Below are 106,603 nucleotides of genomic sequence, written 5' to 3' on the forward strand. Positions count from 1 at the left end.
ATAGTTTTACCATTCGAAAATTTATTTTATTAACTGTTGGTGAAATTTTTAAATTTCATATTAAATTGAAGATGCCACATATATTTTATAATTAAAAATTAAAAATTGTTAAGATATTTGTTATTAGCGGTTCAAAACTCAAATGAGATCTAAATGAGTTCGGGTCAAATGTCATCGAGCTCGCAAACTGAGTTTGCAGATCAAACTCGCATGATACTGGTTGTTTGCAAGAGGGTATTTATATTCTTAGGTGAAATCACACATGAGATCGCGCACGGAACCACATAAACACGTGTTAAGTCTAAAGTAAGATATGTATTGATATACATGGAACCTATCTAATATGTCATATCAATGAACAGTACTTATATCATATAAATAAAGAAACATCACCATTTAGGAGAGACAGAGAAAAATACTCAACAAATATATAAATTAACAGAATATCCCTTAATTTTTTTAATTTTTAATTTATAATATATTTTCATATAATTAAAAAATGAATTTAACTGAGTGGGAAATACGTTTTGTTAGATGGAGTAAAGTAGAAACATATTTGAGTTTTTGTCTTCCCCCAAATTTATAATAAATACATTGGATTTGGATTGAAACCAAAGCAAGATAACAAACACCTACTTTCCGACACATTAAACACTCCTCACACCTTTTTGGTGAAGCTTTTAATATACGTATAGTTTTCAAATATATATATATAAATTATTTGTACCTCCTTTGGGGTTTGGACCATTATTCTTTATCATATCATTTAGATAATATATTCTATTTAATTCATTACATGCACATAAAATTATAAAGTTTTGATGTAATATTTGGTTTTTGGTATTTGAATTTGATTAGTATCATTTATGTTCGTTTTATGATTTATGTTCGAAATTTATGATTGTTCTTAATGATGTTGTTTTAAGGTTTGAACCAGTATTCCGTGGTTGCCTTTCTCCAAGATTTGAACTTACATTTGCAACGTGTTTTATCATTACACTCAATACTTGTTAGTTACATTTTTTTCTTAATTTGATACTTAAGTTTTTTTATTTGATTTGGTACTTGAACTTGACAACTTTTTTTCTCCTATTTTGATACCTAAGGTTTTTTTTTTCAATTTGGCGTCTAAATTTGACAATTTTTCCTAATTTGTCATCAAAGCTTTTTATTTGTCCAATTTGATACTTAAACGTATCAAATGTTATAGAAATTACCCCCAAAACACTAATGGTAGGAATGACTAAATTTATTTAGAGTCTCCTCTAGTTCGCTAAACAATATGTTCCAATTTTACTTTTCAAAAAGTCTATGATTATTTTTACTGTTAATGACAAGGATGATTCAAGCCTGACCTTCAGAAAGCCTTCGATTTCACAGAAATATTGCAAGTATCAGCAGAAACTAGAGGTGTTCATGGGCCGGGCGGCCCGGCCCGGCCCGACAGCCCGCCCGAAATATGGGAGGGTTTGGGTAAAAAGATAGGCCCGAAATATGGGATTGGGCAAAAAAATGAGGCCCGATTAAAAAACGGGCCAGGCCTCGGGCACCACTTTTTTGGCCCCGGCCCGAATAATAAATATTTTTATTTTTTATTTTTTTAACTTTAAAATACTTTTAAAATACTTTTTTTTTTAATTTTTTTAATTTTAAAATTTTTTTAAATACTTTTTTTTAATTTTTTTAATTTTAAAATATTTTCAAAATACTTTTTTTTAATTTTTATTTTTATTTTTATTTTTAAAATAAATTTTTGGTATTTATTTAAAAAACGGGCCAGGCCGGGCCTGGCCGGGCCCGGGCTTATGAATTTTTTCCCGGGCCAGGCCTGGGCAAAATTCTAGGCCCATATTTCGGGCCGGGCCTAGGACCCGAGCTGAATTTTTTCTGGGCCCGGCCCGAACCCGGCCCGGACCGGCCCAGGAACACCTCTAGCAGAAACTTGTGTTAAAAAATTATGATTTGAGCTATGCTTAACGAATGACTATTAAGAAAACAAGAGATTTAAAAACAAAACAAAAAAAAAATCATTAGGTTATATTAAAATACAAATAATTCAACATTTAAAATACAAAAATAAAATTTTATGTCATATGTTTTATGTAAATTATACATTAATTATTTTTGTTACCTAATAAAAAATAACATTGCTAGAATATTAGGTAACATTTAGTATAATAGAAAGTGATAACTTTCCTAAGAATTTAATTCCAACGTTTGCTATGTCAAAACAAAATTATTATTTTTGGAATCTAGCATTCCTTTGAGAATTACTTTTCCATAAACATAGTAATGTGATTCCCATAAAAAAGGGTGAGAAAATAACTTTCTCATGTTCCCATTAGACTTGTCCATTGGCTGGGCCGGGTTCGGCTGGGCCCGAAAAAAATTTCGGCCCGACTCTTAGGCTCGGGCCCGGCCCGGCCCGAAATATGGGCCTAAAATTTTACCCAGGCCCAGCTCGGGAAAAAAATAATAAGCCCGAGCCCGGCCCGGTTTTTAATAAACACAAAAAAATATTTTAAAAATAAAAAAAATATTTTTAAAGTATTTTAAAATTTAAAAATAAAAATATATATTTATTACATTCGGGCCGGGCCGGGCCAAAAAGTTAAGCCCGAGCCCGAGCCCGACCCATTTTTTAAACGGGCCTCGTTTTTTTGCCTAAGCCCATATTTTGGGTCTATATTTTTACCCGAATCCTCCCATATTTCGGGCGAGCCATCGGGCCAAGCCGGGCCGGGCCGGGCCGCCCGGCCCATGGACAGGTCTAGTTCCCATGTTTGGAAAGTTAAAAAATATTAAAGTCAAAGGCTATTACCTCATTCCCACTATCAACTCTCTTGTTGTCTTAATTAATTTTTCGAAAGTAATTTTTTTAAATATTATTTTCCATATGCATATTTAATCATCTATATAGTATAATATTTATATATTATATTTATTTTTTATTGTTCTTCATATATTTCCTTTCGATATGTTTGATTGATATTTCAATTTCATTATAATATTCATTCAAAAAACAAGTTATATATATGCATTATTATTTTTAAAAATAGATGCAAGATAAATTTAAAATAATTTTGATTTCAATTAAAATTATAAATTAAAACAATAATTTTAAAAATTATCAATTAAAACATTACATTAAAAAGTAATTAAAATATTATTATTTAAGATTTATTATTAATAAAGTTTATTGTAAAATATTAAATATATCAGTATTATTTTAATTTAATAAGGATAAATTTGTAAATTATAATTACATTCTCGGGAAAGATTTAGTGAACCAAACGTAATAATGCAACATTCCAGTGATTTTAATCTATACTTTCTAATATGTACCAAATGTTCCAAAGTAATTTTTTAATATTCACATTTCATTAGAATCATAACATTAGAAAACACTAAATGCTACCTTAGAGTAATTGGTATGACATTTAACAAGTTTAAATACCAAATTTGGCCAAAAAATTTTAAATACTAAATTAAGAAAAAAAAGTCAAACTTATAGATACTAAATAAAAAGAATGTAAATTTATATATGAGAAAAAAAAATCTAAATACTAAATTAAGAAAAAAGTGTTAAATTTATTAAAAATCCCAAAATCATAATATAGTTACCATAAGAAAAAGTTGAGATATACCATAAATTAATTGTTTATTTATGTTTAAAATGAAAAAAAAAAAAGATTGGCAGACAGCTAGAGGATTTGCATGGACCATGAAACCAGCAACTGACACTAAACTATAGAGAAGATTTCAAACTAGGGCCATGGACGTTTCCTTCGAGAAACTGTCTTTAAATTTTTTTTTAAATAAGGGTAAATTGCACCTAAGGTTACTAAATTATTAGTAAATTTATGTTTTGGTCATTCAACTTCAGAAAGTTACAAAATGTCATTGAACTATTCAAAAAATTTTATTTAAATGCGTGAACTATTTAAAAGTCTTTATTTAAGCCACTAGGTTGTTAAGAAAGGTGAAGCTTTGTTGGCCCCCTAAAAATGAAAAACTGTAATTCAGTCCCTTTAGAAATAGTAAAATTATAAAAGTGCAACTTGGCCCCTCTAAATATGAAAAAAGTTAGTCCCTTAAAAATAATGGAGTTATAACTTAGTACAAGGTAAAATTTTATTTTGATCTCTTAAAATTTTATAATTCAATTTCGGTCCTATAAAAAAATTGGTTTTGCCCTTGTTATTAAGTTGTTGTTTTTTTAAGTTTGAGTCGTTTGGCTAGTGAGCTCTAAGTGGCGATTTGAAAATTAGTACGGTGAATCAGTACCTATTAATGAGTAGAAGAATATACCTTACATTCAAGTTGGTTTGACGACCAATGATGAAAATTGAAGAAGAAAGCTATTTGAATTTTAGTTAACATATTCATGACGTTCAAAGTTATTTTATGAAAAAAAAGTGAATTGTAGAAGAGAAATAGAAGGAGAGTTTTCAGTTGATGCAGGCGGTGCAAACAGAAAAGATCATACAATAGCAATTTTAAAAGTCCGGTGAATTAAATAAAAATTTTAAAATAGCTCAGCGACCATTTTGTAACTCTTTGAAGTTTTATAACCAAAAGGTAAACTTTCTAATAATTGAGTACCTAGAGTATAGTTTACCCAAAAAGATATTCTTTTGAACCGTTCAATAATTTATGACTCTCGAGCAATGAAAAAAATTTGAAAACTTTTCCTTTGGTTCACATGTTTTTCAAGACAAAAGAACCCAATTGGTACAGTGTTAGATTTCATAATTTAATGCACTCATTCTTCCACCATATAAAGCTTAAAACCTCAAAAAAGAAAATAAAAATACAAACTTTTTTCCAAAATGAGAAGCTAAAGCAGTAGAAGAAAAAAAACAAACAAAAAATAAAGTTTGCTTTGGATTCTTGCTTTGCAAGTGAAAAAAATAATTTAAGGACCCATTTTTTTTTCCTCTTTAGGATTGAGTGAATTGTGGAAAATGCACAGTGATGAGAGTGTTTGGTGGGCTCAGTCAATGTTTTTTAGCAATGAAAAGGTACTTTCTTTTAGCTGTTTTTTAACCCCATTTTTTGCATGATGAGTGTCAATGGTTTGATTAGTTTCACTAGTGTGTTTTCTTTTACTCTAACTGTACCTTTCAATTTATGATATTTTTAGTTTATTTTATTTTATTTTTTATGTGGTGTAGGTTGCTCTGAATTCATCATGCTTGTGTTGAATTTTTCTGGGGTTTTTTTTTTTGTTATTTACTTGTGTTATTTATCTTTGATGAGAAAATCGGCTGCTTAAACCCAGATTTTGGGTGTTTATGGTGATTTACTCAACCTGTACTGTATGAAAATAGGTATTTATTTACTTTTTTTGGTTTCAAATTTTGATTTTTACTTTAAATTCTGGGTTTTAGGTTCAGAAATGTATGGTTTATCAAGTGCTGAGAATTCAGGATATAGCTAGGGTTTTAATTCTCTTATTTCATGACGTTTTATGTTGGAATGCTCCTAATTTCGATTGGCTTTTGTGATGTCGTTGCCGTTTTTGAAGGATTTCGAGTGTAACGGAATGGTATGGCGGTTAAGGATTGGATAAACAAGCGAGGATTCCATATTCGAGGGGGGTTTCAAAAAATGATGAGGTGTATATGGTCAGGACAGCAATTAAGAGTTGATGATACTAATGCTTCTTCCGAGTCGCTAGCGACTCGGGACTATTCAGTGAGTGGTTACTCATCTCGAGCAGGCGAGATGGTGGAGACTAAGGCTGATAGTAGTAATATCGAAGAAGCTGAGTCATCGCTTCGCGAGAGTGGTTATCTGAACTATGAGGTCTGTACCATCCAATTTCTTAATTGCGTTTTGCACTTTCTTGATCTTCGATGTTTGAGGAAATTTCTCGGTGATTTTACGGAAGGGATGGATCATGTTGTTGATTAATGTCTATGTTAGATTTATTTACGGTATAGGCTTATCTAACAGATAGTTTAATTATAGGAAGCAAGGGCATTATTAGGGAGGCTCGAGTATCAAAAGGGAAATATAGAAGGTGCACTTCATGTATTTGAAGGAATAGACGTTTCTGCAGTGACTTCAAAGATGAAAGTTACCCTTTCGAGAAGATGTGAACAAAACCGACGCCGCTCGGAAAGTGAAGCTGCTCCTGCCATGTCTATGCATGCCATTAGCTTACTTCTTGAAGCTATTTTCTTGAAAGCAAAATCATTGCAGCACCTCGGAAGGTTTGGAGGTATGCCCTTTCAATTTCCTTATATTTTACTAGAGATGACAAAGCCCGAGCTGCTGCACAGGTTACCCACCTATACGCTCTGAAAGACTGAAATTTAGGCTTCCTTGATGATTCAGTGTGATAATCATTGTTACCTATTCATGCTTTTTAAATTTTTTTGCCTGATAATTTTACAGAGGCTGCTCAATCGTGCAAAATTATTTTGGAGACTGTTGAATCTGCGTTGCCTGATGGCCTGCCGGACAACTTCTCTACGGATTGTAAATTGCAGGAAATTTTGAACAAAGCTGTGGAATTGCTTCCGGAGCTATGGAAACTTGCCGGAGATCCCCAAGAAGCCATATTGTCGTACCGGCGGGCTCTCCTCTATTACTGGAATCTTGATACCGGAACCAAAGCGAAACTCGAAAAAGAATTTGCAGTGTTGCTTTTATATAGCGGTGCTGAAGCAAGCCCTCTAACCCTCCGTGCGCAGATGGAAGGATCATTTGTGCCGAGGAACAATGTTGAAGAGGCCATTCTTTTATTACTAATTCTACTTAGAAAGTTTCTTCTCAAAAGGATCGGATGGGATCCGTCGATATTGGATCATCTTGCTTTTGCGTTATCTGTTTCGGGGGAACTAAGAGCCTTAGCTCATCAGGTTGAAGAATTGCAGCCCGAGATCATGGAAAGAAAAGAACAATATCGTACGTTGGCTCTCTGCTATTACGGGGAAGGTGAGGAGATAATTGCTTTGAATCTTTTGCGGAATCTTTTGAATAGCCGAGACAATCCGGACTGTGTCCTGGAATTGTTGCTAGCCTCGAAAATTTGTGGGGAGAATATGAATTATATCGAGGAAGGGACAACTTGGGCAAGGAAAGCTCTTGTCGGATTGAATGGTAGGTGTTGGCAGATGGTGAGCAAAGCAAACTGCTTACTGGGAGTTCTATTATCGGCTCAGTCAAGGATGGTTTCTTCCGATTCTCAGAGAAATTTGCAGCAGTCCAAAACAATTGAGGTACTCGAAACTGCAGAAAAGCTGATGAAAGAAAGTGACCCATACATCGTATTCCATATTTGCCTAGAAAATGCTGAGCAGAGGAAGTTGGATGTTGCACTTCACTATGCAAAGCAGCTCTTGAAACTTGAAGCAGGGTCTAATGTTAAGGGATATGTCCTTTTGGCTCGGATCTTGTCAGCTCAAAAACGGTTTGTTGATGCGGAGACAGTAATTAATGCTGCTCTTAACCAAACCGGAAAGTGGGACCAAGGAGAATTGTTGAGAACCAAGGCTAAACTTCAGATTGCTCAAGGGCAGTTAAAAAATGCAGTTGAGACATATACTCATCTTCTTGCCATTCTCCAAGTTCAGCATAAAAGCACGGGAAACGGGAAGAAACTTCTAAAGGTAGATTCTGAATACCTTTTTATCAAGTTTATCCTTTTGAAGTTGAATTGCCGAAAAAAGTGATAAAGTTGTATCCGGTCGACAATATTAGGAAAGGAAGTGAAAAAACAATAATTTGAGTTTCCTCTCCGATAGAACTCGATACCATAAGTGTCTATTTGATAATGGTGAAGATAGTATTGAGCATCTATTACTTTTTCATACTTGCATGTTGGTGCCGAAACAAAAAAGTGGCTCGATGTTCATGGATTCTCCTGAAGTTTAGTCTCATGCAAAACATTTAGGGTTAAATAGAGTAAAAGGATACTTTATGTTTGTTTTCAGTTCACAAGTAAGATAGCTGCACATTATTCCGAGCCACTAGCATGTAACTCGTAGAATCCAAAGTCTGTCAAATGATTCTCTTATAAATTGCTCTTTCCGTTCCTTGCAGACAAAGGGGAAGTGGGATCGAGGCTTGGAAATGGAAACATGGCACGATCTAGCTAACGTGTACATAAGCTTGTCACAGTGGCAGGATGCCGAAGTCTGTCTCTCCAAATCCAAGGCTATCAGTCCTTTCTCCGCTACTAGATGGTACTCTACAGGTGAACACGTGCTTTTTTCATCTACTTGTCAATAAATTATTCTAGATGTTTCGATTAGTACTGCATATCATGTTAAAGTTGCTGACAGTTCGTACTCGTACAAGCTTGTTGAGAGTTCTGTTTTCCGGAAAATTGGAAATTTTGTTTTAAGCCTAATCTTCTGATTTTCTAATATACATCTTTTATCATTCGCACACTCTTTTGAACTCATTTTCTGTTTCATGCCCGTTATTGCTTTGTTCATATTTGTAAGTACTTAATATTTGCGCGATAGCCAATCCTTTTAGTTGGAGAACCAAACTAGTTCGCTAAAACCCGAGGGTGATTTTGTTAGGTATATTGAACGAAGCGAGAGGGCTTCATCAGGAAGCACTGAGATCATACAAGAAAGCATTAGATGTAAATCCCACACATGTTCCAAGTTTGATATCCACTGCTTGCATTCTCAGACAACTTGGTGGTCAATCAATGCCTATTGTTAGAAGTTTTCTAATGGATGCCCTTCGACTCGATCGAACCAACCCAGCAGCCTGGTACAATCTCGGGTTGCTTTATAAAGCCGATGTTAGTGCATCAGCCCTGGAGGCTGCCGAATGTTTTGAGGCTGCTGCAGTTCTTGAAGAATCTGCACCAATTGAACCCTTTAGATAAAAGAAACAACTTTGCCCGCATTTTGTTATTATGTAATTTTGGACATGCCATTTTTGTAAATCTTATAGGTAAGGTTATCTAACATCTAAAGATGTTGAAAATCTTTATGTGAGTTGCTTCAAAAGTTTAAATTAAATTGGTTTATTTAGTTCATTTCTAAACCATCCCAAACTCTTAATATCTGTATCCGTGTCAGACACATACGATACCCCTTTCGAATTCAGATAACATATCAAGCTAAAAAGAGTTACATAAATTAACCAAATGTTTTACCAAATAGTGTTGTTTTCTGGGGAAAATGGTTTCTGCAAAACTAAAACTGGAAATCTAAAAGATTTAGTACTTTTTTTCTTTGATCATTCCTTGCGAAGATCTATCCCTGCCTTCTTAGCAACGGCATCCAATCCGTTCTTCTCAATGGTCTTCAACGCCTTGGTCGATAAACGCAATTTTACATAGCGTTTACCGGCTTCCCACCAAACCTTCTTGTATTGGAGGTTGACAAACTGTAATTTCTTTGTCTTGTGATTTGAGAACGAAACTTTGTTGGCTTTGTTCGCTTTCTTGCCGGTGAAAGGGCATATCCTACCTGAAAAAAAGATCAATAGAGATCATTGAACCACCATTCATTTTCAGCCTAGCAAATCGAATTTCACCTTCATGCTATCTCTAGTTCTATATCCAACCTAGAAATCCACGACTCCAATAGCCATAAGTTTTCTGTTCGGTCTTGAACACTTAACCTGCTTTACCCGGCTCTTCATTTGCTCTAAAGTATCTATATTTGACACTCGTATTCAACACATGCTCGAGTAATGTTGGAGTATATTTGTATTGAACATGTACTTCTATCTGTGACGCCCTCTCTAATTCCGATAACATAGCACTTAACAAATCACTAACATCAATGCTAACAGCTCATCCAACCAAATTCATCAAAAATCCAACAAAAAAGCTAAGTTCTCCACTAAACCCAAAGGGTCAATACATTAAGCAAATCAGACAAAAAACACATTGATTTTAACTTTCATAAACTCTAATTTATAACCAATTCCAGCTTAGAATTAGCATGCTAGGCAAGGAAAGGAAGTTGCCACTACAAGTTCTTAAAAACAATGTCACACTCAAACAATTCAAAGATTATAACTCGGTCATATCCGCCAATGCATGTCTAAGTACGAGCTGGACATAGATATCAAACACAAAGACTTGGAGAAAATTGAATAATTCAATCAACATAGCTCCATATGCTTGTTCAAAAGGCAACTCTAAGCCTCAAACCAATCAAGCTCACATTGTTCATTTAAACTTTTGCATTAAAATCAACAAACCCAGAAAACAATTGTCACTACCAAATTCCCCAAAGCACCCCGCTTAGAATTACAAAATCGTTAACTTCAACACCAGCATGAAATTTCACATAATTGAACAAAAAAGAAAATGCAAAATTGAAACAAACCCAGAGAGTTTTAATCACAAAGAACATATGACTAAGAAAACAGAAAGAGATGAAGGTATTTACGAGCAACAGGCAGGAGAGCAGGAGTGAAAGGGGAAGATATGGATTTTAAAGGCGCCACCACGACAGGGAGGTTGCAAGAGATTTTGATGCCGCTGAGTTGGGAAGTAACGAAACCAAGAAATGGTGAAGATGGGTTCGTCTTTAGAGGCTCTGTTTTGTTGAACCGAAGAACTGAACTACTTCCCACGGTAGCCAACGTCGCCATTGTTGCCTTCTCTGGTTTTTCACTTCTTTTTATTTATCTGTTTTGATTTTTGTGAAGGAAAAAAGAAGAAAAATATTGTTTGGATAATGACTTTGTTCATTTTTCTATTCATTTGGGCCTGGGCCGTATTTCTATAAGGATTTTAATTTAATAATAGTATAGATATCAAATATTTGAATTTTTTAATATTTAAATTTAATAAATCAAGTTTATTTTACAAAATTTTCAAATCCATTATTCGAAAAATAAAGCAATCTAGCTAATTAGTTATGTTGTCGGTATAATTAATATGTTCTTTTTTTACAACTGTACAAACACGGGATGCTCCCGTGAACATCCGACCAATATGTCATAATTTGGAGTTTTAATTATATTTTTCTATTGAGCTTAACTCTAGTTCGATTTTGTGAAAGTAATTAATTAATATGAATTTAAGTATTACAAATTCGAAAGTTAATATCTTTTAGGGATGTTTGGTTCATATGATATAAAATTACCTCTAATAATAAAATTATCCGAATATAAATTACTTAAGCCATTATATAAGATTAACTCTGATAATAAAATTACCGAATGTAATATTGTTTAGTATATTGTAGGATATGTTACAATTTTATAACCAAGATTACCTACTATATTATCAAGTACCATTTTTATTCTTTACTATAAGAGTTTAAGCTTATAATATTTTATTTTTATTAAAAAATTTCTATAGTAAAATAATTCCACATCTCATTTTTTATTTAAATAAATAAAGCAAGTAATGAAGTGCCAAGATTCTCGTCAATCAAAGTTACTATGCATTTTTTATTTTGTTATGGCTTAAAGATAAATTTAATTAAAATTATAAAATGTAATATAACAAAAAATTAATTTTTTAATGTTAATTGAAGATTATATCAAAGAAATAAAAATTTTAATTTATTATTTCATTTTGAAGTGATTATAATTGAGATAATTATATATATATAAAAAAAAACCATCACATTAAAAATGAAACTCTTAACCATTGGAAGTGAAAGATTACGGGCCACAAATCCATATGAGATTTCGAAAGGAATTGCAGATGAAACATAATTACAAGAATCAACTAAGAGTGGGTTTGGATGGGCGATTGGATGCGGTGCGGTGTGTTTAGCTTACTTTTTGTCTCACGCTACAGTATCATTACAGTATCTAATCTCACCGTCACCGCTGTTTTTACACTAACAAACTCACCCTAAGTTATCAACAAATCAGCAAAATATTTTTAAATAAAAGAGATATAAAAATTTAGATTCTAAGGAGAAGGAAAATAAACAAAAGGTAACATCATAAATAATCCTACATCAGTTTTACGCTGAAACTCAAGCAGACCACAAAACATTCAAGTTCAGATTCAGAACTACATTAAAAAACATCAACATAAGCTTTTCTTTTCCATGTCTTATCTTCATAATAGTAATGCTCCCATATCTCAAGAAACACTTAAAAGGAGTTCTATAAATCATTTTCTTTCTTTCTAATTATACTTTTCACCTCATGTTCTCTCTGCGACGAACATAACGAGTCCGATCGTTGTACCTTGGTCTGTCTTGGGCCCTTTGCGGTTGTGGTTCCACCCTCCTTTGTCTTTCTGGTGATCGTTGAACAATCTCCCCATTAACAAACAATTCAGCTGCAAAATAATAATTGCAATTGTCAAATATCAAATATTATTCGTCTATGATGAGATTATAGAATATGCAAAGGCAATTTTTTTATGTATCTTCTCCGATAACTCTGTAACTCCGTAAATAAGAAGCACAAAACAAGAGTACCGAGAGGACTTTGATGTGAGTCCATTAGCAGGCCAACTCAAGGCTAGTAACTTAGCAAAGATGGACTGAGGAAATGGGTTTACAAGCATTAGAATATAGACAATTTCTGTTTTTAAATTCCCAATGAACAATATTGGCTTCCATTGACATAACATGCAGTTATCGACATAAATAAAGGATAAGATAATTAAGATAAATGCTCGGTTATTGTTTCAAAAGAAGATGCCATAAGCTATGTGCAAAAACAAAATAATGTATCATCTCTATGAATCCAAACTCCATGTTGGATGAGATCAGAAAGTCATGAAAGATGCATTCAATTTAAGTCCATTAGCATTCAAAACTAAACATTGTCTATAAGACGTTTTAGCTTTGCCAAGATGGACTAAATGCATAGCTAAAATACTCAAACAAGAACTTGGTCCCTTTTGATGGTGCAAACCATATGGTATAATGTCTTCTCCAATTCTCCCTACTGGTTGACTCCATGTTGTAAAAATGGAAGCACAAAGTAGTGAGAGAGACATTTGATTTAAGTCCATTAGCATTCAAAACTAAACATTGCCTATAAGGCTTTTTAGCTTTGCCAAGATGGACTAGTACATAGCATTCCCTATTATGCTCATGTAAGTCATTCTAAACATCAGCATGCAAATTACCTTGTAGAGGTCGGTTAAAACAAATATAACATTTCAATGAGTCTCATATGAACTGATAGGCGATTAAAAACTTGAAAGAAAAAATATAAACAATAAAAAGAAAGTATACGAACACAATCACATAACCAAAACAAGAAGAAAAACGAGCAGTTTAATGACAGTTAACTACGCATACATTGTAACGGAAGCACATCTCCACGGTTAAATTAGCATTTTATGCAAATACTAGCAAAAGTTTTTGCAGAACTATATCAGACAAAGAGGCTAACAGCTTACCACCATAGTCCTTGTACTCGGGATCGACATAAGAATCTGGGAGCACAAAGAGAACACCAGGCAATCCTGTTAACAAGAAAACAACAAAATTTATAAGTTAGAGTAAACGCGGAATGAGACAATCCATCAACTTAAAGGGAGCTAAAAGCAATACCTTCTAGCTTATTTGAGGTCTCCTCGTCGATCTCGCATCCGAATCCAAAGTACCTCTCACACGAAACGTTGTAGATCTTCTTCTTGGCTTCTTCCTCACTAACATTGAAACATTATCAAATAAAAAATAAATATCAAACAGGACGGTCTTAAAATCCAAACTAAGTCTTAATAATGTAAGCAACAGAAGAACTCTCTAAATCCTGAAATGAAATGTACCATAAGCAATCTTAATAAAGAATCAATTCTTGTGAAAAACAAAGGTAAACCCAGAAAAATAGTTAATAAAAAAAACCCAAGATATTATCTTCCTTTTCAAAATTAAACTAATTTTTCCCTTCCCATTTTCCCAGACTTTCTCAGCATCCAAACACCCAAAAGAGCCCACGAAAAGAATAATAAAAAAAATACCTGCCGACGACTTTAGCAAGGGTTTTGATATAGCAATCGATCATTTCCTGCTTAGTAGCTCCTTCTCCACCGGGCTTATCCATAACGATAAGCCAATGCTCATAATCACAACCCGGAAACAGCGGGGCCATTTCAGTCGGCGGCCGGTCGCTGAAGTTCGACCCCGAGTTGAGCGGAGAGTAGGCGGAGTTCCCGGAGCGGTTGACGCGGCAACGGATGGAAGTGAAGCGCGTGGGAGCGAGAGGGAGACATCGGACGGCGTGGGAAAGAGGGGTAAGAGGGCGGCGGGAGAAGCGGAGGGAAGGGATGGGAGGAGGATGGGTGATGGATTTGGAGGAAAGGAGGCGCTTTGGGAGGATAAAGGAGAGAGTAAGGTGGCGCGTGAGGGTGGATGTGGCGGCACGTGTAAGGGTTTGTGCCATGGTGAGAGAGAGATTGAATTTGATAAGAGTCGAGAGTGTACGAGAGGATAAGCTGGGAGAGGGTTTTTGGGAGTGAGAGGGTTTTTTCAACTGCTACTATTTATGTATCTCCTCTCTCTCTTTGGGCTTTCAATTGGGCCCAATTGCTTGAAAACTTTTGTTAGTTCGATTTGTGAGCTGGGGCTAATATTTAGTAAATACATAATTATTTATTCGTAAAAATTTACAATTTATTCAAAAAATTTATATTTTTTTACATTTTGAATTTAATTTTCATATGAATTTAGTCAAATTAAATTTAAAAATTGAAATAATATTTTGTATAATATCAGTAAAGTTTTTAGACTCCATAAGAAGTGTCAAAGTACCGAAAAATATTTTACAGAAGTATAGTAAATTTTTTTTTTAAAAAGCCATGTACCAATACTAACCTTAATATTTAGATCACGTTAAAATTTTTTTGTTAAATTTCTTGGTAATTTTAAAATAAAAAAATTCACTTGATATCCCTGAAATAAAAGAATAACATTTAACTAAACCGGATCATGGGTCGAGTCACCCGGCCCACCTAAAAAGTTGAAGAGTTTAGGTAAAAATATATGCTCAAAAAATGGGCTTGGGCAAAAAATAAAGCCTATTTTCTAAATTGGCCGAGCCTCAAGTAAGTTTTTTTGGACCGAGCCTGGCCCAAGCCCAAATTTGCAAAAAAAAAAAGATTTGTGTTTTGCCGCTCTTTCTACTATTTTACTGTTGTGTTTTGTGTTTTGCTGCTCTTTCTTCTATTTTACTGTTGTTGTTTTGCTACTATTTCGCTATTATATTGTTACTATTTCATTGTTGTTTGGAAATTATATAATTAGTTTTATTATTAATTTTGTTATTATTTTAGAAGCATTTGTTTCTTAAGTTACACATGTTTCAGTGTTATTTAAATATAAATATATTTTTTAATTTATTTTGTATTTGTTGGGAAATATTTATTTTAATGTTTTTAGCATATTTGATGTATTATATTTTTTTAATTTTTTATATAAAAATAATATTATAAAAAATTAATACGGGCGGGCCGGACTAGCCTTGAGTTTTAGCATTTTTATTTGGACTGAACTTGGGCAAAATTTTAAGCTCATTTTTCATGCTTGGGCCTAGAAAATAGGTCTAAAATTCTATTGAGGCCCGGCCCATAATTTCCTCTAGTTGGAACGAACTTGAATTTAATAAAGAATTTTAACAGTGCTAACAATTCTTCAAATTAACATAATCATTTTAATTAGAATAAAGTATTTAGATTAACTAATCTCATTATAAAAATTGAGATATCAATTTATGTCAAAATTAAAGTATATAGATTAAATCTTAATTTGAGAAAAGTATAAGGATCAAATTGAAATTTAAACATTCCTATAAACTAAAAAAGTAGAAGGATTGGAATTAAAATTTACCCATTATGCTCTCATGTCAAAAAAAAAGTATGAACAGATGTTTATTGTGCAAGACCTTAGGATCTTCCTTCTATATATAGGAGTATAGATAAGCAGCTGTTTATTGTTTTAACTATTCGTTAGCTTCGATGTAGTCGTCGACTTTGAAGCCGCCATATGCTCCGATTTCTGCCATTAGAATCGAGATTTAAACGAGTGTTTCTCTGATGTATGTGTATTGCATACCAAAAAGAGATCAGCTGTGCTTCATTAATGAACTAAAGCAATCAAAGGTAACAAACCTGTTCAGTATAAGGCAAATGCTTCCCGTCAAACGTCGCGACAACGCGGTCTTCCCGATCGCCACCTTTAACTTTGTCGGCTGAGCGGTAAAAAACGGTAGCCGACATTCTAAGCAAATACAAACATGGATTAGTGAATGACTACATGAAAATCAAACTCAATTTGACACAAATTGTTCAAACTTTCCATGCTTGAAAGATGAAATGAAACTCAAACCATCGCTTCCAAGTGTACCTAATGTGAATAAGTTTAAACCAAAACCAATCCTACATCTTTTATCTTGAATCATTCATCGTTAAAAGTCCCTTGGGGAAACCTTAATTCATGCTATAAAAGTATGGCGTATCCTATTGTAGTCTAACCAAGCATCCTAATGCAAACACCAAAAGACCCAAAATTTTGAACTTAGGGTCTGTTTGATTGAAGGAATTGATTTTCCGGAAAATCATTTCCAACTTTTTCAGCGTTTGATTGGTAGAAAACATTTTCCATTTGAAAAATGAACTCCAAAACAAGGGAAAATGGGTTACATTTTAGGGAAAATGTCTTACCCTTTCAATTTCTGTAAGACATTTTCCGTGCTCTCCTCTCTATCGTCTCCTTCATTCCTTCCTTCATTTCCGGTAGAAAATTGCTTTTGTTTATCGATTTTCCAGTAACTTGTTTTTTTAATTATTCAATACTTGTTTTTTTAACACAATTACAAATAATTTATTTGATATTAATTTTTTTCAATTTATAACGATTAATATTGTAGCTTAATAATTGAGTATTATTATAAATAAATCATTGCAATATATGTAAAAATAATTTAAAATATAAAAATTTATTAATATATATCAATATATGTAAAAACAATTTTTTCGGAAAATATTTCCAGGAAATCTGCCAAACAGCCGAAAATATTTTACACAGATTCAATCAAACACCAAAAAATATTTTCCAGTAAATCATTTTACAGAAAAGTAAAATATTTTCCCGAAATCATTTTACGGAAAATATTTTACTGGCAATCAAACAGACCCTTAATGTTTATTCAGGAAATTAAGCAAACATGTAGAGTTCATTTTATTTCTGGGTTGAAATTCATTTACATGAACCAAATGCTAACTATTTCTCCTACTTCCTAATTAGCTCAAACACGAACAACCAAAATATAATGAAGGGTTAATTGCGTCAACTATAGTCTAGATTGTAAATTAGTCCCTAAACTTCAAAACTTTCTAATTATGTCCTTAAAAAAATTAATATTGTATTAATTAAGTTCTTAGTCTAATTGTTAACTTATATAGTATCATTAACATTTAGTACTTTTAAAGTTTGAGATCAATTAAGAATCCAATCTGGGAATGTGTGGTGCAGTTAACTAACCCTATAATGAATTACAAATAAAATGGGCAAAAGGAACCCCCTAAAAAGCTTACATGCCATTACCAAATTCTTCATTGGTAATCTCTTTTATGTTCTCAACATAATGCATAACTGCCTCATCCAACCTGAAACAAAAAATGGGTATTAAAAACGGATCCTCATACATACATACATACATACATACATACATACATACATACATGAAATAAGTAAAAAGGAGGAGGACCTGTAAAGAGTTGGTTCATGGATAAGGTTAGGATGTTAGGATGGGAATGGGGATTTCGTCATCTCACGGAGAAGCTCGCGTAGAAAGGGTTTGAGGGTTGAGCTGAGCCTGGCGTTTAAAGGAGCTGAGCTACATACACATTGGTTAACCCAGTTTCTTCCGCCATTTGGAACATGAAAGCAAGGCGGAGTTGGGTGCTCATACTCTGACGCAGTATGATGTTAGTCTCCTTTCGAAGTAAATCGCATCCCAATTCAACGGCTTCAAATTTTTCGCCTACTTGTCTTGATCTCCCTTTGTTCCCTACTTGTTTCTTCCATGTCTCATCTTAGCCTTTTCAATGCTTCCGAAGGTTTTCGAAGAAATGAGTAGAGTTTATTAAAATGGAATTTCGGCAGAGAAAGTCCAAAAACCTTCGAAAACGCATGAAAAGGCTACGATCAGATATGGAAGAAATAAGTAAGGAACAAAGGAAGATCAAAGAGAGACTAACATCATAATGCGTCAGAGTATGAGCAGAGCACCCGACTCCGCCTTGCTTTCATCTTCCAAATCTTGAAAGCAAGAGAAAACCATGACCTCGACCAGGCTGCCAAACTCCCTTCCGTTCTCCCCGGTTGGTTTGCGCGCATAGCTGTTAATTTTAATATTTTTTCTTTTGGGTTTAATGCTGATTGGTCAAGGTGTTAATATTTCATCTGTCAGGACACGTGGGCCGTGGTCCAATTGTAGATGCCATGTGTTTGTCCAAAAATAAATAAATGATCACGTTAAGGGACTTTAAAATAATTATACCAATATATTTTAAAAGCATTAAAAAAATCAAACTTTTGACATTTCTACTAATTTCTTGCAAAAATTTTATTTTATTAATTTTCAGAATTAATTTGCTTTTTCTTTCTCTTTTATTCGTCTTCTTCTTCCTTTCTCAACCATCGTCGCCGCCATGACCAGCCTCCTTTCCGGCTCGAAAGTGATACCAGAGTGTTGTTCTCAGTCTCCTCTTTTGATATCTCTGATTATATTTCTCAGAAAACTTCCCAAAAGCTACAAAAATGCCTCTAAATTTTCGCACTTCTCTGACCCCGATCTAAAGATCCAACCGTCGAACCATTGTGTAAGTTTGACAATTCCTTATTCTAGGTATGGCGAACTTCTTCACCGCTCGGATTTCTGAAATGGTTCCTAGAAATCTATGATTTCTCAAATGGGTTTTTATTTGAACTTTTGATATTCTCTTTTTCTTTTTTCTGATTTTCTCCTTTGCTTTATTCATCTCCGTATAATTTCGATCCTCATCTTCTCTATTCTCAACCTTATATTTGGTTGAAAATATAAACAGTAACCGATAGAAATTGGTCTATTATATTTCTGAGTTTTCATTGGGTAACTTCCCTATTACACAACACTGCAACAATATTTCTCACCACTACCATCCTTTACTTTCGATAATAGACCAACCACCATTTGTCACTCCATGCTATGGGATTGGCAGGAGGAACACTAGCAATCCTCATGATTATCGATTCATCCAGCAACCTCCACACCTAATTTCTTGTCAACAGCAATTAATGTCATTTTTAATAAGATTTAATGTTTTTTTGTCATTTTCAGATCTTTACATCATTTGAGAATTGAATTATGATAAGAAAAATGCCTTTTAATTAAAAAGAAGATATTTTTTGGCCGTAAAATATAAAGATGAATAAGCCCGAAGTTTGAGAATTTTACTTGTCTCTTCTTTTTTCTTTTTTTGCTTTTAAAATAATTGGTATAATTGTTTCCAGGTCCCTTGACTTGATAGTTTCTTTCCTGACAACTTATGATTAGACTATGTTTTCTGATAGGTCAAAAGTTAAGGTACAACATTGATAAACAATGTTAAAGTTCAGGTATCAAAATCTATTTTTTAAAAGTTCAAGCACCATATTAGAAGATTTGTCAATTTTAAGTATCAAATATTACATTAAGGATGGGTTTAGATAGGCGGTGCATTTACCTGTAGTTGGTATAAAAATAACTATGGTGGGAGACAAAAAGTAAACTAAACGCATCGCATTATATTGCACCGCACCGCCCATCCAAACCCACCCTAAGCCTTTCTTCTACTTCTTAATTAGCTCAAACGCGAACAACCAAAATATAATGAAAGGTTTAATCTCATTAAACATCAACTATAACTTAGATTATAAATTGGTCCCTAAACTTTAGAAAGTTTTAATTGCATAGTATCAATGTATATTAATTAAGTTCTTTTGTTAATCTAGTTGTTATTTTGAGCATATTTAAAACACGTTAATTGAATTTTAAATATATCTATATTTATCGACAACTTAAAATTTAGTAATTTTAAAGTTTGAGATAAATTAAGAATCTAAACTAGGAATCTCGTGCCATCACCAAATTCTTCATTTATAATCTCAGAGGGAGGGAGTTGTTCGAAATTTTGTGTGCATGGCAAGTTGGATCATATTGATAAATTTAAAATACTTGACTATTTATTTTAGGTTAAATGTTGTTATTAGTTTTTGTACTTTGAGTTGATCAAATTTAGTCCTTATATTTTTCAAATTGGTTAATTTTAGTTCATGTACTTTTTGAATTTTGAGATTTTAGTCTGACCTAAACAATAACAGCTAAATATGGTTGGTTAAATGCAATTACTAGTCTTGTACTATGCACACAATTATAAATTTAATTTGTATTCTCCAATTAGATAATTTTAGGTCCCTATACCTATCGAATTTCAAAATTTCAATTTTGACGCAAAAGACTGTCATTAATCCATTAACTGAATTTTTAGTGAGTAATATGTGAAAATAACAATCTAACATGACAATATATTTCTAACATCAGAATTGGAAAATAATAGAACTTAATTAAATGAATTTAATAGCTATCGTCTAGTGAGGACTGAAATTTTAAATTTTTAAAAGTACAAAGACTAAAAATGACCAAATTAAAGTACCGAGATTAAATCCACAACTTTTATAAAGTACAAGAGCTAATTACATAATTTAACCTTTGTTTTATGTTTAAAAACTTCTAACAATTAAATATATATCATTAAGGAAGACATAAAATTATTAGATTACTTTGAAATTTTATATGCAAGTATAATTGTATTGTTAATTTCAAAAGTTTAATTATTTAAATATTAGTTATATAAAAAACTACATTTAAGTGTGTAAAATTACTTCAATTATATGTGAATCCCTTTTTATGTATATTATCGTGTTATTATTTTATTTTTATTTTTTTCATTAATTGAGTTAATATTTCGAGACACCTTTCGATACAGATTTAAGAAAAATAAAATGAAATATATTTTATTTACATGCATCACAAATATAATTATATCGAATTTAAATAAATTTTAATCTAAATGGATGGAGTATAACAAATTCTAAGACAAATTCATATAGATTATTGATTCTTAATTTCACCGGTTCAATAATTTATCCGAATCGATTTTTTACTCGTCATAGGTGAAATCGAAAATTTTAATAAAAGGGATCAAAATTTAATTATAAAATTTTGGGTCAAAACAAAATATTTTCCTTTCACAAAATCAATATATTTTTCTTCCCACAAAAAATTATTCGTCACATGTGAGTTTCAATAATAAATTAGGTTTAATTGGGCTTGTAAGTCCACTTTTGTACCTAAAAACAAAAGGGCTCCTTGAATGTCTTCCTCACCCATTTCAAAGGGCTTTCCTAAGTGCCTTTGGGTCAATTCAGCCCATATTTATGAGTTAAAAACAACAATAAACGTTTTAAAATACATTTTAATATTAAAAATTAAAAAATGTTTTGGGCTAATTATAGAGAGGACCCTATGCTTTAGTTAAAAGTCAACAAAAAAAAAGTGCCACATGCTGTCACTCAATTGACTAATGTGCCCATATTTTACTTTTTTTCAATCGTAATATTTTTTTTAAAGATAAATTCATTAATTCATACAATTAAGAGAGAAAAAAAGAGCAAACATTTATCGTAGGTGGTGAAGAACAAACTCCATCAACGCAACAAAAGCTTTAGTCTCAGCATCAATAGAATATTATGACACGTTGACAATTGGCTTTGTCACAATTCAGGCACGACATATTTGAAGTGATTACAAGCACTTAATACGATAAGAAAATCAATCCCGGATGACCCATAGCGACGAGCAAAAATCGACAAAAGAATCGAGCATTCACCAAACTAGAGAGGACGACAACAAAATCATCCCTAAAATCACTTGTAAAACTAAGATTACATGCATAAGCAAGACTAAAAAACGTACTACAAGAACAGACAAAAACTTCTAAAACTAAAAACTTATTAAACAATAGAAAAACAAACAAAAAAAATATAAAACTTAAAACAATACGGGTCCAGGTCGACACGTGAAATATTTATTATTCTTAAATACTCTCAAAATAAAAATAAATTAAAAAGTTGACGAAAAGCGATATAATAATTGTTGAGAGGACTGTCCCTAAATGCTTAACCTTCTACTCAATTGACCGCCTGTTTCTTGTAAATGCATCAATTAATTTGTAATTTATTTGTTGGCTGTGTTTCAGACTTTTGGTACCAAAACAATTCCAAAAAGAAAAAGCCCTTCTAGATATTTTACTTGTCTTTTTACTTTTATTTTTTTGCAAATTAAAATGTTGATATTTTATAATTAAGATCATATTTAATAACTTTAAACATGATATAATCACATGACATTTTATAATTAAAATCTATATTATAGGAATTGTTTTATCTTATCAAAAATAAAATAAAAAACATGAACAAGATTCCGATCATATTTTTTTTTTTTGACACAATACTTAAAACTACTCGTAGCCCTCCTCAATCCATAAATAGGAGGATAATGCACTTCAACGCACTCACACCCATATTCTTCTGCATTGATAACAATACCTATGTCAATCAAGTTATGACTCAATCAGCAAAAGCATATAACAACTTAAATATATATATATAATTATAACATAAAAATAAACAAATATAACATGAATTATTGGATGTAAAATTAAAAATTGTCCAGATTAAAAGCTTTGAAATTTCAAACAAGAAACGCATAAGAATAAGTTTGGTATTCAACTTTGGATAAAATATTGGGTATGGATTCAAGGAAAATATATTTCAATAATGTTAATCATCTAGAAGTCAACTGTACATGTGGATTATATCTTGCACGTTTATTTGACTAATATCCACCATCGAATCTCTTGTTAGTGACGGTGTTTAACGAATATTAGGGTTTCTTTAGGCATAATGATTTTTTAGACTCGAATAAATTATTTTAATTCCTTATTTGATTATTTATATTTTTAGTTTATTTATTTAAAATTAATAAAAAAATTAACGTTTATTAATTTTGTTAAAATATTAATTTTAAAAATCTCACTTGTAATTAACCTACGAATCTATGATTCTCCTAGAAAAGGTCAAATGATAAATCCAAGAATCCTAGATAGGCATCCTTTTAAAATGGTCCACACCAGAAAAAAGCTAGTATTCCCTTACATTATAAAGTTGACAGTTGGTCCCAATGTGTTAGCTTCTCATAGTCTTCCCCACAGCTAATAAGTATTAATGAAAGGCCTTCTTTTTTGGTTTATATTTCTAGATCTTCATTTTCTTTCTTTGTTATTAAACGATTTATTTCTCAGATTTTAAATTAGTCTTCCAATTTTAGAATATTTTAATTGAATCCTTAAAGTATCGGTATTACATAAGAATAAAACTTTACGACTTTCCCAACTTGGTCTTTAAACCTTTTTTTAGTTCAAATTAGTCCTAAACTTGAATTCTACAGGGGTGTGCAAAATTCGGGTAAAATCGAAAAAATTCGGTTAACCGACCGAATTCGGTTAATCGGTCGGTTAATCGAATTTTTTCTGTTTAACCAAAAAAATTAATATATAAATAGGCCCACTATTCACCTAAACTCAATTCAAACCCAAGTATTCAACCCAACACAATTACCTAATCCAACCCAATCATAAAAATTACAAATAATTTAATAAATAAAAATAAAATTCTAAAACTAAAACTAAAGTCTAAAAATAATTTAATTATGTAGTAATTTAATTCGGGTAATTCGGGTAATTCGATTAATTCGGTTAATTCGGATAATTCGGTTAATTTTTAACCAAAAATAAAAAAAAACATATAATTAACCGAAAAAATTTCGGTTCGGTTAATTTTATTGAAAAATTTTGGTTCGGTTAATTCGGTTAATGTTATTTCGGGTCGGTTAACCGAATGAACACCCCTAGAATTCTATCAAATAATTTAATTATTTTTTAAACATTGTCAAGAGATAATGATGTGGCATTTTAATCCCTAAATTTTTATTTTTTAATGGAATTTAAATTCAGGGACTAATTTAGACCTTAAAAAGTTAATGGATCAAGCTAAGAAAAGTTACTAAGTTCGGGAACTAAATACTGCTTTATCCTTATTATAAAAATTAAGTCATTTTATCAACATAGTTGTCAATTAAGGTGTTAATTTCCAGCTTGAATATGATGTGGAGCATATTTAGAACACGTAGGATTACCATATGAACAACTTGGATCCAACATTTTAAAAAAAAAAACATACACTATCATTAGCCTCTCTTTTTTTAACACATCAAATCTAAGATTTACAAACATGTTTACAATTTAATTATTATGTTTTAAATAAACTCTAAGTCTAATTTTAGCTAGTATTTAATGCTTAAGCTAATGTTAGGTTGACGGAACAACCTGATAGTTAAAATATTGATGGCATGAGGTCTTAATTAGAATAATTTAAAGTTTTAAGATTAATTTAAAATTGAAGTCATAGCTTGAGGTCTATTTGTTTTGATTCAATCTCGATGTAGTTTTTTAAATTATAAAAAAAAAACATTTTAAAATTTATTTACAAACCTAAAAAAATATAAAAAAAAGTACTAAAAATAAGAAGAAAAAAAATTGTGGCATCAGGGTTATTTACACAGAAACCAATGATACTTGGTGTTAACACCCGTTAGTGAATTTCTAAATCAACCAATGAAAATTCAATACATAAAATTTTCACCAAATCATTAAGTGCACATGAATATTATAACATTATGTGAAAACTAAATAAAACAAATAACTAAATATATGGTTAATAAAAAAGAAGTAAAATTTAAACTTATATAAGCAAACACGCCATCTTCTCCACTTAAGATCATCTTCTACAAAGAGTTTTTCATTTTAAATAATATTTTTAATTGATTTTTTTAAAATATTATTCTTGAAAGTACGAGTATTTTCATTTAAGTTTAGTATTTACTTCTTTTTATTAATCATATATCTAATTATTTGTTTCTATTTTAATTTAATTTATTGTTTTATTTAATTCCTCACATAATGTTATATTATTCACATGGACTTGATAATTTGAAAAAAAAATTGTGTCAAAATTTCATTGGTTGGTTTAGCAATTTATTAATATTGTTAACACTAGATACTATAATAAAAACACATTAATAGTTTAAATACCACATTGGACATTTTATGAAAGTGCATACACCATAATAAAAAACATATATTGATAGTTCAAGTACCACAATGGGCATTTTCAATGTATAAATACCTCATCGACATAAAGCACGCAATTAAAAAATTGTCTTTATTATAATGTTTTGTTCAATTTTTTAAATAATTTTATTTATATTATAATTTTTATCATATGTTTATTAAAATAATTATTTCTTTACTAATTGAAATTTTTAATTAAAAAATATTTTTAAATTTTTTTTAAATGGTTGTGTTAGGTATAGATTATTTTATGTCAATTTATTATTATGTTTAAATTTAAGATTTAGTATCTATACTATATTTTGACGTAATTTGTTCATTTGTTTTTATAATATCACCAATTAGTTTAAATAGTCAACACCCTTAATTATTCTGGTTAAAATGTTCTGGTGAAATTTTTTCTTCATAATACTCATTCCAACTGATCATATGCCAAAATACTCATTCTGTGTTAGGCAATCCATGTGTATGTCACATTAACAAAATTAACAGACATTAACATTTTAATCTATTTTGAGGTGATTTGACAAACATCGCAAGTTTAAGGGTTAAAAGAGAGAAAAATTAAATAGAGAGCTAAAATGACTTTTTTTATAAAGTTAGAGAGTCAAATAAGTCATTATGTTTAAAAAATTAAAATATTAATTAAGTTCTTATCGAAAACTTTCACCCGAGCTCTTAAACTTGAAATATTAATTAACCCAGCTTCCCATTAACATTGATTGTAATTTTTTGCTTTCATAACTATTTGAGTAAGCAAACGACAACACATGACATGTCATGTGTCATTGATGTTGATGCATTATTTTATCATGTCACTAAACATTTAGAAAATGAAAAAAAAGTCTTAGAAAATTACTAAAATGCAACTCTAAAGTAACTTAGACATCCCTTTGTCGAGATTCATTCTGGATATAATATTTTTTAAAAATGATTATTAAAAATTATAAAGAAATTATAGAAAACCGATTAAAATTTATTAAGAACTATAAAAAAATTATAAGAGATTGTTAAAAATATTTAAAACTTTTAAATATTACAGAAAATTATATAATCCTTGTTATAGAAAATTCTAATCCTTTTATTAATTCTCAACTATATAATATTATTCACATTTAGATCCTAATTTGCAGCACATAGTTAGTACAAGAAAGTTGTTACAATTTCGATTTTGTTTTCTATTTGATAACCAATTAATCTAAATCACTCCGAACTGTTTTAGCAAGACAATCAACAACTTTATTATTATCTCTATGAATGTCTTTAAATTTAACCTATCAAGCCTTAGAGCAATAACTGTGAACCGTTTTAACTTCATCGACATTATTTGCTATTGTGAGATTGTTCTGAATAGCTTTGAATAGCAGTGCATTATCACTTTCCAATTCTACTTGTTTGAAGTCTTGATCCCAAATTAAATTCAGACCTTCCAATGCAACCCGAGCCTCAACCACAAAGAAACTTTAAAAAAAATTACATTAATTGAACAATAGATTAAGTTTTGAGTTAATCATATAATAATGGGATTTATTATCTTTTAAGCTATCGATTGTCTAAATTGACTCCCTAGATTTTGATTATTTTTGTCTTCTTCTCCAATTTGCGATAATTAATTGTAATGCCCATTGAGAAGGAAGCAAGACGTAAGATCCAGATTGGGACCCTTTTTCTAAAATAAAATAGTAGATTTATTGAAAAATAATCATAATTTCATGACAATCACACTTTACTTTATAAAGGAGGTACATTTTCATGTTGATTAAATCTAATTAATGTGCGTGAGGTATAATCGATTTGTCCATCAAACAGTTTTAAAATATAGATGAAATAAGGTATATACGTGGACGGTCAAATTAAATATTTAAAAAATAATTTTCAATTTTAAATATTTCTAAAAATTTAATTAAAAATTTACGTAGCAATCCACATGTATGTCACGTCAATAAAGTTAAAAAATATTAACTTTTGCATCTATTTTAGAGTGATTTAACAAAAATACAAGTTTAAGGGCTAAAAAAAATTAAATAGAAAGCTAAAATAATTTTTTTTTGTAAAGTTGGAGGGCTAAAATTCAAATTCGAGTGAAGTTTATCTGATTAAAAAATAGTTTTAAGTGTTACCATGAACAAATTTAATATTATTCTCATTTTTTTTTATATTTAATTTCTCTTTCAAAATGCACTTTTCCACACGTTGACAGAATACATATAATAATCTATCATCAAAATCAATTTTGTAAAAAAATAATTTTAGTTTCTTATCAATTGGACTAATTGACAAATAAATAAGTTTAGCAGTGGTAAATTAAAAACATATAATTATGTCTAAACTAATTAACTTGTATATAATATTATATATATATTCTTATATTAAAAGAAAATTTCTTATTAGGCGGCGTAATAAACAGCTCAATACTTTAACGTTTTAGTCAGTATTTCTGTTAAAAAACACAAAAATTCGATCATCTTTTAAAAATTAATGATCAAATTTGATTTTTTTAAAAATAGTAATGGTCAAATTTAATGTAGAATAATTGGAGGAGAGAGTTGACTTAATTGATTGCAAACAGACGTTCAATTACGCCATTTGCTTGCAAACAAATATTGGACTTAAATGGCTTAACTAATGACAATTTGCTTAGACTGTTATTATTATAAGTTTTTATTTGAAATCGAAATCCTCAACCCTCATTATAACAATCATATTTTATTATAATAGTTGAGTTTATTGTAAAATCAATTTTTATATTTTATTTCTATCTTTTATAACCATTTTTTTTATCTGTAACAACAATAACCATAAAATACGAAGTATATTTTTTATTAAATTAGTTCCCTGTAACAATTCCTTAATTTAAAATTTAATAAAATTAATTTTATTCTAGATTGAAATATAAAAAATAAAATTTAGTTAAAATATTGTTTTAATAAAATAGTTAAATTTATTGTTTTAATATTTTATTAGACGTATTTAATAAATAAAATTTTATTTATAAATTAAAAAAATATTTGGTACATTGCGAGTGACGTTTTAGACTCCAAAGAGTTAAGTGGTTGACAAGTGCTCTACAGGAATATAATAAAATATTAAAAAATAATATTTAAAAGAAAGAGACATGGGCTCTTCTTTCTTTTCTTTTTCTTTTTTGAAATTCTCATTAATCTCATAAAATTTGAAAACAAATTAATTAGAACCAAATTTTTTTGAAAGAAAAATCTCATTAAACTTCTAAAGTTTTTGAAAATTTTAGTTAGGCCCCTCTAAAACTTAACTGTAAGATCCACCATTAGAGGGTTGGTTATAATAATAATTTCTATTTTTATTGTTTTATTTTTTTTGTCCGTTTTACTGTTCATGGAAAATGATTATTTCGGGATTTATGACTGTCTCAAATTCTCTCCATCTTAATGCAATGTACCTTATTATTACATCTAATATTCGTCTTTGTTGTTTGGCCTAAATGTTAAACATTGTATTTTTAGTACAATTTTAAATCACATGTCTGTTTTAGAAATGTTGTGGTTTTCGACGGAATCGTATGTAAATGTTGTAAGTATATTGCTATCAATTGAATCACACGATCCTTCAATTACTTTCCATTAAAATTCGTTTATCTCTTAATTAGGGATGAAGTTAGGTATTTCGTATCCACCATCGAGGACTAAATTTCAGGGGTTCGAAACTAAAGATTTAATGTTAAAAGGACTTAAATTGAATTACCAATTTTAAGGAAGGTTAAAAATGTAATTTGAACAATAAACAGGGGTGGTTAAGGCCCTGCCCCTTAGTCCTTTACTCCCTTACTCCACTATGCCCTTGCTCTTTGGTTTAAACTAGAGTTGGAATGGCACTAATTTAAAGGTATAATTGCTTTTCTAGCTCATCTTAAAATTAATAATTAAATTTAATCTCTTTTCAATCCCTTAGTTAAATGAAAGAATTACATTTTCTTCTTTCTTAAAAATTTATAATTTCATTTAAATTATTCTACCCAAAATCTTTTCTAACCCATAGATTTTTTTAAATTTTATCTTGACCCGAATATTTTTTTAATTTACTCGAATTCAACTCGCTTAATAACTCAAATTTTTCTAAAAAGTAATTGAACCGAATTCGATTTTCTTTAGGCAAGCTTGTGCAATAAACCCTTTTTTTTTTCTTTCAATGTAAAATAAATCCAAAAAAGGAAAAATTAGGCAAGGCCTTTCGAAATCCAAGTCAAACCAAAGGGGTGGAAAATGCAAAAAAATAATAAATATATTGAAGAGATTGGTAGTATCTTTTAGAGAATCAAATCAAATGTCTATAAAAGGGATGGATATACACAAACTCCCCCCATTGCAAAATGCATGAGTATCTATATAAAGGACTAAAAAGAAACCCAAACTAGTTCTTATAAATATATATATATACATATAGAACCTTAGTTTGTTGTTCATCAATGGCGGTTGAAGAAGGAATAGATGATTATACACAAGATGGAACTGTGGATCTTAAAGGAAACCCAGTTCGTAGATCCAAGAGAGGTGGATGGACTGCTTGCTCCTTTGTTGTTGGTAAAAACCTTCATCTCTTTTGTTTTTGCAATTTCCCCCCTTCCTTTTTCCCCCTTTTGGCACAAAGGTGAAATTAATCTCGGGATAAGATCCCGAGAAAGTTGTGGGTTTCTCTCCTTTCCTTCGTTTTCTCCCTTTTGGTGGAATTCTATACGTTTGGGATTTGAGTCACGACATTTGGAATTTCTTGCTTTATTCCTAAATAACTCAACTACAAAATTAGTCCTCAAATTATGTTACTTTTCTCATTTAGGTACAATTCATATTGTCCTTAAGAATTTGTCACTTATTACGTTTTGATCAGTGGGTATTGTGTTTTGGGGTAAAACAAGATGAAATTAATAGTTTATGGATCGAAAAAATATAAGATACATGTTGATGTATTGAATCAACAGTTTTGAAAAGAGATAGGGATAAGTGATTTTATTCTTCAAGACTAGAGAGCCCGAAGTAGAGAGGACGAGGAAGGCTCCCCTCAAATGGAGCATCTTGAGGTTATTTAACCCATATGTTAACTATGGGTTTTCGGGTTGGATCATTACATATTTTATTATTACTGAAAAACAAAATTCGAGGGTAAAACTTAAAAGTTTTACATAAAAAAGACTTAATTAAATCATTAAATTTTTAAAAAGGACTAAAATACAAAATTTTAAATAACCAAAGCCGCTGTCGGCCTTGCTCAAGTGGAATATATTTTCAGACTTCTATTTTTTTTTTCTTTTAAGACAATAATCTTTTAATAGATTCATTGCAAGAGAAAAGTCTTTTTGGATTTTACTTTTTTTTAAAGACAAAACGTGATGATTTTAGTACTTTTTTTTATCAATTTAAAAGTTTGATAAAAAGGCATTAATTTGGTTCAACTACCAAATAATAAATTAAAGAAGCTTCCTTTTTCCACAAATTTAAGACCTAATTTAATGTCACCTCCATTTTTCTCTCCCATCTTTTATATCTTTCACCCGTCTTCTATAAACTTGAATCTTAATTCGATTGGTTTATAATATTTAATAAATATTTTAAATTTAAATTTCGACATTTATAACGCGTTTTTCTTTCGGGGAACTATGATGTATTGAAAAAATATCTCGTCGTCAATTAATAGAGAAAAATAAAAATTGATTTTCTTTTCATAGACCCATGGATGTGTCCATCATGGACCTACATTTAAAAAAAAAAAACCCTATCAGCATATGATGACAACGAAGTATCGAAAACTAATGTTGAGTAAGAAAAATTGAGAAAATAAGAAATTAATTCAAATTGAAATGTTCGTTTTGTAAGAATGAAGTCATTAATTTCAGGGGAGACAAAAGACAATGATGTAGTGTATTGAATTATAAAATTTGAGAAGAGTCAAAATGTAATTTTGTCGTATAGACGAGGAGAGACTAAAACCTTGTCTACCTCTCTTGAAGTTGACTTTATCGGTTTGAGAATTATTTAAATTATCCGATAGGTTTAAGGTTTTAATTTCTATGGATTTTATACAGAATATTAAGTTGAAACTTAGAAGAAGAATAATAATAAAATATGTAAATTATAAGTGAAAAAAGTACCATCTTAAAAAAGGTTAAAACATGATTCAAGTATTCTTTTCATATTTGAGATTTAATTTTTTTACTTTTTAAATTAAAAAATTTAAATTAAACTATTAATACTGTTAAAATTATTCTATTAAATCTATTAGTGTGACGTTTTGAAATAACAAAAAAACTCACTCGATAACTATTTAACCAATAAAATAACCTAATAAACGGGAATTTATTAAAAGAATTCAACAATATTAACGATCAAAGCTAGATTTTTAAATACGACATTAAAATAGTAAATCACCATAACAAGTGTATGGAGAGTAGATAGTGTTGAATCCCAGTCACCATAGCAAAGCCTTACTCTCTCGTTTTTGTTGTTTTTGAAAGTGTGAGCGCCGCTTTGTTAGAAAAAGAACATCATTAATTAATACGAATCCAACGTGTTTTGTGCAGTGTATGAAGTGTTTGAACGAATGGCGTATTATGGAATATCGTCGAATCTGGTGCTATATTTGACTAAGAAACTGCATCAAGGCACAGTGAAATCAGCGAACAATGTGACCAATTGGGTGGGCACCATTTGGATCACCCCAATCTTGGGTGCCTATGTTGCCGACGCTCATCTTGGACGCTATTGGACCTTTGTCTTTGCCTCTCTCATTTACGTCACTGTAAGTTTATTATTTTTCTCCTACTTTTTTAACTTTTAAAATTTAGGGTTTTTAGCCAATTAACAATATTATCAATTGAATTTTAATTTTAATTAAGCCTATTCGCGAGCTTTGCTTAAAACACCCCAACCCCACTGATAAAAATAGTCTATATTAATTGGTCTTACGAAAAAACATTTTTATTATATATAAGTGACGTACTTGTAGTATAGATATTTTTTATACGCATGCATGCATATTACAAGCACGTCACATATATAATAAGAATAATTAGTTTTATCATCTTAAAAAATACTCTACGAAAAGTTTTAATTTTATCCTTATCTCAATCCCATGATAATTAAAATTTTAAATCTAAACTCATTATGTTAGATTTTTTAATCACTCATTCAATCAAGAAAAGAAATGGTTTGAAATATCAAATAAGATCACATGGTTGCAAAACAGAACAAAGAAGAGAGAGATTTAAGTAAAATCACCAAGAAAATAACATTGAGTTTTCAAACATGGACAAAATGTGAGACTTTGAATATATTTATTTATTTATTCTTTTGTTACAAGACAATAAATAGATGATGATGATTAATGTCTAAGGTACTGTATATTATTGGGTTGGAAATTATTGTCAAACATGTCACAATTTCAACTTTGTATGTCTACAAAGTCTATATTTTTTTGTACATATCTTAGTCAATTTGGTACATCAATTCACATTGAATTAGACCCACATGCTATCGGTCCAAAATGAAATTGAAATTGAAAAATTAAATTTATTTAAAATATGGGTAAAATAAATATATTTAATTATTTATGGTTAAAAGTTTAATAAAAGAAAAAAAAACATAATAGTAATAAAAAATATATATTATAGGACATTTGTCAATCCCCTAATATTGTTGGAGTCTAAACATAAATATTAAATATTAAATAAAAATGATAGTAGAGTGGACCCTGAAAATTTGTATGCCCAAGGCTATAGATAAGCTTAGTTGTTGTTGATGATGATGATGAAAAAAAAAATCGATTGAACTGATGAAACACCTTTATTAATATTTTATACTTATTGTTGTCAAAATTTAAATTCTAATTAACGTGTTTTTTTAATAATTAATGTGATTTTAAGCCTTTAATCTTTTAGTGAAAACCATTCCATTAAATCAATTACATATATATTCGATCAACAGGGAATGTCATTGCTGACATTATCAGTATCAATCCCTGGACTAAAACCACCACCTTGTCACCAACCCAACATAGACGATTGCAAGAAGGCATCAACATTACAGTTAGCCACGTTTTTCGGTGCATTATATACGTTAGCCATCGGAACTGGTGGCACGAAGCCGAACATTTCGACGATTGGCGCCGACCAGTTTGATGATTTCCATCCGAAAGAGAAGGCTAGCAAGCTATCATTCTTCAATTGGTGGATGTTCAGCATCTTCTTTGGGACACTCTTTGCCAACACGGTCCTCGTATACATTCAAGACAATGTCGGTTGGACCTTAGGGTACGGTTTACCCACGCTCGGGCTCGTGATTTCTGTTATGATTTTCTTAGCTGGCACCCCGTTTTATCGGCACCGGGTACCCGCCGGGAGTCCGTTCACGAAGATGGCTATGGTCATAGTGGCCGCCGCTAGGAAATGGAGGGTGCCACTTCCTAGTGACCCTAAAGAACTACATGAACTTGACTTGGAAGAGTATGCTAGGAATGGGAAGTTCATGATTGGTTCGACACCAACTTTGAGGTTAGTATTAATTATTGTTCGCATTAGTTACTAGGGTGGAGCGAAACTCGGTTTTAAACCCAAAACACAATTCAATTTACTCGTTTTGGGTGTGTAAATTGCAGGTTTTTGAATAAAGCTGCTGTGAAAACTGGGTCAACAGATCCATGGATGCTAAGCGCAGTAACCCAAGTAGAGGAAACTAAACAAATGTTAAGAATGATCCCAATCTTGATTGCTACATTTGTGCCAAGTACCATGATTGCACAAATCAATACATTATTTATAAAACAAGGCACCACCCTTGATAGACATATAGGGAACTTTAAGATTCCCCCGGCGAGTTTAGCCGGATTCGTGACGATTTCGATGCTTGTTTGTGTCGTCCTCTATGACCGCTTTTTCGTTCCGGTCATCCGGAAATGGACTAATAATCCGAGGGGCATCACTCTACTTCAAAGGATGGGGATTGGCCTTGTTCTTCACTTCATAATCATGGCGGTTGCTTCTTTAACCGAGAGGTATAGGCTTAATGTGGCTAAGCAACATGGTTTAGTTGAAAATGGAGGCCAACTTCCATTAACCATATTCATTCTACTTCCCCAATTTGTGCTCATGGGAACAGCTGATGCATTTCTAGAGGTGGCTAAGCTCGAGTTCTTCTACGATCAAGCACCAGAAAGCATGAAGAGCCTCGGTACTTCTTATTCATCAACAAGTCTAGGGATCGGGAATTTTCTCAGCAGTTTCCTTCTGTCAACAGTTTCTGATATCACTCAAAGGGACGGTCACCAAGGATGGATCTTGAACAACCTAAACAAGTCTCATCTTGATTACTACTATGCATTTTTCGCAGTACTCAACTTCTTGAACTTCATTTTCTTCATGGCAATGATCAGGTTCTATGTCTACAAGGCCGAAGTTTCGGAATCGATGCACGTGCTTACGGAAGAACTGAAGGTGATGAGATTAAAAGCATCAAATCAAGAAGCAGCTAAAGGAATAGCTTGATGGAACAACGTTGAACAATATCACTTATACTCTCCATTGAAATTCTATGTGTTGAAGAACAATTAAAAGGTTGCCTAATGTTACAAAAGAATTGAAAATGAAGCAAAAGAAAAATGCACAGTTGCTATCTCTACCCCCCAAAAGATCTTGTTATAACATTTAAGGTAACCGAATTTGATACATTGTGCTTGCGCTCTAGTTTCCTTTCAATATAAAAAGAATATAATTTAGATCATTGAGAACCAATGCTATGAATACACCCCCCAAAACAAAAAGAATCTGTTCCGGATATGCAAAAATGTATACATTACCTGTATCACATATGTCATTTCCTTTTTGCCAATTGAAATGACTTCTTTAGGAATTGATTCGCGACTCGATCATTCCGATGGCACAAAACTCTTAGTATTGTGTTTGGATCGGATCTATCCCACCTTCCTGTTGTTGGTGGCATAGGTAGCTTTTGCCCCGTGCCTACAAGACCTATTCCACTAGTTTCACAAGTGATAATGCTGAGATCTTCCGTTAGTTGTTCGGTGGATAGAGACATCAATGATATAACCCCTTCAATGGTATCAGCCTCCTTTTTGACTATATCATCAGATATCAATCCTTCTCCGCAATTACAAAATACCCTTTTCAAACTGTCGAAATCGTCATTGATCATCTCGTGATCGGACCGATTAAAGGTCCTAGATGGTCCACCAGCGAGCAAAACCATGAGGAAAGCTTCGAATGATGCTTTCATGACTTCTTTCATTGCTACTGCTTGGACCCGATCTATGACTATTGCATTAAGAAGTGTAAGGTTCTGCTTTAGAATTTTGACTGCAGGTCGAATCCTTGAATTGGCTACGTCACCAACGTAAAGGTTCTCGTAGAAAACAGAATTCGAGTCAAGGAAGATAAGGCGGTAAGCAGCAACTTCTGATACATGATCACATGCAGATTGAATAGATGCATTAACATTTTCAAAGAAGGAATATGAAGCACCGCGTCCACTTCTTCCACTGGAATTGTTTTGTGTTGAAACTTTAGGAGAGGTGGCTAGAGCTTTATCAAGAGAAGGGAGGTTAGTGATTAGATAGTGCAAGGTATTGAGTCGAATGTAAAGGCGTTGTGTGCCACGGCTTGTCGATGGGCGAGAATGGTGACCATCCATATTCACAATTCGATGCATATGTTCTACTCCAACACTGCAAGGACTGGCCTTTTTCCAGATTTTGAAGAATTTTGAGTCTCGGTTGCATCTGGTTAGAGGAGGAAGTGTAGGGAGATAACTCTTTTTTGACCCTGAAACAAAAAAAATGAAATATCAAAAACGAGAAATACATCATCCCTATATGTTATCGACTTATTGCTAAGAATAATTAAAATTGTTCCAGGAAATCGAGTAAGCTTAAAACAGTGTATGAAACACAACGAGATGACTCTCACCACATGATGCTACAAAGGTAGTGTATTCTTGGAAGAGCTGCTCTAAACCTTCAGCTAGATCAAGAATCAGATCGTTGGTAATTCCGATTGGAATTTCGAAGAAATCTTTCACCATTTCCTTGGCCAAATTCAGTAGCTCCTCAGCGGACTGCGCATATGGCTCGGATTTGGACTTGGGATTCCAATTCTACAACATAAAACTAAAACCAATTAGTAAGCTCAATCATAAGATTATTTCTTTTTCTTAGTTATGAACTCGATAAAGAAATTACAAAGAAATTGACTGACTTCGGTTTCTTTTGCTCTAGAAAGAAGATCTTTCCCTTTTTTTAGCCTTTCATCTATCCATTGTCTCAAAAGCTTCAATATGATTGAATCAACCTCGTATGGCGACATTTCTCTAATAATTCCTTTTCCTCCATCTTCACATTCTACGGAATCTTCGACCACCATCTGAACCAAAACCTTTTCTAGTTTTGAAGCTCCTTGTAGTACCCCAACTATTTCGCTGTTCAACATACGTGTCCCAGACAAATGTTGCTTCAACAGTGCCCCATAACATTGGTGTAGTGTGACAACCGCAACTCCGGTTGCAACCGGATGCCATCTCTTCAATATAGGACTAAAAAGCTCTTTCTCTTTCTCGGCCAACACCTCAGTTTTTTTAGCGAATTTTAATATAGTTACACTAGGTTCTTCCTTTTCTTCTGTATTTGCAAGTTTGGCATTTTCATTTTCTACCATCTATAGCAACAACAACAAAAAAAGAACACTAAGGAGTAAACGAAAATTATGCCGAAAAAACGAGTAATTGGTCAAGATAGTTGCCGACAAAGTACATTACTCACCTTTGCAAATGCATTTTTCACAGAAGATCGAATGTAAAGATCTACACGATCACTGGTTGAATCCACAAGCATTATATCCCCATTTTCACCCCCTTCCCCTTCCATGATCTTAACATCTTCACCTAAAATCTTTGCTGAAGATAATGCCAAAGGCAAAAGACTTTCAATTCCACTAATAGTTCCTTTGTTGAAATAATCATGGTAGCTAAGTAACCTCTTCTCTGCCCAATTTTGAATTGAATCCAACATTAAAGACAATAGTTTCACATACGATGCCTCTCTATCCGGCTTTTTAGCGTCGTTTTCCACCTCTGTCAACATAGTATATGCGGCATAAAGAAGATCAGGCTCCGTTTGATTAGTTGAAACATATTGTTGAAAAAGCACCCAAGTGAAACAAGCATTGTGAATCGGCCTATTGATCCCCAACGTAGTCCATGTCTTTTTCATCAATTCTAGCAATTCATCGACCTCGTCAAGGACCTGGGTTTCGTCCCTGATATCGAATATGGCCTGAAGGAGACAAGTGTAGAGGTGAATGTTGAAAGGGAATCCATCAGCCCAATGGGGCACATTGTTAGGAGAGCCATTGGTACTTCGCCAAGCTAAAGAAATGGCGGTATTGCTCAATGTTCTCATCGTGTCAGAGTTCTTGCTAATGTCTATAGGCTTGAAATCACTGGAACGGATTATCTCGCGTAGACACGTCACTAAAGAATTTGATTTCTCGATAGGAACCGATGGGTAGAGGAGAAGGCCTGCTTCTAGGATTTTGAGTTGACGCTTTTGCCAAATGTGGTACTCGTGCGGATCGTTGAATTCAGATGGTTTAATAAATCGAATAAGCTCGAGTGGAAGAATGATATTGTCTGATTTCTTACCTGTCTGTTCAAAACCAACATGGAGAGATTAAACAGCAGCATTTAGCACCTAATTAAGCTTGCAAATCAATCCCAAATTCAATCCTAAGGATCTAAACATTATAATGTTACTTTTCACATCAATTAAAAGGAACAAATGAATTGGGAAATTAATTGAAGAACATAAACACAAACAAGTAATATGCATTGTAGACGGTGATATGTGGTACTTACTAGGCCAACAAGGGTTCTCATGAGAGTCTTCCTAAGTCTATTATCACTTTGTTCTGTCACCCTCATTTGTTGTCTCATAAGCTCCGCCGATGTCAAAGGTCGTCGAGGCCTCCCCGGCAACGTCGAAAACGCTGAACCGACACCAGGGCTAGAACCAGGAGACGATGGCGAAGACGACCCACCACCGCCATCGCTGCTGAAATTCAAAGAAGACATTGACATCCTCCTAGTATGTTGTGGTCTTTTCACCATCTTCAACCCCAAAGCCCTTTTAACCCTACTGGAAGGGGCATTCACCGCCCCATGGTTAGCCCGCCGACTAGGTGAACCCGGTCCTTGTGATGATAGCCCACCCGAACTCCCTTCATCCCCGTGATGATTATGCTGATTCTCATGTGATGAATAAAACATCAAAGCATTCCGACCCCCGAATCCCGGCGACGAACGACAAGACGTAAAGAAGATTTCGTAAGCCGTTTCACGAATATCATCATGGTCGATAGTTTCAAGCTTGCCAAAAGGCCATGCAAGGTCTATATTGGCGGAGCTAGAGGAGGTGGTGGGGGAGGTGGTCAAACCATAGAGAGGACCAGAGAAGAACTCCCGACGGGATTGGACCATGACGGAGGGGCGAAAGGGAGAACTCAGTGACCGGCGGAGAATGGGAAAATATCCGACGAGGCAAATAAGGGACAGAAAAAGGATAACATTTCTTTTTATAAAGAAAGAGAATAATACAAAACATACAGAGAATAATTTTTGTTGGTTATGGATGACACCATGTTTGTGTCAAAGAAGGAAAAGAGAGGACGAAAAAAAAGAGCATGGATTTGTCTGATGGGTTTGGCAACAACGTTGTAGTACCATTCAAATCAGCAAAGATAGGTTGGTGATTCACACTTAACATAGCCTCCCCATTTTTATTTTTTAAATACTATTTTAAGAATATATATATATATATATCAAATATTGGTTTTATTCTTGATTAATTCCGGGGTTTAAGTTGTGGATTGAGTCTTAACTCAATCGACATGGATATTATTGTCAATATAGGAGGATTTGAGTTGAAGTGCAGTAAAATACATTATCCTCCTATTTATAGGTTGGCCAGGTGATAATGCCATTGTATTCGCGAACTATTTGTGAGCTAGTTTGGCCAAGGGTCCTTGAGGAGCTTGCGAGGGGTTAGCTATGGACGCTTCGATAGTCTACCATGTGTCCCATTCTATTAGGGGTATAACAATCATAAACTAGGATGGACATGGGAGACATTTTTTATACGTTAAATGTAACTCAGAATTAATATTTATTGTTTAAAAAATATAGTTCATTGTTTAACGAAGTTAATATTTTTAAAATTTCTATATAGACGTAAATGATTTATTTTAAAATTGACTTGTATTAAACAAAATTTAAAATATTTTTTATATATTAAATATTAACTTTATCACCAGATTTATTTCAAGATTAAATAAATATTAACATGATGTGCTCATAGATGAAATCCTTGTGTGTATCATAGTTTTGCGTGACAAAGCTTCATTAAGAATTTTCCAGAGAAATATAATGACCTTGCATGGTAATTAGAGTTTCCATAGAAACTGTCATATTTTCTTCGAGGTTATGTTGTTTATCTGTAAATTGGTGAGTCTTGAAATAAGAATATTTCACTAAAATTTCTCCATTGTGACTATCCATAATGGACATCTCATTTCTAATTGTTCTTTGATTAGGTGTCTCTATCCGATATAATTCTTTCCATTTGACATGCTTTTCCACAATCTAGAGTTTCTCGGTTTTTCCCATCTTTCAAGGAAGTGTTCATTTGAGCAATATTTCTTAACCAAGGTTTCTCTTAAGACCCAACTTTGATTATTCGCATTTCTCCATGCTATTTTGGCCAATGGAGCTTTGTTCGAGATTTGCATCCTTTTTTGCTCGAGTTTCGTTGTGTTCTCTTCTTCTCCCTAGCTACCAGAATTTCCATTTTATTATAAATATTGTTTTGGGATGGAAGGAAATAGAATTTTATCAGGGTAAGTTTACCTCATTGGTCGAGTAGCTTGTTTTCCATGAAAGAGAGTTTGGACTCCATTCAGTTTAGCATGTCAAGTTCCATTCCCGAGTATTTGACGCCTTCTGTTGCCATCTTCACCTGTAAAACTCCTCTGAGCATTCTTTTAAATTTTGGATTATAGTTGTTGCTGATCTTAAGCCTCAACCCTGAGAAAGAGTAATAGTGATTCAATATGCTTTTAACTGCATGGCATGATTCTCTGTTACTTCTGATGAGTCCTTATATCTTCACTTTCTCGTTCTAATTTACTGATTATTAAAGAAAGAATATTTTGACATAAAACAGAACTGAAAGGTAAAAGAGGAAAAAATGAATATTCTTTGAGTGAGGTTTCACAAATATAAATAAATTAATTCTGACAATAAAATAAAATATGAATTCCAACATGAAATTTGCAAATAAACCAACTATTCATAAAATTATGTTCTTAATTTAAAACCCAGCCCAAACGAAACTAGACCTATCAGATCCAATAGTTCGATCTACATGAAATCGCAACCGTTCATTCCCAAAAATATTCCAAAATCTCAGCCGTCCAAACAGCACACAACACGATCCCTCACACTTTTCTTCCCTTTCTTTATTCTAGGCTTTAGAGCAGCTCTAACTTCCTCTCTCAAAATCGGCCCCCAAAACATTTTCTCTTCGTTATTCTCCAAATCCCTAAAAAAACCCCCCAAAACCCTAAAACCTAAAACAAGGCTATAATCGGAAGCTTGTTTCATTAGATTTGGAGGAATAAAAGAAAAGAGTAGAAAGGGGGAATGGATTCAGATCAGGGGAAGCTGTTTATTGGAGGGATATCATGGGAAACAAGTGAGGATAGGCTAAAGGAGTACTTTGGCCAGTACGGCGACATCTTGCAGACTGTTGTCATGAGAGATAAGGTCACGGGGAGACCTCGTGGCTTTGGATTTGTTGTCTTCTCAGATCCGTCCGTCATCGATACTGTTCTTCAAGAAAAGCACACCATTGATGGTAGAACGGTAATTTTTTTAAATTTTCTTAAGATGATTTTCTAGGGTTATTGTTATCTGCAGTGTGTTTTCCTTTTTAATACTAACTCTAGGTAAGGAATTAAATTTGGGGTTTTTATGTTGTTTTTCTTGATTTACTGTTTTATGATTGCATGTTTCCTTGTTTTCCTTTTTTTACATATTGTAAGTTTTCTTTCTAAGCACGGGAAGGTACTTGGATTTCTTAGTGTATGCTATATTCTTTTGGAGCCAATTTTGCACTTTAAGGTGTTTTTAATTTTTATACTATATGTATATTTGTAAAGATTATACGAGTTTCTGTATTTTATCTCTATTCTTGTTGGCCTTGCCTGGTGCAAAGATAGTTCCCAATTATAAGATAATTGTTTCCCAGGTTGAGGCAAAGAGGGCATTATCTAGAGAGGAGCAGCAAACCTCCGCTAGATCTGGTAATTTTAATCAGGGTAGAAATTCTGGAGGTGGTGGAAATATCAGAACCAAGAAGATTTTTGTTGGAGGGTTGCCTCCGACTTTAACTGAAGATGGATTTCGCCAATACTTTGAGGCTTATGGTCATGTAACTGATGTAGTAATCATGTATGACCAGAATACCCAGAGGCCTCGTGGGTTTGGTTTTATCTCCTTCGACAGTGAAGAGGCGGTTGATAGGGTTTTGCACAAGAGTTTTCATGATTTGAATGGCAAACAAGTTGAAGTGAAACCGGCCCTTCCTAAAGATGCCAATCCTGGTGGGGCTAGCCGGTCTATGGGTGGTGGTGCTGGTGGTTTTGGAGGTTACCAGGGATATGGTTCTTCTGGTGGGAATTCAAGTTCTTACGATGGTCGTATGGACTCCAATTACATGCGTGGCCAGGGTACTGGAGCTGGCTTTCCACCTTATGGTTCATCAGGATATGCACCCGGCTATGGTTATGGTCCTGCTAGTAATGGTGTTGGTTATGGTAGTTATGGCAATTATGGTGGTGCAGGTGCTGGTTATGGTGCCCCTGCCGGTGCAGCTTATGGGAATCCCAATGCTGGCTATGCAAGTGGGCCTCCTGGTGCCCCTAGAAGTTCATGGGGCACTCAAACTCCATCTGGTTATGGTGCTATGGGTTATGGGAATGCTGCTCCTTGGGGTGCTGGTCCTGGTAGCGGTGGTCCAGGTTCTGCAGCTACTGGCCAATCTCCCACTGGAGCTACTGGGTACGGCGGTCAAGGTTATGGATATGGGGGATATGGAGGTAATGATGGATCTTATGGGAACGCTGGTTATGGGGCTGCTGGAGGTCGTTCTGGTGGTACACCAAATAGTAATGCTAGTGCAGGTGGGGGAGATCTACAAGGGAGCGGTGGTGGTTACATGGGAGGTGGATATGGTGATGTAAATGGAAGTTCAGGGTATGGAAATGCATCATGGAGGTCTGATTCATCCCAAGGTTCAGGAAATTATGGGGGTAGTCAGGCCAATGGTCCTCATGGTGGACAAGGTGGCTATGGTGGTGGGTATGGTGGTGCACAGGGCCGACAAGCTCAACAGCAGTGATCCTATCGCTTGAACGACAACTTGATCTCTACCTCTTCTGTGCATAGCCTTCTCTTTGCTCTTGTAATTGTGATGGTTTCTTACTCCCAGCAGCCACAGGAGAGGCTCAAGTTGGATTTCAAATCCCCTTGGGATCGGTTGGATTGCTTGAAACCCTGTAGCTTGCAGTATCTATTTTGTTAGCCATAATAAGTAGTTTTGAGGCATAATAGATGCCTTTATTCAGTTGTGCTACTGAGTGTAGTTTTATTTGGCGTGCTTTCTTTCTTTTTGTCTTGCTGCTCCAGTACCTTATGTTTGGTAGTGTTTAAGTAAGCCTTAATAGTTTATATATCTTAAATTTGTGTTGTCTTGCTATTTTGAATATTTTGTTGTTTATATCAATCTAGGAAAATTTGACAATATGATTATGCTTGATTTGATACGATCAGTAGGGTATGGAGATTTACCAAGGATTTTTATTCATAGCAGTGGAGCTATGGGCCACTTGGGTTGATCACTCGTAGTGATAGCGATAAACGTAGTGGTAGTTGACACTTGAGGATGGCATAATCATTTTTCCCCTGTATTTGCCCTTGTGTTGTACAGGCGGAGAGATGCTCAAGAGTTCAAAGGTGGAGTCAAGTGTCCACTCATGGCTGAACCCAAGCTTTGTGGTGGGGGTTGTTCAGTGAGGGGTATGTTCAGCAGAGGACTTGCTCAGTTCATATTTTGAATTAACTTGAGATGGGAGAGGCTCTTCCCCACCCAGGTCTCGCCACTACGCCGTGAATTCTTGGCTTTTGAAGTCGAATGGTTTCCCTATCTTCCTCCAGGTTCTGTGGGGTTTTATTCAAGATGGAATTGAATTAGTGAAGCACACTGCTCGGGGGTATGTTGACCCGAAGCTTAGCTGACAGATCAAGATTACAGTACTCCCTAATTATTGAGTGTGCCTTTTGATTCTTTGGAGTAGTGATTACTGCTTATAGAGCACTAGAAAAGTACATGTCCTTAAAGTTCCCATTAGTTTTGGAATGAATTAATTGAGTTTTGCCAAACATTTAATGCAAGGGCTTTTTCTCCTTTTTACTGGCAGTAGGTTAAATTCTCATGAATACTTTTGGTAACCTCATAATTATTCATTATTCTGGGCAGTTGAATTGAGTTTCGGTTGGTGTAAGGAGATAAGGACTTAGGGTTTATGTTTTCAGGATTTGAATGCTCAAAGCATTTAGGATCAAGCTTTTATACGTTCGGCTTCTTGACAACCACTAGAAATGACTTGGTGAATGTATGGCAGCATGTATGGATAGAAAAACTCAGCTTCTCTATTATCAATAGAGTTAGGCAATGAAAACCGCAGCTCTGATTATTACATTAGCTTTAGTTATTGCATTGAGAATTGAAAAAGCTGGTAGAAGGTAAGTAATGGGCGATGGTTGTGCAGCAACAATTTGGCAGCCTTGACCGAAGTGAAAACCTTGGAATGGACATCCAGGTTGTATGCTTAATGCCTTTAAACAAGATCAGTTTTGAAGATGAGTTGTTTTCTGCTTTTATTATTCTAAAACTACTATTGCTTTCTACTTCTGTTGCTTAGCTAGTGCAAATGAAGATTAAGTTTTTAAAGGAATTATTGGTTTTTTTTTGAGATGTTGAAACTCATTATCAACATGATTTCACGAATTCTCAATTTATATTGCCAGCAATTTTAACCCAGAGGATGAATACTGTGTTTTCTGTTTTTGAAAAAAGTTTGATCATTGCTATCAGAAAACTTTTGAGAAGCTTCATTGAAAAGTTTTTTTTTTCCAGAAGTCAAGTTAAAAATTTATTTAAAAAGTTATTTGTTTACAAAAAAAATTTATTTGAAATAAAAATTTGGGTTGAGAAGTGTTTTTTAAATTTAATGATGAACAAAGCTGAAGTGGTAGCATTCTCAAGTCAGACCACGTGGTTACCGATCGCTCAAGGTTTGCTTTTTTTTGACATTTAAATAGATATTTTTCGCTTTTTGAAGTTCTGATAACGTTATCGACAGTAGTATTGGACTTGTTGAGGAATTCATTGGTTTTGGACAAAGAATGAAATCCCTCAACAATATGCTCCAATATGTAACAACTTTATGTAAAAAGATTGGTGATTGTGAAGATTGAGAGATTTGAGTTCAACCTAGAGGTGATCATGGGTCGGGTCGGGTCGGGTCTAGACAAAATTTTAGGCTCGGGTTCGGCCCGACTTGAAATATGAGACTAAAAGTTTGTCTAAGTCTGGCTCGAAAGAAAATTGCTAAGCCTGAGCTTGGTCCGGCCCGACTCATATTAAATATATATTTAATATACAAAATATATATTTGATTAAAAATAAAAAATATATATTTGATTAAAAATAAAAAAAATATTTTTTACTCAAATCCTCTCATTTTTTGAGCAGATCGTACCCATCATTTTTCTATTTAATTCACTAAGAAAGTAATATCTAGTTTAGTTTGAGAAAGTAATATTCAATTTAGATAGAAAATTTTTTGAATGTCTAATTTTTCGTATATTATAATTCATTAATATTACGTTTGGTAGGAGTATTATTTTTATTATATATGTTTTAGTATATGAGTGAGCAATAAACTAATTCAATTAATAATATTTTTTTATATATGTCTTGTAATACCTAAATTTTACCTGCCCCTAATGAACAGTCCATTTCTTTTACAAAAACCAAATCTGAATTACAAACAGGCTTATACGGCCCAAACCCGGAATAAAACAAAAAAGCAAACAAGAATCGGCAGAATAACAAGAAAATCGGAGGAAATCAGCGAGATGCACTAAGAGATTTCATACCTTTTTTCTTTTGTTCATAACTGCTATAAAGCAGACTCAAAATATTGTAAAATGGGGGGATTCTTCCGGAAAATCAATAAAAAGAGAAAACAGATTCAAAAATATTGGAATAACACTGGGAGAGGGAAAACTTACCTTTTCGCCGAAATCGCCGAGTTGGTGCCCTCTCTGTCGCAATTGGAAACAGAGGCATCGACGGAGGCCGTAGGGTGGTTTGAACGGCGGCGGCAGTGAGGAGAGCAAAACCCTAGCAGAGGGTTCCTCTGCTGTTTTAAAACAAGGGAAAAAATGAATTTTTTTTAAGAAAAATTGATTTTATAACGGTCATGAAACAACGCCGTTTGAGGTCTGCTTCAGTGGCCTCAAAACGACGTCGTATAGGCCGAAACCCGACAACCCGACCTGAAAGGCACTAGATCCGCGTGTTTTATAGCACATGGGAAATTTTGCCAATCAGTCCCCTTACTTTTGTAGCGTATTTAAATTAAATTTTTTATTTTTTTAAATTTTGCTTCGCATTTTGTTTTATTGCAAATTGGTCCCTGTCACTGCACAGCATTTTGGGGAGATGGATTATTTCTGATTTAGCCCCCCATGTAATCCGCGTGTCGCAATTTGGCCCAAAATTTTGCTTAAATTTCATTTATTTCCTGTTGTTTTAGTTTTGTTGACTATTTAGTCCTTTTTTATTTTTGTTTTTAAATTTTATTATTATTATTATTATTATTATTATTATTATTATTATTATTTCCATGTACATACATACATTTTTTTATAATATATATGTGCATATATGTTTTAAATTTTTGTAGAAGATATACAAGAACATATTTTATTTAGATTTTATCTTCACAATTTTTATATACACGCATGTACATATATTTATTAATTAATTTCGATAATGTAATTATTATTTAATCTATATGTATATATATATATTTTTGAGAGTATCTATATGTATATATATTATATGTACATGTATATATATTTATATTTATATTTTTTTCTAATGAATATTCTTTTATATTTATATATATACATATATATCTATGTTTTTTTATTTATTTTTGAAAATGCTTAAATACATACTTATATTTTTAACACATATTTTATAATTTATAAATATATATATACACATATTTATATATTTTTCTTTATTTTCATAAATGCATTACATATTTTGTTCATATAAATTTTATAATCCAAAATTTTATATGTAAATCATATGTATGTCTTTTATAATTTCGATGTATATATTATATACCTTCTATTCTTTTTATTTATTTTGTTTATTTACTTCATTTGTTATTTATTTGTGTTCACATCTATATTTTAAAAGAAATTTTTTTTATTTTGCTCATTTATTTGATATTTTGCATGGCATTGTTTTTTTATTTAATTTCGTTTATTTACTATTTATGTTATTTCTATATCGTTGTTGTATTTATTATTATTATTTGTTATTGCGACATTTATACATACATTCAATATAACATTACATCATCTTCCTCCTCGATTTTAAAAATAGAAAATTTTCAAAATAGAGATAATACTCGTATTTAGGATTTTCAAGGAAATTGAGCCCTAACATATTGGGTTCCAATTTTCTTCGTTAAATCTAAAAATCGAGAATTGCTCTTTAATCAAAAAATAAAAACTCATTATTGGGAATTCAACACGTTGTGTCCTAACGTATTGGATGTGACGCACTGATTTCTCGAAATGAAGATTTTTTAAAAAAAATAATAAAGGAAATATTCAATGTTTAGAATTTGGAGAGATTGTGCCCTAACTTATTGGGCCTCGATTTCCTTGTAAATTTTAAACAAATGAATATTCTTTTAAATTTCATTACACAAGTATTTTGGACAAACTCACTTTTGAAGAAATAAAATATCGTGCCCTAACGCATTGGATGTGACATTTTCTTCTCTAAAATGAAAGAGTCTTAATGAAAAACTCAATTTAATTAGGGATTATTTTTTTCATTCGACCTTAAGACATTAAATAATCAATTTGATACTAATTTTGGGCGTTATGAGGGTGCTAATCCTTCCTCGTACGTAACTGACTCCCGGATCCGTTTTTCTAAAACTCGTAGACCAAATCCGTTTTTAGGTGATCCAATCACACCTCAATAAAAGATTGGTGGCGACTCCCAATTTTTTGTTTTTTAAAGTCGACAACTAAAACCTTTGTTTTTAAAAAAAATGGTTTCGACAGCTTGGCGACTTCGCTGGGGACCTTTTTTAAAAAATAAGAGAGTCGAGCCACAAAGTTGATTAATTCTTGTCTTATGGTCGAAAATTTCATTTTTTTTAGAAAAAAAATTCATGGTATCCTGTTGCATTCATTAGTTCTTGCTTAATGGATTTAAGTATTGTTCGCATTACGCATTACGCATTACATGAGTGGAATAATTTTACCCTTTTAAGTGAGAGCGAGAAACTAGTCCTTCGTGAGGTTTTCACCTCCATGCAGGTTAGTGGACTGCTTCCGGGATACATCCGTACCTATGTCTTCGTGAGATTTTCATCTCCCTGCAGCCATAGGGAAATGTATTCTCTTGAACTAAACTCGGTCTATATGAGCCTATAATGGGTGAGGATTGAGGAATCTGCTGGTTTGGGTACCCTTACTTTAGAACTAAACCGCATATAATGAGCCTTATGAGCTTACCTTAGGTAGAACCACACTAAACCCTAGTAGATATCCTAATAGGTGTTTTACTATTTCTTGATTATATTCTATGTTTATATATGATACTGACCTTTTGTGTTTTATTTTGATTGCATGACATAGCATTTTCATCATAAAAAAGAGGTGTTGATTCACGCTCAGTTGCTCAATAGAGAGCTTGTCATAAGGAAATGAGTTTCTTGATAAAGTGGATGACAATATGGTTGTCCGAATATGGTCCAAGAAAACGTGACAAGAGAAGGATAATAGTTTAATGGAAGACTACACGACTATGGTTACGTTACCCAAGGATTCAAGATGACAAAGATTATTCGAGAGCCGCTGAACTTTCTTAAAGAGAAGCCAACGAGCATCACGCGGATGAGTAGGCAACGAGTTACGACCCGGATCGAGCAAAAAAGAGATAGAAGAAACGTCGTTTTGGAAGAGTTCGTGAGATTTATCTTAGCGCTCGAATGAAGAAGAGGATCGAATGTCTCCGCCTATGAGGGCAAGGCCGTATAAATATCCATTTTATGTAAAGAGATTTGTTTTCTAGTAAAGTTTTCTAAATGGAATTGAATCAGAATCAATGTCTCTTTATGCACTCATTGCATGCATTCGCATTACATGACATCATACGCATTAAAGTCCACTAAAAGAGCCTAATCGATTAAAATCATTCCTCAGTTAATCTGGAAATCGACCAACCTACCAAACACCGCTACGATACTCGATCAAAAACTAAAGACATGGACCAAAGGCTAGAACAGTTTCAAAAAGAAATGCAAGATCAGCTTCAACAACAAATGAATGGGCAACTTGAGAAGATTCAACAAAAAATGATGGATAAAATGATGGAATCTCAGGGGAATATGATGGCTAAGTTGACTCAGTTGTTGATTGGAGGAGTTGATAAAGGAAAAAGCTCTGTTGAAGAAGGAGACAGTGAGGAACCTGTCTATCCTCCAGGCTTTACCCTTCAGCAAGTTGAGATATATCAGCACAAATCCTCTGTCACCATTAAGCCTCAGCAGTTTCAGGCCAATGCTGCAACGCCAATGAATTTTCAGGCTGGATCAGGCTCTAACCCCAGAGACAACCTTGTTAATCGTGCTATCCCTAACTTCGATGAAATAGCTGGAAAAGAAAAAGTGAAGGATGAATTGCCAAAACAGTTAGAGGAAAAGTACAAATGGCTTGAGGAAAAACTTCGGGCAATAGAAGGTATTGAGAGCTACCAGGGGTTTAATGCTAAAGAATTGAGCTTGGTTCCAGATTTGGTACTCCTTCACAAGTTCAAAATGCCAAAGTTTGAGAAGCACAATGGAACTAGTGGTCTTGAAGCTCATATTACTATGTTTTGTAGACGGATGACTGGATATGTTAATAATGACCAACTGCTAATACATTGCTTCCAGGACAGCCTCACAGGGGCAGCATCCAAGTGGTACAATCAACTGAGCCGTACCAGGATTAGTTCATGGAGAGATTAAGCACAGGCATTCATAAAATAGTACAGTCATGTAACTGACATGGTACCTGATAGAATCACTCTACAAAACATGGAAAAGAAACCCGGTGAAAGTTTTAAGCAATACGCGCAGAGGTGGAGGGAGGTTGCCGTCCAAGTTCAGCCATCCCTTCTAGAGAGAGAAATGACAATGCTTTTCGTTAACACATTGAAAGCCTCATTCACTACGCATATGTTAGGAAGTGCTACTAAAAGCTTTTCTGACATAATTATGAATGGTGAAATGATAGAAAATGCTATCAGAAACGAAAAGATAGATGCTGGAAAAGGTAGCAGAAGGCCAACCTCGAAGAAAAAGGAAAATGAGGTTAATAACACCAATTATTCAAAGATGATTACGGTGAATCAGCAGAGAAACGTAGCTGATAACCAACAAGGAGTGAAACAAGGTACTGAGAAGCTCCAGTTCACACCAATTCCGATGTCGTATAAGGAGCTATATCAAAACTTGTTCAATGCACATATTGTTGCCCCTTCCTACTTAAAACCTCCACAACTTCCGTATCCCAAGTGGTATGACGCTAACGCACAATGTGATTATTATGCAGGAATTACGGGGCACTCAATAGAGAATTGTATTACCTTCAAAAAGCTAATTGAAAAATTCATCAACGTGGGTATTGTCAAGTTGGATGACTCATCTAATGCAGAAAATCCGCTACCCAATCATGATTGATAATGGGGTGAATGCAGTATATGAAGAGGTGTTGGGAAGTGTTCACATCAATGTCATATACGAAGACACAATTGAAAAGGGACATTGTTAAATGTCCACCCTTATAAATTTGGGAGTGTTCTAAGTAACTAGATTACAGAAGAAATCTCTGTAGTCTTTAGAGCTTATTTAGAGTAATGTTCAGAGCATTCTTGTTGTTTTTAGCCTAAAAATGATAGGAATTCCTTTGTGAAATAGGCTCTTGTCTGAACATCATTATTCTAATAAAATACATCTTTGCATTTATTTTTTAGCCAATATTCTTTCATACTTTGCAAGTAATTATTCTTTCACACATCCTTTTGTATATGCTTTTGCACTTACTATGAGTCCCCGGATATCAATGATATGAGTGACACTGCTACAAACTTAGAATCTTCTTTTGAGCGAGATATGTGTTTAAAGGGATCTCATAACTTTGAAGATGATATAGATTGTAGCCTATTTTCGAACTTGTTAGGGATGGTAGAACAAGTCTAAAAACGGATCTTACCCTACAAAAAAATCATTGGGATACCTGACTTCTCCTTATGTGGGGCATGAAAGTCAGTTGGTCGATCTCGCCAAAAGAGTTCGACGGTCATCAATTTCATCTTTGTGGTCGTTAATTACTTTACTAAATGGGTAGAAGCTGCCTCGTATGCCAATGTCATAAAGTCGGCAGACAACAAATTCTTGAAGAATCCTATGTCAGTATGGAACCCCAAAAGGATCACATCTGACAATGTACTAAATTTGAACAACAGCCATATCAAAAGTTTGCAGTCTGTTCACGATTAATGCTAATATCGCCAAAAAAAACTCCACCGGGGCAATGCCTTTCTCCTAGGCCCATTGCGGTATTGCCTATTGAATACAAGATTCTTTCTCCATGAGCTTTTGGATTAATTTCGATTGAAGAGGAATGTTCAAAGTTATTCATCATGGTTAAATGCGCCAAAATCAAATAATACGAGCTCACAAAAAGGTTCACCCTAGAGAATTCTTTGAGAGGGACCTGGTATTGAAGAAGATCATTCCCATACAAAAAAAAACTTCATCCCAAGCTGGGAAGAACCTTATGTGGAAGGCCTTATTTGGAAAAGCGTCGATTTTGATCAGAAGGGATAACAATGACATACCTAATCCTATGAGTTCAGATTCTTAAAAAAAAAGTAAGAGGAGAGGCCAATGTGAAAATCCGCAAAGGACACCTTGAGACCAAAGGGGATTTGAGTTGAAAACCCGAAAAGGGCGGCTCAAATATTGATCAGAATGAGGCATGAAGTGATTAGAGCAACTCGAATCTTAATCAGATTAGGGCATGTAGTGATCTAGTTATATTTGAATCAACAGGAAAGAGTAGGCTACACCTTGAGGCATCGACAGAGTACTGTAGATCTCTCAAACACATGTCAAACTCAGGAGGGTCTTCAGAAAGTTTGTACAGAGAGGTTCAAGCTGCGATATCTGGGGCACCCAATTTTCAAACTATTGAATTTGATGTTCTTGGAATACTTTATTCTTTTCCAAGATACACATTCCCAATCAATTTCTTTGTTACCCTTCTTTACTATTTTTGATAATTTATTCATTTCGAGCTATGCTCAGAATTAACTTTATTCTTATCCATGGTTATGACCTTGTTGCAAGCATGTTGCATTGGAATAATGATTAATGGACTAATAAAACTTTCACAAGGGAAGTTTTGCATATTACTTTAGAAGTTTCTAAATAATACAGGAACCTAAAACAAGACTATTGTTTAGAACGCACTAAATTTAAAGGTTGGAAATTTAAGAAGGAAAAGTCTAAATTAGGACTTTCTCATTGGATTTTGTCATCAAAAACATTGATTAAGCAAAGTGACAAGATGTCAGGTTGGTGATAAAGCTAAAATAAGTAAGCAATGATCACCAGACAATAGGAAGAGGTTTCCTCGAAGAAGAAAGTCTTCATTTGTGTATAAGCCTTTGGTACGATACCTTAGGCATGGTGTAAAGGACCAAAGAATTTCACATTCTGTATCCTTGAATTATGATAGGAGTGGATTGAGAAAAAGCCATATATTTTTACCCTTGGGTTATAGTGGGAGAATGATGGTACAAATTTTGTGTCCGAGTGGATTGAACTTTGAGGTTTACAGTGGGGGCAATCTGACTAAGTGAAAAAGCCAGCTGAGCAGGAAGGCGTTGTAGCACATCAGTAATAAAACCTTAATAAAATTTGAGCAATGATGACTTAAGTGAAAAAGGGATCATTCTCAAAAAATAGCATTCTACATTCATGCAAACACCATTCACACACGTCTAGTTAGGAGCATTTGATGCATTTCGATAATGCCATCCTAATCTTAGGCATATTTAGGTTTATTATACAGGTCATGTTCCTCAGAGAACAGATCGAAGATACCAGCCTTGCCTCTCTGGGTTATAGCAGAGCAGGTTGAAGACAACAGATCTTGCCTTCCTGTACCGACAGTGAAGCAGATCAAAGATACCAGCCTTGCCTCCCTAAGTTGTAGTGGAGCAGGTGGAAGATAGCAGATATTGCCTTCCTATATCGACAGTGAAGCAGATCGAAGATACCAGCCTTGCCTCCCTAGGTTGTAGTGGAGCAGGTTGAAGATAGCAGATCTTGCCTTCCTGTACCGACAGTGAAGCAGATCGAAGATACCAGCCTTGCCTCCCTAGGTTGTAGTGGAGCAGGTTGAAGATAGAAGATCTTGCCTTCCTGTACCGACAGTAAAGCAAATCGAAGATACCAGCCTTGCCTCCCTAGGTTGTAGTGGAGCAGGTTGAAGATAGAAGATCTTGCCCTCCTGTACCGACAGTGAAGCAGATCGAAGATACCAGCCTTGCCTCCCTGGGTCGTAGTGGAGCAGGTTGAAGATAACAGATCTTGCCTTCCTGTACCGATGGTGAAACAGATCAAAGACACCAGCCTTGCCTCCCTGGGTCGTAGTGGAGCAGGTTGAAGATAGCAGATCTTGCCTTCTTGTATTGACAGTGAAGCAGATCGAAGATACCAGCCTTGCCTCCCTAGGTTGTAGTGGAGCAGGTTAAAGATAGAAGATCTCGCCTTCCTATACCGACAGTGAAGCAGATCGAAGATACCAACCTTGCCTCTCTAGGTCATAGTGGAGTAGGTTGAAAATAGCAGATCTTGCATTCCTGTACCGAAAGTGAAGCAGATCAAAGACACTAGCCTTGCCTCCCTGGGTTGTAGCGGAGCAAGCTGAAGATAGTAGATCTTGTCTTCATGTATTGGCGTGAAGTAGCTCAAAGAAAGCAGATCTTGTCTTCATATATTAGCGTGAAGTAGATCGAAGAAAGCAGATCTTATCTTCATGTATTGGCGTGAAGTAGATCAAAGAAAGCAGATCTTGTCTTCATGTATTAGCATGAAGTAGATCAAAGATAGCAGATCTTGTCTTCATGTATTAGCATGAAGTAGATCAAAGATAGCAGATCTTGTCTTCCCATACTGGTGGTGAAGTAGATCGAAGATACAATTCTTATCTCTCTGAAGTTGCAGAGAGCAGGTCATATCAGGTCTTATCTCCCTGAAGTTGCAGTGGAGCAGACCCAAGAAAGTGAGTCTCATCCCTCTGAAATTGCAGTGGGGCAGACTAAATAAACAAATCCTATCTCCCTAAAGTTGTAGTGGAGTGGATTAGAATGATGGTTCTTATCTCTCTAAAATTACAGTAGAGCAGATCGCATCAAGTTCATCTTTAAGTTGAAGCAAATTATGTTGAAGCTATAGGTCTTATCTCCCTGAAGTTTCAGTAGAGTAGATTAAAGATAGTAAATTTTGTTCTCTTGAGAAACTACAGCGTACACATCCTATCTCCCTGACGTTGCAGTGGATGGGATCGAAGCACTAGTTCCTATACCTCTGAAGATGCAGTAGGAAGGAATGAGGCTACTTAAAGAAGCAGAGTACCAAGGTCCAGCACGACCGGGTAAAATTGGGTATTTTTAAAGTCTTTGCTCTGTCCCCGTTACACGATAACGAGCAAAGAGGGGCAGCTGTAATACCTAAATTTTACCCGGCCCCTAATAAACAGTCCATTTCTTTTACAAAAACCAAATCCGAATTACAAACAGGCCAATATAGCCCAAACCCGGAATAAAACAAAGGCCCAAATTGTGGTGGCCCAAAAATCATCAGAAACCCTAGGGTTTCTAATCTCCATCGCGCCGCAACAGTAGCCCAGACGCGCCTCTTCCCCTGCGCATGCTACACCACCGCGCATCTCCAGGCTGGCCATGAACCTGCACAGCAAGAAATAACAAAAAAGGAAATAAGAATCGGCAGAGTAACAAGAAAATCGGAGGAAATCAGCGAGATGCACTAAGAGATTTCATACCTTTTTTCTTTTGTTCATGACTGCTATAAAGCAGACTCAAAATATTGTAAAATGGAGGGATTCTTCCGGAAAATCAATAAAAAGAGAAAACAGATTCAAAAATATTGGAATAACATAGGGAGAGGGAAAACTTACCTTTTCGCCTGAATCGCCGAGTTGGTGCCCTCTCCGTCGCAATTGGAAACTGAGGCATCGACAGAGGCCGTAGTGTGGCTTGAACGGCGGCGGCAGTGAGGAGAGCAAAACCCTAGCAGAGGGTTCCTCTGCTGTTTTAAAACAAGGGAAAAAATGAAAAAATTTTTAAGAAAAATTGATTTTATAACGGTCATGAAACGACGCCGTTTGAGGTCTGCTTCAGTAGCCTCAAAACGACGTCGTATAGGCCGAAACCCGACGACCCGACCTGAAAGGCACTAGATCCGCGTGTTTTATAGCACATGGGAATTTTTTCCAATCACTCCCCTTACTTTTGTAGCGTATTTAAATTAAATTTCTGATTTTTTTAAATTTTGCTTCGCATTTTGTTTTATTGCAAATTGGTCCCCGTCGCTGCGCAGCGTTTTAGGGAGATGGATTATTTCTGATTTAGCCCCCCATGTAATCCGCGTGTCGCAATTTGGCCCACAATTTTGCTTAAATTTCATTTATTTCCTGTTGTTTTAATTTTGTTGACTATTTAGTCCTTTTTTTTATTTTTGTTTTTAAATTTTATTATTATTAATATTATAATTATTATTTCCATGTACATACATACATTTTTTTATAATATATATGTGCATATATGTTTTAAATTTTTGTAGAAGATATACAAGTACATATTTTATTTATTTTTTATCTTCACAATTTTTATATACACGCATATACATATATTTATTAATTAATTTCGATAATGTAATTATTATTTAATCTATATGTATATATATTATATGTACATGTACATGTATATATATTTATATTTATATTTATATTTATATTTTTTTCTAATGAATATTCTTTTATATTTATATATATACATATATATCTATGTTTTTTTATTTATTTTTGAAAATGCTTAAATACATACTTATATTTTTAACACATATTTTATAATTTATAAATATATATATACACATATTTATATATTTTTCTTTATTTTCACAAATGCATTACATATTTTGTTCATATAAATTTTATAATCCAAAATTTTATATGTAAATCATATGTATGTCTTTTATAATTTCGATGTATATATTATATATCTTTTTATTTATTTTGTTTATTTACTTCATTCGTTATTTATGTGTTCACATCTATATTTTAAAAGAATTTTTTTTTATTTTGCTCATTTATTTGATATTTTGCATGTCATTGTTTTTTTTATTTAATTTCGTTTATTTACTATTTATGTTATTTCTATATCATTGTCGTATTTATTATAATTTGTTATTGCGACATTTATACATACATTCAATATAACATTACATCATCTTCCTCCTCGATTTTAAAAATAGAAAATTTTCAAAATAGAGATAATACTCGTATTTAGGATTTTCAAGGAAATTGAGCCCTAACGTATTAGGTTCCAATTTTCTTTGTTAAATCTAACAATCGAGAATTGCTCTTTAATCAAAAAATAAAAACTCATTATTGAGAATTCAACATGTTGTGTCCTAACGTATTGGATGTGGCGCATTAATTTCTCGAAATGAAGATTTTTTTAAAAAAATAATAAGGAAAATATCCAATGTTTAGAATTTTGAGAGATTGTGCCCTAACGTATTGAGGCTCGATTTCCTTGTAAATTTTAAACAAATGAATATTCTTTTAAATTTCATTACACAAGTATTTTGGACAAACTCACTTTTGAATAAATAAAATATCGTGCCCTAACGCATTGGGTGTGACATTTTCTTCTCCAAAATGAGAGAGTCTTAATGAAAAACTCAATTTAATTAGGGATTATTTTTTTCATTCGACCTTAAGACATTAAATAATCAATTTGGTACCAATTTTGGGCGTTATGAGGGTGCTAATCCTTCCTCGTACGTAACTGACTCCCGGATCCGTTTTTCTAAAACTCGTAGACCAAAGCCGTTTTTAGGTGATCTAATCACACCTCAATAAAAGATTGGTGGCGACTCCCAATTTTTTGTTTTTTAAAGTCGACAACTAAAATCTCTGTTTTCAATGGTTTTGACATGTCTAATTTTGAATAGATTTTAATTTCAAGTTTAAAATTGTATTAACTATTCTTTATTTTATGTCCAACTATTATAATATATGTGTAATAAATAAATATTTTTCTCATGTTATTACACTTGTAACCAAACGAGGAATAAGAGTTGTGTTTTCAACCTTTATTAGCAAAAGTTGAAGGTTATTGAGTGAATTGATATAGAGTGCACGAGAATAAAGTTGCAATAAACTTTGGGCTGGTTGGATTTATATTAGAGTTTATACAATGATTGAATAGTGAATTTATTTCTGAATCAGTTCTTGCATATGTAGGTTTAAAATCGAACTATGTAAGCAATTGTAATGTTCTTTTCTATTTTATTCATTGTGTATTAGCGAAATCTTAAATATTATTTTTTTATATTTGAATAAAGGTTAAAATATACCATAAGTTTATGTACATTCCGACAATAGAAATACAGTGACTAAATTTTAAGATTTCGAAGAGTATAAACATTTATGACATATTTTAACCTTGAATGAAAGAAAAGAAATAATTAAGAAGTAGAAGGGAAGCCTCACTACACCAAAACAGGCCTTTGGCGGTATCTTTTGTGGCGTTTGATAGACAAACGCTGCTAAAAATCGACCATTAGTGGCGCTAATCCTAAAACGCCGCAAAAACCTGAACACATAGTGGCGTTTTCTAAAAAACGCCGTAAAAGAACATCATTAGTGGCGTTTAATTTACATGCGTGTGTTTCTGTTATAGTTGATTTATTTTTCAAATTCTTATATTATAATATACCATTTGTAGCTGAAAATGGTGGGACGCGCAGAGGTCAAGGACGTACGCTACTTAGAGAGTTATACTAGTTAGATCCAGTCGAGCGTGTCAAAGTTGGACGAAACAGTTTTGGTCAGCCTGTTGGATCAGAAGCTCGACTTTTAGCAGGATACATGGGCATTTTAGCACGAAATCCAAATATGTTGCCTATCAACTACGAGTCATGGCATGAAATGCCCGAAAGCAACAAAAACCAAGCCCTCGATAATATTAAGGTAAAAAAATGTTAATGCCATCTGTAATGCTTGGGAAATAGTTTCATTTATATTTACTTTATTAACTTGTGTTTTTTGTTTTTTGTAGGCGAGGTTTGCTTTAGAGGTCTCGAATGCTTACGTAAAGAAGGCATTGGGAAAAAGATGGAGAGACAATAAAAGTACTTTGAAGAAAAATTATTATAAAACAAAAACAACCCTAGATGAGAAATTGCAAAATGTCCCGCCGGGTATGTTGAGGTACCAATGGGAAGATGCGGTTAGATTTTGGCATTCGAAGAAAGGCGAGGTATGACGTACTTCCAAACTATTGTAATTATTTTAGTTTATAGTATTTTCTATTTACGTACTAAAAATTTCATAACGTAGGATCGTGAACAAGTTGGAAAAAGCAGCAGGCAGAAACAAAAATTCACCCACACAGCCGGGTCGAGAAGTTTTGCATGTGTAGCTTAGGCGGAGGTATTTTTAATTTTTTTAATATTGTCGAATATGTGTAACTTTCTGTTAAATAATATTTATACTACCATATTGTAGGAACTATCGTCCGGTCAAAAAGTTGGACGCCTTCAACTTTTTGAAATTACACATAGGAAGAAAGATGGATCTCCCATGACTCCTGAAGCTGGTGAAATAATGGTACGTTTACTTAATAAGATTTGACTTATTTTAGTTATTTTTAGTGTTTATTTTCTAATGGTTTAATTCATTGCTTGTAATGCGACTATTGTTATGTTGCATATGTTTTTTAATATATAATATTGCGTTCCTAACTATGTGATTTATTTATTAGGAAAAACTAAAGGATAAAAAGGCGGAGTACGAAGCGATTGCTTCTAGTGATAATTCTGTTCATCTTGAAGACATTGATAACCGGATTATTACTGAAGTTTTGGGTCCTGAAAGGTATGGTCGGGTTCGATTTCAATGATCTTTTGTTAGCCCAACCCAATATTTTGGATCCAGCTCCCACCAATACATGGCTTCGGGGAGTCAGGCTCAAGCTGAAGTTCAGAGGTTGAAAGACCAGATGGCTGAAATGCAAGCGACCACAGTTGAGGTTCAAAGGAAATATGAAGAACTCCAGCTACAACTTAAAGCAGAGACGGCAGCGAGGGAAGCAGAAGCTGCAGCGAGAGAAGCAGAGCAGGCCAAAAAGTACGACGAACTCCAGCAACAGCTTCAGGCTGTGATGAAGATGTTTCAGTCGCAACTTCCGCCTTCATAGTGTATGACATAAATATTTTTATCATTTTAACTTTTAACATTTTTGCAAAAATACTATGAATTCACTTTTATTTATTGATATTAATATTATTTTATTCGTTTAATTTGAAATATTATATAAATTTATTGCTTTTGGCTGGTTTAAATCTGGTTGCTTTTGATTTGTTGCTACAGGAGGGCTGAAAAAATGAAAATTTTAATATAAAAAAATCCCAAAAATAGTGGTGTTTTTGTATAAAAGCGCCGCTAAAGAATTCTTTAGCGGGGTTTTTAAAAAAAACGTCACTATTTTTCATGTTCTTTAGCGGCGCTTAAGAATAAACGCCGCTAAAGTACATGGTCTTTAGCGGCGTCTTTTTCTAAGCGCCGTTAAAGCACATGGTCTTTAGCGGCGTTTTTTTCTAAGCGCCGCTAAAGAACATTGTCTTTAGCGGCATTTTTTCCTAAGCGCCGCTAAAGAACATGGTCTTTAGAGGCGTTTTTTTGTAAGCGCCGCTAAATAACATTGTCTTTAGCGGCGTTTTTTTTAAGCGCCGCTAAAGAACATGGTCTTTAGCGGCGTTTTTGTTTGTAAACGCTGCAAACGTTTGCGACGTTTTCGTTAGCGGCCTTTTTTGCGGCGCTTCTGGAAGCGCTGCAAATACCTTTAGTGGCGTTAAAAAGCGCCGTAAAAGGCCTAAAAAAAGGCCGCTAAAGACCTGTTTTGGTGTAGTGCCTTTGAATAGGTTGCCAAGTGCAGCTACATTTCAGGGCGATAAAATACAACCTTCATTTGCAAAACATTAATGATAATTAGATGGCATAAACAAGGTACAAAATACATGTATTTATGTTATTTGGACTTCAAATATTTTTTTTTGTAGGATTATATCTCGTACTCATGGTAATTACCAAGAGTATTGGACTTGAAACCAGCAGCACAATAATCAAAATAGTATTCCCATGTTCGAATGAACTTGTCATTGAATCCCAAAGCATTGATTTTGCTATGTAACCACGACACAATCAACTTTCCAAATTTCATTAATACTACATAAGGTATTATTTATGTTCGACACGTATTTTAATATTCTTAAAAGACATATCTTGGTACCTACATTTAGGTATGTGTTGGAGACAAAATTTCAAATAAGAAAATGGAAGAGTTGGAATAGCACACAAATGTACCTCTGCTTCTCCAAGAAATTCTTTCTCCAGTGTCTAAGAGTTTGGTAGTAATGACGTCCTATGTTTCCCACATACTCCACACTACAATTACACATCTTCCTTCACTTTTCTCCATAACCAAATATGTGTATAATAGAAACCAAAACAAAATGCAAGGATATGTGCATAAAAGTTTACTAGGGAGGAAATTGCATTATACCAGAGTCTGGATGCAGCATTCATGGCTGTTGTTACCCTACCAGGGAAGATGTATTCCTTGATAAAATCTGAACTCTGCCTGTATTCATCGAAACGCTTTTCTGGTATTGATGTGAACTGCAGTAACATGAACCACCCCACGCATTAGACAAAATAAATGTACTAGCTAATAATGATGGCCATAGTTAAATGGCTATAATAATATTCTTCAAGCTTTAGCTACTTGTAAAACAAGAAGGCCATCTTCTACTAACACTGATTTGCAACAATCGAAGAAGTCTTCCATGTATTCATGGCCAACAGCTGCTATCATCTCACTGGAGATGGCCATATAGTATTATGATCTTTTCTTGGGTATGTAATGGGGGTAACATTGGTGGCTTAAAGAACTTACCAAGATATAATTTTGTCATACTTGTAGGTGCTAGGTAGTTGTCGATAGTCACAGAGTTGAAATCTTATATTTTCCTGACAATAAAGTTCAAAGAAATTCTGAATCCTAATCCACGGAAGTCGACTTTCAAAGTTAAAATACAGAGATAGCAATGGCTATGAACCCCTAAAGTCAATCAGATGCAATGGCCAGAGCCATTGACAAAATTAAAAGCATATCATGACTTCAATTTGGCCTTCTCTATAATGGTAGATAATTAGCAGCTTATATTTTTTTGTCATTAAGTTGCAGTTTATCATATAGGTACCTGAAGTCCAGCTTCCTTCACTCTTTTTTCTGCAAGTTTGAGCTGCTCTTCGGATAAAGTAATCCAGGTATATTTGCATCCGGTTCATTTGACAACCTCGATAGCTAAGCCTCCCCAACCACATCCAATCTCAAGAATTTCATCTTGTTATCAATTCTAGCCTGGAATATTGCAAAAGGAAAATTTGATAGGTTAAGGTATGGCTAGAAAGTATTATTACTATAAGGAATTACTTCTTCAATTAGAAGAGAGAATTTTCTCTGTTGTGCATCTGTCAAATCTTCATCTTCTGTCTGTAAAACAAACCAAAAATGAAGTTACCAACAATCTTATTTTAATAAATTATTACATGAAATGGCAAGCATTGACAGTGAGTCTAACCTTAAACACTGCACAGGAGTGTGCCATTGTTTCATCCATGAATAATGCAAAGAGTTCATTACTCTATGAACAAAAACCATAGAATATTTTTATATGCATTTGGTATGTCTTAAAATCTAAAAAAGCTGCATATTATCACTATACATATTAGTTGTTTCATGTTTGAACTTGCATAAAGACTATTGTAGCAATAAATTTTATGTCATGGCCTCGTACCAGGTCGTAATGGCGTGAAATGTTCCTACGAGCTTGTGTAAGAGTATTTCTCCTTGAGAAATGCTTGAAGCAATACTTTGCAGATGTTAAACCAGCTGTAAAAAAAACGGTGTCCATCGACGCCTAAACAGAAGGAGTTAGATACAATCTCAATTGAGATTTAGGAGAAGAATATAAAAGCTATGTTACTCTTCGATTCTTCAATTTTCTTGAAATGCCAGCTTCCGACACCCATATGTTAGACACGGCTATTTGTATGACATGATTATGTTAAAACTTTTTTCAAAATGTCTTTGTATTTAGAGGATCATATCAACATAGGTAATGTATTATTGTGGTTTACAATTAGTAGTATACCTTTTCTTAATTGAGCTGGAAGAAATCAAACCTCTGTTGGCAAAAAGAATCTGCAGGTAACAAGGCAAATATAATGAAAATAAATACCAGTGGTTATAAACTCATTGCTATTATCATGTCAAAATTTTTTTACCATTAAAACGTTTAAAAAACCATATCTTTTATCACCAAAAGAAATATCTCCATTGATATATGCATCTGCAAGGCTTATATCTGCAGCAGTCCTAACCTGAAAAGCAATTTTTGTACTCATTAGTGGCTGATATATAAGGAAATTACATCGTTACGAGAATTTACCTTCCAATAAAAATGGGGGTTGTGAACATTAATAACAGTTTTTAGAGAACACTTTTTAGTAGTTCCTTCAAAGGTAAACATAGTACCACCGTTCTCCAATAAACTGCTCACGGAAAAAGTAAAAGATATTGATTGTTAAAACTATAAACAAAAAATGATGTTCATGGTTGAATGAATCAGTGGCATAGACTGAACATAGATTGTAGCAACTCACATAACAGACCCAGTTGATATAAAATGACTGAGGAATTTAGTAACAAAAAGACGTGCCTCGGTTTCCACTAGAGAGGGTACCATAGGCTTTAGATTGCTTAGAAGAATATAACAACTTTTTCCCAGCAAACCATTTGCAGCAATCATCCCAGCCTGGAAAGAAGTGAACATCACTTGTGAACTGCATTATTAATTAAACTCTTTTTATTTGTTTCAATCAAACTCTGATTAGTTTAAATTATTTTATTATTATTTGACCTATGAATTTAGCTTATAAATAGGTTCTTTTATAACCTTAGAAAACACACCTATTAAAGATTAGAACTAATAACACATTTAGAGAATTTTGTGTTTACGTCTTAAGCGTTCTTTGTTTTCGGGTTTTCGGGGTTCAGTTTTAATCTCCATCTTTTGTACTCATTATAGTAAAATTATTTTTACCTGTGATTTTTTATCTTCTTTGAAAGGGTTTTTCCACGTTAAATTTGTATGTTTAATTTCTCAATTTCTTATGCTATTTTTACTTGTTCATTGCTTAATCGGGTCGATTCTTAACAAGTGATACCAGAGCTAATTCAATTTTCATAAATCAGCCCATTTAGAGATGGTAACAACAAGGTTTGAAATTGAGAAGTTTGACAGTGAGACAAATTTCAATCTGTGATAAGTTCGGATGATAGCAATTCTAGTTCAATCCGGCTTGAAAAAGGTTGTTACCGGGAAAAAGCCTGAGAATCTAAATAAAACAGAATGGGAAGAGCTTGATGAAAAGATTTTTTCTGCAATCCAGTTGTGCCTCGCGAATACAGTATTGCAGGAGGTATTGATGGAGAAGACCTCATCCACCTTGTAGAAAAGGTTAGAAACTCTTTATACGATTAATTCTCCGGCTAACCTTTTAGTATTGAAACAACGTCTATTCATTACTCTTTTAAATGATTTAAAGAACGTTGAGGTTCAGATTGACGATGAAGATAGGCTATGCTATTATTGTGCTATTTACCCCATTCATACAAGTTTTCCAAGGAGACACTGGTTTATGATAGAGACAAACTCTCATTCGAAAATGTAAAGGGTCATTTGTTGAGTAGAGACAAACTCGACAATGAGTTCGGTTTGGATAACAAGGCAGATAGGCAAGCTTTCGTTTTGGTAGCGTCAAAGAAGTGAGACAAAAGGTGTCGCTATTATAAGAAGCTAGGTCACATCAAAGTAAATTGTTATAAATTGAGAAATAAAAGAATTGTTGAGAGTAATGAGGAAGATGTAGCTGGTGCTAATTTGGCCGACAAAAGCGGTGATGATTTCTTATTAATGTCAACAAGCGAAAACTCTAAGCTTACATCCAAGTGGATCCTAAATTTGGGATGCTCTTTCTACATGTGTCCCAATAGAGAATGGTTTTCCACATACAGTTCGATTGAATGTGGAGTTGTGCGCATGGGAAACGATTCATCCAATAAGGTAATTGGTATTGGTACTGTCAGGTATGTACTTGATTTACGAAAGAATCTCATTTCTTGAGTATTTTAGACTCGAATAGATGCAGAACCAACATCAAGTCGAGCGACATTAAGGTATCTCGTGGAGCTCTCATTTTGTTAAAAGGTAAAAGAACTGGTAGTCTTTATATTCTTGAAGGTTCTACAGTGATCGGTGAAATCAAATGTACCTCGTCCATTACGGAGTTGAAGTCAACTCGTTTGGAGCAGAGACAACTTAGTCATAGGAGGGAAAAAAAGTTATGACCGTTTCGTTGAAGAGAGATTCTCTTTTGGATGCAAGTTTTGAAAAGTCAGGGCATTGAATTCGTGAAAATCAGACCCAGGTTAGTTTTGATTTGGCAGTGTACAAGCCGAAGGCTAGAAGTCTTTTAGTTTCTAAACACAGATTCGACTCAGTTAATTCCCTGCATAGTTCAAGATAGGCTTGTGGCGGGCTTTGGCAAAGATGACGTTGTGAAAATATGAGTCAAAGTGGAGATTTGTTAAGTATGACTCCTATTTCAGTCAAATTTGAGAAATAATCTTCTAGTTAAACTCTGTTTATTTGTTTTAATCAAACTCTAATTAGTTTAGATTATTTTATTATTATCTGACCTATGAATTTAGCATATAAATAAGCTCTTTTACAACCTTAGAGAACACTCTCATTAGAGATAAGAACTCATAACACATTTAGAGAATTTTGTGTTTACGTTTTAAGGATTCTTTGTTTTCGAGTTTAGTTTTTATCTCCATCTTTTGTACTTTTCGTTCTTTTGCCATTGTAGTAAAATTATTTTTGCCCGTGATTTTTTATCCTATTTGGAGGAATTTTTTCATGTTAAATTTGTGTGTTCAATTTCTCAATTTCTTCCACTATTTTTACTTATTTGTTGCTTAATTGGGTAGATCCCCAACATACACTTTTTTTTAAAAATAAAATAAAAAACTTGGTGAAATATTATATTAGAAAAACATCCTAATCATATAGGATATCAAGGTGAACTAATTTGATAACATGGTAAGATAAGAAACGATCACAATTCCTACAACTAACCAAGTTACAAAGTAATGTATGGTTAAAAGTTCACTACCTTTAATCCATCTTCATGGAAACCATAACCTAGAAAAGGGAAGTTACTATGATGAATTACTTGTGCCAAAAGATACTATAAATAGAAAACCAATGCTTAGAAATATAGATATGACATGAGGACATGCATAAAACTAACATATGATATATCTTAGTATTAGCCAACTAGCAGCTATAACAAATCATTTCTGCTGTGAGTGCTAAATTCATGCTAGCTTTCACTGAACCTTAGACAAACATATTTATCCATATTCATATTTACGGTAGGTTAGATGAATACTAAATCTTTTATAACAGAATCTGCTCACCTTCGCATGCTCCGCTAAACCAAATTCCAATCAAGCTCAAGCATAGCCCACAAATTATTAACATAAGTTTATATATTGCATATGCAAATAATTATATTCATCCAATATAAAAATAATTTAATGTATTTATTTCTTTAAATGTGTATAATTGAATCAAAGTTAAAGTTTCAGATATATATATTTGAATCGCAATTAAAGTTTTATGTGTATAACTGCACCAAATCAACGTTCATATATCAAATTGCACATTGAATCAAAGTTCATGTATAATATTGTGATTTTTTTAATAATTAATATGTTGAGGATCGACATGATTAAGTAACGAACAACTAAAAATAACGAAAGAAATTTAAAAATTGAATATATAAATTTAACGTGAAAAAACTCATTCGAAGATGATAAAAAACCACGAGTAAAGATAACTGTACTATAATGGCAAAAGAACGAAGAGTACAAAAGGTGGGATAAAAACTAAATCCAAAAACCTAAAGACAAAGAAACCTCAAAATGTAAACACAAAATTCTCCAAAAGTATTATAAGTTCTAATCTTTTAATGGGTGTATTTTCTAATATTGCAAAAGAGATAGGATAAATTCGTAAGTCAACTAAAACAAATAAGCAGAGTTTAATTAGAAAATTATCTCTCAAATTTAACTGAAATATGAGATATACTCAGCATAATAAAGAAATATTTTAATACGATTATTATTTAGGAGGTTATTATTGTATTTCCCCTTTTTTAAGGAATTTTTTAAAAAAAAAAGTATATCATTTAGTTTTGTTCCTCTAGTTGTTTTCATGTTAGTACACTTTTTTTTTATACATTTCAATCAAGTTAAGAGAAATTAATGTAAGCTTTAGAAGCGCACAAAACCCAAGATGGTCTACAAAGGTGACTCTCCATAGCTCTTAAACACGTGTAAGAGGCTCACCATGACTTAGCAGTTTACATTTTCATAAGGACACTTGTAAGCTGGAGAAGACTTAAAAGGAGCCTATATACCTCCCGTCGACTAAGGAGAATAGGAGGGAAACTAGCGTTATTCTGTCAAATCCTCGTCAAACTCTACCAACCTCCCACAGATTCACTAGAAATCGTGTAAATCGTCACCCACCACCAAACTACACAAAAATAAAGGCTTATTACACTCGTTTAACCAAATGCTCCATTTTTTTATATGGGATTAAGCATCATTTAATCTCTGAATAATTGGTAAAAAATTTTAATTTGGTCACTAGATTTTCTTTAGTCCATATCAGTCTTGAAATTTAGAAATTTCTTTTCATTTGATCCTGAATTTAGATTTCCTTTAACAACATGACATTATGAGATTATGCAACGTCATCACTTGAAAATTTAAATTATATAAAATAAAAAATATTTTAAAAAAACCACGTCATCCGACCTTAACAAAAATCTAAGTTTAAGGATTAAATTGAAAAAAAAAATCAAAATTTGAAACTAAAAAAAGTTCAAGGACCAAGATGCGAAAAATCAACAAGTTCATGGCTTTATCCCTTCTATATTTCCTCCTCCTGTCGGTGTCAAGAAAAAAAACATTTCATTTAAAATAAAAAAAGAAGTATCTAAGTGAAATAGATCGAAGGCGTTCTAGTATTTTGCACTAGTCTTTTTGTTCCATATAACCTACTAAATTTAGTATAAGTTACGGTTATACACTCAATTAAGTAAATTGCAAAAAAAGTATATTTATAATAATAATATAATGTAACAGGCCCAATTAGCCTGGGCCCGCACAAACCAAAAAAATAAATTAGAGGTCACAGTCCAATTTTTACAAGCCCAATAGCAGGCCCAACAACCAACTACAAACCCTAGCCCAACAAAACCAATTCACCGAAACCCTAAGAGCCTCCAGCAGACTCCAGCCGTCGCACGTCTCGAAACCGGCCTCCTCCACGCCTTGCGCCGTACCCCCCACGTTTCACCTGCAAAGTGGACTAAAAGATTCCGAAAGAGAAGAATAGTGTAAAATAAAAAATAAATTGTATTTTCTTTCGGCTATAAAAGGCAGACATCAAATCTGTAAAATAGGAGGAGGATTTTTTTTTTTGAACAAAGAGAATACAAAGAAAAGAAAAAACAGATTCGAAAAACGGAGGTGATTATTTTTTAGTTTACTTTGTGGGTGTTCGATTTTGTTTACTTATTTATTTATTTAGTTTTAATTTTTTTTTATTTTTTATTTACTTAAAATATAAAAATGGAGAGGGGAAACTTACCTTTTTACCGGAATCGCTGAGTTATTTTGGGTTTGGTATTTTGGGTTATTTCGCATGCAGCCCCTCTTCCTTCCATGTGCATTTCAATTTGGTCCTTTTTTTATTTTCTTTCACATTTAACCGCATATTTGATTTTTTTTTGATTCAATCTAGTCAGTGCAAAAGTGTTGCGTTTTGAGGGGAAGGAATATTCTTTTTTGACCCCCATAAAATCCACATTTTCGCATTTTGATCCTTTTTTGTTCTAAATTTCATTTGTTTCCTAGTACTTCTTTTTAATTATGATTTATTTATTTATTTATTTTAGTTAGTTTAATATAGTATTTATTTTTCTTCTTCTTCTTCTTCTTCTTCTTCTTCTTCTTCTTCTTCTTCTTCTTCTTCTTCTTCTTATTATTATTATTATTATTATTATTATTTTATCTTCATAATACATTTTTTTATTTTTTAAAATATATGTGCATATATGTTTTAAACTTTTGTAGAAGATATACGTGTACATATTTTATTTATATTTTATTATTATTTTATCTTCATAATTTTTTATATACATGTATATACATAGACATTTATATTTTATAATACATATACATTTTCGTTATTTTATAATCCATGCACATATACATATATTTTTATAATATATATACATAATTTTTTAGAAATTATTATAAGTTTTTGTTTTATATATTTCATTCCTTTTTATATGTATGCTTTTTAATATATGCATACACATATTTTCAAATTTACTTATATATTGTACTTATATATATACATATTTTGTAAATACATATACATATATAATTCATATTAAAGTATTTGTTTTATGTTGTATATTAACATTTTATCATTTTTTTAAAAAAGGAAAATATATTTGGTTTCATCAAAGCATTAAAACTATTTTTGTTCAAAGGCTTTCAAAATAAGGCAATATTCGATATTTGGGATCTTCTAGGGGATTGAGCCCTAACGTATTGAGTTCCAATTTTCTTCGTTGAATCTAAATAATCGAGAATGCTCTTTAATCAAAAACATAAAAGCTCATTATCGGGAAATCAATACGTTGTGCCCTAACGCATTGGATATGACACATTACTTTCTCGAGATGAGGATTTTTTTTTAAAAATAATAAAGGCAATATTTTGTATTTGGGAAATTCGAGAGATCGTGCCCTAACTTACTGGGTTTCGATTTTTCTCTTTTAACCCAAATAATCGAATATCCTTTTGGAATTTAAATGCATGAGTTTTAAATCAAAAGATAAACTTAATTTTGAAGATTAAAAATATTGTGCCCTAACTCAATGGGTGTGATGTTTTATTTCTTTAAAATAAGAATGTTTTATTATTTTAATTCATTCAAGTTAAAAAGTTTTCTTTTAAAATCTTTTCAAATTTTTGGCACCAAGACATTAAACAATCAATTCGGTACCGATTTTGGGCGTTACGAGGGTGCTAACCCTTCCTCGTGCCTAACTGACTCCCGAACCTATTTTCTCAAAATTCGTAGACCTAAAATCGTTTTCAAGGTGAACCGATCACACCGTAATAAAAGATTGGTGGTGACTCCAATTTTTGTTTTTAGAAAGTCGACCTCATTTTTTTTAAAATATATAAAAGTGGTTTCGACAGCTTGGCGACTCCGCTGGGGACCGGTTAGAGAGTCGAGCCGTAAATTGATTAATTTTTGTCTTTTGGTCGAGAAATTAAAATTTGTTTTAAAATCACGATTCTCTCTTATGCATTATTTTCATGATTTTGATCATAATATGTTTTGTTTGGTTGGTCCAAATATGTTAATATGTATTGCATTTTGCATTGCATAGGTTGGTCAATTTTACCCCTATAAGTGGGAGCGAGAAACTAGTCCTTCGTGAGGTTTTCACCTCCGTGCAGGATAGTGGACCGCTTTCGGGATGCATCCGTGCCTATGTCTTCGTGAGATTTTCGTCTCCGTGCAGCCATAGGGAAATGTATTCCACTGAACTAAACTCGGTCCATATGAGCCTATAATGGGTGAGGATCGATGAATCTGCTGGTTCGGGTACCCTTTACTCTAGAAGCCAAACCTCATATAGTGAACCTTAGGAACTCACCCTAGGTAGAACTACACTAAACCCTAGTAGGTACCCGAATAGGTGTTTTATTATTTCTTTATTGTATTGGATTCTACGTTTATATCTGATACTAACTTGTTGTGTTCTGTTTTGGCTGCATGACATTTTGTCTGCATGACATTTCATCATAGAAAAGAGGTGTTGATTCACGTTTGGTTGCTAAATAGAGAGCTTTCCATGGAAAACGGATTTCTTAATAAAGTGGAAGTCACCCAAGAAAATGTGATGCGAGAAGTGTAACAAGAGGAGTATACGACCTTGCTACGTTGCCTAAAGATTCAAGTTAGCAAAGATTATTCAAGAGTCGTCAAACTTCCCAACCTTTTAAAGAAGCTCATGAGCATGAGTGAGTGAGGAGTTGTGAGCTAGATCAAGCAAAAGGAGCTAGTAGATGTCTATTGGAAAATTCGCAAGATGCATCTTAATATCCGGATGATCGAGGGCAAAGCCGTATATATATCCACTTTATATAAAGAAAATTATCTTCTAGTAAAGTTTTCTAAATTTAATTGAATCTGAATCAACGTCTCTTTAGGCATTCATTTCATGCATTTGCATTACATGACATCATATGCATTAGAATCCATTGAAAGAGTCTAATTGAGTAAAATTATTTCAATTAATTTAGAAAACCAACACCTTTACAATATCCAAGTAAAGACTAGAGAAATAGAACAAAGGTTGGAGAAATTAGAGCGAATGCAAATACAGATGCAAGAGCAACTGACCAAATTTCAACAGGAAATGAGAGATATGATGATAGAATTACAGAGAACTATGACGAGCCAGTTAACCCGATTGCTAGCTGGAGAGTTAGAAAAGGAGAAAAACCCAGTGGTCCACTTTGAGGATGATAATGAAGACCCTACTTATCACTTAAGTTTTACTCCGATAAGTGTCTAGGTTCAGCCAGATGCACGTCCACAAGGGGTACTCTTTACTATCAGGCCCTAACAATATCAGACTGGTACATTGACCCCGACGAATTACTCGACAGGCCTAGGTTCTAATTTAAGAGGCAATATAACCAATCCTGTGGCTCTTGGTAATCCAACAGAAATAAAACAGGCGATGGTAGAATACCTAGATACTGTAAAAGCCCCAAAGAAGAAGGGGAATAAAGTGGATAATGCAAGTAGGTACAACAGGGGCTACTCAAAACCAATCACTGTGGAACAGCCAAAGACAAAAACCACCAACCATCAGGACCCTTTAAAGCAAGAGCCTTACATGAGGACAAATATAGGAAAGCTTCAGTTCAAGCCTATACCGATGTCATATAGAGAGCTATATCAAGGCTTATTTGATGCACATGTGGTATCCCCTTTCTACTTGAAACTAATGCAGCCCCCATTTTCTAAAGGATACGATGCAAACGCTCAGTGCGAATATCATGCAAGAATCACGGGGCATTCGATAGAAAACTGCATCACCTTCAAGAGGATAGTTGAAAGACTCATTAATATAGGCGTTGTCAAATTCGATGAGGCCTCTAGTGCAAAAAATTCGCTACCCAATCATATTGATAATAAGGTGAATGTGATGTATGAAGAAGTGTTGGGAAGCGTTCACATCAATGTCGTATTGGAAGACACAAAAGAAAAGGGACCTTGTTAGATATTCGCCCTTATAAACTTGAGAGTGTTCTAAATAATTGAACTGCGGAAGAAATCCCTGTAGTTTTTAGAGCTTATTTAGAGTAATGTTCAGAACACACTTGTTTCTTTTAGCCTAGAGGCAATAAGAATTCCTTTATGAAATAGGCTCATGTCTGAACGTCGTTATTCTAATAAAATATATCTTTGCATATATTTTTGAGCCAATATATTTTCATTCTTTTCGAATAATTATTCTTTCATTCTTTTGGATTTTCTTCCACATCATTCTTTTATTCATTCATAATCATATTCTACAAATAATTATTCATAAATTCATACATTCTTTTGTATATTCTTTGGTACTTACTATAGGTCCCCAGATATCAATGACATGAGTGACGCTGCTACAGACTCAGAATTTCCTTCTGAGCGAGGCATGTGTTTAGAGGGATCTCATAACTTTGAAAATGACACAGATTGTAGCCTATCTTCGGACTTGTTGAGGATGGTAGAGCAGGAAGGAAGTTTTACCTCCTAATGAGACAATGGAGATTGTGACCTTAAGGGAACGTGCATAACCGGAGAAACAAAATAAGACATTGTTGAGTTACCTCAAGAGTTCAAAGATGTCTTCACATAGGCATACCAGGATATGCCCGGGTTAAGCACTGACATTGTAATCTGAACAACAGCACAATATCAGAAATTTACAGTATGTTCAAGATTAACATCATGAATAATGCAGTGAAAGTTCTTTACCGAGGCAATGCCTTCTCTTTGACTTATAATAGCCTTGCCCCTGAAAAATGAGAAGGGACCAAGGTGAAAACCCGAAAAGGGCGACTCAAATTTTGAGCAAAATAGGGCCTGGACATCATCATCATCGAAGGCTTTTAATGGGCATTGCTTCATTTTTAAGATCATTAATTCTTTCACTAAATGGGTAAAAGTTGCTTCATACGCCAATACCATCATATGTCAATTCCAGAGAAGATGGTGTTGGAAAATGCGTTGAACTTGAATGATAGCGCCATAGCTGAGGTTTGTAATCAATTCCAAATTAGACACCACGGTTCATCACTGTATCGCCCAAAAATGAATTGCGGGAAAAATGTCTGAGACTTACAAGGGCTGGCATGAGAAATTAAGAAATTACCATTTGCCCTCATTGCTTGTCGAACATCTATCAAGACTTCCACCGGGGTAACACATTTCTCTTTGGTTTACGGGATGGAAGCAGTTTTACCCATTGAAGTAAAAATTCTTTTTCTCCGGGTATTGCATCCAATTTTCAACACAATTAGATATATCAAAGGCGAATAATGCGAACCTACAACCAAAAGGTTCATCTCAGAGAATTCAATAAGGGGAACCTAATGTTGAAAAAGATCTTTCCTATACAAAAGGGTTTTAGAGAAAAATGGATGCCAAAGGCCTTTTCCGAATGAGCTTTGATCTTGAGTAGAATGGATGGTAAAAACTTGCCAAATCCTGTAAACTCAGATTCAGTCAAGAATTACTTCACCTGAAAAAGGAGAAGGGACCAAGGTGAAAACCCGCAAATGGCGTTTTGATTCTTAAAAAAAAAAGACCAAGGTGAAAACTCACAAAGGGCGCTTTGGGTCCAAAAAAATAATAATAAAGGAAAAAGAAAAAGAAAATGGAGAGGCCAAGGTTAAAACTCACAAAGGGCGCCTTGAGGCCAAAGGGGATTTGAGTTGAAAACCTGAAAATGGCGGCTCAAATATTGACCAGAATGGGGTACGAGGTGATCAAAGCAATTCGAATTTTGACCGGATTGGGGCATGTGGTGATCTTGTTATATCTGAATCAACAAAAAAGGGTAGGCAACATCTTGGGGTATCGACAAAGTACTTTAGATCTCCTAAACATATGTCAAACTCAGAATGATCTTCAGAAAGTTGGTATAGAGAAGCTTAAGCTGCGATATTTGGGGCACCAAATTTTTATACTATTTATACTGAATTTGTTATTCTTGGAATACTTCATTCATGTCCAAGATACACATTCCCAATCAATTTCATTATTATCCTTCTGCACTATTTTTGATAATTTTATTCCTTTCGAGCTATGCTCAGAACCAACTTTATTATTATCTATTATTATGACCTTTTTTTCCAAGCATGTTGTATTGGAATAATGATTAATGGACTAATAAAACTTTCACAATGGAAGTTTTGCATATTATTCTAGAAGTTTCCAAATAATACAGGAACCTGAAACAGGACTATTGTTTAGAACGCATCAAGTTTAAAGGTTGGAAATCTAAGAAGGAAGAGTCTAAATTAAGACTATCTCTTTGGATTTTGTTGTCAACAACATTGATTGAACAAAATGACAAGATATAGTGCTGGTGACAAAGCTTAAATGAATAAGCAAACAATGATCACCGAATAATAATAATAAGCTATTCTTGGAAAAGAGAATTCTTCATTTGTGCATAGGCATGGTGTAAAGTGCCAAAGAGTTTCATATTCTGTATCCTTGAATTGTGATAGGAGAGGATTGAGAAAAAGTCATATATTTCTACCCTTGGGTTACAGTGGGAGAATAATGGTACAAATTTTTACGTCCCAATGGATTGAACTTTGAGGTTTACTGTGGGGGCAATCTGACTAAGTGTTTCTTTGGAAACGCCAGCCGAGCAAGAAAGCGTTATAGTACGTCAGTGATAAAGCCTTAATAAACTTCGAGCAATGACAGCCTAAGCCGGATCATTCTTGAAAAAAATAAAATTCTGCATTCATTCAAATATCATTCATACACATCTAGTTAGGAGCATTTGATTCATGCTGATCATGACATCCTAATCATTAGGCATAATTAGGTTCATGAAATGAATCATACAGATCATATTCCCCAAAGAACAGATCGGTGAAATCATAAAGCCTTATCTCCCTGAGCAGCAGTGGAGCAGTCTGAAAAGAGCAGATCTTGTCTTCCTGTATTGGCAGCGAAGTAGATCGAAGATAGCAAATCTTATCTTCTTGTATTGGCAGTGAAGTAGATCGAAGATAACAAATCTTGTCTTCCTGTATCGGCAGCGAAGTAGATCAAAGATAGTAGATCTTGTCTTCCTATATTGGTAGAGAAGTAGATCAAAGATAGCAGATCTTGTCTTCCTGTATCGGCAGCGAAGTAGATCAAAGATAGCAGATATTGTCTTCCTATATTGGTAGCGAAGTAGATCGAAGATAGCAGATCTCGTCTTCCTATATTGGTAGTGAAGTATATCGAAGATAACAGATCTTGTCTTCCTGTATTGGCAGTGAAGTAGATCAAAGATAACAGATCTTGTCTTCCTGTATTGGCAGCAAAGTATATCAAAGCGAAGCAGGTTGAAGATATCAGTCTACTTTCCTGGCGTTGCAGTGAAACAGATTAAAGCTAAAAAGTAGCGAATCTTCTTTCCCTAGCGTTGTAGTGGAGTAGATTAATGCTGAAGGCAGCAAATCTCATCTCCCTAGTGTTAAAATTAAAGAAAGCAAGTCTTATCCCCTGATGTTGCAGTGGGGCAGATTGAAGATGGCGAATCTTATCTCCCTGAAGTTGCAGTGAAGCAAATCAAAGCCAATAATACTATCTCCCTAAAGTTGTAGTAGAGCAAATTAAAATGATAGATCTCATCTCTCTGAAATTACAATAGAGTAAATCGTATCAAATTCTATCTCTCTGAAATCGCAGCGGAGCGGATTAAGACCGCAGAGCTTATCTCCCTAAAGTTGCAGTGGAGTGGATCAAAATGATTGATCTTATCTCTCAGAAGTTACAATAGAGCAGATCACATCAGACTTATCTCTTTAAAGTTGCAGTGGAGCAAACACAAGTTGCAAACCCTATTTCCCTGATGTCGCAGCAGAGTGAATTGAAGCACCAGTTCTTATACCCCTAAGGATGCAGTGGGTTAGAACCAGGTTACTTGAAGAAGAGAAGCACTAAAGAAGTCGAAGCCCAGTAAGACAGGGCATAATTGGGCTTTTTAGTCTTTGCTCTGTTCCCGTTACACGACAACGAGCAAAAAGGGGCAGCTGTAACAGGCCCAATTAGCCTGGGCCAATACAAACCAAAAAAATAATAAATTTATGGTCACAGTCCAATTTTTACAAGCCCAATAGCAGGCCCAACACCCAACTACAAACCCTAGACCAACAAAACCAATTCACCGAAAACCTAAGAGCCTCTAGTAGACTCTAGCCACCGCACGTCTCGAAACTGGCCTCCTCCATGCGCGCCACGCCTTGCGCCGTACCCCCCACGTTTCACCTGCAAAGTGGACTAACAGATTCCGAAAGAGAAAAATAGCGTAAGATAAAAAATAAATTGTATTTTCTTTCGGCTATAAAAGGCCAACATCAAATCTGTAAAATAGGAGGAGGATTTTTTTTGAACAAAGAGAATACAAAGAAAAGAAAAAACAGATTCGAAAAACAGAGGTGATTATTTTTTAGTTTACTTTGTGGGTGTTCGATTTTGTTTACTTATTTATTTATTTATTTTTGATTTTTTTATTTTTTATTTACTTAAAATATAAAAAGGGAGAGGGGAAACTTACCTTTTCGTCGGAATCGCCGAGTTGGTGCCCTCTCCGTCGCAATTGGAGACTGGGGCATCGACAAGGCCATGGGGTGGCTTGAACGGCGGCGGTATAAGAAAATGAAACCCTAGCAGAGGGTTTCCCTGCTATTTAGTGTCAAAAAGGGGGGAAAGATTGAATTTTTAGGGAAAAATTTAGGTTTTATAAGTAAGTAAAACGGCGCCGTTTAAGGGGGTCTCTACGGCCTCAAAACGACGTCGTTTTCATCCTTATGGCCCTGGACCTGTGCAGTGACCCAACCCGGGGAAGGATCCACGCTTTTTGGTATTTTGGGTTATTTCGCATGCAGCCCCTCTTCCTTCCATGCGCATTTCAATTTGGTCCTATTTTTTTATTGTTTTATTTTCTTTCACATTTAACCGCATATTTGATTTTTTTTATTCAATCTAGTCAGTGCAAAAGTGTTGCGTTTTGAGGGGAAGGAATATTCTTTATTTAACCCCCATGAAATCCACATTTTCGCATTTTGATCTTTTTTTGTTCTAAATTTCATTTGTTTCCTAGTACTTCTTTTTAATTACGATTTATTTATTTATTTATTTTAGTTAGTTTAATATAGTATTTATTTTTCTTATTCTTATTCTTATTATTATTATTATTATTATTATTTCCATGTACATACATACATTTTTTTATTTTTTAAAATATATGTGCAGATATGTTTTAAACTTTTGTAGAAGATATACGTGTACATATTTTATTTATATTTTTATTATTATTTTATCTTCATAATTTTTTATATACATGTATATACATAGACATTTATATTTTATAATACATATACATTTTCGTTATTTTATAATCCATGCACATATACATATATTTTTATAATATATATACATAATTTTTTAGAAATCATTATAAGTTTTTGTTTTATATATTTCATTCCTTTTTTATATGTATGCTTTTTAATATATGCATACACATATTTTCAAATTTACTTATATATTGTACTTATATATATATACATATTTTGTAAATACATATACATATATAATTCATATTAAAGTATTTGTTTTATGTTGTATATTAACATTTTATCATTTTTTTTAAAAAAGGAAAATATATTTGGTTTCATCAAAGCATTAAAACTATTTTTGTTCAAAGGCTTTCAAAATAAGGCAATATTCGATATTTGGGATCTTCTAGGGGATTGAGCCCTAACGTATTGAGTTCCAATTTTCTTCGTTGAATCTAAATAATCGAGAATGCTCTTTAATCAAAAACATTAAAGCTCATTATCGGGAAAACAATACGTTGTGCCCTAATGCATTGGATATGACACATTGCTTTCTCGAGATGAGGATTTTTTTTAAAAATAATAAAGGTAATATTCTGTATTTGGGAAATTCGAGTGATCGTGCCCTAACTAGAGGTGCTCATGGGCCGGGCGGCCCAGCCCGGCCCGGCCCGACGGCCCGCCCGAAATATGGTAGGGTTTGGGTAAAAATATAGGCCCGAAATATGGGCTTGGGCAAAAAAATGAGGCCCGTTTAGAAAACGGGCCGAGCCTCGGGCACCACTTTTTTGGCCCCGGGCCCGGCCCGATATAATAAATATATTTATTTTTTAATTTTTAATTTTTAATTTTTTTAATTTTAAAATATTTTTTACATACTTTTTTAATTTTTTTAATTTTAAAATATTTTTAAAATATTTTTTAATTTTTTTTAATTTTAAAATATTTTTTAATTTTTTTTAATTTTTTTAATTTTAAAATATTTTTAAAATACTTTTTTTAAATTTTTTAATTTTAAAATATTTTTTAAATTTTTTTAATATTAAAATATTTTTAAAATACTTTTTTTAAATTTTTTTAATTTTAAAATATTTTTAAAATACTTTTTTTAATTTTTTAAAATTTTTAAAATAAAAATGGGCCGGGCCGGGCCGGGCCAGGCTTATGATTTTTTTCCCGGGCCGGGCCTGGGTAAATTCTTAGGCCCATATTTCGGGCCGGACCGGGCCCGGGCCTAGGACCCGGGCCGAAATTTTTTTATGGGCCCTGCCCATGAGCACCTCTAGCCCTAACTTACTGGGTTTCGATTTTTCTCTTTTAACCCAAATAATCGAATATCCTTTTGGAATTTAAATGCATGAGTTTTAAAACAAACTTTTAATTTTGAAGATTAAAAATGTTGCGCCCTAACTCACTGGATGTGATGTTTTATTTCTTTAAAATAAGAATGTTTTATTATTTTAATTCATTCAAGTTAAAAAGTTTTCTTTTAAAATCTTTTCAAATTTTTGGCACCAAGACATTAAACAATCAATTTGGCACCGATTTTGGGCGTTACGAGGGTGTTAACCCTTCCTCGTGCGTAACTGACTCCCGAACCTATTTTCTCAAAATTCGTAGGCCTAAAATCGTTTTCAAGGTGAACCGATCACACCGTAATAAAAGATTGGTGGCGACTCCAATTTTTTTTTTTAAAAAGTCGACCCCGTTTTTTTAAAAATATATATAAAAATGGTTTCGACATATACGATTAAAGATATTTAGCTATTTTAATTTTTTTTTAAATATCTAATGTATATGTGATGCAATGGTAGCATATAAAAAAATTGATATTTTTTATGTTTGTTTTACGATTTATGTTCGGGCTATTCTACTCAACAAGATCATCTCCAAGATTTAAACCTCATTCTCCTCTCGAGAGTACAACGTACCTTAGCACTGCATCCGACTCTCGTTTGTTATGGCAGCATATAAATTAATACAGTATTAATGAACCATTAGTGGTCATATGTTAAAAATTGTAATAATTATATTTACCTTTTAATCATTTTTAAAATTATTCATTAATTTATTAATAGGGTAAACTATACTAGTAGTCACTCAATTATCAATAAATTTCTCTTTTGGTCAACTGATTATTTAATTTTGTCTTTTTTTGTCACCAGTAGAATAATTGTGGCAGCTTTTAAAATTGACATATAATAATAATTTTAACCCTCAATATTTATAAATTATTTCAATTTAGTCTTGATTTAAAAAAATTTAACCCTTAACATTTATACATTATATAATATAATTTTTTTTCAGGTTTGCTTTATTTATAACCTAAAGGATTAATTTTAATGGAATGAAAAAAGAAAATTTGAAAACATATTTTCAGTCAAAAAAGAGCGATGAGCAAGTGAACCACGTAGAGACCAAAACAGCTGCATATAAGCACGAAGAAGCTGTGGACTCCAACACTTTGCCCCATGCCCATCATTTTCCATGTTTCAAACAATATATGAGTCGGGTCAGGTTGATTTGATTTGATTTTTATTAGAAAAATTAAGTTCGGGTTTTGTCCAATTCACTTTAGTTTAAATTTTGGATAATATTATAAATTAAAATTACTTTTATACTAATATTTCAAATAATTTTATTATTAAATTTATATAAAAAATAGTTAATTAATAAAAATTATGGTTGGCCCAATCTAGGAGCTCAATTCGGATGGATATTTTAAATAATTTTATAATTAAATTTAAATATATCTAATAACTATAATTAATATTTGTCATTAAGATCAATTTAAAAATAAAAAATACATGTACTGGTTTTTTCAATCTTCAAATGCATCGTTTGGACCATTCTTTAAGTTGTCCATGTTTTCCACACGCATGCTATGACTATTCTATTAATATATAATTTTCTTTTCGAATGTTTGAAAAAAATTATAAATTGTATTTAAATAATACGAGTTTAAATTATATTATCATTTTTTTGTCAATAAAAAAATTGTCCTTTTACTCAATTTAGGAGGATATACATAAATAAAATGAATGATTTTAAATCCGATTATTTCATATATTTTTTAAAAATAAAAATTGAATGAGTTTTGAATTTAAATATGATCTTTCTATAATCGAAAAAAAAAAACAAATTCATGAGTTTGAATATTCAAATAAAAAACATTTAGATGGACCCATTTTGTCTTTTACCAATACATATGGTGAAATATCTTAAAAGAAAATGGAAAGCAATTATTTATAATACAGCTAAATTAGTACTGACTTTCTTAAAAATGTGGATTTTAAAGGAAATAATTATTAAATTAATTTTTTTTCGAAAAATTACAAGATTAGGTAAAAATAACGAAAACATTTTCAGCTAAAAGTATTTTCAGTTGATTTACAGAAAAACGCTTCCAACGGCATTTTCCTTCTTGTCCTTTTTTAAGGTTAGAATTTTATTTTTTAAAGTAGGTTTTGTGAAAGTTAGGGTTTAGGATTTTATAAGATTTTTTATATTTTTAAAATTTTTATATATTTTTTTATAATTTTTTAAGATGTAAAGTTAATAATTATTTAATTCAATATTTAGAAGCATCGTATTTACATGCGCTCTAAGCCTCATTCACACACAGATGCAAGACAAGCACCTTAGAAATGAGCTTACACAGAACTGCACATAAGCTGATAGGATGAAACTGATGCATACGGGTGGGATTACTAACTTTTGGAAGAAGCACTAAGTTCGTATGATTGATATCAGCAAGGGATAAACCGACATTCAAGCAGGCCAAACAAAACTGAGTAACACCAAATCCAACGATGTGCCAGTATTGCTGATAGAACAGAACAAGAAATCCGTCAGGCCCCGAAGCTTTCGTGGGGCGTATTGAATTTAATATTTACCATTTGAGTCAATATTGAAATTCTAAAATTCGAAAAGTATAAAGATTAAAATTAATTAAATTATAGTATAGTAAAGTAATTAATGGGTTGGGTTATCTGATCAAACTCGAAAACCCACTCAAAATTTAGAGGATTTTAACAAAAATATTATACCTAAAAAATAATGTTTGACAAAAAAGGCTGGTTTAAAATGTGTGGAGCTTGACTTCAATATTCAAAGCCCAATCCTAATCTAACCTAACCTATTTTTAAATTTATAGTATGCCATTATTTATTTAGTTTATATATTATATTATTTATATCATATGAAAAATTAAACATATGATATTATAATGTAAATATTAAAAATATAATAAGTTATTTAGGTTTAGTGGTGAAAAAATATTTAATGTTTAGAAATTTAATAAAAGAATAAGGGTAAACTACATCTAAGGTCACTAAACTAAAAATAAGTTTATATTTTGGTCACTCAACTTTAAATTATTACAAAATAGTCATTAAACTGTTCGAAAGTTTTCGTTTAAGTTATTGAGTTGTTAAAACTATTATTGTATAGCCTTCTCTGTTTGCATCATATACACTAATAGAAAGCTCTCATTCCCCTTCTCTTCTACAGTTCAGTGTTTTTTTTTTGCATGAAATAATTTTAAACATCATAAATCTGCAAACCCAATTCCTAACAGCTTTCTTCTCCGATCTCTAATACTAGTCGTGAGATCAACTTGGATCAAAAATATATTCTTCTACTCATCAATGTGTATTAATCCATCATATTGATCGTTAAATCGTCACTTGAAGCTCGCTAGCTGAACTAAAAAAAACTTAATAACCCAATAATTTAAATAAAAACTTTTGAATAATTCAATAACCATATTTTAACTTTTTTTTAAGTTGAGTGATCAAAACATAAACTTACTAACAGTTAAGTGACTTTAGGTCTAGTTTACCCAAAGAATAAATATATAATGTTTGTAAAAAACTAATAATCAATAATAAAAATAATTACGTCTTAAAAAATATGTTGGAGCCTAAATGAGCTTGAGTTAATCATTTACAACTATGGGTATGTTTGGACAAAAGTATAGTGTCTTGAGCCAAATTAAGCTTGACCAACTATGTATAATATTGATATCATGCATGATACTAATTCAAACCCAACTTGAGCCACGAGTACAATGACTAAATCTATAACTTACGCATAGCATCTTTAAGAGATTTTAAAGTTTTGACTAAACTAGAATTTGTTGGCTTCAATTGTTTTGAGAGAAGAATGGGTTCAGTTAGAAGTATTCATGGGTCGGGTTCAAGTCGGGCCTAAGTATGATATTAATATACTTTATGTTTTACTCAAGCTTGGCCCAGCTCGAAATATAGGATTAAAGTTTTGCTCAAACCCATCCATATTTGTAAAAAAACTAATTCAAGCCCATTTTATGTTTGTACATATTATTTTTAAAATTTTTAAAAATATTTATATTATATTATTTTAATATTTAAAAAATTTATACATTTTTTATTTATTGAAAATTTTTATATAATTATTTTAGCTTTTTTTTAATGTTGACATTAAAGTAGTATTATATATTTAGTATATGTTTAATTTTTTAATGTATTTTAAATAACAAAATATAAAGTATTATAAACTTAAAAACAAATCAGACCGGGTTAGACTCGGATCTTAAATGTTTAAGCCTAAGTCTGACTCATATTTTAAATTGACTAAATTTTTTTATCTAAATTTTCTTAAATTTCAAACAAAGCTTTGGATCTAAACGAACAGTGCCCCATTAATTAGTTAATTGGGGCAGAATTTTTGTGTCTTGTAAATCTAAACGTTGTTTCCATTTCATTTTGTTTTTTAATGCGGCTGTTTGGTAATAAATAAAGTCCAGCCGTTTTTCTTTAAAATATTAAATCCAACTCTAATTCTTGTTAGAGTATTAAATACTGAAGGAATGATAGAGACTGGAGGAGGGGTACCAAATTGAATAATAGAGAAACAATAAAGGAGCTAAGTACCAAAGCACACCGCATTTCTAGATAGCCTTGTTTTTTTTTTTTTTTTTTTTTATGTATATATAAATATGACTTATCTGCTCTGCTATAATTGAGAGCCTTTTAGAATCAGAGGATAAAACAGTGGCCTCCCTATCTCCATTTACTATTTTCTTCTCTCTTCTTCTTCTTTCGAACCATTTTCAGGTCAGTATTTCTTTTTTGCATTATCTCCATTTCTTATTCAGTTTCAGTTCAAAATTCACTCCCAACATTTTCTGAAAAATAGCTGCTTCATGTCGCATGGCTTCTTCTTTTTTTTTTTTTGAAAAAGGACTAGTTTCTTTTATGACCAAAAGGTCTGAAAATGACAGCATTATCTGAAACTCTCACCTTCAAAAGAGTTCATAAATTCAGGGTTTTGTTTTTTTTTTGGGTGTAGTGAAATAAAGGATGAAAATAGCAGTGATAGGAGGAGGGATAAGTGGGGTGGTATCAGCCTATACTTTAGCCAAAGCCGGTGCAAATGTAGTGCTTTACGAGAAAGAAGAGTATTTGGGAGGCCATTCCAAGACCGTTCACTTCGATGGTGTTGATTTAGACCTTGGTTTCATGGTTTTTAATCGCGTAAGTTTTTTACCATCTCTTTTTTCATGTTCTTTACCGACGCTTTTAGTCGTTTTCGTCGCTAAAGCTTTTACTTGGTATTGCTGGAGAGGAGATAAAACTGGAATTATAGGAATTTGGAAGACTACAAATCTACAAAAATAAAAAAAAAAATTGAATAAAATGGAATTTTTTAAAAATAATTTTCTCTCTTCTTTTATATATTTATACCATTTTTATATTATAATTATTTTTAATGAGCTGGAAAATAATGCTAGTTCTTGTGTGCTTGAAAATCAGACACGTAAAACCCTAGTTTTCACGTGTTTTCAAAACCCTCTATATTTTCTTTCCTTGAACCTAAACAATTTTCCACAGCATTAGAATAGTTTAATTATTTCCTTTTCTAATACATTAATTAATAATAAATATATTAAAAATAATTAAATTTAAATATATTAATATAAAAATAATTAGAAAATGTAAACTGATCCAAGGCCATGGACAAGGGGTGGTTCCTGCCTTTTTCTTTGTCTTTTTATTTGGTAGTTTGTTAATAAATTTATAGATTAATTATTGTCTCAAATTAACCCTTTTTTTATGAGAAGTAGACAGGAAAATAATAATTAAATTTAGTACTTCTGAATAAGACATATGGTAATAAAAATAATTAAATTTAGAACTTTTAGGGTTTAGGGATTACAATCTTAATTTTTTAAAAGATTAATTGATCAAATTTAAAATAAATAAAAAAATTATTACCAAATTAAAGAGAAAGTATTGAAAGATCAAACACTTATATTAGGAGTGTGGAAAAGTAAAAAGTTTTGACAACAAAATAACAGGTGTTGAAAGAAAATAAGCAAAAATTCATTTATTTTTAAATGAAACAATTTATGTTATAAAATAATTATTTTTCAAAGATTTTAATACAACCTTTTCAATTTTTTTGCAAAATGAATTTTTTTTATGAGAGGATGAATACACCAATTATATATTTTTAAAAATATAAGTTTTTTTCTTTTATTTTTTTTGTGGGGTCAATTAACCCCACAATACTGCATGTGTCTTCACCACTTGTTGAAATGTAATTATTTCTTTTTTGGTCACCTTATTATCTTTAATATTTTGGTGTTTTTATTTTTGTGTTAGTTAACTGATGACTAAAACAGACAATATTGAGTAATTGCATTATCATTTATAATTTTTTGTAATTGAATGAAAAAAAAAAGCACATTTGAGGGACCTCTTATTGTGGTATAGGGAATGTTTTTTTTTTAATAAATTAAAAATTAAGTTGATGTGACTCTAGCCTATATAAATATTTATAGACGATGGATTAGGACACACTCATTTTTTTTTTGGTGAAATATTTAAAAAAAAAATAGATTTGTTTATAATTTAGTATTTAAAATAATAGAAAAAAACAATAATATCGTCTTAAAAGGAATGGTTGAGGTTTTTTCTACTTTAAGGTTTAAAGCTTAAATCTTATTATTGTCATTTTAGGTTGTATCCAATTGGTGTTAAGTTGGTTTGTGATATCAATTTAATAAAAATATATATAATTATCAAGAAAATTTCAAAAATAAATTTTTTTATATTTATGACTATTTTTATAAAATAATATAATTATATTCCATACTTAATTTGTATTCATATACTAAACGATTTTATAATATAAATTTAATACTTATAAAGTTCTGTATTAAAAATCTAAAATTTAACTTTTCAATACATAATTATTTTCAGTAAATTTTATTTCAAATATTCATGAAAAAAAAAGTAAATATTGAATCCACGAGTAATTTTTTTGAAATTGAGTAATCAAAATGTACTAATAATTTAGTGACAATGGGTATAGTTTACCCAAAAAGAAAATACAAGTTGAACATTAGTGCTACTATTTCAAGGAATAGATGTTGAAACTTTCATGCAGGAATTGTAATTGGAAGTTTCTTCATTGATAAACATAATGTTTGATAAATTTATTAGTGGGGATATCTCTGAAATGTGTGTGCGCGCTTTAATGTGATGACATTACTTTATGGCAGGTTACATATCCAAATATGATGGAGTTGTTTGAGAGCCTTGGGATTGATATGGAACCATCTGATATGTCACTCTCAGTGAGCCTTAATGAAGGCAAAGGCTGTGAATGGGGCAGCCGTAATGGCCTTTCGGCCTTGTTTGCCCAAAAATCCAACCTCTTCAATCCTTACTTTTGGCAAATGCTTAGAGAAATTCTCAAATTCAAGAATGATGTTATTAGGTGAGCAATGATAAAAAGTCTTTATGATACTCCGAGATGAATTGTAAGTGTTGGATATGAAAATATGTCGTCTTTCATTTCTGATTTTGCAGTTATCTTGAATTGCTCGAAAACAACCCGGATATTGACCGTAATGAAACATTGGGACAGTTCATAAAATCAAAGGGTTACTCTGATTTATTTCAGAAGGCTTATCTGGTGAGATATATCATAGACCTCTCTACTTTTTCTGATATGCTTTTGCTCGTATCAAAGTCGACTTGTTCGACGAAATGTCTCATTAGTAGCCAATAGCAATGACAATGTTGTAGTTTTTTAGGTGCCTGTATGTGGTTCAATATGGTCATGCCCTACAGAAAGAGTTATGGATTTTTCAGCTTTCTCTATTCTTTCATTTTGCCGCAATCATCATCTACTTCAGGTACATTCTCTTACAAATGAAAGTATTATATAAAGTATTTGGTAAGAATCACTCGTGGACTATGTTACTCGGACTCGGGTGAGTTTTAGACATGAATTTGTATGGAAAATGAAAGTCTGGCTAACATAGGTCATGGCCAGTATGAGCTTTCTATGTTAGTTTTGATTTGATAATATTACTTTGCTTGTCTTTATAGATCTTTGGACGACCACAGTGGATGACCGTTCGATGGCGTTCACATCGTTACGTCAATAAGGTACCAGTTCTCATTATAATTTCCTCTTCTTAGGTTGCACCATTTTGTATCCAAATTCATTGTTACATGCAAATAGATGTAAGCTCCAGGCATTTTATTTTTGCTGTTGGGTTATTGACAAAATGTAATCAGGTTAGAGAAGAGCTGGAGAGTAGAGGTTGTCAAATAAGAACTGGTTGCGAGGTGCATTCTGTTTTGAGTGATGCTGAAGGTTAGTATCTAAATTCAAAGTTTCGTTCGAGTATTTTGCTCCGACATGATTAAGATTTTTATACAACAAAGCTGGATTCAAAAGTTCTCAACATTTTATAACTAATGTGCTTGTGAAATGATCATCGCAGCATGGTTTCCACTTTCAACTTGTTTTCTCAGAAGCTTCTACTTGCTTCATTCTTACATTCTCATTCTCTAAGATGATCCATAACATGTTTAAACGAAGCCTTTTAAGATGATTAAGAGTAACTTGGCTTCTGTTTTGCATTATCTGAATAAAACTATTTCTTAAAACTGAAGAAATATGACAGATATGGCATTTATATTTAGACTTTTTCTCATGTCAGAAGCATTTTGTGGTTCCACTGGTAATTCTAAAGGTTTATTACAGGTTGCACTGTATTATGTGGAGATGACTCTCACGAGTTATATCAAGGGTGCATAATGGCTGTTCATGCACCAGATGCTTTGAGATTGTTAGGGAATCAAGCAACATATGATGAATCAACAGTGCTTGGCGCTTTCCAATATGTCTATAGGTACCATTATTGAATACATTATATAACTGAAACTGATATTTTATGCAATCCCTGAGATATTTCCATTTATCTCAAATACCATGAAGAGATCTTTACTTCCATTGAAGGCTTTGAGAACCATAAAAAAAGGATTTTGATCATTCAGTTTTGCACATTCATTTGTGATTCTCTTTATCTGGCAGTGATATTTATCTTCATCGTGACAAAAATTTAATGCCCAAAAACCCAGCAGCATGGAGTGCATGGAATTTTCTTGGAAGTACAGACAAGAATGTATCTTTGACATACTGGCTTAATGTGCTTCAGGTAGCTATTATGTTCTCTTTGCTTAAATACACACTCTTGAGTCCAAAACCTACTTGTGAAAAGGAATATGTTATGTTGATTAGTACTTTTGGTACTCATAGTTCAAAATGTGATTGCTTATATTATACTAGGACAGTATATGATCATGAGGACTGTTTTAGAGCTTCCACCAACTACTGGTGATGTTAAGATATGGAGTGGGAATGCCTCTTGAAATTGGTTTCTAAAGTTATAACACTATTAACTTGGAAGATGACAATCAGAAATTATATTTTTCTAAAAAGGGAAGGTAACCCAAAATTAATATGAGAAAATTGATCTTATCACTAATGTTATTAGACTGCAATGTATGAATTTGCAGAATCTAGGAGAAACAAGCCTACCCTTTTTGGTCACTCTCAATCCAGATTATACACCAAAACACACCTTGCTTAAGTGGAGAACAGGCCATCCAGTACCATCTGTTGCTGCAACAAAAGCTTCTCTTGAGCTTGATCGGATTCAAGGGAAGAGAGGAATTTGGTTTTGTGGAGCATACCTGGGTGAGCAGATTCTGTTATAAAAGACCCTCTGCAGACTGTCTTTGTTTTGTTGATCACATTTTATTTTTCAAAATTCCTTTCCATAAGTTATTTATGCAGAGTATACATCTGACCTACAGTAAATATGAACATGGATATATATATCTTCCTCTAAGGCTCACATTGTGCCTAAATTTTCCTTGTTAGCCAGTTAGTAGTGTTTTAATTTGCTGATTTCTGACATCTGAAAACTAAAAATACTTGCGATAATTTGGCTCAAAACTAGGAAACTTCACTTTCAAATAGTTCATCATAGTAACTCAACTTTCTTTTCAGGCTATGGCTTCCATGAAGATGGATTAAAGGTAGTGATTACTTTTAATCATAAATTATTTCTTACCTTACCATGTTCTCAAACTAGTGCATATTGATCTCCCATATGACTAAAGGATGTCTCCCTAATATATATACTTCACCAAGGTTTTTACTCTTTTTTTCAAAAGGATGTATTTATTATATGGCAGTTCACAAGTGAGGTTCACTTCTTTCCAGGCTGGGATGATTGCTGCAAACGGTCTGCTGGGAAAAAGTTGTAATATTCTGAGCAATCCAAAGCATATGGTGCCCTCTCTGATGGAAACAGGGGCACGTCTTTTTGTTACTAGATTCCTCAGTCATTTTATATCAACCGGCTGTGTGATGTGAGTTCCTCCAATGTCCTACTTTGCTGCTGGTTGTTGTCTGTTCTAATGTGTGCACACTTGTCAAATTATAAGATCATTATGTGCTGTGATTGCCAATGCAGGGTTTCAACTTTAGGTTTAAGATCAGTATGCTTCATCTATTGTCCAAATCATTTTTGTTCTTCACTTAAGAACCATAGGCAACTATTAGCTACTAATACTGTCAATTGTTTCACCTAAAGCCGGACCATCCTGATTTAGACTAAGTATCCAACACTCACCTCAAGACCAAGTAGCAAACCCTATTTTTGAAGCATTTATCATGTCATTTTCATGACAATGTGCATGGTTTGAACAGGCCAACTCGTTCAAACCTCTTCATTCAATATGAACCAGCTATCTATGTTTAGACTTCTGTTTTGGATAAAGGATTCTTGGACTTCTGAAATGCTATTTATGCCCTTGATTCAACCATGATCATCATATTTTTTTAATTTTAATAATTAATAACTTTTACTTTTTCCATTAACAGTTTATTGGAAGAAGGTGGCACTATGTTTACCTTTGAAGGAACTAGCAATAAGTGTTCTCTAAAAACTGTAATTAAAGTTCACAGTCCACATTTTTATTGGAAGGTAAATGCATTTGAAATCAATCGTTCAATGAAGATACCATATGATTATCTTATGTTCTGACTTTTTACTTTGTCCTACACTCATGTCAGATACATATTTCCATATGTGTAAGAGCATGATTCTCCAAATATAGGAGAAAATATATTGTATCCAACACTCACCTTGAATCTCAATAATGTAGATGATTATACATTATTATGTCAAACTATGTACAATGTGTCGAACTTATGGATATGATTTTCTTTATGCATGATATTGCAGCAACTAATGAGCACTAAGAATTGCTTTTTCAGGTTATGACAGAGGCAGATTTAGGCCTTGCAGATTCATATATCAATGGGGATTTTTCTTTTGTTGATAAAAAAGACGGTCTGCTGAACCTTGTAATGGTAAGAAAATGACACAATCGTAACGTGTTATAACTACCGGTATCTGCGTTCATCAGATTTGCCTTGTTACCTGCAGATTCTTATTGCCAACAGAGATTTGATTTCTTCCAACTCAAAACTTAGTAAGAAAAGGTGTACTCTTAATTGTAAACCCAAGATGATAAGCATATTCTTCACCTAAATCCCAGTTGAGATAGTATATCTAACCCTTTATGTTTAGGGGTTGGTGGACACCATTGTTGTTTACAGCTGGTCTAACATCAGCAAAGTATTTCTTCAAGCATGTCTTAAGACAAAATACTCTTACACAAGCTCGTAGGAACATTTCTCGCCATTACGACCTGGTACGAGGCCTTGACCTGTAAATTCTTTGTTGTTTATCCAAGTATGCTGAAGTATCTTATGCTCGATGTGTGTGTGTATATATGATTATTTGCAGCTTATTAAGATTTTAAGACATACATAATGCTTATAATCATTCTTTGTATTCTTAGAGTAATGACCTTTTTGCACTCTTCTTGGATGAGACAATGACATACTCTTGTGCAGTATTTAAGGTTAGACTCACTGTCAAAACTTGGGACTTTATGTGATGATACTACTAAATAAGATTGTTGGTAAATTTGATTTTTGTTTGTTTTACAGACAGAAGATGAGGATTTGAAAGATGCACAACACAGAAAGATCTCTCTTTTGATTGAAAAAGTAAGTCCTTACAGTAATAATATTTTCTGTTCATGCTATAATCTTTTATCGAATTTTCGATCTCGATTTTCCAGGCAAGAATTGATAGCAAGCATGAAATTCTTGAGATTGGATGTGGTTGGGGAAGCTTAGCTATTGAGGTTGTCAAACGAACTGGATGCAAATATACCGGCATTACTTTATCCGAAGAGCAACTCAAACTTGCAGAAAAAAGAGTGAAGGAAGCTGGACTTCAGGTACCAATATGATAATCTGCAACATATTGACAAAAAATATAAGCTGCTAATTATCGGTCAAATTGAAGTCATGATATGTTTTTAATTTAGCAAATAGACTTTAGTAGTAATTTTGTAAGTATCAGCTTTAGCACCAGTTCGTGTTTGTCAATGGCTCTGGCCATTGCATCTGATTGACTTTCAGGGGTTCATAGCCATTGCTATCTCTGTATTTTAACTTTATTGTCAGGAAAATATAAGATTTCAACTCTGTGACTATCGACAACTACCTAGCACCTACAAGTATGACAGAATTATATCGTGGTAAGTTCTTTAAGCCACCAATTTCACCCCCATTACATACCAAAACAAAGATCATAATACTATATGGCCATTTCCAGTGAGATGATAGAAGCTGTTGGCCATGAATACATGGAGGACTTCTTCGGTTGCTGTGAATCAGTGTTAGCAGATGATGGACTTCTTGTTTTACAGGTAACTGCAGTTTGAGAACATTTCCAGTATTTAGCCAAGGTCATGAAAATTACTAGCTATGTTGCTCGGACTCTTCATTTTTTTGGAAGCGTCTGTATTCAACATTCATGATACGGATATATGATGCGCCGAGGACATTAAAAAAACTTAGAAAAAATCTGACACATAATTGCATCTGACACTATACCCGACATCAAGTAACATAGATTACCAGTACATTTGTTTTGACTACTATTTGGGGTGGTTCATGTTACTGCAGTTCATATCAATACCAGAGGAACGGTACAATGAATACAGGCGAAGCTCGGATTTCATCAAGGAATACATCTTCCCTGGTGGATGCTTACCTTCTCTGGCTAGGATAACAACAGCCATGAATGCTGCGTCCAAACTCTGGTATAATGCAATTTCCCCCCTTGTAAACTTTTATGTACATAACCATGCATTTTGTTTTGGTTTCTGTTATACACATTTGGTCATGGAGAAAAGTGAAGGAAGTTGTGTAATTGTAGTGTGGAGCATGTGGAAAACATCGGACTTCATTACTACCAAACGCTTAGATATTGGAGAAAGAATTTCTTGGAGAAACAGAGGTATGCCATTCCCAATACATTTGTATGCCATTCCAACTTGCATGAAAATCTTGAAAAAGAAAATTGAACACACTTGTGTTAAAGTACGTGTCAAACACTCGCACACAAGTTCAATCCAAATAATGTAGATAAATAAGACTATCTAATAATTTAATAACCTTTTCAATGAAATTTGGAAATTTGATTGTGTTGTGGTTACATAGCAAAATCCATGCCTTGGGATTCAATGACAAGTTCATCCGGACATGGGAATACTATTTTGATTATTGTGCTGCTGGTTTCAAGTCCAATACTCTTGGTAATTACCAGGTGAGTCTCAAGACACATCTATATTGTCCCCATTTTCATTTTTTTCTTTCTAGAATAATATTAACCAACACTTTTTTAATGAAATTATGAGGTATTATCCGACAAAAATATTAGAATAGTTTTTATAAAAAGATTGTTTGAAAATACTTAAATCGAACACTCGCCCTGAGTCCAGATAACATAAATACATGTTTTTTCCTCCTAGACCTATTTGAATATCTTATGAACTATTTTGAGAACCATGCATTTCTTGGAAATATAGACCGTGCTTATGCCATCTAATTATCCATTAATTGAGCTAATGTTTTTCAAATGTAGGTTGTATTTTCTCGGCCTGGAAATGTAGTTGCACTTGGCAACCCATACAAAGACTTCCCCTCAGCTTCTTAATTATTTATTTTCTCCTTATTTCAATCGTACCATAGCCATAATTTGAGCTTGTTGAAAACTGATGCTACACGTTTGGTTTCATTCAAATATGGTATTTGAGTGCATATCTATACATTGATGAATGTAATTCTGGCTTGCCTCGTAGGAACTTGCCAGCAGGATTATCTTTTTACATGGACATTTATTTTAATTCTCTGTTCAAATTTTATTTATTAAACGCCATATATTAAAATAATTATAAAACCTGGATCATTTTATCTCATTAAAATGGAACTTCATTCCCATGTGGATATGCGCCACCAAAATCCAGAATTCCTTTAAAACGGAGAGTACTATACAAGTAAAACATTAAAAGGAAAAGAAGAAAATAGAACCCAGAACAAGAGTACAAGTCTTACTGTTTAAGGACATTAGCACATGCACTAAACATGCAGGCAGACAACTATTTGATGCAGAAGTGTATTACTCAAAAACAGAGTTCGAGTCAACAGCATATACGATACATCTGAAGTTTTCATTGCCTAACTAGCCTAGCTCGATTGATAATGGAGTGACCGAGCTTCTATTTTCTATCTATACATGCTGCCATTCTGTCACCAAGTCATTTCTAGTGATTAGCAACATTTGAGCCCTTAGTCCCGTTGTCTAGAAGCAGAACACCTAAAATCCTTGATACTAAATGCTTTCAGCACTACAATCCTGAAAAATGAATGCGTTTCATCATCAACCGTATGTATCCAAATCCTTTCGCCGACCAAAACTCAATTCAATTGCCTAGGTTGACACTCAAAAGTCAAAAACTACTAAAAGCCTCCTCTCCCCTTTCCACTGTATTATTAGTTTATTACCTAAAATGTACATTAGTGGGGAACAATGAACAATTATGAATAATACAAGGTTACCAACAGAATTTAACCTACTGTTCGTAAATGGAAAGAAAGGCCCCTGCATTAAATGTTTGGCAAAACTCAATTAATTCAGTCCAAAACTAATGGGAACTTTAAAGGCATACTTTTCTAGAGCTCTAATAATCAATTATCATACTATAAAATTTACTCCAAAGAATCAAAAGGCACAATCAATAATTATGTAATCTTGATCTGCCAGAAAGCTAACAGCTTTTGAATCAACATACCCCAAGCAGTTTGCATCACTAATCCAACTCCATCTTGAATAAAAACCCCACAGAAACCAGGATGAAGATCAGGAAACCTTTTGACTTCAAAAGCCAAGAATTTGTAGTGTTGGGACAGCACCTGGGTGGGGAAGGGCCCCTCTCATCTCATGTTAATTCAAATTTTCAACTGAGCAAGTCCTCTGCCGAACAAAACCCACACTGAACAAACCCCACCAAAAAGCTCGGGTTCAGCCATGAGTGGACACTTGACTCCACCTTTGAACTCTCGAGCATCTCTCCGCCTGTACAACACAAGGGCAAATACAGGGGGAAAATCATTATGCCATCCTCAAGTGTCAACTACCACTACGTTTATCGCTATCACTACGAGTGATCAACCCAAGTGGCCCATATCTCCACTGCTATCAAAAAAAATCCTTGGTAAATCTCCGTACCCTACTGATCATATCAAATCAAGCATAATTATCTATCATCAAATTTTTCTAGATGATATATATAACAATAAAATGCTCAAAACAGCAAGATAATACAAATTTAAGTTATATAAACTAATATAGCTTAAACACTACCATAGATATGAAGGTATTGGAGCAGCAAGAAAAAATATAAAGCAAGCCAAATTAAAACTACACTCAGTAGCACAACTGAAGAAAGGCACCTATTACACCTCAAAACTACTTATTATGACTAGCAAAACAGATACTGCAAACTACAGGGTTTCAAGCAATCCAACCGGTCCCAAGGTGATTTATCATCCAACTTGAACCTCTCCTGTTGCTGCTCGCGTAAGAAACCATCACAATTACAAGAGCAAAGAGAAGGTCATGCGCAGAAGAGTTTGAGATCAAGTTGTCTTTCTTGTGATAGAATCACTGTTGCTGAGCTTGTCGGCCCTGTGCACCGCCATACCCACCACCATAACCACCTTGTCCACCATGAGGACCATTTGCCTGAGCACCCCCATAATTTCCAGAACCTTGGGATGAATCAGACCTCCATGTTGCATTTCCATACCCTGAACTTCCATTTACATCACCATACCCACTTACCATGTAACCACCACCACTCCCTTGTAGATCTTCCACACCTGCACCAGCATTACTATTTGGAGTACCACCAGAACGACCTCCAGCAGCCCCATAGCCAGCATTCCCATAAGATCCATCATTACCGCCATATCCACCATATCCATAACCTTGACCCCCATACCCAGCTCCAGTGGGAGACTGGCCAGTAGCTGCAGAACCTGGGCCACCACTACCAGCACCAGCACCCCAAGGAGCAGCATTCCCATAACCCATAGCACCATAACCAGATGGAGCTTGAGTGCCCCATGAACTTCTAGGGGCACCAGGAGGCCCACTTGCATAACCAGCATTAGGGTTCCCATAAGCTGCACCTGCAGGAGCACCATAACCAGCACCTGCACCACCATAATTTCCATAACTACCATAGCCAACACCATTATTAGCAGGACCATAACCGTAACCAGGTGCATATCCTGATGAGCCATAAGTTGGAAAGCCAGCTCCAGTACCCTGGGCGCGCATGTAACTACTGGAGTCCATTCGACCATCATAAGAACTTGAATTCCCACCAGAAGAACCATAACCCTGGTAACCTCCAAAACCACTGGCACCACCACTCATAGTACGGCTAGCCCCACCGGGGTTGGCATCTTTAGGAAGGGCCCGCTTCACTTCAACTTGCTTGCCATTCAAATCATGAAAACTCTTGTGCAAAACCCTGTCAACTGCATCTTCAGTGTCGAAGGAGATAAAACCAAACCCCCGAGGCCGCTGAGTATTCTGGTCATACATGATTACTACATCAGTTACATGACCATATGCCTCAAAGTATTGGCGAAACCCGTCTTCAGTTAAGGTCGGAGGCAATCCTCCAACAAAAATCTTCTTGGTCCTGATATTTCCACCACCTCCGGAATTTCTACCCTGATTAAAATTACCAGATCTAGCAGACGTTTGCTGCTCCTCTCTAGATAACGCCCTCTTTGCCTCAACCTGGGAAACAGTTATCTTATAATTGGGAACTATCTTTGCGCCAGGCAACGCCAATAACAATACAGATAAAATACACAAACTCGGATGAAATTAAGCGCGCGCCCGCACACACACACACACATAAGCACAAAAACACCTTAAATTGTAAAATTGGCACCAAAATAATATAGCAGACACTAAGAAACTCCAAGTATCGTCTCATGCGTAGGCAAAAGACAATAAGATAAAACATACAAAATTAACAATAAATAGAACAAAATTGGAGGGGAGGGGGGGAAGAAAACATGGAACCATACAATCATCAACCAGTAAATCAATAAAAAATAACTTATAAACCCCCCCAAATTTATTTCCCTCCCTAGAATTAGTATTAAAAAGGAAAACCCACTGAGATAACAATAAACCTAGAAAATCATTATAATAAATGTAAAAATAAAATTAAAAACCTCACCGTTCTACCATCAATGGTGTGCTTTTCTTGAAGAACGGTATCGAGAACGGACGGATCTGAGAAGACAACGAATCCAAAGCCACGAGGTCTCCCCGTAACCTTATCTCTCATAACAACAGTCTGCAAGATGTCGCCGTACTGACCAAAGTATTCCTTTAGCCTATCCTCACTTGTTTCCCATGATATCCCTCCAATAAACAGCTTCCCCTGATCTGAATCCATTCCCCCCTTCTACTCTTCTCTTCTATTCCTCCAAATCTAACGAAAAACGCTTCCGATTCTAACCTTCCTTTTAGGTTTTAGGGTTTTGGGGGTTTTTTAAGGGACTTGGAGAATGAGGAAGAAATAATTATTTTGGGGGCCGATTTTGAGAGACAAAGTTGCAGCTGCTCTAAAGCCAAAGAATAAAGAAAGGGGAAGGGAAGAGTGAGGGATCGCGTTGTATGCCGGTTGGACGGTGGAGATTTTGGAATATTTCGGGAATGAACGGCTGTGATTTTGTTTAGATCGGACTATTGGATCCGATTGGTCCAGTTTCATTTGGGCTGGGTTTTAATAAGGTTTTCGTTTTCTTTTAACACAAAATTCTTTTGTGGAGAATAATATAATTTTTTACCCCTAAACTTGGCAATTAGTTTCACTTTGGTACTTGTATTTGTACTTTTTTTATTCATTTTGGTCCTTGAACATAGAAATTAGATTCATTTTGATCCCTAGACTTGGATTCTGTCCAGATTCGATGATGTGAATAGTGTTATTGGAACAGGACTAGATCAGACGAATTGAGAACCAATCGATATAACGGTCTAAATAAAAGGGTTGAATTGATTGATTTGAAAACTATTTTAAATTGGTAAAATTTGAAAATCAGGACAAAAATGGACTATTGAACAAATGGAACCATTTTTTTATTTTTTATATTTTTACGAATTTTTAATTATTGTTACTATGGCTGTCGAACCAATCGAACTGGTTGAACAAGAATTGGTGGTCTGACTTGTTCAACTACTTGTTTGGTTATTAAAATACTGAATGTGGCACTATGAGATTGTATTACACCATCACTTTTTTTTTTATCAAAAGGAAAGAGCACAGTATGATAGAAAACTATCAACCAACTTGTCACACCATCACTTTAATATTTATAAATTTCCAGGTGATTTTTATATTTTTCGAATTTAAGGATTAAAATAGATCTAGTTGTAAAGTTCAAATGCTAAAGTAGACAAAAAAAAAGTATAGGTACCGAAGTGAACCTAGTTGCTAGCTCAAGGCCAACAAATATATTATCCCAAATACTTTATATAAATTTTCATGAATTAATTGCACCAAACATCCTTAAACTATCCACATTTTAAATTGATCCCTAAACTTCAAATCATTTTAATTACATCCCTAAACTATCGAGGTTATATCAATGAGCTCTTTTTATTGCTAAATCGTTAATTTAACTGTTAAACAATAAGTCAAATCTTATGTAACAAGATTTAAAATGAATTTTTTAAAAAAAAATCAATATTGTAAAAATTTATGTTTTAAAAATCTTAGTTTTGAGGTTTCAAAACTTTTTACGGGAACTTTACCATTCACTATTTTCTTTTCAGTTTAACTTTATTTTTATTTTTTACTTTCAAAACTTATACGATAAACTTCTATTTATTTAAATTTAGCTACATAAAATTTAATGTGTCATTTAACAATTTTAATAACGAAAAGATTTAATTAATTTAATATTTATAGTTTGAGAATATAATTAGAATCTTTTTAAACTTAAAAACTAATTTAAAATGAAAGACATGATTTGGGGATATATGGTACAATTAACGTAATTATCATCATAAATTTTATTTAAAATATAAAAAATTTATTTATGTTAAAAAAATTAGAAATAATTGTAATGGAATTAAAGAAAATTGAGATTAAAAACAATATTTGAAGCAAACAATTTAATGGGTTTAATATTTGTATATAATAGTAGAGGTATGGATGAGATAATATTGTTGGAATTCGTATAGGAATTCGACTTCGATTAATATTTTTATACTCTTTTTATCTCAATAAAAATGTGAAATTATTATTATTATTTTAAGTCACTTTTAATTATTTTATATAGATTAGATATATTGTATAAGTAGAAGTCTCTTTTTATTTTCTGTAATTATCTAATTAAGTAGGGATTATAATCCACCTTCGTATATGTATTGCATATAGGACTCTTCCTCCTCTTCTTCTTCTTCTTAATCATAAGAGAGATTATGGTATTGGTAATGGCTTGTTTTGAAAATCATAAGCAAAATAGACCCGGAAAATCACTCAAACATCCCCTTCCTGCACATTCAGTAAGCCTTTTTTTTTTTTTAACCATGACTTCACTGCTTCGTTTAATTTTTGCTGATTAATGGGTTTTTTTTTTTTTTGCAGAAACTTGATATTCCTTTAAATCATGACATCCCAGAAAATTCCTTTTTTTTGTATCTTTCGTTTGAGGTCAGTTACTTAATAGTTCGAAATACTGATGTTTTTGACGCATTAAAGAACTGGATTTCCTTCTTTTTTTTATTGAGTGAGGTTTAACTTGAATGTTGAAATCATTGAGCCTATTCCATATGAACATATCAACAGTGTTGAAGAAGAAGGAGGAGAAGAAGAAGGGAGAATTAAATATTTGAAATCATTCCATTCAAAGAAGTTGAAGCAATAATATCACGAATGCAGACCAAGCCATGGCTTAGTTTATTATAGTAATAATGTCAGTTTATGATTCTTTCATTCATTTTTAGATTGTTTGATGAGGTTTGGTGATTGAATAATGTGGTGAGCTTGAATCATACAGACTATAATACTCGGATTAGGATGATTTTGATAACCATTGGTATATCAGTAGCTCTTTCTTTATATATATGTGTATATATTATTCGTATATGGACTAATTTATCCATTTTTTGAGTTAAGAGACCCAAATACAATCTGACTCCTTGTTCAAGGACCTCCATAATACTTTCTTTGCCTATATATGTTACTTGGACCCGGGCAATTTTGATAGCCTTTGGCTCCATTGGCATATCAGTAGGTCTCTTTGCATATATGCAGAACAGTTATCTATTGAATATTTTAAAGCTCTTCATCAGTTACCGATATCAAAATCGGATCGTAATGGAATTCCGGGGTATGCATCGATCTATCATGCAGCACATTGTGACAAAAATTCTATGCTCTAAACAAAGACAACCAGAATATGCATAGTTCACACACTGCAACAAGAACTTGATGGTATCAGTTCAGAAGTTTCCGGTACTCGGATTCATTTGCAGTTCTAAAGAAACATATTCGTACATGACTCGACTAAACAGTAACCATAATAACAAAGCTCAACAGCTTGATCTATAACTCATAATTTATCAGGAGATGGGGAAATGGCAACAAACAATGTTATTTATGGAGATCTAACATTCAGAAGAACATAAGCTGCAAAGTATTTGACTGTTTCCTTTCAGTATCAAGGAATGCTATCTCTTCTAACATTGTTCGACTCGTATATATCAACATACAAGAAAAAGCAAACAAAAACAGAAACAATCGTAATGATTAATGAATACACATCGTGCAAAGATAAACGGTCATCTTCATCTGGTTCTGTTTCTGAGATAAGGTCCGTGAAATTCTCATCTGTTAATGGTGGAACATGTTATAAACCCCCATGGGGGGCCTCCAATTTGATGCAAAATTACGAGAAGACCACCTCGGTCACCTTCTGGATGTTCTGTTCTATCCTTCCAAAAAAGAGTTGAAACCAGTGCTATCTGGTAACAAGATATCAAACTTGAGGTTGAAAATGAAGCCCCATCGATTTTTTTCCAGCAGAAAAATAAATGCCCGATATCTACATTATTATACATATGCAGGAATCTTTATCCTCGTCGTCTTCAGAATCGCTCACATCACTGCAAGCACGGATAGGACATTAGGAAATGAGAGATACAACAGTGAATCAACCGAAAAAAACACATTATCATCATATTACAGGGCCAAATTGTAATTCACACTAGTAATCCTTTTCTTTTGTAGTTTGACATACATCATGAACGCATAAAACCTAGAGTTACCGAGCAATATATGCAAAAATTGTGTAGGATCGTTCATGCTCAATCAGCAATTCTTCCAGCATAAAACAATACTAATACAAAAGATCCCAAAATAGGCCACCATATCGATCACAAAAACCAAAAAATATACCATGCAATAGAATTCCACTCGAGTAAGTCGTAATTAAGACACCAAGAACTATTTAAATCGTGTTATTAGAGAAGATAGTCCATTATACTCAAAGCAAAGTTCTTGAAGTTCTAAATCAAAGCATCAAGAGAAGATAGTCCATTGGATGCCAACGCATTAAAAGGCATAGATCACAAACTACATAAATAGAACATAAAAACACGAAATCCCCCGGGCAGATATTCACCAGGTTATTGATTCAGATAACCTCTATAGCTAATACGAACGGAACTTTTGAAGAAAGCTGCAAAAGCATGCTGTAATAGAAGGCATTTGGCACAATTAAAATAGTTGAAAACCTTGTCCTAAAACTTTACAATGAGTGACAGCCAAGTCCTCGGATTCATTCGTAGGAATTCAAAACAAGAAACGAGAATTTGATATAAACCAATTATTAAAACAGCAAATTATCCCCAAATCAAACCCTTAAAAGGAACACAATCATACATCTACAGAACATTAAAAAGGGATAAACATTGCATTGCCTTAAGAGTGAAGTTTATATGCAACATAAAGCTGTCAACTTTGCACTCATTTGTTCTATTCTAAGAATTATCATTTAGTTAGACACTGATGTGTACACATCAAAAATGGAGGACGGCATAACATGTTTTAAGGACAAAATGGTAAGCAAGTAAAAGCACAGGGGATTTGCAGATACTATCAAGTAATTATGTTCTTTACACTTGATCAAATTCAAACAGAATATACAAACAAAGAAACCAAACGAAAAGAACCAAAGTTCTCAAAACATCAAACAAAAGTACTGTCATGTTAGAAGATAAACTCCAAAAAAAACAAAAACCCAATTTTACCTTGGTTCAAATTCCATGATCTCCACAAGTTTATCACCATTTCTATCATTCCATTGGACTTTTCTCCTTGTCTTTTCAGATTTTCTTGACATCCCACCTTTTTTAGGTAGCAACAAAGAATTTGACTCACTGTATTCTTCTCCATCAGTGTGATCTTCAGTTTCTGTGGAATCTATGGAACTTAAAGAGTTCCTTTTATGTCCATTAACCTCCTTCACATCATTAGGGGCAGCATCCATTGACAATTCTACTCAAAAGCTTTGAATCTATTGAATAACTTGAATTTCAAGAAGAAAAAAAAAAGGGGGGTCTTTTATAATAAATTATAAAGCCCCTTAAATATTGAGATTTTTCAAAAAAAAAAAACCAAATTACCCAGAAAGCAAAAGGAGATGAATGATCAAACCCTAACCCCCAAAATTTAAAATTTTTATTTTATTCTGGGTGGAAAGTGGAATACTTCAATTTGATAAAATCCCAAGAAAAAAGTCAACCCATTGTTTTTGACACCATAAAGAAAACCATAAATTGCAAATTCAATTTTCAAGGGGGAAAATAGAAAAACCATGAAACTTGAGAATCTCAAATCAAGCTAAAAAATTCCAATCGGCTTAACATTTATTTTTCCTGGGAAAGTGATGCGAAAAAAATTTTGAGTTTAAAAAAAAAACCAGCTTTTGACCTTTAATGAAATACAGAAATGAAGTAACCAAAACTCTATGAATTGACAAATTTTTTATCTATGAATATAGAAAAAGAAAATAAAAAATAAAAACAAAAAGAGAAAATCTTGGAATTTGTCTCTAAAATAAAATCAATTAGGTAAAGCATTTTTATTGGGTGAGGTGTCAACGTTGGAGGAGAAATCGATGGAGCTTTGATCATAACGGTAAGATCTTAGCGTGTTTATATCGTGTCTTTTATATATATTAATCCTCAAAAACATGGGATAAATTTATCCATAATTTTAACAATTTTGATCCTTTTTTAATTTCAAATTACGATTTTTATATATAATGATTTTTTTGAAAATATATAAAATTAATATAATGATAATTATTTGGTGTAGTTGAAAATTATCAATTATCTTAATTATTTATATTTATTTTTTAAATATAATTTAAAAATATATGATAAAATCTCAAATTAATTTATAAAATTATAAATTTTATACGAAATAATTATGATTAATATAATGCATTATAAAAGTCAAAGCATTGATTAATGATTTTTTTTAAATCAAACAGAATCTTTGATTAATAAATTATTCAGTGTTTAAAGTAAATTATGTCGGGTAAATTACACATAAAAACCTTATTTTTTAAAAATTTATCGAAATAGGCCCGATATTTTATTATTTACCGGAATAGGTCATTTTCTCCGAAATCGCGTCCACGTCAATGCGATGTCAGGGGATGTGTCAGCAAATCGAGTCCACATCAACGCGATTACTTACATGGCAACAAATCGCGTCCACGTAAGCGCGATTTGCTGACGTGGAAGCAATAATTCATGAACAGTTTATGTTTTTTAGTTTGGAAAACTTTGAAAGGCCATAACTTTTGGCTCGGTTGTCCGATTGAGACGATTTTTTTTTATTTCGAATAACTTTTCGAGATCTACGCGCTGACAAACGGCCGAAGGCGGTTTGCCACATTTTTCGTCGAAAAAGATCCTTTTTTGCCTCTAAATTTTGATTTTTTCGATTTAAAATTGAATTTTGAAACATTCAAATCATTATTTTTCTTATTTATTTAAAGTAAACACCGGATTTTTTTTACAGAATTGTTGTATTATTATTTTTGATTTGACACGTGTATGGAATAGGTCCGATAAATCGTTAGAACGTAAGTAATATAATTAAGATAATAACAGTATTTTTATAATATGTCAATTAATTAGTTTAGTTTAGTTGGTTAAGATGCTTGCTCTTTTCCCTTAATATTTTGGTTCAAATCTTGTTGCTAATAATTTTTGAATCTTTTTTGTACTTGTTGCATTTATTTTTTTAATCAATTAACTCTTCAATATTACATTAATATGTATTATTAGGGGCAAAATACCAAAAAAGGGGCAAATTACACATAAAAGTCCTATTTTTTTAAAAATTTATCGAAATATGCCCGGTATTTTATTATTTACCGGAATGGGCCATTTTCTCCAAAATCGCGTCCACGTCAGCGCGATGTCAGGGGACATGTCAGCAAATCGCGTCCTCATAGGCGCAATTTGTGTCCACGTAAGCAAATCGAGCTGACGTGGACACGATTTCGGAGAAAATGGCCCATTCCGGTAAATAATAAAATACCGAGACTATTTCGGTAAATTTTAAAAAAATAGGGCTTTTTTTGGTATTTTGCCCAATTATGTCATGTGAAAAAAAATTTAAAATTTATTAGATGTTTTAACTAAACTTTAATTAAGATGATAAATTTAAATGTTTAAAATTATAATATTTTAGGTTTAAATTTTATTATTTGTAGGATTTATTAAATTTATATATAATTGTTTTGAAATGATTAAAATATTTATAATAAAGTGATTTCAACTGCGGTAACAAGAAAAATAAAAATTTTAGAGACTTAGAAAAAAAATCATTAAATCAAGTTTAGATAATAAAATATAAAGTTACTGAAAATTTTACTAAAAGAAATTCTTTTATCAATTTAAGGGACTTGGATTGATTTTTTTTAGGGAATTTAAGAATTTTGTTAGCTTTAGTATTTTGATTTTTGTGAATATTTATATCCATCAAATATTTAAATAATATATAAAAATTTGATTTAAATATATAAAAAATTCATAAAAATCAATAATGTGAATTTAGATATTTACAAATTTTGTATTCATTTTATTTAAAAATAATCATTCGGAATTGATATATATAAGTCTTCGGTTTTACCATACGTAATTAATGAGTTTTGTCAAGTTATAGTTTGGTTCTTCGTACATTTGTGTTTTATGTTGGTTTGATCTCAAACATGTATTTACAATTATAATATACTTAAATTATATTGTATTATATTATATTTGTATTTATAAACTTTAAAAAACATTCTTTCAAAAAAATAACTAACAAGCCAATTCACCAGTCCAACCAATTCCAATAGATTCGTATCAAACCCTGAATCAATTGGTCCATTACCTCTCTCTAAACTAACACCCTAACCGATTCGCAATCCAACCGATTCAATTCAAACAACTATACTTAGAGTAGCGATTAAAGCTTTCGTTTAACACCCAAATGACGTGAATTCAAACTCTATCATCTCCTTCCCTTATGATAATCAAAATAAATAAATAAATTATAGAAATAAATGTTAAAAAATATATATGAGTAATAAAATATTTATTCCATCCCAAAATTGGTCCATAAATTTGGATAACATTTTTTTTTGCTTTTTTGCAAAAATTCATAGAGTCCACACATATACATGATAAAAGACAAAAGAGTCCTTGGATATATACTTGATGAGAAATGGACGATGTATCTACTTTCAAGTGCAAATTGGAAACACAACAAAAAGAGTCTATGTACAATGAATGGATGCTAATACTCTATTCCCTTTGCACTTCTCTGGTTTCAAAAGCAATATCATTCCCAATTATCTACATTAAATAGAATTAAATTAATACAAAATATAAAAAATAAAATAAAAAATCCGACAAAACCGATACATAACATAAAAATATAATAAAAATGAAGACTCAAGTATTGTAATTGCTCGTTGTGAAATTTGAATCCGAATATTTAAAGACCCAATGTCTCTGCTTCACTAGAATAATCAAATTACAATATATAATCGATTTTAAATCAAGATAAATTAGATCAAGTCAATTCAAATTTTAAATTTGTTGAATTATTTTGATTTGTGTCAATTTTTAGTGCGACTCAATTTTGAGCTATTTGGTTCGAGGCTATTTTTTTTTTGTTAAATCATTTGAGTTCATATAATGTACGGTTCTAATCACTTCAGGTCTGAGTCATTTATAGTTATTTGTTCAAGTAATTTTAAGTCTTAAGTCAGTTTTGGATAAATTTGAGTTCGAATTATTGACATTTTATAATCAAATTAGGTTAGAACATATCTAAATTTAAATTGATTAGATCATATTTTTGAATTCAACTCAAAATGGATTGGTTTTACATTATTATCCACATAAATACTTGTCATGATATTCGAATTATACAAAATTTAATATTTTAAAGAATAATTCTACTATTGAATCGTAGGTGTCTAGAACAATGAGAACTTTTATAATGAGAAGCATCAAAACCAAAATATTTTTACCCTGGGTCAGAGTAAATCAATCTAAACCATAGATTTATGCATATCATCAAAATAAAATAAATAGCTAACTTTTTTTTATCATCAGAATAAAACAAATCATAGTTTCTCATTGCTTTTGGAAAGTGTTGTGAAAAATGCTTATGAAAAGCTTGGTTTAACATTTAAATAATGTTCAAATTCGTTAATATTATTATATTTTAGTAAAAATATAAAAATTAAGTTATTTTATTTCATTATTAATATTTTAGCACATGAAATGTAAATTTTAAATATTTGTAAATAATTAATATTAATTATTTTTAAATTTAATTCAAATATATAATCTATATTTTAATTATTATTAAAATATAAAAATTATTAATTTAAATATATAACTTTACATATTTGATATAAATATCAATATAAAAATAATTATATATTTAATATAAACATTACGTAAAATATATTAGAGTATAAATAAAGATTAAAAATATCATTTTGGCTCCAGAAGCTTTTTCAGAAAAAACAAAAGTTCAAAAAGAATTATTTTTGCTTTTGGATTCTAAAGCACTTTTCAATTCAAAATTTGTCGGTTTAACATTGATTAAAGCTTTAAAAGTACTTTTGAAAATAAACGAGAAACAAGCTTTAAATTTCATTTGTTTTTTTAAACTTAGTCACAGACCTCTACCTTTTAATGAGTCTACAGAATGTAGAGGATTAATTACTAGACTCGCTCTAGTAGATACATTGAGAAATAACAACAAAAATCAAATTTTTTTCTTCTTCAATTACATTTGTAAATTCTATTCATTGCTGGATTAAAAAAAATACAAAAATAGCTTCTTTTTTTTAAAATTTTCTGTAAATCCATAGTCTAGAAAGGTTCACTTTCATCCGAAATATAGGAGGGTTCGGGTAAAAATATAGGCCCAAAATATGGGCTTGGGCAAAAAAGCGAGGCCCGTTTAGAAAACAGGCCAAGCCTTAAGCATCACTTTTTTGACCCAAGCCCGGCCCGAATATAATAAATATTTTTTTATTTTTAATTTTAAAATGTTTTTAAAATATTTTTTTAATTTTTTATTTTTAAAATAAATTTTTGGTGTTTATTAAAAAAATGGGTCGGGCCGAGCTCGGACTTATGAATTTTTTTTCCCAGGCAAGCATGGACAAAATTTCAGACCCATATTTCGGGTCAAGCCTGGGCCAAAATTTTTTAATGGGCCCGGCCCGGCCCATGTGCAC

General features: G+C 32.9%; 9 protein-coding genes, 2 long non-coding RNA genes and 2 pseudogenes across 15 annotated transcripts; 5 read left to right on the forward strand and 8 right to left on the reverse strand.

The window, feature by feature from the left end:
• The first annotated feature begins 4,665 nt into the window (after positions 1-4,665).
• On the forward strand, positions 4,666-9,013 carry LOC107942209 (protein NPGR2). Of its 2 annotated transcripts, none has more exons than XM_016875841.2 (6): positions 4,666-5,024; positions 5,531-5,811; positions 5,977-6,229; positions 6,406-7,622; positions 8,056-8,209; positions 8,544-9,013. In XM_016875841.2, the coding sequence occupies exons 2-6, from the start codon at positions 5,554-5,556 to the stop codon at positions 8,858-8,860; spliced, it is 2,199 nt and encodes a 732-aa protein (XP_016731330.2). In that variant the 5' UTR covers positions 4,666-5,024; positions 5,531-5,553; the 3' UTR covers positions 8,861-9,013. The 2 variants fall into 2 exon arrangements, with proteins under 2 accessions (XP_016731330.2, XP_016731329.2); XM_016875840.2 differs by lacking the exon at positions 4,666-5,024 and adding an exon at positions 5,052-5,333.
• Positions 9,014-9,092: 79 nt separating this feature from the next.
• On the reverse strand, positions 9,093-10,977 carry LOC107932105 (50S ribosomal protein L28, chloroplastic). The gene is made up of 2 exons (XM_016864053.2): positions 10,383-10,977; positions 9,093-9,449 (listed from the first exon to the last, which is right to left on the reverse strand). Exons 1-2 carry the CDS (start codon positions 10,585-10,587, stop codon positions 9,217-9,219), a joined length of 438 nt encoding a protein of 145 aa, XP_016719542.1. The 5' UTR covers positions 10,588-10,977; the 3' UTR covers positions 9,093-9,216.
• A 905-nt stretch (positions 10,978-11,882) lies between these two features.
• Positions 11,883-15,619, reverse strand: LOC107932165 (multiple organellar RNA editing factor 2, chloroplastic). The gene is made up of 4 exons (XM_016864117.2): positions 13,886-15,619; positions 13,476-13,573; positions 13,322-13,387; positions 11,883-12,244 (listed from the first exon to the last, which is right to left on the reverse strand). Exons 1-4 carry the CDS (start codon positions 14,305-14,307, stop codon positions 12,102-12,104), a joined length of 729 nt encoding a protein of 242 aa, XP_016719606.1. The 5' UTR covers positions 14,308-15,619; the 3' UTR covers positions 11,883-12,101.
• A 161-nt stretch (positions 15,620-15,780) lies between these two features.
• Positions 15,781-17,830, reverse strand: LOC107932139 (cyanate hydratase-like; annotated as a pseudogene).
• Positions 17,831-29,484: 11,654 nt separating this feature from the next.
• LOC107932170 (protein NRT1/ PTR FAMILY 5.2) lies at positions 29,485-34,932 on the forward strand. Its single transcript, XM_016864124.2, has 4 exons — positions 29,485-29,748; positions 31,740-31,957; positions 33,142-33,707; positions 33,812-34,932. The coding sequence occupies exons 1-4, from the start codon at positions 29,634-29,636 to the stop codon at positions 34,695-34,697; spliced, it is 1,785 nt and encodes a 594-aa protein (XP_016719613.1). The 5' UTR covers positions 29,485-29,633; the 3' UTR covers positions 34,698-34,932.
• LOC107932169 (protein unc-13 homolog) lies at positions 33,898-38,942 on the reverse strand. The gene is made up of 6 exons (XM_016864122.2): positions 38,077-38,942; positions 36,983-37,867; positions 36,423-36,878; positions 36,135-36,321; positions 35,009-35,990; positions 33,898-34,640 (listed from the first exon to the last, which is right to left on the reverse strand). The coding sequence occupies exons 1-5, from the start codon at positions 38,695-38,697 to the stop codon at positions 35,023-35,025; spliced, it is 3,117 nt and encodes a 1,038-aa protein (XP_016719611.1). The 5' UTR covers positions 38,698-38,942; the 3' UTR covers positions 33,898-34,640; positions 35,009-35,022.
• Positions 38,943-40,706: 1,764 nt separating this feature from the next.
• LOC107932143 (heterogeneous nuclear ribonucleoprotein 1) lies at positions 40,707-43,009 on the forward strand. Its single transcript, XM_016864090.2, has 2 exons — positions 40,707-41,139; positions 41,525-43,009. The coding sequence occupies exons 1-2, from the start codon at positions 40,918-40,920 to the stop codon at positions 42,674-42,676; spliced, it is 1,374 nt and encodes a 457-aa protein (XP_016719579.1). The 5' UTR covers positions 40,707-40,917; the 3' UTR covers positions 42,677-43,009.
• Positions 43,010-54,595: 11,586 nt separating this feature from the next.
• On the reverse strand, positions 54,596-62,924 carry LOC107932123 (tuberculostearic acid methyltransferase UfaA1-like; annotated as a pseudogene).
• Positions 62,925-82,914: 19,990 nt separating this feature from the next.
• On the forward strand, positions 82,915-92,593 carry LOC107932144 (tuberculostearic acid methyltransferase UfaA1-like). Of its 4 annotated transcripts, none has more exons than XM_016864091.2 (25): positions 82,915-83,046; positions 83,282-83,466; positions 85,500-85,717; positions 85,810-85,915; positions 86,037-86,138; positions 86,335-86,394; positions 86,527-86,605; positions 86,999-87,146; positions 87,329-87,452; positions 87,814-87,994; positions 88,310-88,338; positions 88,526-88,674; positions 89,189-89,291; positions 89,585-89,680; positions 89,757-89,812; positions 89,901-90,024; positions 90,175-90,237; positions 90,326-90,385; positions 90,460-90,621; positions 90,851-90,924; positions 91,002-91,095; positions 91,355-91,491; positions 91,608-91,688; positions 91,892-91,997; positions 92,316-92,577. In XM_016864091.2, exons 2-25 carry the CDS (start codon positions 83,293-83,295, stop codon positions 92,385-92,387), a joined length of 2,598 nt encoding a protein of 865 aa, XP_016719580.2. In that variant the 5' UTR covers positions 82,915-83,046; positions 83,282-83,292; the 3' UTR covers positions 92,388-92,577.
• A 223-nt stretch (positions 92,594-92,816) lies between these two features.
• On the reverse strand, positions 92,817-93,736 carry LOC121214471 (uncharacterized). Its single transcript, XR_005910084.1, has 2 exons — positions 93,523-93,736; positions 92,817-93,086 (listed from the first exon to the last, which is right to left on the reverse strand). It is a non-coding gene; the product is annotated as an uncharacterized lncRNA (long non-coding RNA).
• Positions 93,737-93,992: 256 nt separating this feature from the next.
• Positions 93,993-96,433, reverse strand: LOC121203007 (heterogeneous nuclear ribonucleoprotein 1). Its single transcript, XM_016864095.2, has 2 exons — positions 95,998-96,433; positions 93,993-95,546 (listed from the first exon to the last, which is right to left on the reverse strand). Exons 1-2 carry the CDS (start codon positions 96,217-96,219, stop codon positions 94,395-94,397), a joined length of 1,374 nt encoding a protein of 457 aa, XP_016719584.1. The 5' UTR covers positions 96,220-96,433; the 3' UTR covers positions 93,993-94,394.
• A 1,723-nt stretch (positions 96,434-98,156) lies between these two features.
• Positions 98,157-98,980, forward strand: LOC107932148 (uncharacterized). Its single transcript, XR_001693345.2, has 3 exons — positions 98,157-98,336; positions 98,419-98,484; positions 98,620-98,980. It is a non-coding gene; the product is annotated as an uncharacterized lncRNA (long non-coding RNA).
• Positions 98,981-99,411: 431 nt separating this feature from the next.
• On the reverse strand, positions 99,412-101,980 carry LOC107932147 (uncharacterized). Its single transcript, XM_016864097.2, has 2 exons — positions 101,085-101,980; positions 99,412-99,938 (listed from the first exon to the last, which is right to left on the reverse strand). The coding sequence occupies exons 1-2, from the start codon at positions 101,321-101,323 to the stop codon at positions 99,878-99,880; spliced, it is 300 nt and encodes a 99-aa protein (XP_016719586.1). The 5' UTR covers positions 101,324-101,980; the 3' UTR covers positions 99,412-99,877.
• Positions 101,981-106,603: the final 4,623 nt, after the last annotated feature.

Source organism: Gossypium hirsutum, chromosome D02, assembly GCF_007990345.1.
Source record: "Gossypium hirsutum isolate 1008001.06 chromosome D02, Gossypium_hirsutum_v2.1, whole genome shotgun sequence".
In the NCBI taxonomy this organism is placed as follows: Eukaryota; Viridiplantae; Streptophyta; class Magnoliopsida; order Malvales; family Malvaceae; genus Gossypium; species Gossypium hirsutum.

Coding starts and splice junctions, on each gene's coding strand:
- LOC107942209 (XM_016875841.2), top strand. CDS start 5,554: ATGGCGGTTAAGGATTGGATAAACAAGCGAGGATTCCATATTCGAGGG. Junction 5,812..5,976: donor GTGGTTATCTGAACTATGAG/GTCTGTACCATC, acceptor GTTTAATTATAG/GAAGCAAGGGCATTATTAGG. Junction 8,210..8,543: donor TACTAGATGGTACTCTACAG/GTGAACACGTGC, acceptor TGATTTTGTTAG/GTATATTGAACGAAGCGAGA.
- LOC107932105 (XM_016864053.2), bottom strand. CDS start 10,587: ATGGCGACGTTGGCTACCGTGGGAAGTAGTTCAGTTCTTCGGTTCAAC. Junction 9,450..10,382: donor TGCTCTCCTGCCTGTTGCTC/GTAAATACCTTC, acceptor TCTTTTTTTCAG/GTAGGATATGCCCTTTCACC.
- LOC107932165 (XM_016864117.2), bottom strand. CDS start 14,307: ATGGCACAAACCCTTACACGTGCCGCCACATCCACCCTCACGCGCCAC. Junction 13,574..13,885: donor CTTGCTAAAGTCGTCGGCAG/GTATTTTTTTTA, acceptor TTTCAATGTTAG/TGAGGAAGAAGCCAAGAAGA. Junction 13,388..13,475: donor GACCTCAAATAAGCTAGAAG/GTATTGCTTTTA, acceptor TCTTGTTAACAG/GATTGCCTGGTGTTCTCTTT.
- LOC107932170 (XM_016864124.2), top strand. CDS start 29,634: ATGGCGGTTGAAGAAGGAATAGATGATTATACACAAGATGGAACTGTG. Junction 29,749..31,739: donor TGCTTGCTCCTTTGTTGTTG/GTAAAAACCTTC, acceptor TGTTTTGTGCAG/TGTATGAAGTGTTTGAACGA. Junction 33,708..33,811: donor GGTTCGACACCAACTTTGAG/GTTAGTATTAAT, acceptor TGTAAATTGCAG/GTTTTTGAATAAAGCTGCTG.
- LOC107932169 (XM_016864122.2), bottom strand. CDS start 38,697: ATGGTCCAATCCCGTCGGGAGTTCTTCTCTGGTCCTCTCTATGGTTTG. Junction 37,868..38,076: donor TGAGAACCCTTGTTGGCCTA/GTAAGTACCACA, acceptor GGTTTTGAACAG/ACAGGTAAGAAATCAGACAA. Junction 36,879..36,982: donor TGAAAAATGCATTTGCAAAG/GTGAGTAATGTA, acceptor TTGTTGCTATAG/ATGGTAGAAAATGAAAATGC.
- LOC107932143 (XM_016864090.2), top strand. CDS start 40,918: ATGGATTCAGATCAGGGGAAGCTGTTTATTGGAGGGATATCATGGGAA. Junction 41,140..41,524: donor ACACCATTGATGGTAGAACG/GTAATTTTTTTA, acceptor ATTGTTTCCCAG/GTTGAGGCAAAGAGGGCATT.
- LOC107932144 (XM_016864091.2), top strand. CDS start 83,293: ATGAAAATAGCAGTGATAGGAGGAGGGATAAGTGGGGTGGTATCAGCC. Junction 85,916..86,036: donor TATTTCAGAAGGCTTATCTG/GTGAGATATATC, acceptor GTAGTTTTTTAG/GTGCCTGTATGTGGTTCAAT. Junction 90,925..91,001: donor TATGACAGAATTATATCGTG/GTAAGTTCTTTA, acceptor GGCCATTTCCAG/TGAGATGATAGAAGCTGTTG.
- LOC121203007 (XM_016864095.2), bottom strand. CDS start 96,219: ATGGATTCAGATCAGGGGAAGCTGTTTATTGGAGGGATATCATGGGAA. Junction 95,547..95,997: donor ACACCATTGATGGTAGAACG/GTGAGGTTTTTA, acceptor ACTGTTTCCCAG/GTTGAGGCAAAGAGGGCGTT.
- LOC107932147 (XM_016864097.2), bottom strand. CDS start 101,323: ATGGATGCTGCCCCTAATGATGTGAAGGAGGTTAATGGACATAAAAGG. Junction 99,939..101,084: donor ATCATGGAATTTGAACCAAG/GTAAAATTGGGT, acceptor CCGTGCTTGCAG/TGATGTGAGCGATTCTGAAG.